The 144179-nt window shown below is 36.0% G+C and overlaps 11 protein-coding genes, 1 non-coding gene and 1 pseudogene across 13 annotated transcripts; 3 read left to right on the forward strand and 10 right to left on the reverse strand.

Annotated features, from left to right (window-relative positions):
• Positions 1–20453: 20453 nt before the first annotated feature.
• On the forward strand, positions 20454–27826 carry LOC110734606 (annotated as a pseudogene).
• Positions 27827–27976: 150 nt separating this feature from the next.
• Positions 27977–36585, reverse strand: LOC110734382 (poly [ADP-ribose] polymerase 1-like). The gene is made up of 20 exons (XM_021914518.1): positions 36263–36585; positions 34812–34861; positions 34496–34694; positions 33808–33994; positions 33372–33690; positions 32761–32956; positions 32526–32690; positions 32266–32326; positions 32109–32172; positions 31770–32021; positions 31124–31361; positions 30919–31031; positions 30761–30837; positions 30499–30659; positions 29942–30133; positions 29744–29852; positions 29558–29640; positions 29295–29432; positions 28811–28993; positions 27977–28280 (listed from the first exon to the last, which is right to left on the reverse strand). Exons 1-20 carry the CDS (start codon positions 36404–36406, stop codon positions 28233–28235), a joined length of 2979 nt encoding a protein of 992 aa, XP_021770210.1. The 5' UTR covers positions 36407–36585; the 3' UTR covers positions 27977–28232.
• Positions 36586–50161: 13576 nt separating this feature from the next.
• LOC110734608 lies at positions 50162–51259 on the reverse strand. The gene has a single exon (XM_021914768.1). The coding sequence runs from the start codon at positions 51257–51259 to the stop codon at positions 50162–50164; it is 1098 nt and encodes a 365-aa protein (XP_021770460.1).
• A 3001-nt stretch (positions 51260–54260) lies between these two features.
• Positions 54261–58534, reverse strand: LOC110734383 (deoxyhypusine hydroxylase-like). Its single transcript, XM_021914519.1, has 7 exons — positions 58175–58534; positions 56295–56428; positions 55985–56205; positions 55762–55900; positions 55235–55361; positions 54786–54904; positions 54261–54698 (listed from the first exon to the last, which is right to left on the reverse strand). Exons 1-7 carry the CDS (start codon positions 58320–58322, stop codon positions 54657–54659), a joined length of 930 nt encoding a protein of 309 aa, XP_021770211.1. The 5' UTR covers positions 58323–58534; the 3' UTR covers positions 54261–54656.
• A 1381-nt stretch (positions 58535–59915) lies between these two features.
• On the forward strand, positions 59916–65228 carry LOC110734384 (bet1-like SNARE 1-1). Of its 2 annotated transcripts, none has more exons than XM_021914520.1 (6): positions 59916–60022; positions 60255–60314; positions 61260–61410; positions 64575–64631; positions 64739–64798; positions 64893–65228. In XM_021914520.1, the coding sequence occupies exons 2-6, from the start codon at positions 60301–60303 to the stop codon at positions 64980–64982; spliced, it is 372 nt and encodes a 123-aa protein (XP_021770212.1). In that variant the 5' UTR covers positions 59916–60022; positions 60255–60300; the 3' UTR covers positions 64983–65228. The 2 variants fall into 2 exon arrangements, with proteins under 2 accessions (XP_021770212.1, XP_021770213.1); XM_021914521.1 differs by having other exon boundaries at positions 60005–60142.
• Positions 65229–65619: 391 nt separating this feature from the next.
• On the reverse strand, positions 65620–65690 carry TRNAG-GCC. Its single transcript has one exon. It is a non-coding gene; the product is annotated as a tRNA-Gly (tRNA).
• Positions 65691–74352: 8662 nt separating this feature from the next.
• On the reverse strand, positions 74353–75393 carry LOC110734609. The gene has a single exon (XM_021914770.1). It carries the CDS (start codon positions 75391–75393, stop codon positions 74353–74355), a length of 1041 nt encoding a protein of 346 aa, XP_021770462.1.
• A 30-nt stretch (positions 75394–75423) lies between these two features.
• Positions 75424–76822, reverse strand: LOC110734610 (zinc finger MYM-type protein 1-like). Its single transcript, XM_021914771.1, has 2 exons — positions 76195–76822; positions 75424–76103 (listed from the first exon to the last, which is right to left on the reverse strand). The coding sequence occupies exons 1-2, from the start codon at positions 76820–76822 to the stop codon at positions 75424–75426; spliced, it is 1308 nt and encodes a 435-aa protein (XP_021770463.1).
• A 3344-nt stretch (positions 76823–80166) lies between these two features.
• Positions 80167–81554, reverse strand: LOC110734129 (transcriptional regulator SUPERMAN-like). The gene has a single exon (XM_021914184.1). It carries the CDS (start codon positions 81305–81307, stop codon positions 80666–80668), a length of 642 nt encoding a protein of 213 aa, XP_021769876.1. The 5' UTR covers positions 81308–81554; the 3' UTR covers positions 80167–80665.
• Positions 81555–85574: 4020 nt separating this feature from the next.
• Positions 85575–106666, reverse strand: LOC110734385 (myosin-9-like). Its single transcript, XM_021914522.1, has 38 exons — positions 106077–106666; positions 105771–105899; positions 104953–105096; positions 104680–104825; positions 104391–104547; positions 102606–102664; positions 101179–101338; positions 100931–101080; positions 100700–100836; positions 100467–100613; positions 100242–100343; positions 100110–100167; positions 99908–100009; positions 99143–99180; positions 98874–99000; positions 98591–98761; positions 98380–98511; positions 98166–98275; positions 98015–98075; positions 96974–97151; positions 96650–96855; positions 96447–96566; positions 95410–95508; positions 94988–95209; positions 94604–94743; positions 89927–90041; positions 89814–89837; positions 89457–89714; positions 89210–89362; positions 88920–89129; positions 88666–88788; positions 87806–87876; positions 87620–87719; positions 87480–87536; positions 87160–87216; positions 86985–87065; positions 86340–86422; positions 85575–86249 (listed from the first exon to the last, which is right to left on the reverse strand). Exons 1-38 carry the CDS (start codon positions 106077–106079, stop codon positions 86132–86134), a joined length of 4548 nt encoding a protein of 1515 aa, XP_021770214.1. The 5' UTR covers positions 106080–106666; the 3' UTR covers positions 85575–86131.
• A 19773-nt stretch (positions 106667–126439) lies between these two features.
• LOC110734611 (putative CCR4-associated factor 1 homolog 8) lies at positions 126440–127435 on the forward strand. The gene has a single exon (XM_021914772.1). It carries the CDS (start codon positions 126440–126442, stop codon positions 127433–127435), a length of 996 nt encoding a protein of 331 aa, XP_021770464.1.
• A 483-nt stretch (positions 127436–127918) lies between these two features.
• On the reverse strand, positions 127919–133222 carry LOC110734386 (F-box/kelch-repeat protein OR23-like). The gene is made up of 2 exons (XM_021914523.1): positions 132040–133222; positions 127919–128393 (listed from the first exon to the last, which is right to left on the reverse strand). Exons 1-2 carry the CDS (start codon positions 133005–133007, stop codon positions 128102–128104), a joined length of 1260 nt encoding a protein of 419 aa, XP_021770215.1. The 5' UTR covers positions 133008–133222; the 3' UTR covers positions 127919–128101.
• Positions 133223–134507: 1285 nt separating this feature from the next.
• LOC110734612 (serine/threonine-protein phosphatase 7 long form homolog) lies at positions 134508–137640 on the reverse strand. Its single transcript, XM_021914773.1, has 7 exons — positions 137431–137640; positions 136598–136633; positions 136471–136539; positions 135864–135998; positions 135652–135777; positions 134943–135377; positions 134508–134861 (listed from the first exon to the last, which is right to left on the reverse strand). Exons 1-7 carry the CDS (start codon positions 137638–137640, stop codon positions 134508–134510), a joined length of 1365 nt encoding a protein of 454 aa, XP_021770465.1.
• Positions 137641–144179: the final 6539 nt, after the last annotated feature.

Consider the following 144179-nt stretch of genomic DNA (forward strand, 5'->3'; position numbering starts at 1 on the left):
CAATAAATTGAAGGATTTTGCATTCATCATTATGGCCAATGTTTACAGATTTTTTGTGCTTTAAATAAGAACAATAGCCTTTAACAGGAACTTGAAATAGATTTCCAAGATAATTGGCATCAAACGAAATTGGAATATCATTAACTACGGCCGAGCACACACCATTATCACATTGAAAGGTATTTTTGAACTCATAAATAAATTTAGGATAAACAGGGTAATGAGAACAATTCTGGAACAAGTGAGTCCATTTTTGATAATCAATTAAAGAAGTAAATTCAGTGAACTTACTCGTCACACACCAATCATAGTTGATGTGATATTCGAGAGTGTAATTCCATGATGGGAATTTGGTGGTTGCGCTCCGTTTCCTGTCGCCGCCCTTCACAGCCTTAGCTTTCCTCTTTGGCTGAGCAGATGGATGCACCACCGCAATTGGCGCCGGTTGTGGAGACCCCGTGTTTGAGGAGGGTTTGGATGGTGGTGATCGGGTTTTTGGGGTGGTGTTTCGGTTGGTTTTCATAGTGTTGAAGGTAAGATGAAGGGAAGGAGAAGATGAATAGTGTGAATAGGAAGGAGAGAGAGTGAGGCCGGTTATGGGAGTTTATGGGGAGTTTAATTTGATTTGATAGGTGAAGGTGGAGTGAAAAGAAGAAGAAGAGTTTAATTGGGAGGAGTGAGAAAGAAAAGTGACGGTTTAAAAGGTGAGGTAGTGGGGTAGTTTTAGAGGTAGTAGGATTTAATTTGGTGAAATAATTGCACTCATCTAATTCAATGTTGATAAAATAAAGTCGTAAGTTAAGGAGTTGATATACATGCTCCTTATCTTACGTAACAAATAAAATATTTTTGTATTTTTTGAATTTTCAAAAGAAAGCAGAACTGAACAAAGGAAAATAAGGAGAAAAAAAAATAAAAATATGAATAAAAGATAAGAATAAAAGATAAAAAATAAGGAAGGCAAAAAAGATAATAACAAGAAGGAAAACAAATTAACAAAAAAAATAGGTAAGTGCAAATGGATCGTAAATTATGATGATAATTTACGTGATCATAATACAGAGTATGAAGGATGATGAAAAGGGAACTTGAAACAACATGGCTCAATATTAACAGTATGTATAAGTGACTCTTCAATACTTTCACAAATCTTTCCCCTGGGTAATTTCAGCTGTGTTATGCACACAAGATTGAGCATAGCATTGTTAGTTCCATCCGATTTTACCTTAGGGGTTTCAAACACAAATCACTTAAGCCGTAGCATCCCCAATTCCACACGCATCTTTTCAAACTTGTCTCTGCTTAAAGGCTTAGTTAATATATCAGCAATTTGACATTCAGTAGAAATAAAATCTAGCTTAATTAAGCCCTTTTCAACATTATCTTTCAAAAAGTGATGCCTTACATGTATATGCTTAACTTTAGAGTGTTGTACTGGATCTTTAGAGATGCAAATGGCACTTGTGTTATCACAATGAATAGGAACGCACTCTAAAATAATGCCATAGTCACGCAACTGTTGTTTTATCCATAGCAATTGAGAGCAACATGCAGCAGCAGCCACATATTCTGCTTCGGCAGTGGATAGAGCAACAGTGTTTTGTTTCTTGGAACTCCAAGAAACCATGCAAGAGCCTAAGAATTGGACCATACCTGACGTGCTTTTACGATTTACTAAATCTCCTGCATAGTCAGCATCAGCATATCCTCTTAGGTCAAACGAGTCTCTTTTTGGATAGAACAGACACAAGTCTTTCGTCCCTTTTAAGTATCGTAGAATCCTTTTGACGGCTGTTAGATGCGATTCCTTTGGATCCGATTGAAATCTTGCACAAAGACCTACACTAAACGAAATGTCAGGTCTGCTAGCAGTTAAATATAACAAGGAACCAATCATACCTCTATATTCCGTACCATGGTCAGTTCTCATATAAGTTGATTACCTATTGATTTTTGTGTCTTTTTCAAGAAAGTCATAAACATATCAAAAGTTTCATCTTTACTATGTAGGAATATGACCCATGTAAATCTAGAATAATCATCCACAAGAACTAAGACATATCTTTTTCCATTTCTACTTTGAATTCTAACGGGGCCACACAAATCCATATGAATGAGTTCCAATGGTTTTGTGGTGCTTACCATTTTCTTTGATTTAAACGATGATCGAACATGCTTTCCTTTGATGCAGGCTTCACAAATTTTGTCATTTAGGAACTTGATAGAAGGTAGTCCGATTACCAAGTCCTTTGACCTTAATTTGTCAAGCAATGAAAGACTAGCATGTCCAAAACGTTTATGCCATAGAAGTGGATCATCCTCAATAACACTTAAACAAGATAGATTGTATTTTGGAACTTTGTTAAGGTCCACGGTATACGTGTTCCCTTTACGAGTTCCTTCCAAAACGATTTTTCCAGTGTTATTGTTGATGATTTTGCATTTTTCAGAAGAAAAGCTTACAGAGTTTCCTTTATCACAAAACTGAGAAATACTGAGTAGATTATGCTTCAAACCCTCGACTAAAAATACATTGTCAATTGCATGGGAACTTGACCTTCCTACTTTGCCAACAGCAACAATGTTGCCTTTCTTATTGTCTCCAAAGGTCACTGTTCCCCCTGTATAGGCCGTCAGTGAGAGAAATCTGGATTCATCTCCTGTCATGTGCTTAGAACAACCGCTATCGAGGTACCACTGGTTGTTCCCCCTCACTGCAACCTGCAAAGGAAATTAAGGGTTAGTAGCAGGAACCCTTTCATTCATGGGTTCCTGTGTTGACACATTTGAATCAGATTTCTTCTGCCAAACATAGTTCACATTCTTATTGTACTGTTTTGCTTTCTTAGTACATTCTTCACTGCGATGTTCTTGTTTACCACAAAATGAACAAACAGTCTCACTAGGCAAATCCACATACTTCTTTTTTTTTTTCCAGTAGACTTCTTCTTATGGACATAGCCTAGACCTTCTGTTCTTTTTGTCTGAGCTTCCTTTACCCACTTAGGAACACCCGTGCTTGCTGTATTTTTACTTTTTCTTGCAATTTCTAGGTCCTTTTCTAGTTTCTCATTTTTATCATTAGTATCCTTTATCTCTTTCTTAACATGCTCTAGTTCATTATTAAACATGATTAAAGGAACTTCAGTAGACCTGCAAGAATCAATGTTAGTACACAACATTTTATATTGACTCAAAACAATATTCAGCATGATATTCTCACTCTTGACTCTTTCAAGGGATTCTTTTAGCATAATATTTTTATCTAACAATTCAAAGAATCTGCCTTGAACATCATTTCTTAAGCTATTCAGATACTTAACATGATCTCTACAAATTCCAGTTGCCTTTTCGGCTTGCCTTAGTTTTGCACATAATTCTTTATATTCATCTAAGGTTTCTAACAATAAAGAGATTAACTTATCCTTTGAGAGAGATTTCAAATAACTAGGTTGAATGACTACCTCATCATCATGCTTTGCCATTAGACAGAGATTGGCTACTTCATCGTCTGTGTGTTCCTGTTCCTCTTCTTCGGAACTTGATTCTCCCCACGTGGAAATCATTGCTTTCCTGAAATTTGTTTTAGAAAACTTAGGCTTGGAGTTTCTGTTTTGATCAGCTTCTTTTCCCTTGCCTTTCTCAGATTCCCATAATGGACACTCTTTGATGAAGTGGTTGGTGCTTCCACATTTGTGACAAGAAGACTTGGCTTTGGATTCCTGATTTCTTTTACTGTATCCTTTCTTCTTGTCTAAAAACTTGTTGTTACGGTAGAATTTTTTCAGCCTTCTCACCAACATTGCAGCTTCTTCTTCATCAATGTCAGACTTCTCTTCGGATTCTTCATTAGCTCTTAGTGCTAGCCCTTGACTTTTGACAGTCTCTTGAGTCCGATTGTTCGACTGGATCTCGTGGGTAATGAGGGAACCCGCAAGCTGTTCTAGATTGAACTTGGTGAAGTCTTTTGATTCCTGCACAGCTGCAACCTTTGCTCTCCATCTGTCATTGTCTGGAAGACTTCTTAAGACCTTTCTGACCTGCTCATCTATAGGAATTATCTTACCAAGACACGTTAGTTCGTTAGTAATACTTTTAAATCGAGTAAACATGTCTTTAATGGATTCTTTGTTTCCCATTTCAAAGCGCTCATACTGAGACAAAAGAATGTCTATTTTGGAACGTTTAACATCTGACGTTCCTTCATGTGTAACTTCCAGAAGATCCCAAATTTCCTTTGCGGATTTGCACCCTTTGACACGAGTATGTTCATCGGGTCCAAGTCCCCAAATTAAAAACTTTTTGGCAGTAGCATTCATTTCTAGTTTTTCGAAATCAGTTTTTTCATATTCATCCATAGGTTTAGGGATTACCTCATTGTTAGCATTCGTTTTCGTAATTTCGTAATCTCCTACTTGTATAATCCGCCATACCTGGGGGATAAAGATTTCCATCTTATCCTTCCAATAAGGATAATATTTGTCGTTGAAGTATGGAGGCCTTTGAATGGATGTACTCCCGAATTCCTTTTCCTCTGTGTAAGCCATTTTCCCAGGAACTTACTCAACAGGGTTGCCTACGTGCTCTGAGTTCCTGCTCTTATACCAACTGAAAGTCTAACTGGCTAATACAAGAGGGGGGTGAATTGTATTTGAGGTGAAATCTAAAAACTTTTGCGGAATTTAACTAAATGAAATAATGACGAGAGAAGATATAGGCTTTTCTAAATTTCCACTATGTAATCAAACTCTTTACAAGTGAAGATTCTAACCCGTTAACAAGTTCCATAAACTAGGAACTTGTTCCCAACTCTCACAGAAGACTTCAGCAGCGAAGCTTCCTTGACCTCACCTTACACAAACTCACAATCCCAAACCCCAAAGTGCTTCAATACAATCTGTAATTACAAATACCTATTGCACTCAAGAATATATGAAGGAAAATAACTCTCTTTATGTTAGTAAGTTGCTACTGGAATTTTTATGCTTAAGAGTTGTGTTTTGCTGAGATAGTTTGCATGAGTATTTATAGAGAAGGCTTAGTCATTAACCTCCACTATAATCACGTCCACATGCCAACACCCCACTAACAACTTGTGGAGTTATCTTGACAGATGGTGATCATGAAGGAGGTTTCCTAGCCTTATCTCACTAATCCACTATCTCAACAACTTGATAAACATTAGCTATGATAAAACCGTATAATCAGAGATTTTCACAACAAAGAAAACTGTTTGTTAACTCTATCAAAAGTTTGTTTAAAAAGATTTTATTTTAAAAAGGATTTTATTTGAAAAGATAAATTAATTATTTATATTAAAACAACTAGATAATTATCTTCGATAATTATCTTTATTCGAAAATAGATGACTAGATAAAACTTTTATAAATTATCTTTTTCCTTAAGAAATTATCTTTTAAAACTAACTTTTATTCCAGTAGTCTTTTTAATAACATAAGTCATTGAGTTCCTTTCCGACTTTATATTATTGAGTGCTCACAATTAAAACTAGAACGTGAGATTTGCATGAGGCTTTTTAGAGAATGCTACTCCGCATCCAAGTTCCTACTCCGGAACGAACTTTGCTTGAACCCTATATTCACCAAAGACTCAAAACATTCATTAGTCGAGTTTGTCAATTTGTCCATCAAAACCAAAAGGCTCAACAATATACTAGGAAAAATGTAGTCAAAATAGATTCATTGAAGGTTCATCATAGATTCATACCATCATGATATTTTATACTTGTAACTTATTTAGTGTGTCACAATGAGAGTAATTTGAATTAAATTGTTCGACAATGAACTTGAACAATGATAATTACTCTATACCTTTACTGCTTTACATTATTTGCATTCTAAACTAGCAAAATTTAAACTGGCTGTATTTTTATTTCATCGACTTATTAATGCTCATCTAAACTTATTTTTTTTAAATTACTGTAAAGAGGGTGAACAGAATACATTGGGCTTAGATTTACATTATCCTTGATATGCTAAAAATTAAAGGTAATGATATTGATATGTTCTGCGTGAATCATGTGTTTTCGATTTCTAGCATCTTCCTTCAATGCAGTTGAGAAAGAAATCATCACACAATTGAGACACAACTATTATAATGTTCTTTTGTGGGCACTGGGCAAGTATACAATTGATCCATTTTATTTATTTATTTATTTTTCTTCGTCTTTTAATGTAGATGTCATACATTTAAAAATATAAATCTTTAAAGATTTGAACCCGCAATCTTAAGCTTAAATTCTACGAGTAACATGTTAGCCAGGCCAATAAGGATTTTTCATGAAAATCATGCAGTAATTCGGGGCAACGACCGAGTATTAAAACTAGTTTTATTATTATATTAAAGTCAATTAACTTTTCTAAAGCTATGTGCTGCTCAAGTGTAACACATTAGAAAAAACGGAGGGAGTGAGATTGACCTATCATCATGGGCGTAGATTAGGGAGTGCAAAGTGCTCTCTAGCACAGGGCCCCGATTATTAGAGGGCCTATTTTTTTCAATTCTTATTTAATTTTTTTACAATGCTGCAACTTTCAAGAGCCTAATTATTTGTAATGCACATCATATTCTCCGTTATTAATCCAAGCTCCCATATTAATTTCTAACACTTTTCATATTCTTCTATCAATTCAAATTAGTATTTTCACAATTACATCAATTCAATTCCATGAAATTGTAATGAATATTTCCCCATTCCAAAATTTTCGGGGTAAAAAAGTTAATTTCAGTGAAATTAAAAATTAAACGATTCGTATTCCGTAACAACGACAAAACATTTAAGCAATTAATTTTAATTTTTCATAATTATTCTTATCAAGCTGCTAAATATCTTCCCAATATATAAGGGTTACCTAATTGTGTATGGCGTAAATAATAGGTTAAAGATTAAAATTTTGTATGTTTTCAAATTATTAAGGGCCCATTTTTTCAATTTAGAACAGGGTCCCCAAAAACATTGCAACGGCCCTGCCTATCATGTGAGCACCCGCATATATGGAGGCCTCCACACAATTGTACATAATTGAAGAAGTTAATAATTGAATAAAACTGTAGAAGTATTAAATCATTGGCTTAATGCATGGCTATAAAATTAGGCCTCGGCTTTCCCCTCTTACCACACTATAAATTTAACACACTTACATATATATCCAAATCCAAATCCAAGCTCTAGTTATAGTTATATTGTTGAAATCAATTCAATATGGAGAAGTTGTGTGCTAGTTTAATTCTCCTAGTCCTTGCCTTTGTGATGGTGGGTGAATCATCACCACTTCCTCTCTCAGACATCATCGAGCTTGAGCTTGAACATATACTTGAAGGTGGTAGCCGTGGCGCGGTTGATGATGGTGGCAATAATAACCTCAAATGCGCGGCTGGTGGGGAGCCTTGCGGTTGGGGCAACTTCTGTTGCAAGAATTACCAATGTGCGTGGGGTGTTTGTACACAAAGTTGCCAGTTCGAGGGTGAAGCTTGTGGATTCAGCACGGGATGGTGTTGCAAGGGTCTCGGGTGTGGGGGGGGTGTTTGTAATCCAACTTGCAACAAGAAGGGTGAATCGTGTGGGTTCGGCAAGGGTTTTTGTTGCGGTGCAACCGTCAGCTGCATTGACGGTGTATGTCAGTGAAGGCGTACGATCAAGTTGCAACAACGAACTCCTTAGCTCGCTGCCTACATTAGCATGCAGTGAATGTTGTTCAATAAATAATTAGGTTTGATGATCTATATCTATATCTATGTGTATTGTCGCAGCAACATGAGTACATGATTGCTGTGTAAAATAAAATGTATTTCGTATTGGTGTGTGTGTGTGAAGAATTTGCTAAATATATATTAATTACTCCTATTAATAAACGATCGACTCGCTTGATTTTTGTATGATCTCCAATACGCAACTTGGTCATTGATATTTTCAACTAGATATGAGAAGGATCTTGTAATGAGAAGGATGAGAAGAAATCTTGATCGTATAAATTAATCCAACGATTCACATTTCACCTGTGTAAAATGCACGTGCAGCAAAATAAATTTGCACATTTAATACAAAATTTATGCACATTTAATTAAAAAATAATGTACATTCATTTTTACTTTCGTTTTCCCTCATTACCGCAAAATTCTTTCTCTCTCCTCCATTAAAAACTAATTTAAAGTTCTAATTTCTAATTTCAGAGATGATGAAGTAATTGTGGTTATGAGCTACCAACCGAGTAATTAAAATATGCATCTTTTGTAAAGAGCTCTGCACATTTTCCTTAACAATTATGCACATGACATTTAAAATATGCACATTTTTTACAAAAATAATGCACATATAGCTTAAAAATTTTGCATAATTAAATTTGACTCTTTGCTTCAGTGTCTTATATTCTAGCTATTGCCCACATAATGGATTTTTTTTTTTTTAAATCTGAGAAAAAAGGTGAAGAAATGAGAGAGAGAGAGAGAGGAGAGAGAGAGAAAATTGGGGTTTGTTTTTCATACTCCCTCCGCCTGGGATTATCTGCACCAAAGGACAAGTTCGCGGACTCCTAGGCAAAACTTCTTAAGCAAGATTAATGAAAAGTAAGAGGAGAGAGAAGGGATAATTAAACTTAATTAAAATAAAACACACAATTAATAAAAATAACTTTAAAAAAAAAACCCACCAACCTAGCCCAGCCACCCTACCTACCCCCTGTCCCCAACCTCACACTCGCTGACGTTAAGACCCCCCCTCTCTTGTGCCGGCGCCGCCCCTCCTAACCCCTTGTCGTCGCCCCTCCCTTTCCCCTTGAAACACCAACAAACAACAACCCACCAATCCCGCAACATCGTCGCAGCCCCATAACACTCACCTCCTTACACCAGAACACCACCAAACCACAACCAATACCACCGTCGCAGCCCCATAACACCACCAAACCTGCATTTGCACACACATCTACCGCAATCACCCACGCAACACCAATCCCCAACGAATACCGCCACCCCACGAACCACCAATACCCAACCCCACTTACGCAACCCCCCGAAACCACCACCAAAACCCACGAAACCCATCACCAAACCCACGAAACCAACCACCAAACCCACGAAACCCAGATTTGGAGATTTGCGCGACGACGAAGTGCGGTGGTGCTGGGGTAAGGTGGTGGAGAATTGCAGTGGTGCTGGGGTAAGGTGGCTGGTGTAAGGTGGTAGAGAATTGCGGTGGTGCTGGGGTAAGGTGGATGGGGTAAGGTGGTGGAGAATTGCGGTGGTGCTGGGGTAAGGTGGTTGGGGTAAGGTGGTGGAGAATTGCGGTGGTGCTGGGGTAAGGTGGTGGAGAATTGCGGTGGTGCTGGGGTAAGGTGGTGGAGAATTGCGGTGGTGCTAGGGTAAGGTGGCTGGGGTAAGGTGGTGGAGAATTGCGGTGGTGTTTGGGTAAGGTAGCTGGTGTAGGTGGTGGAGAATTGCGGTGGTGCTGGGGTACGGTGGCTGGGGTCGTCTGGGCTGGTGGCAGGGGCGACAAAGGTGGCTGGGGTAGGGTGGTGGATTAGTTGGTTAGTCAACGTAATTAACAAATTGTAAACAAAGTTAAAAATTTTAAGTAAAGGTAAAGTTGACATTTTATTGCTAAAAATTTACCAAAAGAGGAAATAAAAAAATTTGTTGCAGATAATAGAGAGCATCCATTTTAGGTAAATATTGCAGATAATTGCGGGCGGAGGGAGTATATTATTGAATCATCTTCTAAACAGAGAAATAAAATGGAAGATTGATGAATATGGAAGAAAGACAGGGAAAGGAACAAGGAAAAGAGAAGGGAATTGGGGAAAAGAAGTTTTTATGTTATTTACATTTTTGTCATTAATGAACTTATGATTAGAGCCATTAGATCTTTTTATTTGAACATATGAGATACCTTCTCATTTTTCTCATTATAAGGTCGTCCGTCTCATTATAAGGTCATTTTTCTCAGTATAAGGTACTTTGTGTTGTGATCCAATGAAAAGGATCTTAAAATAAGAAGGATGAGAAGGAATCCTAACCGTGCAAAGTATTTAATCTAACGAACCATATAAACGTTATAATAAACCCAAAAAAAAAAATTTAAAAACTAGCCAAAAAGAAATTGAACCATATGCATGATACATAATCCATACTGTATTATATATGGAATATGGTTTAGCAACTTTTGTGTGCGGCAGGCCACATCGTGTGGCCAGCTGACGCACACCAAGTAACCCTTAGGGTGTGTTCTATTCACCTAAATTTTTACTTATCTGAATTTATCTGATCTTATCTTCACTACTAGAAATAGGCCGAATTCCGACGGACCATTTCCGACGGACATGTTTTTCCGTCGTGAATCCCGACGGATTTTTATTCCATCGGAAATTTACGAAGGATTTTCTACGGAATAAAAATCCGTTAGAATTTATAGGCTTTCAGGCAGAATATTCCGTCAGAAACTTAATGTTTCGACGGAAATAAAATCCGTCGGAAATTTTCGACAGATTATTCCATCGAAACATTAATTTTCCGACAGAAATAAAATCCGTCGGAATGTAATTAAATAATAAAAAAATTTAAAAAAAAAAAAAAAAAAAAAAAAAAAAAAAAAAAAAAAAAAAAACCTAAAAAACCCGGTCAACCCCTCTTATTTCCCCCTCTCTTTTCTTCTCTTTCTCTCTCCTCTCTTCATCTTTCCTCTCAGACTTCTCTCTCTACTCCTCTCTGTTCCTCCCTTTCTCTCTCCTCTTCTCAGTCTCAATTTCTCTCCTTTCCTCTTCTCTTCTCCAACCTTTCACTCTCCTCTTCGATCTCTTCTCCCTTTTCACTCTCCTCTTCGATCTCCTAGCCACCATCAACGAACACCCAAGATCAACGTCAACACCGAGATCAACGCCAACACCGAGATCATTCAACAACAACCACCAACACCGCACAACAACGGCGCAACAAAAGCCACTGTCGCAACAACACGGTTTTATATATTTCTTAGATTGTAGATCTAGCCTTTTTTTTCCTTTTAAATTCTGATTTTAGTTAATTATTGATGTCATTGTAATGTTAATGTATAAATTTTGTTAAATAATTGTATAATTATATATTTCTTTGAATTGATTAAGGTAATTTTCGTTGTTTTTTTATGATAATTTTTGTTTTTTTTTTGGAATTTTTTTCTCTTTGGTTATATTCTGGTGGTGGTTTCGGTTTGGTGTGGGTGGGTTTTTGGTTGGGTGGTTTCGGTTTGGTGTGGGTGGGGTTTTGGTTGGTGTGGGTGGGTTTTGGTTGGGGTGTTGGGTCTGTTGGTGGTGGATGAATTGCGGTGTTGGTGGTGTTTTGGTGGTAAGGGTTGGGATTTGGTTTTGGTGGGTGGTGAGGTGGGGTCTGGTGGGTTACGGTGGTGGGTTTGGTTGGTAGGGTTAGGTGGTTAAAGTGGTGGGTTAAGATGGTGGGTCTGGTGGGTTAGAGTGAGGTGGTTTTTTTTTGTTTTTTTTTATCATTTTCCGACGGATTTTTCCGGTGCCGGAAAACCTCTTCCGATGACTGAATTCCGTCGGAAATGCCGTCGGAAAAGGTGTTTCCGACGGAAATTCCGTCAGAAAAGGTCATTTTTCCTACAAAGCGTGTTCCGACAACCAGTTCCGACGGAAAATGGGGTGTTTCCGATGGAATTTTTCCGTCGGAAATGGGCTGTTTTCTAGTAGTGTTAACTTATTAGACCTTATCAAAACTTATTTTAGTTGTAATTTGAACTTAGGAAACCATTATCAAAACTTATTTTTCCTGAACTTAACTTATCTGAACTTATTTGAACTTATTAGACCCGAAATAAGTGAAAGTAAGGTGAACAGAACAGACCCTTAACCGACGAGTACCCCTGACCGACCGCACGAGTAACCCTTGACCAAGTAACCCCTGAGCGACTTAATAACCCCTAAGCGCCCGAGTAACCCCTGACCGACTTAGTAACCTTTAATCGAGTGAGTAACCCGTATAGCACTAATAAAGTAACCCCAATAATGGTTGGCCACACGGTGTGACCAGCCACATATAAAGGTTTGTGAATATGGTTAAAATTGTTTTATATTGACCACATAAGTTGTACGTAAGTAAGTCGAAATTTAACTAACAAAGGTAGAGTGTATGTGCTATTAAACATCAAATTCATTTGATCATTTTGATCTAACTAAAAATTTTAATAACAACGTTTTATTGGAAGACTCAAATTAAAGGTTTCACTGTTGAATTCACCAAATAGTCCAAATAGATAGTTAGTGAGTTGAGATTATATTTACTTAAATTCTTAACTTAATTAAAAGAAAGGCGCTAAAGAGATCAGATGGGGGCGTCCACTTGATGGTGGTCATTACTTCACAAGTTCACATTTCCAAATTTTTGTACTAGTATTTGATTTGATAATGATAACCATCAGAAACAATCTATAAACTTCCTTATCAGTATTTTACCATCAACAATAAAAAGGTTAGGAAAATTTGTGTAAGAGGATATTTTAAGTGGTTGATTTTATTTAAAAGAACCTTTTAAGTAAAATGTTATGAAAAATGACCTTTTAAGTTGTATTATGTTGTGAGGGGGTTTAGGGATGCCTAAATATATACGGACTACGGAGTACTATATATAATAGCAATGCGATGGGTGAATGGGTGATGTTCCGCTAAACCATTTTATCTAACTACATATCTATATGCAATATGCATGTATTGTTGTGAACGTATATGTAATGTTCATGACTTCTAAATAAAATCTATGTGTATGCATTATATTGCTGCTACATATATGGGTCCGCACATGATTTCTAAATAAAATAAAATCTATTGTTGTGTACGTGGTGTTTTACTATTATCGGGTGTGTTAATTTATTTGGGTTAATGAACATCTCTCATGAACTGTACCGTTGCCCTCAGTTTCCATAATTAGTACTTCTCCGTGTTTTTTGTAGCTTCCAAAAAGTGATTGAGTACATTAAGAATAGCTTGCCGCTACTGGGTGTTGGTTGGCATTGCTTGAGTGCTCCGAGGAGGCTCAAGGCTCGAACCGTGCCACAGCATGTTCGTGCATACCACGGTAACGACGTCTCCTACAAATGTCCATTTCATGGTGTGGCCGGACATCTGCATAAGATGTCCGTACCACAGTACAGTAACGACGTCGATCTCCTACAAATGTCCATTCCATGGTGTGGCCGGACATTTGTAGGAGACGTCTGTACCACAGAGTGGATATCTGTAGGAGACGTCTCAACCGTGGTATGGAGTTCTCACACAAATAGATGTCATACCATGGTGTAGATGTTCTCAACAAACATCTATAAATTTTTCCGGATTGATTTCTACTATTTCTGGCAGCTATTCAACTAACCTCTGACGATTCATCTTTACCTCACAGTGCTTCCATGATAAATTCATTACGTCGTCGCATTGATTAGAATCAAAAATTAAAGGAGGGTGGTGGTGGTGGTCGCGGCGACCGGGGTATTACTCATGGTGGTAGTCTAGGTGATGTTGTGCGGTGGTCTGAATTTGTGACTTGAAGGTGAGTACAGATGAATAAGTAATTAAAATTGAAAATAAAGGTAAAATGGTCATTAACAATGTCAACATGAGTAGTATATTTTGCAATTTAATAACCTCACCACAATTTTTTAGTTCCTCAACTACCCCATCCACATACATTGCATATCATTATAATAAAATCAATTAAACTACTTAAAATTAAGTAGTAATCAAAATATAACACGTAAAAAGTCGGAGGGAGCATATCTTATCTTATCCCAGGCCTCCACTCATTTATATAATTGAAGTTAATAATTGGATAGAACTGTAGTAGTATTGAATTCTCGGCTTATGCACGGATATAAAAATAAGGCCATGGCTTTCCTCTTTTACCACACAATAAAATAATATATCAAACACAACCACCTATATATACATTCAAGTCATCACCTAGACTACTTGCAAATTCAAGGGTGAAGCGTGTGGATTGGGCAAGGGTTTTTGTTGCGGTGCAACCGTGAGCTGCACTGACGGTGGTTGTAAGTGAAGGCGTACCAGTTGCAACAACCAACTCCTAGCTGCCTACGTTAACCTTTAATTTGATGATCTCTATGTCTATATCTATATTTATATTATCTATCGACGCAGCATGGGTGCATCATTTCTATATAAAATGAAAAGTACTTGTACTTTTGTGTTGGTGGTATGTGGGCACGTTGTTTTAATTTCATTGTGTTTCTAGTACGAACACATACTATACTGAAAAATAAATGTAATCTAGTGAATAATTTATTATCTTGATTGATTGATTGATTTTTTTTTTTAAAACCAAGAGAAGACTTATATTATAAGAGGATGAAAAATAGCATCCTTGAAACCCAGAATGTTAGACCAAAAGTGGGTCACAAAAAAGCCAACCACAAGGGTAGGAAGGAGAAAACTATCCTCATGGTACCCAGCATCAACCTGAACTAGAAGAAAGTAGAAAGCTGAAAATAAACAAACATAAACAAAGTAAACTAAATAATCTTTAAAGATAAACGGGTAGCCTAGCAGTGGCTTGGGTAGCAGAACTTCATAAGCTTCAGTTTCCATCAGTCATGGCCAGAGAGTTGGCCAATTCTTCAGTGTAGATCTGCGTCAAGGCGGGAGGAGAGGCGTAATGGTAAACCGTTTCATCTTCTGTCTGGGTACGGCCAATGTTTGCTGCTCTTTTAACATGAAGCACAGTAAACACTCCAATCTCTACTAAGCAATAGAGCACATCAGATCATTCACCAGAACAGCAAGTTGGTGGTCAAAGTAGTCGTGCGGGTTTTCAATCATGTAGCGAATTGCTTCAGCATCAGTTTCAAGTTCTAGGTACCTGATTCCTTTGTCCCAAGCAGCAGTAAGCCCTTCTCGGATAGCTATTAGTTCAGTGGAGGCTGCCTCAAGAGCAATGATCTTCATAGTGTAACCAAATTGCCATTTACCTTTATGGCATCGGATGATACCCCCTGCACCAGCATTTCCCATAGACACCCATGAACCGTCAGTGTTAAGTTTGAAGTAACCCCTTTGAGGAGGAGACCGAACCCTTGACTTAGGACCCTTGCTTGAAGAGGGAGCATTGGAAATAACCTGAGAAAGTTTCAAGGAAAAACCGTAGTCGAAGCAGAATCTATTAAAACAAGTGAAAATAGATTCCATGACTTGTTGAAAAACCATTTTATTTCTTAGAGACCAAAGGTGCCAAATAGCTACTGAAAAAAGAACACTCCACTGGTGACTAATGTTGAAATTAAAAGTCAGCCAGTCTTCAAGATGTAAACCATAAAAAAAATTCAAATTTAAAGTCTTTTTGAGGTAAATGTTCAAAAATCAAAGCCCAAAAGGCTGAGCTAATAGGGCAGTCCCTGAACAGGTGGATTGAGTCTTCAACAGAGGCCAAACATCTAGTGCACATAGGGTCGAAGTTAGGAATTTTAGAGGCTAAAACAGTGAAAGGATTGGTGTCCTTCGAACAAGTGTATTATTCCGATAGAGGGTTCGGAATTAATTACGGAGTTAATTATTCAATGAAGTCAAGTGATCGGAAAGTCAGGGCCATCTCCGATCAGTGAGATTAATTATATTAATCTCATAGTTTTCCTTCTACTGAACCCAACGAGTCACACCTAAGTGTGCAACCAAACTAAGGTGACGAATTAAGTCGAAGGCATTAATACGTCAAACTAGAGGATACGTATTCCGACGTCGGATTCCGAGCTTTGAGCGTCGAACCCGAACGTCGAACTTCGAGTTAAATTCTAGGAATTAACGAGACATGCAAATAAGTCAAACAATGGATTATAAAGTCAAAGTGCATAGCCCTAACCTTGTATCGGCCTAGCCGTACGAGGGCTAGGCTAGCTGCCGCAAGCACCAGCAGCCCGCAAGGGCGTGCGGGCTTGCGAGAGCAGCAGCAGCATGGTGTGGCTAGCAAGCTCGCATGCTGGCAGGTCGCAGCAGGCCTGCTAACACGCCACGCCAGCAAGCTCGCAGCGAGTTATGGCTAGCGAGGCCTACCAGCAAGCCCGGCATGACAGCCGAGCAACACACAGCAGCCCAGCAGCACGCGTGGGCTTACGGTGCGTGTTGGCAAGCCCATGCCGAGCAACGCACAAGAGCAGCCCAGCTGAGTGGGCTTGTGTTATGGCTAGCAAACCCAAGCCAAGCCAAATGGCCTTGACCAGTCATACCTTGGTGTCCAAGGGTGTTAATTGGTCATGGGCTATTGTGATTGGTGAGTTTGGTGACTTGGGGAACAAGGAGGCCATGTGGCTCTCCTTGTGGTCCTCACCTAACCACTCCTATGTGATTGCCGCTTGTTGCTTGACTATTTGTTCTAGCTATTTAATTCATTTTAGAAATAATTTAAATACTAGCTTTTCTCAACTTTGTAAAAGTCCCACATTGATTGGAAATCAAGGGGATGGAGATGCTTCTCCTATAGATACCCAAGGCCTCCCTTGGGAATTCTTGGCAAGAATTGAACTCTATAAAAGGCGTCTCCATTGATAAAAACCTTATAAAGAGATCCTCTTGTTTAGTAGTGTTAATATTGCCCTAGCCGGTAATATTAGCCAAGTTTGGGCGCACGGGTGGACTACGTTGGAGGGGTCGCGTTTGAGGCTCTTTCTCCATTCGTGAGTTCGTGTTCGTGCTAAGTGGAAAACACGCATCAAGGGTATGATCGTCAATTCCTCTTTCTCTCTCTCTCTCTCTCTCTCTCTCTCTCTCTCTCTTGTTGTTATTAATTAATTATGTGTTTAAATAATTAATTAATTATTAGCATGCATGTTTAGTTGCTTTAATTTATGCACAGATCTTTGGGCGGGTTTTGTTTCCGCGTGGTGTCGGACATCGCAATACCCAACAAACAGCTCCTACAGGGAGAATACCCCCAAAGAAATTCCAGAGCAGCATTCTATACTTAAAAGGGGTGTTAATCTTCCACAACTTAGACCAAGAAAAGGTGTTCAGAAAAGAGGAGTGATGATCGAGAATAGATAGATTGAGTGGCATAGTAAGCAGATTTGATGGTGAAAGTGCCTTTCTTGTGAAGAGACCAATTGATCTTGTCATCCGGAGAGTGAAAGATAGGAAGGGGAGTAGCTTGAATGAGAAGAAGAGTAGAAGGAGGGAGGATGTGGGAGATTGGAAAAGTGAACCATTTGTTGTTCCTAATAATGTTAGAAATCCTCCAATGATCCTTATTGTCGGGGATGTTAATGTTATCATTTAGGTAAAGAGGCTTATCTCCAATCCAATTGTGATACCAAAGAGAGGTATGCTCTCCATTCCCTATATTAATAGTTAGGCCTTTTTTAAGGATTTCTCTTCTTTGAAGGATGTCCTTCCATATAGGAGAATTGATAGTTTTGACATTATAATCCAAAAATTTAGAGTATTTAAGGTATTTATTAGTGAAGATTCTTACCCACAATTTATCAGGTTTGGGTTAGGATTTTCCAACCAAGCTTAGCCATAAAGCAAAGGTTCCAAATTTTTAAGTTTCTAATCCCTAACCCTCCATGATTAATAAGATCACAAACATTCTTCCAAGAGGTTCTAGGAATGTATCTATTTTTGTCAACCCTATTCCAAAGGAATTTCTTAATATTCTTTTCTAACTCGTTTATGAGGGAAACGGGAAGAATATTAGTTTGCATAGCATGCATGGGAAAGGAGTTAAGGACGGACTTAATAAGAGTAGAGCGGTCAGCCATATTAAGAAGTTTACTTTGCCATCCTCTAATTCTAGAATTAGTTTTATCAAGAAGGTCAAAATAGTCTCCTATCTTAAGTTTAGTAGGGCTAATAGTAATTTCAAGGTATTTCCCAAAAGAGGTAGAGTTCTTTATATTGCAAAAGTCACATATGGAATTCCTAATGTTATAGTCCATTTTTTTTTTTTGGAAAGATAACCGACGACTTATTAATATTAATGGCTAAACCGGACATCAATTTAAACTCTTCAAGCACTTCCATCAAAACATTAATATTTGGCTTTCCCAAATAGAAAAACGTCATCCGCATAAAAGAGATGAGAAATGTCAATATCTTTAGCAATTTTGAAGGGTTTCCAAACTTTATCACTAACTTTTTGTTGAATCATGCAAGAGAGACGATCAAGACAAAGAACAAAGATATAGGGAGAAAGGGGTTCTCCTTGTCTTATTCCCCTAGAAGGTTTGAAAGACTTCGTGATTGACCATTCCAAAGCACCAAGATATTAGGTGTCCTAATGCAATTAAGAATAAAATGATTTATATTATTGGGGAGGTTTATGGATCTAAGAGTATTCTCCATAAAACTTCATTCTATACTATCAAAAGCTTTTGAGAGATCAATTTTAAGGGCCATAATGTTGGTTTTTTTAGTACATTTATTAAAAAAATGAGCCACTCCTTTAATAATAATGATATTCCTCGTCGATGGATCGATTAGGGATGAAACTAGATTGGAAGATCAAAGACTCCATTAGGGGTTTAAATCAACTAGAAATGCACTTAGTGATCAATTTGTAAATAGTATTACAAACACCTATAAGCCTAAATTCCGACATAGTAGCAGGATTCTCATTTTTAGGAATTAAGCAAAGATAGGAATCATTAATATCCTTAGTAATATTACCATTCCTAAAACAATCTTGAATATAATTGGTGATACTACAACCTATAGAGTCCCAATTTTTTTGGTAGAAAATAGCTTGAATGCCATCCGGACCGGGGGAGCTAATGGAATTCATATCAAGAAGATTATCCCTAATTTCAGCAGAGGAGGGAATGCTGCCTAAAGCTTCAGCCTTTTGGGGATCTATAAATTTTGGAAAATTAAACTTGGACAGACTAGCATGATCAATATTGGTAATTTTAGAGGTGAAAATGTCACGAAAGAAATTGCTAGCCATATTTTGTAAAACCTTCTGGTCATTGATTGTGAATAATTTGTTAAAATCTATATTAATTATCCCTGTTATTAAAAGTTCGATTCACTTGTGTTTCAAACAAAAATTAAAAAAAAAAGTTCAACTCACTTGATTTATTTTTTCAGGACCTCTAATACGCAACTTTAATCATTAACTAGTTTTGTGTGCGGGCGATACCCTGATGATTGATAAAATTTTAGGATAAACTTTTTGGATTGAATGTTAAATACGATCATATAATCCCTTTTGATAATGCAAAATATTTAGACATACTGAACTGAAATATATTTTATTGAACTGAAATTATTTTTACTGAACTAAAAGTATTTTTACCAAAACAGAAATTATTTTTCATGATTAAAACTTATTTTTACTGATTCTCTATTATTTTTGTAAATAAATTAAATATATTATACATGGATCTTATTTTAAAGAACTTTTTAAAACGCATTTTATGATGTAAATAGTACCGAATTATAAGATATTTATTTAAAGTTATGATTAATTTTGTATATATGAAATATTAGAAGTATATCGATAATAAAACTCTATACATCATTTTTATCTTTAAAAATCTATCCAAACTTCACTTACTTAGCATCATATGTGTCATAGTAATACCTATTTGTCGCCGACATGGCGTGACACTTGGCGAAAAATTGGAATGCCAAGTGTCGTTGTCTCGTGGTCTGGCTACGAGACCGGCTTAATTTATTAGTGATATGATATAGTGAATTATGGATACCACATATTATTAAAAGTTAGAATTTTGGAAATTTATATTGATTGAGAAAAATCTATCAAAACTTCACATGTTAATTATTTTGCAATAAGTCTTGTGCGTAAGGCGGGTGTACGTTAATTTTATTGTAAGACGTTCAGTTTGAGGGTAATTTTAACTATTTTTATTGTAACTTTATTCCCTTAAAGGGTAAATTTTAATTTGTCGTTGGTTTGAATTTTATTTTAAGGTGTAATTTCTTATAGATTCATGATTGCATACTATAAAGGCTAATATGATTAGTCTAATACATTATAAGTTTTTTGTAATATAAAATTATCCAATTTATTACTAGAAAAATAATAATTTTTGTAGTGTAAAGGGTAACTTTAAATACTTTTAAGATAACTTTAATCCGTCTTACAATAAATTAATGTACACCCGCCTTTTTAGAGACAGAATTCGTGATTAGTTAGATGTTTCTATGGTACTATGGTAGTCATCCGAATGACTATCACTATATTTCATCTTTATTGGCCAATTTATGACTTTTTTTGTTTGTCAAACTTTTTTAAAATGATTTTTCATTTTAAAATGTTTTTGTAATTGGAAATTAATTATGAAAATATTTTTTAAAAAAAACTGAAAATTCGATGAGAATGACATATCCTATCCTCGAGCATAGGATATCATCCAACGATCCTCCACATTTTGCCGTCAAAAACTAAAAAAATTCCTCTATTTGGTTCTCCTGTAAACCTAGTAGCCTTTGATGGAGGTAGGGGAAAACATTAGACCCTCAAATGAAGGCTCCACTTCATTCTCCAAGACGGTATTCAATGTCCTCAATGTCATCATAGGTAAATTTTACTCGTCCATTGTAAATTTTCATTATACACTCAAATGTTACTTTATAACTCACCTGAAATTATAATTACACTCAGATGTATAATAGACACGCTAACATTTTAAAAAAGAGTGTCATTAAATTCTCACATTTTAGCCTTGCTAATTAAATATTATCCGTTTTAATCATTATTATGCTGTATTAGGAATTGGTATATTGTCAATGTCGTATGCCCTAGCATCAGGAGGATGGTTAAGCTTAATCTTGCTTTTCGGCATCTCCGGAGCAGCGTGTTACGCCGGCTTATTAACGAAACAATGTATGGATGCGAATCCTAGGATCAAAACATACGCCGAAATCGGAGAGTTTGCGTATGGAAAAATAGGCAAAAGAGTGTTATCAATAATACTATACATTGATTCAGTAACTTCAAGGGTGAAACATGTGGATTCGGTAAGGGTTTTTGCTGTGGTGCAGCCGTGCACTGCGTTGACGGTTTTTGTAAGTGAAAATTTACGAGTTGCAACAACGATTTCCTAGCTACCTGCATTAGTAGCAATGAATGTCGTTTTAACAAATTATAACGTGTGATGATCTCTATATCTCTATCTATATGTATTGTTGTAGAATGGACACGTGGTTTCTATATAAAATAAATGGATTTTTCATGAAATACCACTGAGTTTTTTGAAAATTCACCATATACCACACAAAATTTTTTAATACACCAAATACCACTGAGTTTTTGGTAAATGTCACAACATACCATTAATGACTAACGGACGTTAACACCGTTAGTCATTAAGGCTAATAATGCTACGTGGCAGGCTGGCAGCTTGTGATTGGCCCCCTTCTAAATTATTTAATTTTAGAATAATTATTTAATTAATTATCAAATAAAAACCAAAAAATAACAAAAAATAATAAAAAATAACAAAAATTATTATAAAAAAAAAAAAAAAAAAAATTGCTGCCAGCTTGCCACCATCCCACCACCACCACCAGCCAGCCCATTCCGGCCACCTCACCGCCAAACCCCTTGCCGCCGAGGCCAGAAACGACAGGCGCGCCGGAGGCCGGCGGCCTTCCACCCCTTCCCTCCCCTTTTCGATTCTGGCCACCCCACCCAAAACCCCCTTCCCCTCCCCTTTTCGATTCTGGCCACCCACCCAAAACCCCTTGCCCTCCTCTTTTCGATTCCAGCCACTTCACTCAAAACCCCCTTCCCTATCCCTTTTCGACTATTTCAGGCCAACCCACCATCCCACGAAACCTAAACACCCACCGACGATCCCTTTTGCTCTCTCTATTTTTTTTTAGGAAATTATGGGTAAGGGCTTTTTACGGGTGAGTGTTGGGTTTTTAGGGCGGATTTTTCGTGTGGATTTCGAAGATTAAGGTCGGGTTTGGGGTGGGTATGGTGATATTTTGGTGGTTAGGGTGGGGATTCGAGGTGGGTACGGTTGTTTTGAGGTGGGTGTCGGTGTGGGTCTGCGGGCTTGGGTTGGTTTTGGCCGACGAAGGCTGATGTTGTAGGAGGGGGAACAAAAAGGGGGTAGGTGGAGGAGAGTACAATGGAGGTTGGCCGGCGTTCAGGGAAAGGAAGAGAAAGGGGTCAGGCGCTGGTGTTGGGAGGAATGAGGGGAGGAGAGAGGCTAGGCGTTGTCGGCCGGGGGTGGGGTTGCTTGGCGCCGGTAGGGGGGCTGGTGGCTGGCTGGGTGGAAGAAGGGTTGGGTTTTTTATTTTACAAAAAAATATTTTAACTTTTTTTTTTTTTGTTATTTTTTGGTTTTTATTTTTTTTATTTGATAATTAATTAAATAATTATTTTTAAATTAAATAATTTAGAAGGGAACCAATCGCAAGCTGCCATGTGGCATTATTAGCCTTAAACGGTGTTAACGTCCGTTAGTCATAATGGTATTTTGTGACATTTACCAAAAACTCAATGCTATATGGTGAATTAAAAAATTTTGTGTGGTATATGGTGAATTTTGGAAAAACTCAGTGGTATTTCATGAAAAATCCGTAAAATAAAATGTACTCTGTACTAGTACGGTCTTTTGATTTCAAAGTGTTCCTAGTATGAACACACACATACTATCAAAAGTTGTGAAGAATTTTTTAAAATCTACATTAATTACTTCTAAAATTCAACTCACTTGGTTTTATTATGATCTCCGATACACAATATAATTATAATCATTAAAATTTTCACTTATGAATATCCAAATTAGCTAAAATTTTCACTTAACCAATAATTAGCTAATGATATAAATGTTGTTCAACCATTTTTTTCATCTTTTTTTTTGAATCATTAATATAAAGTCATACGACATCTACAAAAGATATTTGACTTTAACAAATACATTAGATATTGAATCAAATAAAAAGTTCCTTTATAAAAATTAGTTCCTTTATAAAAACTACGATCGTCAAGTAGATTTTGCACTGTGGAACATCTCCCACTTATATCGCTGGTAAATATAGCCTTATTGGAGAGACAATCTAACGATCTTTGGTAGCCGTGAGGATGTTTTCCTTCTAATTTATCCGATTGTATTCAAAAGCTTGATAACCCTTGTGATCTCGCATAATTTTTCACCAACGAAATAGTTTCACGACAATACATTAGATTTAATATCATGGAATTAATAAACCTAAGAAAATTCTCCCTCGAAAAGAGGAGATAAACCTTGTTTTTCGAAGGAGGTCAAAAAATCCTTGTCTTTCGAAAGAGATCGGAGACCCTTTCTTTTGAGGGAGAAAAGTTCATCCCAAAAGGAGGAAGCATTATTATACCATTTTTTCATCTTAACTATAATTTATTCAACTGAAGGCTATATACATATATACTTCGTATTATTTTAAATCCTATCATTGATCTCGTTTTATGCTATTTTATACTTATTAACGTAAGATTGACGGACTTTGTCGTTATGCATGTATTTCTTGGAATCTATTTTAATTAACTCTACATCAAATTCATCTATTAACTAATACTAAAACAAAACATGCTGATATCATCTTTCTCTAAATTTGTACACATGTCGTTTTTTCATAAAAATATTTCCGCCTAAATGCTTTAATGACATAATCTTCATTTTTTTATTTTTTTTTAAAGCTGAACTACTCTATTTTTATTAATTTGAAAACTATTTATGAATTTTGAATAAAAAATTAAATAGATGCTTCTACAAACTAGTATACAAACTGTTAATTGTTGGAAGCTAAAATAATAATTTTGATGACATTGGTGCTAATTATATTTTTTGAAGCATTGGTGCTAATTATATACTATGTATTTTTTTTCTTCAGATTTCATTAATATGCATTCCTTAAATAATATTCTTTTAACTATTTTAATTATTAATTGTAAATAATGTGATTCATATATATATCCTTAAATGTAAATTATTAATAACCTAGTTTACTCTATTTACCCCCACTCACCCCCTGTTGGGTCAATCTCCCCAAATTAAATGACATCTACCCCTAAGTATTTAACCCACTGCTAATACAATACGGAGTATTAAAATATTTTAGTGTAAAAAATATGAAGGAATGAAGATGTTGACTATTGGGACTTGGGAGATGCATGGACTTGAAGTACAAAGTGATAGGGGGCTTTTATGAACAAGTGTTGACTCGTTTGTTTGAATATTTACAATGGTCCCCTCTATTCTTATTTTTTTGCTCTATTTGACTGTGTAAGGTCTCCAAGACATGTGTTAAACGTATATATCTTTATTTTCATACACGTGAAAATTATAAAAACGTCATATTAATAAAATATACAATGAGACGAATCTAATCAGGTCATTCATGACTAAATTATCTTTTATAGATTAAGGGTAAGTTATGATCAAAGTTTAACCCCAAAAATGATAATGGGGCAAAAATAAAGGGACGAAAGGAGTAGTTATTATTTACTCCCCAAAGTAGGTGGGAAGCTTCAAAATTGAAGGCAATGCATACTTCTTAGTAAAACTTGAAGTAGTGTTGATTCCTATATTTTTTTTTCCCGATATTGTATTTATGTGTTGCACAATCCAAAAAGGAAAAAAAAAATCTAATGTAATATATATAAAGGGGAGTTTTTTCCCGAGTTTTTAGAGAGCCACGTAGGATAAAATTTTCATAACGCGCCATGTAGGATTATAAATTTTAGTTATAGCCAATCAAATAAGAGATTTGTAAATTCTTTTAGAATTAAATAATTTAAATGCCACATAAGTAAAATTGGCGAATGAGATTTTAAAGTTTAAATTAATTTAATATGTTATATTATCTTTTGAGATTAGTAATTTTATAAAAAAATATAAAACGAATAAGAGGAAATTCGCAATTTACTTTAAAATAAAAATATTAAATGATATACTACGCACAACAAATGAAATAACAAATTTTATCATATAAATACAAAAAATATTTGTTTTAAAAATAAAAATAAACCGTGCATCTCACAGGGTTCATTTAGTGATATACTATGTACAACTAATCAAGTAGAAAATTTTATCACATGAATACAAATAATATTTGTTTTAAAAAATACAAACAAACCGTGCATCGCACGGGCTTCATCTAGTTCGGTACTATTTCCATCATAAAATCCGTTTAAAAAGTTTTTTTAAATAAGATTTATTTATAATATATTTATCATTAAAAATAATTTTTGTTTTGGTAAAAATACTTTTTGTTCGGTAAAAATAATTTCAGTTCAATAAAATATATTTCAGTTAGTATGTCTAAATATCCTGCATTATCAAAAGGGATTATAGGATCATATTGAACAATCAATCCAAAAAAGTTTATCCTAAACTTTTATCAACCATCTGGGCATCGCCCAGACAAAAAACTAGTACATATATATAAAGGGGAGTTTTTTCTCGAGTTTTTAGAGCGCCACGTAGGATTTTAATTTTAAAAAAATTAATAGAGCGCCACTTAGGATTAATATTTTTAAAACGCTACAATAGGATTTTGCCACGTAAAATTAGTTTTTTTTAAAGCGCTATGTAGGATTATAATAAAAAAAATCGCCACGTAGGATTAATAATTTTAAAACTCTATAATAGGATTATGCCACATGAGATTAATTTTAGAGCGTCACATAGGAAAATGTTAATTTTTGCCAATAAAAAAAATAATTGCAATTTATTTTAGATCAAAAATTTTATATTAATTATAAAAATAAAATCAACGCATTTTTTGTGTGGCTTGCCATATCGTATGGCCGGCTGAGAAACACCCAAACACTGACCAAGTAACCTCTGATCGTCCGAGTAACCCCTGGTCGATTGAGTAACCCTTAACCAACCAAGTAACTCTTAACCAAGTAATCCCGACCACACGGTATGACCAGCTACATATGAAACTTTGTGAAATAAAATATTATCTTTTTATATTATAAATTTTATCTAAATATGAGAAACAAAGTTAATAATTCATTTTATAATAAAAAAATTCAAGTAGTGAGCAAGTGAATATCACAAAGTTTATTAGATAAATATATATTAATAAAATATTTTATTTGAAAAAATACAAATAAACAAACTGGCATTGCACGACCTCTCTAATACAAAATAAAAAAGGGAATGATTAGGGCTTTTTAACAGAAGATTCATTCTGTTCTATGCAATGATAATATCCTATCCTCCACTTTTTGCCGTCAAAAACTAAAAAAAATCCTCTATTTGGTTCTCCTCTAAACCTAGTAGCCTTTCACGGAGGTAGAGGCAAACATTAGACCATCAAATGAAGGCTCCACTTCATTCTTCAAGACGGTATTCAACGGCCTCAATGTTATCATATAGGTAAATTTACTCGTCATTTGTAAATTTTCATTATACACTCGAATGTATCTTTTACACCTCACTTGAAATTTCACTCAGGTGTATGATAGACACGCTCAGTCAATTTTATGTCTAACATTTCATAAAATAGTATCACAAAACTCACATGCATGACTCATAGTATTAATTATTCGTTGTTTTACTTTTAATCATTAATTATGTTTTTGTATTAGGAATTGGTATATTATCAATGCCGTATGCCCTAGCATCAAGAGGTTGGTTAAGCTTAATCTTGCTTTTCGGCATCTCCCGCACAGCGTGTTACGCCGGCCTATTAACAAAACGATGTATGGACGCCAATCCTAGGATCAAAACATACGCCAAAATCGGAGAATTTGCGTATGGAAAAATAGGCAAAAGAATGTTATCAATAATACTTTACATTGATCTTTATTTGGCATTAACAGGTTACTTAATTGTAGAAGGTGATAATTTACATGATTTATTCCCTAAAGTTAAGACTAATTTTCATGGGATTAATATTGGTGGAAAACAAAGTTTTATTATGATTATTGCCGTTGCATTTTTACCAACAGTTTGATTAGAAGATCTAAGTGTTCTTGCGTACGTTTCGGCCACGGGTGTAATTTCAGGTTTTGTAATCCTTGCATCTGTTTTATGGGTTGGTATGTTTGATGGTGTTGGATTTCATAGTACAGGTAAATTGATCAATTGGAAAGGGATTCCTACAGCTATGAGTTTGTACATGTTTTCTTATAGCGCGAACCCAATTTTTCCTACCTTATACGCTTCCATCATGAAGAAACGTCATTTCTTCAAGGTACTTATTTTATTTAAACTGCGTTCTGTTTATCTAAACTTATTAAAACTTATTTTTGTTCGATTGTGAGGAGCAAAACTTATTTTTGTTGTATATTAATCGATTTTTTTTTTTTTTGTTTGTGTGTTTATAAGGTTTTACTCATTGGATTTTTCGGTGCAACCATATGCTATGCTACAATGGCTATACTTGGGTATATGATGTTTGGTTCAGCATTACAGTCTCAAATAACATTAAACCTTCCAACACAGAAGCTAAGCTCGAAAATTGTGTTGTATACGACATGGATAAGTCCATTGTCAAGGTATGCATTGATGATGGAGCCTGTTGCAGCTACAACTGAGAGTTGGTTTCCAAAATATAAGAAGAAAAAGGGGTTCAAAATTGTTCTAAGAACTATCTTGGTTGTTTCACAAGTGATCATAGCGATGGCGATTCCATTTTTTGGAAGTCTCATGTCTCTAGTTGTAGCCTTAATAGGTGCTACAGCTTCGACCACGATTCCATGTCTATGCTACCTTAAGATTTCGAGTGATAACCGGAGATCGAATGAGCGGGTGTTCATCATGTTGCTTCCAGTTCTAAGTATAGTAATTATTGTAGTTGGTACTTATACATCCTTGAGAAATATAATCAAGGAGATCATGGTTAGACAGCATTAGATTATTTAGTTTTATTATGGACACTTGAGATTGTAAAAGTATAAATTTTAATTTTAAGGTATAACATTTCTATTGTATGGATCTTTGATTATACAGACTATTCGATGCCTTCATGTTCGAGGGCACAACTTTATCTGAAACGTTGCTGAGTACTCAGGAACATAAGAGCGATTGTCACAAAATAGTAACAATTAACAAACTAGGATAAGATTTGAGCTAATCATCGTTTTAGTACATTTATAAGAAATCTGAACAGAAGAAGATCTCCAACAAGCCCCAAAATGAGATCTTCAACTGAAGAAGGTAGCAAAATACTAAAATCAGTTTAAATCTACACGGTTGGGCATCAAAAGGCAAAAAACTAAAACTGTACACAGCTGTGGCAAGTCGATCTCTCAGTAACTCGTTATCTCTTGTAGCGAAACCTAACCTTCAGCAAATATTGCATCTTAACCTGTAAACAGTCCAAATGCATAAATCAGTATCATTAGCACAATGTCAGTTTGCTGAAGGTTACAACACCCTAGGTAGAGGTTGGATGATTAATGTGATATAAGCCCAACAAGATAATGATCGAGTCAGTCAATCATATTAAACTAAGCAGCAGACACCCCCAATTTTCATGTGCATATTCAAAACCAGAAAACATCTTATATTAGCATGGTCCACAGCTATAATTTATATACTGTTAATTCAACCGAAAGAGTCATTCTCTTAAAAAAAGAGTTGTTAAGATAAAGTATAAGGATGTAGGACACAGAATTATTAATCATAGTGCATCAAAATTATTGTTCCAAATCGATCTAATATGGAGTAGAAAGTTGCTAAGATGGAGCATAAAGAAGCTGAACATTTAAAAATGCAATAGAAACACAGAGTTCTAATGATACATTTTCAAAAGCAAACAAGTTATTTGGAACTTGGTATGGTGTGGAGCTATTTAAAACCAGAAGAAAAAAAATATGATAATAACTGAAGACTTACTTGAGCAGTGTCATAAACAATATACTCGTTGTACATCAGCTCTGATGTTTTAACTTTGGAATCCACTGGTTTCCCACAAGGCACAACTACCTCATCCCGCCATTTTGCAAATCCAGCCTCATCAGGCACTTTCTTACCAAGTCCTTTGGTGGAGTGCTTCCCTCTTGGAGGTTTGTCCATGTACTTGAAAACATAACAATGAAATTAGGAAAAAGCTCGACCATTAAGAGACATACATATACAGAAACTAGAAAGCTTCAAGAGAATTAACAAATAAAATTATGACAACATTATCAAGGCATGTCCGTAAAACATTCTGAAACACATACCCATCTTTTTAGGAATCGTAATAGTATCATAAACATAGCTTCATGACATCATGTCTATCAAAAATTTTTGTACACGTCTCTTGTTCCATACAGGGGGAAAAAATACATACCCTTATTACTCAAGATGCAATCAAAATAACTTTAAATAGTCTCACCTGGGCTTTTTTGCGTTCATGAACTTGCCCGAGAGCTACTTCACTCAATAGCATCAAGCCCACAGGATTTTTCTTGTCAGTGAAACAATACTGTGCACTCTTGCTGACAAGGTCAGCAAAGTAAACCCCTTTGCCAAACTGCAAGATAAATTAATTTGAACTCAGTCCAAGGAAATACAGCAGGGGATTTCTAGCTAAACTTGCTCATCATCTGCAATAAGTTTGCATGAGATGATATGGAATGAATAAGTGGCAGGACTAACCATGTAACCAGTAGCTGGAGCCTCAGGAGGAGCAATTCTGAGTCCTTGGCTAAGGATACCGACAAAATTTGTCAATCGGGAACCTGAGAATTTTTTTGCATTACGTCATAGATTAGCCCCCACATAAAGCATATTACCAACGCTTTAGTATGAATTTATGAAATATAGTACAGGAAAACATATTACCATGCCAAAGGAGCATTCTATTGCCAAGCTTCTCACGCTGAGGTGCAAACTTATCGAGCTCTCCTTCCCTCTCAAGTGAGAAAACTTCTTCCAGTTCAAGGCTCCATTCCTAATGTATTCCGGAAAAAATAATAAATATATAAAAGTTGGTCGTAAATGAAAGGAAATTCTCGAAGATCTATGTAAACATTGACCCACCGTATGTGTAGGGGCATGAGTAGTGAGAAGATACTTCTCAATTAATCGATAATCTTCACTATCATGTGACAAGGGTACCATATCACAGTGAAGCTTCTTATACTTAGCATCAAGAGGTTCATCACTATCTGCATCAAAGCCCACCAATCTGGAGGCTATTTCAATGTCCTGAAGTGCTTCTAGCATTTTGACCTAGCATGGAGAATTGAGGAAGTTTTTTAAAAAAAAAAAAAACAAAAAACAAAAAAACAAAAAGCAAAAAAACAAGCAAATGAAGACAATTACACGTATCAAACAAATATTTTATCAGATTAGTTTCTCTACCAAAACTAAATTTTAGCAACAAAGAAATTTATAGACTTGGGGCCCTTAATTTTTCAACAACAGGGGGCTGTTAAGCTTCGCAGATATATGCCTGGATAACAGACAAAAATCTCTTCCCTGCACTTAAGTATGTTGAACAATTTATCTCACAACAAAACCCTAATACAAACACTCCAACAAATAGACAGATCTACAATGAGAGAGGGGGTAAAAAGCATTAGAGTGTGGTATACCTTTGACTTAAAATCATCTTCATCTCTAATTACATGAGGATGAATAGAAGGAATCATAGTGAAAAAGCGATTACTGGCATCAACAATCAAGCTCTCTTTAACAGAAGATTGAAGACCCGTGTTTTCCAACAAATTTTGTATCTGCGTCAAGGCCTCAAAACCTGATAATAGTCACAGACAAAAGAACCTTAGCTTACTGTATATCAACCTATCTTGATCAAAGTTGACTAAAAACTATACAGTAGTGTCAATGCAATAACACCTTGTTGGATATTGCTCTTGCTCAGTTTTCCAAGCGGCATCTCAGACAGGTTGATCTCAAACTCCAGCATAGCAGCTCTACAGAGTACAAATGAACTTAAGTAAATCCTTAAGGGAGGAAAAGAAACAGAACACAACTATTTAGGATCACAATTCAACCTATAAGTTTCCACATTAAAAAGCATCTTAATCAACTCTTTTAATGCAGGGGCTAGTTTGCTGTTACTATCATCCAGATTCTTCTTTGGAGCCTGCTTATTGATCCCATAATCCTGAGACATGACAAGAAAAAAAAAACACTGTAACAGCCGGCTACACACTATGGATTTAAGAAGATAATAGAGATAGAGCAGAGTAATTGTACAATATCTAATGGAAAAAACCGTCCAGGATGCTTCCGGAAGTTCTTTTTATGCACCCAAGCTTCCCAAGGATTCCCAGTTTTCTCCAGAAATAGCCGTTTGAATTCTTCAATTGCATCTGATTTCGACATTTCCTCAATTTTGCTACTTCCAATTTTCTCATTTCCAACTCGACCCCACTTCCGAAAAACATGGCACTCTAGACCTTTATCATCTTGTATAATTTGAAGAATATAATAACTTTTTAAGAGCACAAAAAAAAAAAAAAAAAAAAAGAAAAAGAAAAAAAAAAGAGAGAAGTTAGATTAGCTGCAGCATATGAAGAGAAACTTTGGTTAAAAGGCAAAGCAACGCTGAAATCAAGATCAAAGAAAAAGATTACAAGACATAATGTTAAATCCAATAGGTCAAATTTGATCATTAACAATGAGGTCAACAACTCAACATGTAAAGAGCATTAGAGCACTGGAAAAAAAAAAAATAAGCACTGTCAACTGCTAAGTGTGCTGACAGAAATAGCTAGAAACAACTGCAAAGTGTGTCAACCGTTTAGCAAGAACATGAAGACAAAAGAAACTCCCGAAATGGGGATTCTTCTGAAGGCAATAGTACTCTGCCTAGATATAAGAAAATTCATATTTTACCAACCTGTTAATTCCGGATGACAGGTCAGACAGGCTTAGAATAGTGTTATAGATGCTGGGACCTTCCTCTAAGATGTGACCAGAATCTTGCAGACCAGAAGCTTCATGAACAGCACTTCTCCCTTTAACTTTGACAGTAACCATGCTAGAAGACTCCTCAGTGGCTTCCATTTTGTACAGATTAAATGGAAGCTTCTTCTGCTTTTGGATGCAGTTAACCAGATACTCTTCTCTAACAATTGGGATCTTCATCCTCCTGCCAATACATTATCCAACAGTGACGCAATTAATCAAGACATGCAATTAGCATAAAGGAGTGGCAATCTGTAACTGTTCTGCGTACCTTGCTTTCTTCAGCTCAGCATGTTGATCACTAAGCCCGCCACCCACAACCAAGCAATTCGTATCTGCGATATAAACAGTAAGTGCCCCAAAACTTTCTGAGAATAATTAAAATTTTATCAACTAAAACATCCAATCAGATAAAAATGGTGCAAAACCTTTCTTGATCTTGGCATGGACCTGGCCTCCAGCCCCTTCGATTTTGCTTCTAAATTCTTCCTGTATCACATTGTCGGCCATTCAGTGTGGACAAAATCAAGAACATGAATCACAGTAGCAAGCTAAAACTTGGGTGTGCAAAAAAAAAAAAAAAAAAAAAAAAAAAAAAAAAAAAAAAAAAAAAAAAAAAAAAAAAAAAAAACACACACACACACACACTCCCAATGCGTAAACTATTATAAATGGGAGGAGAAAATACCACAGTTTCTTTAGGTAATCCAGCAATAGCAACTCTAAGATCCTCCAACTTTTCATCTTTAGAAGACTTGAGTTGTCCATTAGCACTATGATTTCCAGCAGACGTGTTGGAAGCTGAAGGCGGTAGTATCCTAACAGGTTTAGCTGCCTTTTGTGACTTAAACCACTGTTCAAAGTAAATTAAACAATCGTCAAAATCTCATAATTGATCATGGACCAAACTTTGAACAACATACCTTAAGAAGATATTGATTATCTGTCTCTTCTGGTAATTTCCACTTCCCTTTGATTCTTTCAGGTTGATTAGTAGAGTAGGAACATTTGCTCCACTCAGAGATAAAGCCATGGCACTTATACATGCCTCCAGAGAAGGAAAGATGACCAGAACACATAGGGCATCTTTTGAGGGCTCCAAACATCATGCCATCAGCACTAAATGAAAATTAGGGGAAAAAAAACACACGTTTAAAACTCGTGCAAAACACACACGCGCACACACACACACACACACACACACTTACTACTATCCACATATTTTATTTTTATTACAACACCAGATGTAACATTTAATACACAGCAACCAATATGAAGTCATTATTATTGACTTCCAATTAGTTATGGTCACATTTCCTAAACATTACTCCGTAATGACTATGAAAAAAAAAAAAAAAAAAAAAATCTGTGCCTCGCCACATCACCAACAATTACCCACTCAGCTAGCAAGGCATGTCAAAGATCTTTTAAAAAAGTACATGCATTTCTCAAGAACTACTAATCATGCATTTGAGAGCTAACTCAGCACAGATAGTAATCTTACCAACTAGCAGAGGTTTAAAAAGGAACTTACCAACGGTCCCTCAAGTCAAGCTCTGAGCCCGATGTACTTTGTTCATTGGCTTGAAGCATCTGTCGCAACTCCACAGTTGAAACATGTTTCTTTAAATCATCTTTCAGATCCCATAACGCTCTGGTCTGAGCCTCCAATCTACTTTCCAAAGCAGCATCCCCACTGTCCAAAGCTTTAGTTAGAGAGCCACACTTACGGATCATCATATCAGCATCAGTTTTTACAATTTTGGCATCCTGATCACTGCCACCAGCATTTTTCCGCTTAGCCCCATCTCTGGTTTTTGAATCTTTTAAAGACTTTTCACTACTTCCTAGACCTACAGGCAATAATTACAAGAAAAGACAAGATTTAACAGCAGCGGCACACTATCAATATAGTATACGGAAAACAAAAAAAGAAACGAAACAAAGAATAACTGAAGAAGAACTAGTACCACTCTCTGCAGAAGGAGCTTTTCCCTTAGCAGCAGCTTGGACTGAAGCTTGATCACTCGATGAAAGGCTTTGCCATCCAGATAATCTGTCTGGCAAAGTGGAAGGAAATGACTCCAGGAAACAAGTGGCATGATACCATGACAAACCTCTAGAAGCTTGGCCATCAATCTTGGCAGATATTCGAACCTGCTTGAATGTTAGAAAATACTGAGGAAAATCATTTCACAATCAAAACTAATCCCTTCAACTAACCAATTTGAAAAATATAATCATAATATCATTAGTATTACTAACTCAAATATTATTTCAGCAGTACATTTGATGTATTGATTTTAATTAGTTGTTTCTACTTTCCAACATGTATATGCATAATTCAATCTATTTTGAGATGCTTAAATGAGCTCAATTAAATTTGTCAAAGACTTAAGTTGATCCCAAAACAAGTCAGGATTCACTCTCAAGTAATGCACAAGCATCTCACCAACAATCCTATTAAGGTTTGCATGCATACATACACTGGATTTGCATACTTATTTTTGTATATACATGTATATAAGGTCACTGTCTATGATGAGAAGTTCAAAATTAAATGGAAGCGAGAAAATATCGACCCTTCTACAACGATAGATAAAGAGCACAAGAATCTTCTAAAAGCTAGACCAGCTAGTTCTGGAATGTAATACTCGCCTCTCCTTTGATTATCTTTTGGCTACAGCTCTTGCATGTCGCACGAGAAGTTTGGGACACTTCAATACCATATGCTGCAGGAGCAGACGCAGGAGCAGTAGCAACAGTGTTACTATCCAGTCCATTGCTATCTACATACTTTCTGATTTTCTGCTGATCTTCCCATCTAAGAGATTCAATGCCTTCGATTTCATCAATGCTGATAAAGAAAGAAGGGTGCTAAACTCAATCACAACTTCAGCAATCAATCTAAAAAAATAAGGTTGTTCCAATTATAGCCATATTTTCCAATCAACTAATTTTTATAAGCACTTACGATTTAATCTGATTCGCTTTCTTCATTATGCAGGTGGCATGGTGCCACATCTGGTGAAGAAGAACAGTCAACTTAGAACTCTTTTATAAAATGAAAAGGAAAATAAATCCGCTTAACATTTGAAAGCCGGATCATTAAAAAAACACACACACAAATAGCACGTGATGTAACAGCCTTAAAGAGAATAGTAGTTGAAGTTGGTTTCAACCAGCAATGACGCACAACATCTCATACTTCACATATATAAGAAACTGATATTCAGAAAGTAGATTAGAGTATAATGTTGGAAAATAAAGTTTTCTATGTGAGAGTTGGAAATGATGAAAATATAATCAGTTAAAACCATCTCAGTTGGAAGTAGATCTTTGTCATCAGAAAATACGTGCATGTCATCAAAGAAGTCCAAAGAAGCTAGCAGAAAGCAACACCACAGAACGCAGCAATTTTTAGCACTTCAGAGATTGACAAGCAAGCTAGCTGACCATATGAAACAGAATTAATACTCTAACAGAATTAGCAAAAAATAAAGCTATTTATCACACACCTCAGACCACCTTTGCCTATCTTTCTTAGCCACAAAGGTGATTGCCACAATGCCACTTCAGTATGATGAGGGTGGTGGTAGAATTTTGGGAAAAAAGTGATGAGTTTCATGTAGAATTGATATGAATCTCCAAGTTTACACCTTACAAGGATCATATTATAGCAGCACATGAAAATTCTAACTTAAAACTTAAACTATAGGCCTAGAGCAATGAACTCCTAAGTCCACGTCTTGCAACTAGTACTCCCTCCATCCGGAAAGGCCGGAATAAATGGTCATGTTAATGGTGTAATATGAACTCGTAATGTGACAACTAAATCTAGGCACATAGAGTATAAAAGTAATCTATAACTACAACACAAATTATTTTTTAATTTTTTTTGGTTAGTACAACACAAATTAATAGTCATGATTTCTTCTCTCTCACTCCTGTGTTTGCATGTAAAACACCATGATGAAATCAAGCAAGAAAAAATCAACTTATTAACACATGATGTTCTAGTTCACAAATTCAATGCAATCACCTCATTTATAACTCATAAGACCATATCGCTAATAACAATGCAAAATCCATCATAATACAATTCAATCACTAACCTGAAAACAAGAACATTGCAGTGAGTCCACAATTACCCACTTAATTCAATTTCAATAATTCCCAAAAAAATTATTCCAGAAACCCTTTTCCCATTTTATTTTATATTTTTTTCCAAATGAGAATCAAAATTTACAAGAATTCACCTCAAATTTGGAATTCAACCCTCAAAAATTGGGGCAAAATTACATAAACCCAGAAAGAGAAACAGCTACAACCACAAAAAAAAAAAAAAAAAAAAAAAAAAAAAAAAAAAAAAACATAAAAGGTGATAAATTATGAAAATTAAGAGAGAAAAAGTAGAATAATTACAGGCATGAAACCATCAAAATGTGGAGATTGAACCATTTTTCCAAAACGAAGAATTTCTTTAGCAATGTTGCTCCTGCAAGTTCGACAAGCAGCCCTCGCTGATTTCGCATACTCTGCTTTCCATGGCTTCTCTGGGGCCGCCATTTTCTCTCTCCCCTCTTTCTTCTTTCTCTAAAATGGCGCTGCTTTTTTTCGTTTTTTAATAATGCAAGTTATAGGAAAATTTTCAATAATAGTCATTCCATTAAAAATGAAAAGTTTTTCTAACTATAGAATGATATTGGATATTTTATGAAAATGGATATAGAAAAGAGTAAATAGAGCAAGTAAGAAATCCGATTGTTTTTCTTCTTACTTCTTTAGTTCACAAAACAGTGAACTTATTTATAGGCAAATATTGCCATTAAAATATTTTACATAATTGTACTTTTATACAAATTATTGTCCTAAATTTGTTCATGTGATGAGCTACAAATTATTGTGTTACAAGTTCATGTGAACTTCATTTTTGGCATTTTCTCAACACTTCCCCTTGAATGTTCACATGAAATGGGGTATGGGTTGTCTTAAAGAAAAATATTATATGCTTAATATACTGCCTCATTAAAAACCTTGTCAGGAAAAACCTATTGGGATAAAAACCTGATCGAAGGAAAAAAAGAGTGCAGTGCATATAATGCTCCCCCTGATTTCAGCATAGTTCACGAAGATGTCGCATTCCAATTTTGTGAACTAATTGCTAAAATTTCTTGGAAGGAAGTGATTTGGTGAACAGGTCGGCAAGGTTGTCACAAGACTGAATTTGCTGGATATCTATTTCCCCATCCTTTTGCAGATCATGTGTGAAGAATAGTTTTGGGGATATATGTTTTGTTCAATCTCCCTTAATATATTCTTCAGTTACTTGAGAGATGCATGTTGTATTGTCTTCAAAGATGGTGGTTGGATTTTCTGTTATTGCTTTCATTCCACACTCTTCTTGGATATTACTAATCATCGACCTTAGCCATACACAATCGTACTGCTTAATAAAGGGCTATCAACTCTGCATGATTTGAGGATGTCGTAGTCAATGTTTGCTTTGTTGATTTCCATGATATTGCAGTGCTGCCAAAGTGAACAGATATCCATTTTGTATATTGAGGATCCGATAAATATCCAGTGTCGGCATACCCAATGGGGGCAGCATCTTGTTTCGGTTGATAATGGAAACCAAGGTCTTGTGTTCCTCGTAGGCACCGGAGTAAGTGTCGGACTCCCTTCCAATTCCTATATGTTGGTGCATTGTTGTGCCCGGCTAACAAGTTCACAGAGAAAACTATGTCGGGTTTAGTGTTGTTAGCTAAGTACATTAGGGCTCCAATTGCACTTAAGTATGGTACTTCTGGACCCAGAATTTTTTCATTTTCTTCTCGTGGTCTGAATGGATTATTTTTCATATTCAAAGAACGAACAACCATTGGGAAGTTGATTGGAGTTGCTTTGTCCATGAAGAATCTTTTCAAAACTCTTTCTGTATAGTTTGACTAATGGACAAAAATACCATGACTCAAGTGCTCAATTTGCAATCCAAGGCAAAATTTAGTTTTTCCAAGGTTTTTCATCTCAAATTCTTTCATCAAGTATTCTGCAGTTTTCTCAAGTTCATTTGGGGTTCCAATGATATTCAAATCATCAACATAAACTGCAATAATAGCGAATCTTGATTGTGATCGCTTTAAGAAACACAGGGACTAATTTGGTTGTTCTTGAACCCTTCTCTCATAAGGTATTCACTGAGACGGTTATACCACATCCTTGTAGATTGTTTCAATCCATAAAGTGACCTTTTAAGTTTTATGGAAAGCAATTGTCTAGGCTTGTGGTTTTCTGGTAGTTTTAGTCCTTCGGTTACTTTCATGTAAATGTTTGTATCGAGTGACCCATACAAATACGCAGTCACTACATCCATTAATCGCATTTGCAGTCCTTTTGTGACTGTCAAACTTACCAGAAATCTTAATGTAGTTGCATCAACTACTGGAGAATATGTTTCTTCATAATCAATCCTTGAAATTTGAGAAAATCCTTGGGCTACAAGTCTTGCCTTGTATCTAACTATCTCATTTTTCTCATTACGTTTTGTCACAAATATCCATTTGTATCCAACGGGTTTTGCACCAGCTAGTGTAAAAGTTATTTTTCCGATAACTTCTCGTTTTTCAAGTGACTTTAACTCAGCCAGCATTGCCTCCTTCCACTTTGGCCAATCACTCATGTGTCGACATTCTTCCACTGTTCTTGGTTCAACATCATTTTCATCAGACACAATGTCGATTGCGATGGAATTTGCAAATATTTCATCCACGATAACATCTTTCCTACTCCATTGAGTCTTGGTAGAGACGTAATTCATTGAAATTTCATTGTTATCGATGTTTTGAACATCTTGTTCATTCCCCGTAGGGTTGTCTTCTTGTTCGTCCCCTTTTGGATTATCATCATTTTCTTTACTTTCATCCACATTTGGTCTTTCTTGACCTTCTGACGGAGGAACATCATTAGTCTCATTTTCTATTCCATCCAATCTTTTCAATTTCCTTGGTTTAGAATCTTTTGAACCAAGTAATCTCCCACGCTCTATGCGTGCTTGAGATTCATTCTCAATGGCCTTATTATTAGTTGGGATTTCAATACGTGCAGGAGCATTTTTCTGCTGATATATGTGATTTCGTCACCTTCTTTGTGTTTACAAATGCATCAGGCAATTGATTTGCAACGCTTTGTAAATGAACAATTTTCTTGACTTCTTGTTCACACATATTTGTTCGTGGGTCTAACATCAACAGTTGTGTTGCATTCCAAATAAGTTCTATGTCTTTCTTGCGTGGGTCCACTTTCTCTCCCCCTAAGGCTGGGAATATTGATTCATTAAAGTGACAGCCGGCAAATATAGCCGTAAATAAGTCACCATTCAATGGTTCAAGATATTTAATTATAGAGGGGGATTCAAACCCGACATAAATTCCCAACCTTCTTTGTGGACCCATTTTTGTTCGCTAGGGTGGAGCAATGGGAACATATACAACACAACCAAAGATTTTTAGATGTGAGATACTTGGTTCTCGACCACAAACAAGTTGTAGTGGTGAGAATTTATGATAAGCTGTAGGTCTCAATCTAATTAGTGCTGCTACATGTATTATAGCATGTCCCCAAGCAGATGATGGCAATTTTGACCTCATTAATAATGGTCTTGCAATCAATTGTAATCTCTTAATTAGTGATTCAACTAGACCATTTTGTGTATGAACATGAGCTACTGGGTGTTCAACATCAATTCCATTAAATGTTTGGGATGTAAATTCTCCAGCATTGTCGAGTCTTATTTTCTTTATTGTATGATCTGGGAATTATGCTCTTAATTTGATAATTTGGGCAAGTAATTTTGCAAAGGCAACATTCCTACTTAAAAGCAGACTGACATGTGACCATCGTGTAGAAGCATCAATTAAAACCATGAAATATCGAAATGGTCCACATGCCGTATTAATTGGCCCACAAATATCTCCCTGAATTCTTTCCAAGAATTTTGGGGATTCAGTAGCAACTTTTTTAATAGATGGCCTTATTACTAATTTGCCGAGTGAACATGCAAAGCATGTTAATTCATCTGATCGAGGAATTTTGACATTTCTTATTGAATGTCCAATTAGATTCGCTATTATTCTTTGCATCATCCCAGTTGCTGGATGTCCCAAACGATCATGCCATAAAATAATCAAATGTTTGTCATCTAACTTCTGGTTAGATATCATATTGATTTCCACGGGTCGTATGTTTATATGATATAACCCCGAAAAATATGCTGGCAATTTCTCATAAATATGTTTCTTGCCATGTTTTTCTGCCGTGAGGCATATATACTCCTTTTCATCTGTTGTAGTTGTTTCTAAATGATAGCCATTTTGGCGTACATCTTTAAAGCTTATGAGATTTCTTCGAGATTTACTCGAGTATAAAGCATTATTGATTATCAATTTTGTCCCATTTGGAAGCATTATACAAGCCTTTCCAGATCCTTCAATTAATTTTGCTGGCCCGAAAATAGTGTTTACATTTGCCTGAAACAACTTTAGTTGTGAAAAATATTTTCTATCCTTCAAGATAGTTTGTGCTGTTCCACTGTCCAAAAGGCACTGATATTCGGAACCAACTTCAGGCAAATCCATATGTTCATAAAATAAATATGAGATTAGTTTAGAATAATATCATACAAACTTTTATTAATGATAGAAATTAAAAATACATGACTAGACATTTAAAATACAGTACATAATAGAAAGTACATTAAAACATAGTATATACTACATTAGCAGATGAGTTATCTAAGCATTGTTATTTTCTCCAAAGATGAAATCATTTCCAATTTCAGCATTGTCCATGAAATAATCGGACACATTAAGGGTAGGACATGGAGCATTTTCTTCATTAACATAATTTGTTTTTGTATTTTTCTCTTTGCCTTTTACAGAAGCCTGGTAAAGGTTTACCAAATGTTTGGCCGTATGACAAGTATGTCCCTAATGTCCTGTCATGCCACATCTATAACATGTGTCTTTTCCTTTTAAAGGAGTTTGTTTGTGGTTTCTAGATGACTGTCCATTCTGTTTTTCAGAATTTTGAAATTACTTTTTCTTTGAAAATTATTTCTACCACGTCCTCGGCCTCGTCCACGGTAATTTCCACAACCATTGTAATTTCCACGTCCACCTCTTCATGTAGCATTTGCCTCGGGTGGATAAGAACTTGTTGCATTTGCCTCATGATGAGTGACCAAAGACCCAGTTGGTCTAAGATTATGATTTTTCAACAAAAGATCACTATTTTGTTTCGCAACAAGCAATACACTTATTAATTCATTAAACCTTTTATTTCACGATATTGTTCTTGCAACAGTATGTTGCTTTCATGAAAGGTAGTGAGTGGTTTTTTCAATCATCTGTTCATCGGTGACTGGATGATCACAGTATCTCAATATAGATACTATCTCATGTATGGTTGAATTGTAATTAATTACAGATTTGAAATCCTGGAACCGTAAATTTGTCCAGTCAAATAATGCCTTAGGAAGGAGCACCCTTTTGTGGTATCCAAATCTTTCATTAAGGCAATCCCATAATTCTTTGGGATCTTCAACAATCATGTATTCAGTTTTAAGGTCTTCATGTAAATGATGCCTTAGTAACACTAAGGCTTTTGCCTTTTCTTGTTCAGTAACAAGACCATCATTGCAGAAGTGGTAGTATCAGTTGTTTGACCAAAGGGACTTTTATTATCTTTAATAGTGTGCTCCAACCCTTGAGCTTTTAAATTCATCATGGCATCCACTTTCCATTCCAAAAATTTCTTTCCAGATAAATCTAGGATGCTGAATTGTCTTTTCATAAGATCTCCCATTTTAACTACAACAAATTACGTGATAATTAGTTTATAGTAATAAATCATATGTGCTGCACATATGTTTAATTCTTCCATATTTATAGTTTGTTAATGAAAACACGTGATAATTAAATTTATTTAACAATAATAAACCATAAATAATATAGTTCTTTTCTCCCCCTTGGTTTATTATTGTGAGTAATTATATAATTAGGCAAAAATAAATCATGTTAGTCGCATAAACAGCAAAACAACAACAACAACAATAGTAACAATAATTATAATAATAACGGTAATATTATACAATGATGATTAATAACAACAAAACAACATAATAAAACAAAAACATGCTTTTAATCTACTAAGACGACAAAATAAACAAACTTCACTTGTACATCATGACAAAAATTAATATTGCTACTAACAGAACTACAAACGCCATAATTACAAGAAAATATTGTTTTATCTTCCTTAAATCTTCCTCAAAAGTGAAGGTGTGGGTGTTTTGGTTGCCGTCGTCGGGGAACATATCGGAGAGGAAGGGGTGGAAAATTTTGGGTGATTTTTGGATAAAAAAAATGGGAAAGGATAAGGGATTTGTGGTGAAATCGGGGGAAAATCTGCCTTTTATGGAGGTAGGTTTATCCGTTACTATTCTGTACAACGATAAAAATATCATTTAATAGTCTAATGTACTGGCAAAATTATGATCCAAATATAAATATTTATAATTGTAAAAGGTTATCACATTGGGAATGCAAGCCATAGTGGTCCGAGAGCCCTAACATCTATAAAAGATCATGGGTTCGAAAACGGAAAGAAACACAAAAAGTACGTAAAAGAAAGAAAAAAAATAATAAGTATAAAAAGGCTGCATCTTTTTGTCAATTTAATTAATAATATGTATGCAAAGTTACTACTAAGCAATTATAATAACTAAAATCAAATTTTACATAAAAGGTGAGTATGTAATATCAACATGCATGAATCAAACAAAAACCAAAGTAAGAGAATATTTTTCACCGTTAGTTTTGAGATATATGATACAGTAAATGTTTGAGTTTCTGGTATAGAGGATCCAAAAATATGGGCAACTATAGAGCATGCTCCTCAAAACATTTAGAAGTAGATAGTATTTATTTGTTATAATTTTGAGAAGTAGGTATAAATATACCTGACTAAGAATTGGTGTTAATAACGTGTTAAAAATGAAAGTTTTTCTAACTATAGAGTGATATTGGATATTTTATGAAAATGGAGATAGAAGAGAGTAAATAGAGCAAGTAGGAAATCCGATTGTTTTTCTTCTTACTTCTTTAGTTCACAAAACAGTGAACTTATTTATAGGCAAATATTGCCATTAAAATATTTTACATAATTGTACCTTTATACAAATTATTGTCCTAAATTTGTTCATGTGATGAGCTACAAATTATAGTGTTAAAAGTTCATGTGAACTTCATTTTTGGCATTTTCTCAACACTCCACCTTTGGTTTTTTTTTTTCTTTTTTCTACCAAACACAAAATTTTAGTTTGATGTACAATACTCTACACAACTACTCGGTACAATTTTATTGCAAAACCCAACAATTATTTTATTGGTGAAATTTCTTAATTAGAACACGAATTTATATGTATACAATTTGTCAAACTTTGTACCCTTTATCTAACTTTTGTGGATCTTTTTTCTTCTTCAAAATTAAGAAATTAAACAAGTTTCATTATCATTACTTCTTTTTTTTATTTTTTTTAATTTATTTTGAAGTGCAATAATTTTGTTGTCTTCAAACAATCCAAATGTCTAGACCAACACACCTGAAAAAACCATATCTCCACATACAGAGATTACCGGACCATTTCAAGTAATCCTTCTTGCAGTTATTGTTTAATTTTTGTGTCTTTTATATTGTAGACGGCATGCAGCTTAATTGGTACAAAGAAAATTTCCTTAAGGGGCTATTAGGATTTTATGGATATAGTCCAATGAAATTTAAATTTTGAAATAATAATATAAAGTTGTAATGAAACAAGACTGAAATAAAGTTGTAAAGAAGCAAGATTGAAAAAGGATAAATTCCATAGTAGAGTAGTACTGTAGAAGATGACTTTAATTTGTAGGAATTAGGAATTAGTCACGTAACTTCCAGCTTTACAATATTTGTTCAATTTTTTGTGATGAAAAATAATCCATATATTTTTTTATTTTTATTTTTTTGCAAATGGCATGGTATCAACTCACCTTCCTCACATTTTCTCACTCTCATTATCACTCATTTTCTTTGATTATGTATTTGGAGGATTTGGATGAAAGTGAGAGAAAGTGTAGACTAAGCCAAGATGATATTAATTCCACGTATTTGTCTAAGTATCTCAAAACGTTGATTGGGAATTCAATTTCTCCAACGAGTCAGGCGTTTCCATGGGTTTTTCCAGCAATGTACGGCTTGAGATTGTGGGAGGAAGACGAGTCTCCCGTCCCCCTTGCATTGCAACAAGAAAGCAAGTTTTTTTTTTTTTTTTTGAAAAAAAAAATCAATAACTAAGAATGGGACTTTAACACGTTGAGATTTTGTTAAAATAAGAGATTTTAATAAAGTTTCTGGAATTTTGTTTTTTTTCCCTTTTCAAGTTTGCCTTAATTAGATCTGGATAATGGGGTTGATATGATGATTTAACTACATTATTTTAAATGTAGGTCTTTGGATACTGTATTCAACCTTTCAGCTAATGACCTTTCAAATGAGAATTCTTGCCATCGTGAATTGCATATTTTATCATTGACGTTCCTAATCACAAACTTGTTGGAACTGCCCAAAATACGAAGAACTTTAACTGACTTTTTGACAAATATTCATCAAAATGTCAAGGATTATCAACATGTTTAATTAAAATGGTCATCACATAACATTGCATGAGACATTTAATTAAATAGATCGAGTTAGTGTTGAGATTCCCACACAAAGTTTACACATTCCAAATCACCTAAGAAAAAAACAATTATTTTATTCGAAAATTAATTAACAAGCTTAATACTTTTTTCATATAACACGACACAAATTATTGATACATTACTTAAATTGGATATTATCTTGTGTATTATATTGCAAATAGTATGAGTTAACTATGTGCAATATAATATTTACGTAATTTGTTACACATAATTTGTTACCTTATAAATAATTTCACGTAATTTGTTAATGCGTAAATAAGTTTAATGCAAGGGGGATTGGAGACTCATCTTCCTCCCACAATCTCAAGCCGTACATTGCTGGTAAAACCCATGAAAACGCCTGACTCGTTGGAGAAATTGAATTCCCAATCAACATTTTGAGAGACTTAGACAAATACGTGGAATTAATATCATCTTGGCTTAGTCTACTCTTTCTCTCACTTTCATCCAAATCCTCCAAATACATAATCTGAGAAAATGAGTGATGAAATGAGAGTGAGAAAATGTGAGGAAGGTGAGTTGGTAAATATATGAGTGAGAAACGTGTTCGAGGAATTGTGTATGTTGTAACTTTACAGTGGTGGTGCCCACCTTTATTTAATTTTAGTCGTGACCTTTGGTTTTTTTTTTTTCTTTTTTCTACCAAGCACAAAATTTTAGTTTGATGTACAATAAACTACACAACTACTCGGTACAATTTTATTGCAAAACCCAACAATTATTTTATTGGTGAAATTTCTTAATTAGAACGCAAATTTATATGTATACAATTTGTCAAATTTTGTACCCTTTATCTAACTTTTGTGTATTTTTTTTCTTCTTCAAAATTAAGAAATTAAACAAGTTTCATTATCTTTTCTTTTTTTTTTTTTAAATTTATTTTGAAGTGCAATAATTTTGTTGTCTTCAAACAATCCAAATGTCTAGACCAACACACCTGAAAAAAACCATATCTCCACATACAGAGATTGTCGGACCATTTTGTGTGATCCTTCTTGCATTTATTGTTTAATTTTTGTGTCTTTTATATTGTAGACGGGATGCAGCTTAATTGGTACAAAGAAAATTTCCTTAAGGGGATATTAGGAGTTTATAGATATAGTCTAATAAAATTTAAATTTTGAAATAATAATATTAAGTTGTAAAGAAGCAAGACTGAAATAAAGTTGTAAAGAAGCAAGATTAAAAATGGACTGGTGCTATTTTTATAAGAAATAACTCAATAAGAAGAAAAATAAAAAATAGACTTTATAAATTCCATAGTAGAGTAGTACTATAGAAGATGACTTTAATTTGTAGGGATTAGGAATTGGTCACGTAACTTCCAACTTTACAATTTTGTTCAATTTTCGTGATGAAAAATAATCCATATTGTTAAAGAATTTACCGATAGAAAAGTTTTGATTAATAAAAGGAGTAAAAGAGTGAAAGAAGATGGGTGAAATTGTTGTAGTGTTATTATTGTATTCTTACTTCTATGGCATTGTATTTATAGCCATGAGTTACACTAATAATACAATAATTACTCACATAGAGCCATATGAGTTCACAAGTGTTTGGACCTATATGAGCATTGTGTAATCAAATCAATAATTGGCATTCACTTATTAGACTTATCTTCTAACACTCCCCCTTGAATGCCACTAAAAATCTTGTTAGGTAAAACTTTATGGGATAAGACCCATAGCCAAAAGAGTACACCAATATTATTGTATTATATGCTTTGGTATACTGCCTCGTTAAAAACCTTGTCAGGAAAAACCCGGTGGGATAAAAACCTGATCGAAGGGAAAAAGAGTGCAGTACATATAATACTCCCCCTGATCTCAGCATAGTTCACGAAGATGTCGCATTCCGATTTTGTGAACTAACTGTTCAAATTTCTTCGAAGGAAGTGATTTGGTGAAAAGGTCGGCAAGATTTTCACAAGACTGAATTTGCTGGATATTTATTTCCTCATCCTTTTGCAGATCATGTGTGAAGAACAGTTTTGGGGCAATATGTTTCGTTTTATCTCCTTTAATATATCCTTCAGTTACTTGAGCGATACATGTTGTATTGTCTTCAAAGATGATGGTTGGGTCTTCTGTTATTGGGTTCATTCCACACTCCTTTTGGATATTACTGATCATCGACCTCAGCCACACACATTCCCGTCCTGCTTCATAGAGGGCTATCAACTCTGCATGATTTGATGATGTCGCGGTCAATGTCTGCTTTGTTGATTTCCATGATATTGCAGTGCCGCCATAAGTGTACATATCCATTTTGTGACTTGGCATTTTGAGGATCTGATAAGTATCCAGCGTTTGCATACCCAATGAGAGCAGCATCTTGTTTGGGTTGGTAATATAAACCAAGGTCTTGTGTCCCTCGTAGGTACCGGAGTAAGTGTCGAACTCCCTTCCAATGCCTATATGTTAATGCATTGCTGTGCCTGGCTAACAAATTCACAGAGAAAGTTATGTCGGGTCTAGTATTGTTAGCTAAGTACATTAAGGCTCCAATTGCACTTAAGTATGGTACTTCTGGACCCAGAATCTCTTCATTTTCTTCTCGGGGTCTGAATGGATCATTTTTCATATTCAAAGAACGAACAACCATTGGGAAGTTGGTTGGGGTTGCTTTGTCCATGAAGAAACGTTTCAGAACTCTTTCTGTATAGTTTTATTGATGGACAAAAATGCCATGACTCAAGTGCTCAATTTGTAGTCCAAGGCAAAATTTAGTTTTCCCAAGTTCTTTCATCTTAAATTCTTTCATCAAGTATTTTGCAGTTTTCTCGAGTTCATTTGGGGTTCCGATGATATTTAAATCATCAACATAAACTGCAATAATAGCGAATCTTGATTGTGATCGCTTTAAGAAACACAGGGACTAATTTGGTTGTTCTTGAACCCTTCTCTCATAAGGTATTCACTGAGACGGTTATACCACATCCTTGTAGATTGTTTCAATCCATAAAGTGACCTTTTAAGTTTTATGGAAAGCAATTGTCTAGGCTTGTGGTTTTCTGGTAGTTTTAGTCCTTCGGGGACTTTCATGTAAATGTCCGTATCGAGTGACCCATACAAATACGCAGTCACTACATCCATTAATCGCATTTGCAGTCCTTTTGTGACTGTCAAACTTACCAGAAATCTTAATGTAGTTGCATCAACCACTGGAGAATATGTTTCTTCATAATCAATCCCTGGAATTTGAGAAAATCCTTGGGCTACAAGTCTTGCCTTGTATCTAACTATTTCATTTTTCTCATTACGTTTTCTTACAAATACCCATTTGTATCCAACGGGTTTTACACCTGCTGGTGTAAGGGTTATTTTCCCAAAAACTTCTCGTTTTTCAAGTGACTTTAACTCAGCCAGCATTGCCTCCTTCCACTTTGGCCAATCACTCCTACGTCGACATTCTTCTACAGTTCTTGGTTCAACATCATTTTCATCAGACACGATGTCGATTGCGATGGAATTTGCAAATGTTTCATTAACGATAACATCTTTCCTATTCCACTGAGTCTTTGTAGAGACGTAATTCATTGAAATTTCATTGTTATCGATGTTTTGAACATCTTGTTCATTCCCCGTAGGGTTGTCTTCTTGTTCGTCCCCTTTTGGATTATCATCATTTTCTTTACTTTCATCCACATTTGGTCTTTCTTGACCTTCTGACGGGGGAACATTATTAGTCTCATTTTCTATTCCATCCAATCTTTTTAGTTTCCTTGGCTTAGAATCTTTTGAACCAAGTGGTCTTCCACGCTTTCTGCGTGCCTGAGATTCATTTTCTATGGCCTTATTACCAGTTGGGATTTCAATACGTGCAGGGGCATTTTCTGCTGGTATATGTGATTTTGTCACCTTCTTTGTGTCTACAAATGCATCGGGCAATTGATTTGCAACACTTTGTAAATGAACAATTTTCTTAACTTCTTGTTCACACATATTTGTTCGTGGGTCTAACATCAACAGTTGTGTTGCATTCCAAATGAGTTCAATTTCTTTCTTATGTGGGTCCACTTTCTCTCCCCCTAAGGCTGGGAATACTGTTTCATTAAAGTGACAGTCCGCAAATCTAGCCGTAAATAAGTCACCAGTCAATGGTTCAAGGTATTTAATTATAGAGGGAGATTCAAACCCGACATAAATTCCCAGCCTTCTTTGTGGACCCATTTTTGTTCGTTGGGGTGGAGCAATGGGAACATATACAGCACAACCAAAGATTTTTAGATGTGAGATACTTGGTTCTCGACCACAAACAAGTTGTAGTGGTGAGAATTTATGATAAGCTGTAGGTCTCAATCTAATTAGCGCTGCTGCATGTATAATAGCATGTCCCCAAGCAGATGATGGCAATCTTAACCTCATTAATAATGGTCTTGCAATCAATTGTAATCTCTTAATTAGTGATTCAGCTAGACCATTTTGTGTATGAACATGAGCTACTGGGTGTTCAACATCAATTCCAATTGACATACAATAATCATTAAATGTTTGGGATGTAAATTACCAAGCATTGTCAAGTCTTATTTTCTTTATTGTATGATCTGGGAATTATGCTCTTAATTTGATGATTTGGGCAAGTAATTTTGCTAAGGCAACATTTCTACTTAAAAGCAGACTGACATGTGACCATCGTGTAGAAGCATCAATTAAAACCATGAAATATCGAAATGGTCCACATGCCGTATTAATTGGCCCACAAATATCTCCCTGAATTCTTTCCAAGAATTTTGGGGATTCAGTAGCAACTTTTTTAATAGATGGCCTTATTACTAATTTGCCGAGTGAACATGCAAAGCATGTTAATTCATCTGATCGAGGAATTTTGACATTTCTTATTGAATGTCCAACTGAATGTGCTATTATTCTTTGCATCATCCCAGTTGCTGGATGTCCCAAACGATCATGCCATAAAATAATCAAATGTTTGTCATCTAACTTCTGGTTAGATATCATATTGATTTCCACGGGTCGTATGTTTATACGGTATAACCCCGAAGAGTATGCTGACAATTTCTCATATATATATTTCTTGCCATGTTTTTCTGCCGTGAGGCATATATACTCTTTTTGATCTGTCGTCATTGTTTCTAGATGATAGCCATTTTGGCATACATCTTTAAGGCTTATGAGATTTCTTCGAGATTTACTCGAATATAAAGCATTATTGATTATTAATTTTGTTCCATTTGGAAGCATTATACAAGCCTTTCCAGATCCTTCAATTAATTTAGCTGACCCGGAAATGGTGTTTACATTTGCTTGAAACAACTTTAGTTGTGAAAAATATTTTCTATCTTTTAAGATAGTATGTGTTGTTCCACTGTCCAAAAGGCATTGATATTCGGAACTAACTTCAGGTAGATCCATATCTTCATAAAATAAATTTAAGATTAGTTTAGAATAATATCATACAAACTTTTATTGATGATAAAGATTTAAAGTACATGACTAGAAATTTAAAATACCGGGAACTAAGAAAATATATTAAAACATAGCATATGTTACATTAGTAGATGGGGAACCTAAGCATTGTTGTTTTCTCCAAGAATGAAATCATTCCCAGTTTCAGCATTGTCCATGAAGAAATCGGACACATCAAGGGTAGGACATGGAGCATTTTCTTCATTAACATAATTTGCTTCTGCATTTTTCTCTTTGCCTTTTACAGAAGCCTGGTAAAGGTCTACCAAATGTTTGGCCGTACGACAAGTACGTCCCCAATGTCCTGTCATGCCACATCTGTAACATGTGTCTTTTCCTTTTGAAAGAGTTTGTTTGTGGCTTCCAAATGACTGTCCCTTCTGTTTTTCAAAATTTTTGAAATTACTGTTTCTTTGAAAATTGTTTCTACCACGTCCTCGGCCTCGTCCGCGATAATTTCCACGGCCTTTTCCACGGCCATTGTAATTTCCACGTCCACCTCTTCTTGTAGCATTTGACTCGGGTGGATAGGAATTTGTTGCATTTGCCTCATGATGAGTGGCCAAAGACCCAGTTGGTCTCAGGTTATGATTTTTCAACAAAAGTTCACTATTTTGTTCCGCAACAAGCAATACACTCATTAATTCATTGAACTTTTTAAAACCTCTTTCACGATACTGTTCTTGCAACAGTATGTTACTTGCATGAAAGGTAGTGAGTGTTTTTTCAATCATCTGTTCATCCGAAACTGGATGATCACAGTATCTCAATATAGACACTATCTCATGTATGGTTGAATTATAATCAATTACAGATTTGAAATCCTGGAACCGTAAATTTGTCCAGTCAAATAATGCCTTAGGAAGGAGCACCCTTTTGTGGTGTCCAAATCTTTCATTAAGGCAATCCCATAATTCTTTGGGATCTTCAACCATCATGTACTCAGTTTTAAGGCCTTCATGTAAATGATGCCTTAACAACACTAAGGCTTTTGCCTTATCTTGTTCTGTAACAGGTTTTGCAACAGTCATTGCAGAAGTGGTAGTATCAGTTGTTTGACCAGAGGGACTTTTATTTTCTTTAACAGTGTGCTCCAAGCCTTGAGCTTTCAAATTCATCATTGCGTCCACTTTCCATTCCATAAATTTCTTTCCAGATAAATCTAAGATGATGAACTGTCTTTTCATAAGGTCTCCCATTTTAGCTACAACAAGTTTCGTGATAATTAGTTTATAATAACAAATTATATGTACAACTCACATGTTTAGTTCTTCCATATTTATAATTAAGTTAATAAGACACGTGATAATTAAATTTAATAATAATAAACCATAAATAATATAGTCTTTTCTCCCCCTTGGTTTATTATTGTGAGTAATTATATGATTAGACAAAAATTAATCATGTTAGTTGCAAAAAAAACAGCAAAACGACAACAATGACAGTAGTAACAATAGTTATAATGATAACGGTAATATTATACAATGATGATTAATAACAACAAACATACATAATAAAACAAAAACAAGCTTTTAATATACTAAAACGACAAAATAAGTGAGTTTTACTTATACATAATGACAAAAATTAATATTGCTACTAATAAAATTACAAGCGCCGTAATTAGAAGGAAATATTGTTTTATCTTCATTAAATCTTCCTCAAAAGTGAAGTTGTGGGTGTTTTGGGTGTTTTGGTTGCCGTCGTCGGGGAACATATCGGAGAAGAAGGGGGTGAATTTTTTTTTTTTTTTAGGTGATTTTTGGATAAAAAGTGGGAAGGGATAAGGGATTTGTGGTGAAATTGGGGGAAAAATCCGTCTTTTATAGAGGTAGGTTTATCCGTTACTGTTCTGTGCAACTGTAAAAATATCATATAATAGTCTAACGTACTGGCATAAAATTATGGTCCATATATATATATTTATAATTGTAAAAGGTTATCACACTGGGAATGCAAGCCATAGTGGTTCGAGAGCCCTAATATCTATAAAAGATCATGAGTTCGAAAACGGAAAGAAACACAAAAAGTATGTAAAAGTAAGAAAAATAATAAGTATAAAAGGCTGCATCTTTTTGTTAATCTAGTTAATAATAATATGCATGCAAAGCTACTACTTAGCAATTATAATAACTAAGATAAAAATTTACGTAAAATGAGTATGTAATATCAACATGGATCAAACAAAGAAACATCAACATGAATAAACAAAAGATGATAGTAGTAAATTCACAAGTAAGAGAACTTTCACCGTTGTTTTTGAGGTATATATAGTAAATGTTTGAGTTTCTGTTATAGAGGATCCCAAATATGGGCAACTATAGAGCATACTCCTCGAAACATTTAGAAGTAGATAGTATTATTTGTTATAAATTTTTAGAAGTAGGTATAAATATACCTGACTGAAAACTGGTGCTGATAACGTGTTAAAGAATTTACCGATAGAAAAGTTTTGATTAATAAAAGGAGTAAAAGAGTGAAAGAAGATGGGTGAAATTGTTGTAGTGTTATTATTGTACTCTTACTTCTATGGCATTGTATTTATAGCCATGAGTTACACTAATAATACAATAATTACTCACATAGAGCCATATGAGTTCACAAGTGTTTGGACCTATATGAGCATTGTGTAATCAAATCAATAATTGGCATTCACTTATTAGACTTATCTTCTAACACATATATATATATATATTTTTTGCAAATGGCATGGTATCAAGTTATTTACTAATTATTGTTTTAAAAGATTTGTTTCAAAAAAAAAAAGTGTTAATTTATTTAAAAGGGAACACGTGACATGACAACATAACAACACATACTCCATATCAATTTTCTAATTATATGTGTCTTAGAATTTATTTATTTTTATTTTGACGGGATCTTGAAAATTAAACAAAAGGTGATCTCGTAGCATATATATTTTCTAAATTTTTTGGTATCACTCACAAATTAAACCGCCGTTAACGGCCTTAAGTGAGATTTGTTGATGAAATTACCATTAATCGGAGTAGTAAATCATCACCACTAAATGATTAATTACACTAGTAGTGGATTCGTAGGTACATTTTTTTTTTTACAAACACTAGACGATTATATTAATTAGCAAATATTACAATAGGTATTTAATTTATGTTCTTTTCCCCTTACCCCGACCCCCCTTTTCACCGTGATATTATAATGGATTGTTTCTTAATAGCAGAAGAGATGTTTAATTTGGTCCAATAATGCATTGTAAAATACATTATTTGATGTAATCAAGAAAAGTAAAATTAATTTCTACAAGACCTATTCAACATAAACTGTGTCATGTAACCCTCAACTACTTGGTAACAAAATTTTATATTAACATAAAAATAAAAATGCAGTTTGAACTTGTAGTCATAGATCAAATGCATTGGTGAAAAACTGAAAATGGAACTCGATACATATTCTATAGCGCTATTTTTCATGATTTAAATAATCGAAAAGGAAGAAGAAAGAATTGAAATTTTTTTGAGGGTGCTTTTTTTTTTTTTTTTTCTTCTTTTGTGTGGAGAGTGGAGTGAGGTCACTCAATTTAAATTGGATTAACCATAATCATCATCGAATTTGTTCGGTAGTTGTTTTATTTCTCCAGCAAAAAACCCTAGAAAAGAGAATGAATTTCTCCGTAGTATTGTACTTTTTTACTATGACTTTGTTCGGTAATTGTTTTATTTTTACAGGTCGGTTCGTCGTATTCGTGTAAATGAATTTGAAAATCTTTATTACTACTATTTTATGTTGTAAGTAGTCATTTTTTCTTACAGTTATTTGCCAAAAAAAACTTTAAATTTAGATAATTTAAACACAAAGCAACCAAATATAAAAAATTGAATAAAATATTACATCATCACAATTATTGAGTTTTATCAAGTAACTAGAATAATTTACCTTTATATAGGTGCACCTGAGTGTAAGATATTACGTATATCTTTGACATTCTCTCAATTTATTGTGACAAATAAATCACTTTAAGGAATCACTCTTAGATGTCAGCCCTTCTTATGGAGAAATGTCAGCAACTCTGGAGGATATTTTGGAACACAAAAGTGCCTTTAAAAGTGAACATTAAAATGGTGATGCTGGGATTCGAAATGTATGATCATCGTGATTATTTCGAAATGCTTTGGAAATAATCACGATGATCATTTGGCAAATATGGAATTGGAGAAATCTTTGGTTGTTTGATAAAAGGAAAAATTTCACATTATTTACTTGTAATTAAGCAATGAATCTCCTAGGTAGATTCAAAGCAAACAATGAAAGAGACGAATGTCCTAGCCAGCCATCAGAACATTAAGATTCACATTTAGATTAAGATGAACAAACTTTTGTGATAACTGGAAGAGCGTCCTGCGAGCACGCCCACACAAAAACATTAAGATTCACAAGAATTATAGCTTACACAAAAATTAGTGTTCTACAATTTACTGTTGGTTTGATATCCGGGTCAAAACAACCCTCTTCTTAGTGTCAAAATAATTTAAATCTTGTATATCACCAAGTATATAGTATGATAAACCTCAAGGAGCGATAGGAAAATGCTTCTGACCTAGAAGGTTGCCCTTCCAATGATTAAGCAGCTTCCCCAACAACAGGAACTTGCATGAAGAGGTACTGTAATCACAAAAATTCAAGAATCAGAAGCTCTATACCCGACAGATTAGATCTTAAAGACACGTATATATATACTAGTGTATGTACCTCAAAAGATTTGCCAGATTTTTCAAACTCAAGCATGCTGAGAGCGACCTCACAACTCTGTGAGACTATAGGCTCAGGGTCCTTGGCGAATTCCTCAAGAAGTGATATACTTTTTTCATCTGGAAACCAGGCAAATGAATATAGTGATCAAGAATACACCCAATTTAGGTGAATTGAACACAAAAGCACTAGTAAGTCAATGCAGCTTCCTGACTAACTGGGACGTGTTGCAGGGCAAGTGGAGGGGCAAAATTCTTCAAGTCATTCAAGTTCTCATACTAATAAATAGTTAACCAGACCAAAATCAACACCCTAAGGCCTAAATTGACTAGTTTTCAAAGCTTCAATTTAAAAGCAACAAATTCTACTATGTCATATTGTTGTTATATCATATAAAGTATTTTCAAATTCCTTACTCCAACCTAAAGAATTCATTTACCAGCATATACCTGCAATTGAGCCAAGAGCTTCGGCAGCTTCATGTCTAACCATTGGATGCTCAGCAACATCTTTTAGAACCCTAATAAGGGCGGTCGAAGCAACTTTATTTTGCATTTGGCCAAGCACATAAGCGACCTGTCTTCAAGAAAAAGCATAAATCATCCAGTATTAAGGAGATGCCCACACATAGTATTAGCAAAAATGGTCATGGTACCCATAAAACATGCATACGTAATACAGATGGCAGAAAGTTTATTTGAGTACCAACAACCACTTAAGCATACAGCTGATGCCTAGGAAATTATCAGGCTGAGTTTGTAAATCTATGTTCAAGAGATATTTAGCTAGGGCATTGACTGATGTGAATTATTTATCACTCAAGTATCTGAAAATGACATGCTGAGCACAAAGTACTGCTAGAGTATGTTCAAGATAACTTTCATTAGAGCTATTGACTTAAGTGTATTAGTAACAACTAAGAGTATCTGACAAATGACATGCTGAACACAAACTAATGCTACGGTATATAACTAACCTCGTGGCGCAATAGAGCACTTTTGGCTCCCAGGGAATCAACAATTGCAGAGATAGCCTCATCTCCCCCATCATTGCGTAGAGCAAATAAGGCGGCATATCGCTCGTACATACCCTTTCCTTCATCCAAGAGCAAATCTCTTGAAGATGGAAACAGCACAATAAACATTAAGATTAGCGATCATCCTTGCCCTAGAGCAACCACTATTATAAATTACACAAACCTTAGTTCAGATATAGAAGAGCAAGAAGATGGGGCAGCTGGGTCAACTGACAAATATGGAGATGGACCTTTATCTTCAGACTTATTATATTTCATTTCCTCAATCCTATGCAGTGCCAATTCACATGTTTCTCTAACCTCTGGAGCTGGATCAGAGACCAAGCTTTTTTTTAAGAGAGGAACATTCATCTCTAGGCCTATAGCTCCGAGAGCCTCAGCAGCCTGAATAAAATGGACAAAGTACAGATGGATCAGAAATTGATGGATTACATCCTAGAAAAAGGACAAGTCAATCCTTAATAGTAACTCACCTCATGACGAACAATTGGATGTAAAGAGAAGTCATTGAGAATGGATTCTAAGGCAGGAATAGCATCCGCATCTTGCATTTGGCCCAATGCAAATGCTGCTTCGTGTGCCAACAAATTTGAAGCATCTCTTGTAGCTGCAAAATGGAAGTCAGACAAGAAAAATTAGTCCACTAAAATACAATGATGCATGTATTTGCCAAAGCATGTAAATGGTGAGAATAAACGGTTAAGGGTGGGCAGTGTAGGAATATGTAAATAAGAACATCAATTTAGTCATATTAACACTTTGTAATAGCAAGTTATGAGTACCCAGAAGGTCAACACCCCACCCACCACCGCCCACCCCACTCCCCCCCCCCCCCCCCTCTCTTTGCCAATGATATGAGAGATATAAGTCAATTCATCAAGAGAGCTAAGGAAAGAATACTGTCTTGAGCTACTTTCAACTGCATAAAATTCAGAGAAATTTTCCTCCCAAGTAATATGCTATACACAAATCCAACTATTTCACTTGCACCCTTTAGCAGATTGTAAATATAAAAAAAAAAGGCACACATTTATGGACACATATCTTTCTATAACCACTCCTATAATAGTTCTTGAATTGCTCATAGATTTAAGCTTAACAGAGTTGAATTTCAAATCTAACCTATGAGGTCGGTACTCCAAATCCTCTAATCCTATTTCCATATCCAAGTCATGAACCATTCACTAAACATGTAAAGAACTTTAAGTTACAGTCCAGAAGCTCAAAAGTTTATCTTAGTGTATAGTAGACATAATGAACTGTCAAGATATCACCTCAGCTCGCTCATGCTTTGCTACCTATAGTGGTTTCCTAAATTATTAATTGCTTGCTAGATATCAGAACTAGTTGGAAGGTAAATACAAGTCATGCAAAGCTAACACTAACATGAGTGTGCTTGATAAACGAAACCTTTTATTAAATGAGTGCTACCGAAGAGTCCTGCACATCATACAGGAGGGGTTTAAACTGCATAGCCTGACTGACATGTGATAGTTCTAAAGGCAACTTAGATCATCTATAGGATCGATTATGTTATTGTTAAACTGGTCCCAGTTCAAAGAATACTACAGCATATACAGTAAATCCTTATGTAACATATGTTTCAACGCTTAGTCCAGTAGGCGCAACAACAAGATGGCATGATCATGAACTAAGAACAATGCCAGCGAGTAGGCTAACATTACAATGCAGAGTAATTCTTCAAAAGAACAATTACAAAAGGTCGGTAATACACAACACAGCTTTTGACCATGGAGGAGATGATAAGTTAAGCAATTCCAATGATATAACTTCTGTAGTTATCCAATCTTTGGGCAGTTGTTCAATCGGGTGGCGTCAAACCCCGGCAATTCCAAACCAGGTTTACTAAAATTAAGCTGAAGCACAGGGATAAAATGTGTACCCTTCATATCAACATGATCATTGGTTTCGACTTTCGAGCCACGAAACAAGCTCTTAGTTCCCCCTTGCTCATAGTATACAGCAGAAATCATCTACATCTAGTTCAGGGAAACATGTATGTCTCAATAGGCCAATACTATGCCTAAAATCTTGAATTCTTGATAGAATGTAAATGTTCCAACCATTACTTAGTTTTGATACTATTTAACTTTAAACAGCATACTAAATGCATCATAAAATTAATTAATCCAGGAAACAACCCAACATAATTTGTCACTACAATTGCACAAAAATAAAAATCCCAAAAAAAAAGAAGCTTTTGTTCATTAATTCCTGTATCAAATATATACTTAGAATAAACCCAAAAATACCCATGAAATTTGTATGAATTTAATCCAACAAAATCCAAATTCAATCCCCATAAATAATTTAGGAAAAGGAAGAAAAATACCGAGAATAAGAGCATCACGAGGAAGATGGCCTTTAAGATTGCGGAGAGAGAAAAGAGCCCTGAAACGCTCAGAAATGGGTTGAGTTTGATCCACAAGCCTCTCGCATAGAAATTTTACAGTTTCTTCTGAAGCTTCAAATGAACCCATTTGTTTTAATTCACAAAAACCCTTATTTTTGAGATTTTTATGCAATTAAAACAAAAACCCAGACAATGATATGAATATGGCAGTCAATTTAGCAGAGGAACAAGATGAAAGAGAGGAGAATCAGATTCCACCTCTTCTCTTGGTCCTGTTTCTCTTCTTTGAAAGAAAGGAAAGGTGGGAGCTTTCAAAACCCAGCGAAAAGGAAGAAGGGTTTACAGTTTACTTGTGGGGTGATGCTCTTGATTTGTTGACTTGAGGGGTAAAAAGGTCATTTTGCCACCATGCTATCGAATCACCCTAATCCAAAATAGACCTACTAGACTCGATTAAATTAACATATCATGAAACTAGATGACTCAAAAACTAATGTAACACAATATTGAATATGGTTGAAATTGATATATTTTCAATAATTAACTTATTGATAATCAACTCTAAGTAATCTGACCAAATTCAAACCTAAATTGAATGAATCATCCCAATAAATAACTTAACATGCACCTCAATTTCAAAAATCCATTTGTCATTATTACTTTCGCTTTTAAGATCGTTTTAAGTAAGTTTTGGTGTATATAAATAGTTTTTGGGTAATCAGAGTGGACTACAAAGCCATCTCTCACATATAAAGTCAAGCATGAGCAATCAAACCTCGTGCTGGCTTATGTCATGTGGTATTCAAGCTTTTGTTTGTGATATTGTGAGTAATCAACTTATCAACTATAGTGAATTTATGTATTGCAACGGCATGATCTAAATGTATCATATAATAATATTTAGTTAGCTAAAGTCCTATCCTGTGGGCTAAGTAGTGCACATATTTTGTTGTAGTCTTGTAGGGTGAGGTGATCTTTGATTGTGTTAGGACATTTGGCTATGCTATATAACCTATGTTGGCATGCATGAGCAACTCTGCATGTGCTTTCTTTAATCAGTATCCATGTGTACATTTTTAATTAGGTTTTTAGTTAGATGCATTTTGAAAATGGATTTATCAATCTATGTATTCATAATAGAATAGGAAGTGGATGTGAAAAATTTTCAAAATAAAAAAAGGAAGTTTCACCTAGCTAGTTAGTGTGCATAAGAGAAGTGTTTTTCATGTTTTTGTGCACAAAACTAGGTTGGAGGATTCAATAACCAAACCACCAAAAAGACTTCATAATAACTAATTACTCACCAATCACTGTAGCCTTAGCGCCTCCCCCCTTCCTCTTAACTCCTTTGATCCATTAGTGCACTTTCGGGTAGAGCGAGCTAAGCATGGGCCAAATTGACATGAAAATGATGCGACACATTTATAGGCCAAGGAATGTACATTGACATCATTCAAAGCTTGGCATGAACACGACGATTGGCTCGTTGGCCTGTCACAAGTCACAACATGACTTAACCTAATATCGCACATAGGTCGAATCGTGCATAGACTCTATTTATAAAAGATCAACATAAACCTAACGCAAAACAACTATTTTGAATGAATCATTCCAGATACACACATGAAACGCGAGCCTACACAACCCTCACCCATTTCTACTTTCCAGCCAATGCAATTGTGGATTGTTCACCTACAATTAGAAGTAAAGAGCAATCTAGTAACTTCCAATTCTATCCCCTTGTTTTTCTTTCCTTTAAATTTTGGTGTGCATTTGTTTAATGGATAAACAGAGGATCAATCGAAAAAGGAGAATTCTCAGGTTCAGGTAAATGACTCATCATCACTCTTTCTTTTCCCTCAATTTCCTCTTCAAAAAAACTTGCGTTTTTAAGATCCCAATTTTCTCTCTCCTCCATTTCTAATCAACTCTTCTCTGATTATTTCGGTAAACCCTAAATCTCACCCCCAATTTTATTAATCAATTTCTAATTTAAATGTTTCGCTAGTACTTCATCAATTTATGTTGTTAATCACGTTTTTTTTGTTTTCTTTTTCAGATCACTGGAAGTTTGATCACTTGTAAACTGCGTTAATTGATTTACCATGAATCCGAGAAGGTTTGCATCCTTAATTTCTTGATTTTTGATGTTGTTTTTGGTTCAATTGATTCATACGATTGCTTGTTTTCCAGTTTCCCTAATTTTACCTGCATTTCTATAGTTTGATCAGTGAAGAATTGATTTTATTGTGAAATTTTTGATAGTACTCGATTCTTTATTGGTGGTGATGCTTTGAATTACAGAAGTGTGATTTATAACTTTTAATTGCGGCCTTATATGTGTCAATGTGTCATCAATTGCCTAGCAATGCTGCAAACTTTAATACCGCAAAAGTTTCTTAATCGAGGCGTTGTTTTGATATTTAAGCCATTGGTAGGGTGAGGTTCTGTCATTTATTAGATAGGATTGCAAGTGATAGAGTTAACAATGTGCAATTAACCTTCTGCTGGAAGCTGTATATGTAGAAAGAAGCATATTCTGTAACCAAACTGTTGTTTTGTTTGCCTTATGGACCTGTATATTCGTGTGATGGCGTATGTGAAAGCTTTCTTAAGTAAATGTCTTTACGGTAAATGAGGTGATCCTATATTCCTATCTGCGATAAAGTAGCACATTAATGGAATGCTAGATGTGCTGTTAGCTCAGAGGAAAGATAAAGGAATCTGCATCAAATATCTGCATTTTGTTGGAAAGATATCAAGGTCTTAGAACATAGATGGCTAGAGGCTAGTAGATGTAACTAGATGCAGCATCCAATAGTTGTGCTGTTTTAAAGTCGGCCTTAAGAATTTGCTTATACTCGGGGAGTTTGAGTTGCTTCTAGACACTAATGCATACTTCTATGAACTATTTGAGATGCAAAAGTTACCAAGAAATCTTTGTAACATTGCTGCCTTTTTGTCTAGATGTTGATCTCCATACTTTGTAGCAGAATGATTTTCACTGTTCATGGTGCTTTACATCTACAGCTAAAGTTTCCTATGGTTTCTTGTTTGTATCCAGGGATTATAGAGGATCTAGAACTTCTGCTTTCGATGGCATTGAGGAGGGAGGTATCAGGGCCTCATCCTCGTATTCTTCTCATGAAATTGACGAACACGACAATGATACAGCACTTGATGGGTTGCAAGATAGAGTTAATCTTCTGAAAAGAGTAAGTTATTGTTTCTCTGGTTTATGAATGTGTATTTTTTTTGTTGAACCTGATACAGCTACCTTTATCAATCCGCCAATTACTATGTCAAATTTTCCTTGCGTCTAATCCACTGTTAATTGTGTATGCGTTCAAGTTTTAGGTAATACACAAGGTCTGAGAATTTGGTTTTCTTTGAATTAGAATGATTTGCTTGGTAAAAGCTAGCAATTTGGATGCTTAAGGTTCTTTTGTCTTCAAACTTCTGGCCTGACTTTGTGTAAGCCCATATAATAGCCTTGGGATTTGTGAACATTAGAAATTACAGTGTCCTTTATTTGATTCACTTAGAAAATTTGTTAGATCAAGCCAAGTAATCTTGACTCGCTTGAGGTGAGACAGCATCAGCATGTGTCGCACAGCTAATGTGAAAGGGTAGTGTCCATCTCCAGTTTCCTAAGCGTGCTATTAGGGTGATATACATGTGCTGGATTGATATATATCCCACTTTAAGTCTAGAACCTGGGCATCAGAAAGGAATCTGGTTTTGGGTAAATGCAAAATACTATGTTAAGTTGCAAACGCAAGTTGAGTGGCAGGGAATTGATGACTGCTTCACTTATCATTGACCATTGGAGAGGTAGGTGCAAATATGCAATTATGCCACATATCTTCAGGAGGGATGCCTTTAGTTTGCAAAAGATTACTAGAGTGCTTATAGTATTGTGTTACCCACAAGGCCAAAAATAATAAAGTTTCTGTAGAATTATTTACTGTTATAGTTGTATACTCTCACCCTACTTAGAGGCAAATGAAATAATTATCAAGGGGTTACTTCTACTTGTCTGCAAACTCTGCATACGTAAATATAAGGCCTCTGGTGGACTGTTCTTTTGTGTCCTTGTTATGCACTCATATTGTTCCTAATATAATGGGGTCAAATCATGTTACTTTATTATTAGGAAAAATTAACAAAGGTTCCAACTATTACTGATCTTCTTTAAAAGGGCCAACCTATTAATTAAGTTTGGACAGACCCAACTATACTTATGTTCTCTCAAAACAGTCTAGTGTGACTTGTTACCTGTTGAACCGGTAAACTTTTTAATTAAAAAAATATTTTCAAATTTTGCCCTATTACGCCATAACCACCATAACTTCGTCCTCCGTCTCCACAACATAACCACCAGTCAACCACTTGAATTTCCACCACCACCATTTTTCTTGTAACTCCCATTCTTTCTCTCTCTCCACTACTTTCCATCCATGGCCATAACACTCAAACTGGCAACCAACGTTTCCGCTATCCCGCAACCATGGCCAATTGATGGCCACTCATCTTCTCTCTCTTTGCTTAACCTCCTCTTCTATATATCATATATGGCCATAAATTTCTCTAGGCGAAGGTTGATAAGGTTATTGTGCTGGGGGCTTTATGGTGGCCTCACTAGCATGGGCAGGTGGGTTGTAGTAGGGGTGAGTTGGTGCCTTGGTGGCTTCGAAAAGGTTGTTGATGGGGGTGTATTATTACGATGTTGTCGATGGGTAGGTTCTTGGTGACGATTTTGTGGTGGTTGAGTGGGTGGGTTTTAAACTTGCTATGGAGATGGATGGGTTAATTGGTGGTAATTTTGCAGGGGATCTAGGCTAGCAGGTAGAGGTAGGTGGTGGTGGTGGACTGGCGGTGTCATTGACAATGGTGATTTTTTTTTTTTTTTTTTTGTGGGAAGATGATGGTGATTTTTCTTATGTGCGTGGGTGGTTGGTAGTTATGTGGGGGTGGTCTGGGTTGGTGGTTTTGTGGCTGGGGTTGCTTTGATTAGTGGCGTATCCAAGTTTTAAAATCAGGCTATGCACAATTACATAAAGGAATTTAGATAACATCATGAGATGAGTCTAATGCTAAATAATCAACATATAATTCAAAGTTGCAAGATAAAACTCTACATAAAACTCACACCATCCCCAAATTAAATGTCTATTTCACTTTACGCGGTATTTGACCATCAATATGTTGACAAAAAATATATAAAGTTGATATTACTTCGTCTAAACAGCACATTATTGAAACAAATCCAACGATGTCTTAAATTACTACTCGTATTTTTTTTATTTTTTATTTATTTATTTTTTTTGTATATATTAATGATAATTAAATATGTAGTAAAAGTTTTTATATTTGACTATGATCATAGAAACAAGCGCTTAATTTTGAAACGGAGGGAATAATAAATAAACCTACAGGTGATTGATAAATTGCATATTGCAGTTTGTATGGAGCAGTTTATTAAAAATCTTTGATGGGAACATGAGTAGAGAGAGTTAGAGGAGATAATATTTCGTATACAATTTGCTTCAATACACTTTTTAGATTTTAACAGCTACCCATTATCCTTCTATTCCCTTATCTATATATGCTATATTTTGTTAAGTCAAACTCATCAAAAAATAAAGAATTAACATGATTTGAGGGGTATGCAAGTGCATAGCCTCAATGTTAGCTACATCCGCCCCTGGCTTTGATGGTGGTGGTTTATTAATTGGTAGGGGACATGGGGTGGTTGTGGCAATATTTAATCCATTATGATCCAGATTTTGCTCATGTATTACATAAACTGGTAGATAATTAATAACTACGTAAATTCCTATTACATAATTTAACTTGTAGTCTAATACGACGATTGTTGCTTGCCACTATGCATATTGGATTGATTTATGCAATAATTTTAAGTTTTAAAAAGTTGCAACAATTTTAAGAGAAGAAGAAAAAGTTGCAATATTGGAGGGAGGTTTTATCAAAATAAAAAAGAAAGGGGAAAATTTTTATTTTTGTTAATTCAAGGTCACGTGATATACACGTGACATATTTTACCTACCATAGCAGGTCGGATACAGGCTGGGTCCACGCGTGTGAACTACACAAAATAGTTGGGTCTGTCCAAAGTTAATCAAAAGGTTGGCCCTTTTAAAGAAGACTAGTAATAGTTGGGACCTTTTTTGTTAATTTTTCCTTATTATTATTATTATTATTATTATTAATATAAGTATGAATTCTTAGATTACAAGAGCAAAAGGTAAATGCTGCGTATCCCAATTCCCAAGTGATGCACTTATATTATGTGTGGATTTGAATAATGACTAAAATCTAATTTGTTGAATGATATTGCGCTATATATATGTTGCAGTTAAGTGGTGACATAAATGAAGAAGTTGATGCTCATAACCGGATGTTGGACAGAATGGTATGTTTGTGACAGTAACTAGCCCCATATCTTAAATGGTTATATTTTTTTCATTTTGCTATCATAGTGAGACTTTTACTTGAGGCTTATATTAAATACTCCTTTAGGGAAACGAAATGGATGCATCTCGAGGATTCTTGTCAGGAACTGTGGATCGGTTTAAGCAGGTAAATTTGATTGGCTATGCATACTCCCCCATATGCTGATAATTCATTCCTTAGTCAGCTGCTATTTTGTGTTGATAAAGTTTCCCATTCTCAGGCATTTGAGACCAAATCAAGCAGACGAATGTTCACTCTTGTGGCCTCATTTGTGGTTCTTTTTCTTATTATCTACTATCTTACTAGATAATCCAAATAGCTAAAAATTGATACAACTCCAGGCTTTGTATCTGAAATGGGTCGCTGCCTCAAGTCTTTTCTTTCTCAGTTGCCGTGTTTTCCATATGAAATTGGTACAGCAGATTGTAAAAAAACATTGCAAAGCCATAAGAAGGGTACTTGAATGTATGAAGTTGTTTGTAACTCTGCTTCGTTTGAGTGTGATATCAGATATTTCCAGTTGAATGTATGTTTCTTGCCTTTGTTCAGCTGTGAACATTCTTCTCGTGTGGAATTAACTGAACATACGTCTTTACATTTTGAAAGAGGACAAGTAGATATATATAACTAAATACTACGGCAAAACATCCAACTATGAGTGAGAGAATAATACAGAGTAGCCTTTTCATTTCGGCTTCAAAATTCACTTACAAAAATCATTTCCAAGAGCTTTTAGTTTTACATTTGTGACACTTTTGTACTAGTATATTGTCATAAGTGATCGTAATACGTAGTATAAAAGGATGGCGAGATGAATGAATGAAAAGGAGTTTGCTACACCATGTTCCCCCTCCCCCGAGCTAACAATCATCTCTTTAAAGCGCCATAATCAGTTACTGGGAGTCCGATTAGCTTCAATAATTTCTGAAAAATAAAACCAAAAAAAATGCACCAGCCGGGAATCGAACCCGGGTCTGTACCGTGGCAGGGTACTATTCTACCACTAGACCACTGGTGCGTGATTGAAAGATAAGGGCAGCCTTTTACTACTATGTCATTTCTATGGTAATAAGATTATAAGGTGAAAATCCCCTAAAAAAAAAAAAAATTGATTGAAGAAAAAGTAAAGGAACTGGAAAAGATGACAGTTATACATTTTCATATCAATTAACAATACTGTAAACTTGTGAAAAACTCCAATTATGACCCATACTTATTCTCGAGTCAAAACTATAATTATACATATGATAAATACAATAGTCATTTACAATTATACATATGATAGTATATTTTGAATGTTTGAAAATATTTGATAAAAAAAATTGCAATTCAACATTAAGAATTTTACAAAATAATAAAGAAAAGAAAGTGAAGTAATATTTAATAATTAATCATAGCATATGAAATGTTATATACATTAGTGACTCCTCAAGAAATAGAATACACTATTAGTTATAATTGTAAACATAATAATTATTAATATTAATTATATCGTAGGTACATTGTGAAGTCTCCATAAATGATGTTACATTGCTTGACTGCTTCATTATCTATTTATCTAGTTCCATTACAAGAACTACGTAACTAACTCTCTTTTATTCCCGCACCAAAAGTACAAAAAGCTAAAAACAAAAATTAATTAGTACTTATTTCATACTACATCATATATTAATCAACATTCGGTTACAGAGAATCATGAAGCATAAGATAATATTACGTGCTAATCATTCCTTAATTTAGAGATAGGGTTCGATTCTCATCTCTTACGAGTTAAAATTTCACCCCGACCCTGGCCTTCTCATAGTGGTCCCCTTAAAATATAAACTACAATGTCTAGCTATATTAGGGCGGTGAGATTGTAGCATCTTATTAGCTAGTTGGCTTAGTTTAATTACCATGAATAGTGACCAAGACGAAGTTCAAGATCCAATTCTTCTGCCCCTTGACTATGATCATGATCTTGAATCCTCTTCCCTAGCATATGACCCGAGCTGCCTCGCAAGCTTGGACTATGATCTCCAAGAAACCGATGAACCCGACCCTCAAAACTCGAGCTATTCCCATTATCAAGGTGATTAGAGGAGTAGAGTAATCTTGTATTAGCAACATCAACATGATAATCATCCTCCTCTAGTAATATTTCTTTGTTGCTAAAAATAGCATTATTATTGTTTTTATTATTAGTAGTAGGCTCTTTAGTAGGGTTTGGTTTATTGGGGGTAGGGTTAGCTCTATCTTTTCTATGAATATTCATGTGACCTCCTAAAGCTTGAGCTGTGGTGAACCCTCTTTGGCAAAACACACAATCATATGATCTTATTCCTGTGCTTCCACCACTATCCATATGATCATGCTCGTCGTGATCCGTTCGATCTTGATGATGGTGATGATAATCAATTTCTTGGAGGTTGAAGAAGAAGCTCATGAATATTTTTGTATGATCTTATATCAAAAGTTTAGATCAAAACATAGAGACTATATAAATATTCATTTCATTGCAAAGAAGCTTGTTATAAGCCTTGATATATATAAGGTCTTGTGCATGACATAAAATATTAGGAGTTGATGTAGATGGGAGATAAGGACAAGGTGATTTTGATTTATTAAATTTTTTAGAAAGAAGCTAAGGTTAAAGATGAATTTATAGGTCAAAAAACAGAACACTATTTCACTCTTTTTTTTTTTTTTTTTTTTTTTTTTTTTTGCCCCTTTAATTCTAAGTTTCTTTTTCTGAATTTCAACCTTACAAATTGGAGTGACATGTGTATTTGATAGATAATAGTACTCTAATACAGTAATACAGTAAAACCGCGACAACTAACTTAATTAGTTGTATAGGATAACAAAAAGTATAGTATCTACGACATTTTTAGTGAATTTATTTATGTCATACTCTTATTAATGAGGAATTGGTAAGTTACAACAATGATTTTTAGTTAGAGAAATCAAATTACATAATAGTATATGACTATATGAGTCGTATGATAATAGAAAAATAATGTTCCTCATATTTTGCAATTGGCAACACTCCCATCTAAATATTCTAGAAAATATCTCCGCCCTTCATCTACATTTTTATTTTGACCGTACATATCTTTGATTTCTTATTTTAAACAACTTTTCTTTCTTTTTCCGTAATAAAGTCTTTCCGATCGATTTAATAGATTTTGATAATCAATTCTCTTTTCTTTCACCACTTTTGAGATTTAATTAATTAATTTTCTTCCCTTTTGGTGCAATTAGATTTAACTAATATAATTTGAGCAAATATTACTGGAGGCTAGTTTCTTTTATGGTGCACTCTTTATTGCATTAAAACTACTACTATAAGTTTCGAGTTTGTGGTTCGACAGACTTTGTCACTTAGCTTGAAATTGATCAAATGCTCATTTGAGCTAGTGTAAATCTAAGTCATTTCATAAAAATTTGCCTAAATCAAAGTTTTATAATATCACACTTTACAACTAACTACTTTTGGCAAAGCTCATGCATACGTATATATAATCCATTTAGAAGCAAAAGTCATGCATTTATAAGTTGAAAATGTCTTCTCTTTCTCTTTATTATTTATTTTTAATGTAATTTATTGCAAATAGCCAGGAGTACCACTTTTAAGACGGTGGTATGGAGATTTTGTTAAGTATAAAAAATGAAATTGTATAAGTTATGGGGAATAATATCATCCCATAATCTTCTTTTAACTTTTTTTGTTATTATTGGCGGAATTTGAAAATTTAAATCGTTTATAAGCCAAGGTTCGAGCCTCTAAACTGAACGTAAAGATTAGAAATGAATAAATAAATAAATAGATTCACCTATATTATCATAACAATTTGATATGGCTAGTTCCAATCTAACTAATAGTTTTTTTTTTTTTTTTTTTTTTTTTTTTTTTTTTTTTTTTTTTTTTTTTTTTTTGTAATACTCGGTATTTACAAGGATTTCAAGTTTCAAATTTCGAAGGCTCATATCAAATCTTAACTGATTAGAATGTGAAATTTTGAGTTTTCTTATCCTTTCACATGTACCCAAGAGCTAGCTTATTGAATTGGTTTAAATTATGTTGGATGGATTATTATTATTGATTGATTAAATCGACGTTTCTTTCACTTTGATTGGAGATCTTCATTCTAAATCAAATCATTCATATTGAGATATACTACCTAGTAGTATATAACTAAGAGCTAGACCATATAAGAAATAAAATGGTTCATCTTTGATGTTATGTCAAATTGACACCAAAAGCTAACTTCTTTTAGCAATCTACCAAGACAAATTAGAGACTATTACTTACATCTATTCCTGAGTGTACATATATCATATATGATTTATCACTGTACTCAAGTCTCATCGGATAATACTCCTATTGTCCTTATGTTAATTTTGATATTGATAATTCATCAAAAGATATGTAGATACCATATATGGAAATTTATTGATTCAATAATGCTCTCTTTAAAATCGCAAATAAACAAAAATTGATATTATGGTTCCTAATTATTCTTATCATCGATCTCATGTATATATACCTTTTTTAAGGCTACACACAATCAAGCGGATAAGTTATGAGTAAACCAATGTGAAACAAAAAATTATATATAGCTAACCAATGGCACGTTGTACATCTATAAAGATTAGCAACATGTAATATACTTATATAGAGAACTCGTAGTGATCCAGCATAAGTAGTATGTCGTACGTACATTTTTTTTTCTTTCTATAATTCTTCAAATCAAGGCTTCACTTACATACATTATAATAAATGAGCTAGATAGTTATAAGAACTTTCCCATTGAAAATGAAAGGAGAGGCAAATAAACATTATGTTGTTTGTATTATGTAACTTGTTTAAACTATGATTAGTGTTGCTTTCTACACGTCTGACTACAAACATATACTATAAAATTTTGGACATCCAATCAACATATAATATAAATCACGCTAAGCTTTGTCTAGTGGTAAGGATTGTACCTTCCAACCTTGAGGTTAGGAGTTTAATCCCCACTAGAGATACTTTGAGGGTGGGGATCCCTTACCCTTTCCCCTCACTCTCAAAGTGTCTGACTTGCAAATATCGGACCAAAAAAAAAAAAAAAAATCAACGCATAATATAAGTTATAATTATATAAATATATCATGCATATTATATAATGTTGATCTTACAAGCGTGACAAATCTCACAATAACTAATTCTTGCATGCTTCTAAGCTTTATTGTTAGCTTCTTCTTAATGTCTGTAAACGATAACGAAAAACAAGAAAACATCAAATAACATAAAAACATGATGGCCATCTTGTTATATGCATGAGGTGTTCCTTCTTCCCTTTTATTCATACAATGATGTTACAACTGATAATATTGATTCATTATTTGAAATATTATTTGCTGAAAATCTTATAAAGTTTATATTAATTATATACAACTACGAGTATATTTTTTCCATAATATTATATATCTATACTGTATCTTAGCTTTATTCTTTTATTCATAGAGATAGACTACCGATTCTATATAACAACTTGAAGTACTAATAGAAAACAAATTAATACCCTTCGACGAGTACTTTAAACTATTACTTTGTGTAAAGGATCACAATATGGTTCGAAATTGGGTGGAAATTGATCAATTTAGAAATAAATTCTATTTACTTGATTTTCGATTATTCAGAGCTGAACTAATAAACGTATTAGACTTTATTAGAACTTATTTTAGATATAATTTGGATTGTCCTTATTAATCTGGATTTATTTGAAATTAAGGTGAGTAGACTAGGACCTAAAACCCCTTCCTAACATGCCTTAGGTGTTGTACCTAATCGATTAGAAAACAAGTAAATTAAAGTAACACTAGTTATGCTATAATGTGTATACTTGTATAGCTTATTTTGGTGTATTGAGAGTCATAAAGGTTAGCTATATAAATAGAATTTCAATACAAGTATAATTTCTTAAGAACCTTTAGAATTTAGAAGTTCATGATAAATTGACAATTCACAAACATAAGATTCAGAAATGCTATAGATAGTCAACTCAAATCCAAAATCTGAGGCAAAAATTAGGATAACCGTCACAATTATCAAACACATTAACTAATAGATTACCTAGAAAATTTGGCACCGTTGACAAAAATACAAATTAAATCCAATGTATCTGTTACATATTATAGCTTCTACTAATTCAATCATAGAGTTAAAATTAAATACATACATGCTCAATTAATCATATTTTCAAATGACGTACGTGTTAAGCTGATTCAAGGAAAACGAACACAAAAACCCTTAAAAATGAAGATGATTACAAATTAGTAAGTGAAGAATGACACCTTTGGTCCACCAATGAAAATGACAGCACTACATAAATCTAATGCATGCGTTATTAAATTTATCTTAGGATAAATTAATTTAGGTGTATATAATATGGTACATTTTATAAAATTAATATAGAATTACTTTTTTTATTAGAAAATAACTAGTTATATTCATCCAAATGAGAAAACAACATATATAATTAGCTAAGATTAATGTTTTGGCATAATATGGATGTTGTATTAATTAGCTGGACTAATAGTAAAGGTGGACGACAAAGAGTAGTTCGAAAGAAATAAAGCATGCTCGAGTATTATTAGTGTTAATTATTGAATTAAATTGTGTTTATTTATATTGATTAAGAGAATTAGGAAAAAGGGATGACTTCTACTAGTTATGGACAATTAGGAAAGACATGATAGACAACTACTAGAGTGATGCAACCATGTACCACGCCCCTTACCAAATGTATTTGTCTTCTTTTTATTTTGATTATTCTACTTTTTACTATTAATTTAAAAAAGAAAATTATCATATTAAACGTTCTAAAGCTGAGAAGATCGAAACGGCATGGGTAAGAAACAAGGTTTTTTTTTTTGGCATGATTCGGAGATGTAATTTTATTATGACTGTATTTAAAAATGTGACTGAGATATCTAAAAGATTAGATATATTGTGTAGGTGTACTTATTTTATGGTGCACCCATGTGTGTAGTAGACGTGTTATAATTGAATTGAGGATTTAAAATAGATGATAATACCATTATTATTACAAATTAAAGTAAATTAGGAGCCTCCAGTAACAATTTAAGATCTTTGCAAAGTGATTTTAAAAATTAGGGTATAACGTGTGATATTATCTCTCTCACAATATTAATGTAAAGCTTGCCCACATCCATCTATTCTACTCCCTCCGAGGATACTAAGGATGTTAAGAGTGCGAAGAGGAGACAATAAGTGAAATTATGCAGGAGAGGTTGAAACTATATTAAAGAGTATATGTAGAGTATGTTAAAATAATCATGAAATAAAAGTGTAACCTATATAAAAAAAAATAAAAAAAATGGATGAAAATATAAAGTATGAAACTAACATAAACTAAAATAAACACCGAAGAAAATTACATGAGATTGTAAACTTTTGACGGAGAGATTGTAAACATAAAAGTGAAAATTTTTGAGATTTTCGGGTGGGAAAATTGTTTTAATTTTACTGTATATCGATCATAATTTTTTTTTTTTTTTTTTTTTTTTGATTTGAAAGAGAGAAACCCAAAACGTTCCCTCACCTAAATTTAGTGTTTTGGGTTGCCTATGCGTTTTATGGGCTTAATAATGTGGGTTAAAGGGCCTCTTTGCCACCCAAAAAAAAGTTTGGGCCTCTTTGATGCGTTATAAGTTTGCCAACCCACTACGAAAATGACAAGAACTCTGAAGGCCAATTTTTTTCCCAGAGATTTTGCCTTTTTGCCAAAAATAATGAGTGACAAATTGCCAACATATCGTATTTCCATTTATGGACAGGATATATATATCACACAGTAATATGCTAAAGTGTTGACCCACCATGCGTCCATGCCTTCACAGTGTACCTCAATCATATTTTCATTGTCATGTACTCTGTATATCTGTATTTTTTTAGTCTAGTAACACGACGATTAAATTTGAATAAATGTACCTTATGATTAAAAAAAGATGAATATGAAAGACGGGACGTTATATAAGGATGAATGTTTGAAAAAGTATTGATGAGAAGGTCGATTATTATATTTAACTATTTCTAAAAAAAAATCTTTATAATATTTTTTTATTAAAAATAATATTATGGTGGATGTATACATGCACAATGTGAAGGAAAGATAGAGGAGGAGGAAAAGGAATGATGAGATTGACGTGCGCCGACTAATAGTGTGTAATTTTAAGGGCAAGAAGATATTCACATTCACTCACTCTAGCTTCCTTTATGCCATCCCCTCTTCTTTCACTAAAATATAGCCTTTATTTACTTCCTTTCCAAACAAAACTTGTACTCCTTTTTCACCCACTCACTCCTTTTATACTTCTTTCACTTTTAGTCGATACAAAGTGATAGGAGTACCAAACAATTACTAATCCCTCCGTCGCTATTAATTGTCGTATTGTCACAACCACGTACTCATTATTAAAGATATGATCTGGTGTAACAAAAGATATCATGGACTCCTTGTAATAGTTGTTGTGTCAATTTCTAATCAATCTAGAGCTATCTCAAACTGTCAAACACTTAACTCGTGTTGCCAATTAAGGCATGGACGATGTTGCTTAGCCAGGCCATGGCACATACAGGGCTACCAAGGCACGGTGCATGGGTACGAGGCACGAGGGACGAGGACAAGGCATAAAACACCCATTATCCTTCATAAAACCTATTCATGGAACTTGAGGGTTGGATGTTAGCTTGTCTTATGGCTAAGAAAAGGTTGGCTGCCAAGACAAAACATCTTAAGACATGACAAAGAGGGGTGGGCCAAGGAATAATGAATGAATGAGATGGTTATGGGAACCAAGTAGGTTTCTCAAGGCCCTTTGAGAATCCAGAGAAACACCTCGATGCCTAACATTGTTGGACTTGAAATCACTAAAGCTAAATTTGAAGGCTAATACACAAAATTGGACTATTTCAAAGATTTCGAGACTCGAAGTTGAAAATTCAAATGATGATAGGGACATATAATGTTATTCAGAACCATTAAGACTACTAGATAGTTACATATATAATTAAAGGCTAATAATGACACCTTTGACTTAATGAACGAGGGTGTCTGTAATCGGCTAAATGATAGTATAAAGGTGAAGTGGATGGTAGCAACCATCCAAATGGCCTCTTGGAGTTTTGTGGGGTCTACGAGATGCACATTGCCCTCTTTCCTTTTTGGGGCCTAAAAGTTGTTCAAAACTGAAGGTTATAATCCACAATTGTGGGCTAATTTTTGGATTTTTTTTTCCAAAATTGCAGTGAAAGTAAATTATGTCTCTTGGGGGTATAAAAATTATATTAAAACCATAAAAGACTTACCAATTACTAGCATAATATAGATTTCCAAAATTTTACTAGTAAAATCAATTCTCTAGTGTATTAAACGACCTAGCTAGCGTTGAGGTTGAGGGAGTGGAGTAGTGTTTCACCACAACACTCTATATCTCCAGTGGCGGATCCAGGATTTTCAATTCGGGGGGACAAAATGCTTAACTTACAAAAAGCTTAACAAAAAATAAAAACAAAAAAAAACTCAAACACACAAATTGGTTAATACTTAATATTAAAATTTCAAAATAAAAAACATACTTAGTCATACAATTCAAATGATGAAAAAAATTACATAAACATTACATTAAAATTACACTTTCATCCTTCGAGTCTTCATATTTTGGAAGCGATCAACAATTTTTTCATCGGAAACTCTTAGGAAGACATCCTTCTCAATAAAAGTGACCAAACAATCATTCATAAGTTGATCACCCATGCTATTTCGCAACTTATTTTTGACACATGTCATTGCGGAAAAAACTCTTTCAACACTTGCCGTGGCAACCGGAAGAATCAACATCAACTTGATAAGCAAATGAATAAGAGGAAAAGTCTTATGCTTATTAGTTTTAACAAGAATCATAGAAAGAGAGTTAAGGTCATTTAAACCTTGAAATCTATCATCATTTAGCATATTCTCCATGAATATATCAAGTTGACATTCAAGAGCCATCAAATCAAAGCTTGAAAATTCTTCGGGATAAAAAGAGGCAAGTTTAAGTACCTTATCTTTATCAAAGGATGAGAAGTTATCTTTAGGACTTAAACAAGCCATACATATTAGTATCTCCATATTCCTCTCATTAAATCGATCATCAAGTTCTTGAAGATGCAAATCAATCACTCTTACAAAAATTCCAACTCGAAAATGATGTTCATTTGTTGCTTCTTCAACAAAACGTCTTGATCTTCCTTGAGGAACATAAGGAGAATCCATAGTGGGAACAACAATACCATGTTTAGCACAAAATGAAGTTACCTTGTTTAAGAGAGTATCCCATCCTTGCTCCCTCATTTTTTGCAACACCAATTTTGTGTAAGTGACAAGTTCCATGGCATTTACAATATCTTGCTCCTTTCTTTGCAAAGCAACACACAAATCATTAGTGTAACCAAAAATAGTCAACATCAAGTAAGCAATAAAAACAAAGTCAAATGACTCTAATTGTCCTAAAACAATTTGAGCTTTGAACTTATCTTCCGATACACCATGCTTCCCAATGTGTACAAGTACCTTAACAATTGTAGGAAATAAGAGGATGATGTTTGAAATAGACTTGTAATGAGAATTCCAACGAGTATCCCCGGGCCTTTTCAAACCAAGTTCTTGATTTAAACCCGATCCACTCATAATATCCCCTACATCCAATGCTCGAGCAACTTATTGAGCTTGATCTTGTCGAATCATTTCTCTTCTCTTGCAAGAAACTCCAACCACATTCAATAAGTTTGCAAGTATCTCAAAAAGCCAACCACAACTATCATTCTTTTTAGCAACGGCAACTAGTGTTAGTTGAAGTTGATGAGCAAAACAATGTACGTAGTAGGCACTTGGAGTATCATTCATAATCAAAGTCTTAAGACCATTTATTTCACCTTTCATGTTGCTAGCTCCATCGTACCCTTGCCCCCTTATCATAGATGGACTCAATGAATGTTCAACAAGTAAAGACATGATTGCATCTTTAAGAGTTAAAGCGGTAGTATTACCAACATGAACAATGCCTAAAAATCGCTCCATTACCTTTCCACTATCTCTATTAACAAAGCGCAAAACAAGAGCTAGTTGTTCTTTTTGGGACACATCACTTGACTCATCGGCTAATATGGCAAAGTAATCATCACCAACTTCTTCTATTATGCACCTAGTTGTTTCTTTGGCACAACAATTAATAATGTCCTTTTGAATAGAAGGGGAAATCATTTGACAATTTTTAGGTGCATTTTCAAGAGTATGTTGTCTTACTTCCTCAACCTTTTCTCCTAACCATTTCAAAAGCTCAAGGAAATTACCCCTATTATATGACTCCCCGCTTTCATCATGTCCACGAAATGCCAAACCTTGCCCCAAAAGAAACCTTAAACAAGTTAAAGATGCATTCAAGCGGATAAAATATTCACTTTTAATCACCTCACTTGCATTGTCAAACACATTCAAGATTGATTTTTTTTTTTCCATCTCTTAAATTCACATATTTCTCATAAGCAAGATTATGAGCACTGTTAATTCCACCAACATGCTTCTCAAATCTTTCCGGTTTATTCCATGCCCTAAACCCTCCATCAACAAATGCATCACCCCCCGAATAACTATCAACTTCATTCTTGAACAAGTAACATACAAAACAAAATGCAGCATCTTTTTCAATACTATACTCAAGCCAATCCCATTTCTTGAACCAATGAACACTAAAGCGACGTAAACCAGACACTTGTCTTTGAGGAAAGTCATGAGTTTTTGGTTGGCAAGGTTTTTTAAGAATATAACCCCTCCTAACTGCATTTCGTTCATTTGCGGGGTAATCCATTATGTTTATTCTTTTTCCCGGATCATGAGGAAGAAGTTCAACATCGTATACCAAATTTTCCTCCAATGGTACATTACAAGTACTTGAACCACCCATTTCCATATCATCTTCTTGACTTTGAGGGGGGCTTAATGAAGGGGAGTTATTGGACTCATTTTCATGGAGTTTCTTTCTTTTAGACAAGAATTGTCGAAGATCGGGTTGTTTTCTAGTAGCCTTGGATTTGTTTGAATTAGGTGAATCATTTGACATTTCCTAATTACATTAAAAAATATATATCAATTATTCAATTTCGGAATTTCCACAATTCACATCATTGCATAAATGCATACTATAAAACCTAACATTAAAATTGCAATTAAAATTAAAATTCAACAAATATTGCAATTAAAATTAAAATAATTCAACAAAAATCTGGAAATTAGGGTTAACAATTGGTGAATTGGGGATTTCAAATTAACAAATTGAGAATTTCGAAATTCGAATTAGGGTTAGCAACTTAGCAAGACATACCATAAGTTTAGCAGCGACTCAGCGAGTGGTGAGGAACCCAGGGGCCAAGGCGGACAGGCGGTGGTCGGTGATCGGTGGAGCAGCGAGCCAGTGACGCCTGACGCACTCACGCACGCGCCTGCAGCGAAGACTGAAGATGGAGCACAGCCGCACAGGAGCAGCGACGCACCACGCACGCACGAAGCCTCGACGGTCGCCGGTTGGTGGAATGGTGGAGCAGCGACGCAGTGGACTAGTGGAGTAGTGGTAATGGCGAATTGGAGTGAAGATTGAAATGGAGCAGCGCTGTGCGATTTGTTTTGCTTTTTTTTTTTTTTTTTTTTTAATTTTTTTTTTTTAAATTGGGGGGACAGCTGTCCCCCCATGTCACTTAATTGGGTCCGCCCCTGTATATCTCTATCTCCAATGATGAGAAAAAGCATAAGGTGCATGCGATGTAAAAGGTGTGTTTTGAGTTTTGTTGGTGATGAGACGCTTGTAGTACGTTCCAAGTGCTCTTTATTAGGTTAAAACTTGTAGGTGTTCAAGCATTAGCTCCTGGCCTACTCTTAGGTTGTACATAGCTTTAGATCGCTTTTGGCATAGCAAAGTTTCACTTCAAGTTTCTTTTGTTTTAGCTATTAAAACCTTCGTTTTAAACAACACATAGTGGAAAAAAAAAAAGAAGAATATAATGATGACGAATAGGGTTATAAAATCTGAATGAAAGTGTATGTAACACATAGTATAATATGCAACATGCATATAGCTAGATTTAATATAAATTATTGCAAAAACAAGATTGATTAAGTAGTATTATGTTGTTATGTTAAGTAACCCGGCCCATAATTGCTAGACAATAAAAAAAACCATAGAAACAAGAGAACATATAAAGTACGTACATTAGGTACATATGTGCTTAGAAAAGACGTATTATTACGACATACTGTACTATACGTACGTAGTGTATCTGTATATCTGCATTAAACTTTCCTTACAAAATTATACGTGCACAGACACATAAACCTAGATATATCGTTCGTTCATACTTGTAAAGTTGTAATAAACATATTATCCTATTATCTCTCATTGTACTAAGAACACAGAAAGAGCAGAGAGAGAAAGAGAAGGAGAGAGTGTTTGCTAAAAATAGTAAGAACTTGGCTAATTCACAAGCGTGTCAAATATAGAAAGGCCATCATGCCACTGATCTGACATTCAGAGACATCTAGGGAACATGCGAAAATTATATTTTTTTACATAAAATTTTCAAAATATTTCTAGTGTTATTTCTATCTGAAATATATATATAAATTGTATAATTGGTCATTTTTATTTTGTTCTTTAGCAAAATGGTCGTGTATGTCTATCAGAAAATTAAATTTACGTAGTCTTTCAGATGTTGGGAAACTCAATAATATCTGTCCCATAAAATCATTCGTTTGACGAAAGCATAAAAGTATACTAAGCTGCAGTTTAGTGTACTTCTTTTAGTTGACAGGTTTTACTACTAGTATGAATTGAACCATGTTGTATTAATTGCATGATACAAGTGTATAGACCGGGAGGCGATTCAGCAATAGATTGGATTGCTAATGTTGGTCATTTAATTTAGTTAGTAATAGTATGGTTTCCTAAATTATATAGTATCATGTCTATAGAAAGACTCGAGGAGAGTTTCTTAATGTTTCTTTTTCCATTACCTTTATTGTAAAAGTATGTTTAAAAATAAAGAATTTACAACTTAAACCAAACGAATTAAGCTTAGCTTATTGAGAAAAACAATAATATAGGTGTATTAGAAACATGGATGTAGGTACTAATTTTGATTTATTGGCATGTAGATTTGTTATATAGTAATAAGTAATAACACGAAGGTATGCTAAAATGGACATGAAAGTGTGTTGATTGATCGAGATAGCTTTGATGGAGATGACACTTCCCATTGGAGGTCATTTTGAGCATACATCATTGATATTAAATAGCCAACAAACCAAACTCTTTCTATATCAATACAAGCTATATATATGTATTGATGGAGGTGATACATTAGGGAGATATATATGATTATTAGGCTTGTTCGATGCAATTAATGTGATTTCATTCTGATTTAGCGTTCTTTTTCTTATATTAAATTGTTGTTTTAATAGAATTAGAGATTTCGAAAGTTAATATATACAAGGTATACAATTATTAGACTTATTAAAAGAGTTAAAACATGACATTTCACATACAAAAAATGAGTTTATTACATACATGACATACTAATAAATAGATTAATTAACCTTGAATATGTTGAAAGCTCAAAGTTCTAATTAAGTCAACAACAAATAAGCACATACAATATATATTAAATCTCAAGTATTCTATGATATCAAATACTCTCTTATTCAGATTTAAGCCATCAGCTCATGTCAAATTTACATACCCAAACACTCATAACTAGATCAGAGGTATGCCAAAGTAAAATATAAGATATAAAAATGAAGAAAATATTTGTAAAAAGGCGTATCATTCTATATATCATTGATCTACTTAGTACTTGCATAATTGATTTAAGTAGTGACTTAGTTAAAAAAACCCTAAAACAGTACTATAGAAAATTTAATTATTAATTCTGGACAGAGAGACCGACATATCGATTATATCATACAGAGTATATTATACTTTGTACATCAGATCGATATACTAAGCTAGCATCAACAACACCATGATTAGCTATGGTGATCTATAAATCTTATAAGCCATTGATATATGAAATTAACTTCAAAACAAAAGATCTAAAAGGCACATGAACAGTATAAGAAGCATTGTATCACGAATATATGGTTGATCACATTTCCCAATGAAAGTGATGAGGTAAGCTAGATTTTGCCACCAATGAATACTTTCATTTAAGTTATGCTCATGTGCATCATTTCTTCATACAATTATGACTTCTGATTTTCCAGTCGTATAGTACCTTACTTTTGTCTATACACTTACTTACACACACGAGCCAGAAGATAAATAGATAATTAATTATTTTACAAACTTACATAGATAAATAGATAATTACTTAACTAATTAATTAACTATTTACTTAACTAATTAATTATTTTACAAACTTAATTACATAGATAAATAGATAGTTATAAAGATCAAACTTCAATTCAACTAATACTAGCATTGGATATTATATTATAAAACATTAAAATGAATAACCAAATAAATAATGAGTCTTAATTCTCATATCACAAGCTACCAGTATATGTAACATCATGAAAAAAAAAAAAAAAAAAAAAAAATCAAAAGAGTTTATACTGTTACATAATTTATAATCATACTTATCTAAATAACGGAGAATTAAAAGATCCCCCTTTTTTTTTTTGTTATTGTTTTTTAATAATTAGCGCCCATACCTTAAAATTATTGAAAGCCATGTACTTGATCTCAACAAAGTAGTTGTTGCTGAAAAGGCAAAGACAAAAGAGAAGAAAGCAGCTCCATAAACTTTTCCTTCATCACTTTCTTGGGAACAAACTAACAGATCAATTTATATATGGAGTAGCATAATTTAAAGCTAGTTAAATAATTTAACAACCTAACAGTAGTTGCAGGCTACTAAATTCCGAGGCGAAGCTCCAAATCTAAATCTTCCTTTGCTTCTCCAAGACATAGCTCCAAGTCCAACCTTACAACTTCCTTAGATGGAGCGCGAGTAGTACTACTTAAAACCCTAACTTCATCTTCTTGATCATGATCTTCAATGGAAGAGTGAGGAACATATTTCCATTTTCCTACATTTTGAGAATGACTATCTCTTCTTTCTTTTGTTGGCGGTGTGATGGAGGAGAGAGATAGCGAAACCAAGGAGTATTGGTGAGCATAGATGTTGTTGTTGTTTGTTGGAGAAGAAGAAGATGAGAAAGTAAATATAGGGTTAGAATTAGGGTTAGGGTTAGGGTTTGGATTTGGATTAGAATTAGGGTTAGGGTTAGGATTTTGATCAAATTCGTTAGATAATAGTGAATTATTATTAAGAGATAGATCTCTTAACCTAGCTCTATCTCTCCTATGGATGTTCATATGACCTCCAAGAGCTTGAGCCGACCGAAATTCTCTTTGACAAAAGCTGCATGAATAATACTTTGGAGGCCATGGATATCCATAAGGATAATCCTTGTCAAACTTCAAATTATTCTCACTAATCTCCCAACCATCTTTCACTTTGCTACTACCACTACTCAATAGACCTCTTTCCATGGTCACAAAACAACTAACCGCGATTTGAAGATGGAGGTTCCCTTGAAAATGGTTGTTGAGGGCCGGGCCAAGGGGCGTCGAGGGATGAAGAAAGAGAGAGTTTAGAAAAACATTAAAGAAGGTATGGAGTTGAGAGTGTTTGTTTGGTGGGAATTGAGTACTGTAAGGTAAAAAGAGCAAGAGTTTGCTTAGTAGAAAAGTTGAAAGATTGTTGGTAGCTAATAATAATAAGACTAAGAAATATATATACATGAGATATGTCATTTAATTTATGAATGCACTTACCTGAAAATTTCTGATACTATATCAAGCATATTGCTTATTCAATGTAAGTTGTGACTTAGGTAGCCAGGTGGTTCCCTTTTGCAGAAATAAGGAAGGAAAGAGAGAGAAAGGAAAACATAACTTCAATTTAATACGTGTAGCTGTATAGGAGTGTTAACAAGCCGAGCCAAGCCGAGCTAAGAATTACATACATACATACAATAGCTAGTGCAACTGATTATTTAGCAGTAGTATTTTTAAATATGTGCATGCTAAGTTAACTAATTTAATCGTACCAGTACGCAAATTAGTTGAGGTAATTTAACAGTGCTTAATTTCTTTTGGTTCTTTTAATGTTCCCAATTCATAAAATTGACCATATCTTTGTAGATTATAAGTTTATTATTACTTGTAGAAAAGCAATTTTTTTATAGATCAATTATGGTAGAAATGCATGATACTCCATATTACACTAGTCACTAGGAGCTCATCATATTAGTGTACATAATTTTATGATGATAGTTATTTCTACAGAGAGGGAGTAGTTTCTTTCAATCAATCAATCAAAGCCTTAATTCCATAAGTGAGGTAATTTCTTTCAAAAAAAAAAAAAAAAAGGAGTAGATCTTTTTTAACAAGCAATTAAAGGTTTGTTTGGCGTTGTTTTACTAGTATTTTTAGTTTTTTGATTTTTTGAAAACAAAAAACTGAAAACAAGAACAAGATGTTTCCACTTTCTGTTGTCAGTTTTCAAAATTATCATGATTTTAATAAGTTTGACTAATTTTTGATTCATTATATAACATATATCATATGATTTTGAAAAACAAAAAACAAAAAATCACAACGATACCAAATGAACCCTAAACAAGTCAATGATACTTTTTTTTTTTTTTTTCTCTCTGTTTTTTGACAAGGAAAAAGTCAATGATACTTGTATTTATTGAAGAAGTCAGACGAACTTTAAGCTAATTGAATCACATCATCACATATATTCATTTACAAATATTATATGATGCCCTAAGTTTGGCACTTTGACAGTACCAGAATTATTATGTATGTAGTTTATCTAGTAAATCCCTATACTCAAAATAGTCACATTCACACATATAATATATTGTTTTCTGATCACTTACATCCCTATTTTACCCAAATTAATGCTATGTTTAGTTCAACTTATATAAGATTATGCCCAAGCCATGCTCGGTTTTAAAAATTAATACAGTGTAGTAATTAATACTTCATAGAAGTCTTTATATAAAATGTAAGTCAATAGCCAACCATAAATAAATAAATAATGAAGTTTGTATATAAATTAATGAATTTGCCGAAAAAAAAAAAGAAAAAAAGTAGAGTTTAGAAGGGAAAAATTCCCTCCAAAAAAGACTTCACTTTAGTATAGGATATAGATATCTACATATCTTAGAAATGAACATTCATGCATATATTTAGATATTCACTAGATGAAGCACGTGCGATGCACGGTTGTTTGTATTTTTTCAAATAAAATATTTTACCAAATATATATTTATCCGATAAACTTAGCTTTGTGATTTTCGCTTGCTTACCACTTGAAATTTTTTATTATAAAACGAATTATCAATTTTGTTTCTCATAATTAGATAAAATTCTAAATATAAAAAGATAATATTTTATTTCACAAAGTTTCATATGGCTACAACGTGTGGTTGGGTACTTGATCAGGGGTTACTCGGTTGGTCAAGGATTACTCGATCGATCAAAAGTTATGCAGACGGTCAAGGGTTACCCAATCAATATTTTAGTGTGTCTCAGCCGGCCACACGATATGACCAACCACACAGAAAATGCGCTGATTTTATTTTTATAATTAATATAAATTTTAAATCTAAAATAAATTACAATTCTTTTTTCATTGGCTAAAATATAGCATTTTCCTATGTGACGCTCTATCTCTAATTTGAAATTTTCTTGACAAAAAAATTTGAAAACTTCTAATTTCCCATCATATGTTTACAAACAACATAATATTCCATTTTTTTGAGTCAACATTCTTGTCCTTTTTATTCACTTTTGATTGAAGGTTGAATATCCTAACTCAATAATTGATATTTCTTACTTTGATCCCTTTAATTTCCATTAATCCTATATCTAAATAATAATATTCCTATATCTAAGTAATAATATTAATATTTGTAATTTTTGTAAAAATTAATCATAAAGTTGGTTTCATTAATCACCCAAATAAATCATTTAATTTTATTTATGATAATAAAATAATAATCTTATGTGTCGCTCTGATAATTTTTTATTTTTTTTATCGTAATCCTATGTAGCGCTTTAAAAAAACTAATCTTATGTGGCATAATCCTATTGTAGCGTTTTAAAATTATTTATCCTACATGTCGCTTTTTTTTTAATTATTATTATTATAATCCTACGTAGCACTTAAAAAACTAATCTTACGTGGCATAATCCGATTGTAGCGTTTTAAAAATATGAATCCTAAGTGGCGCTCTAATAATTTCTTAAAAATTAAAATCCTACGTGGCGCTCTAAAAACTCGGGAAAAAACTCCCCTTTATATATATAATAATAGTTTTGTGCCCGGGCGATGCTCGAATTGTCTAAAATATTTTAGCTTAAATACGATCATATAACCCCTTTTGATAATGTAAAGTATTCAGACATATGATATCATATCACTTATTTATATAATAGTGTACTTTTTGTAGTTTTATTTGTAAATAGATATCTATGTTATTATTAACTTGATTTTTTATTGCACTTAAATTATTTTTAATGTACTGAAAGTATTTTTACCAAACTAAAATTATTAAAACTTATTTTTACTGATTTTCTATTTTTTATTAAAATATATTAAAAATGGATCTCATTTTAAAGAACTTTTTAAAATGAATTTTATGATGGAAATAGTACTGAGTCATAAGATATTTATTAAAAGTTATAATTAATTTTGTATATATGAAATATTAGAAGTATATCAATAATAAAACACTATACAACATTTTTATCTTAAAAAATCTATCCAAAAGTCGCTTACTTAGCATCATATGTGTCACAATAATACCTATTTGTCGCCTACGTGGCTCGACACTTGGCGAAAAACTGGAATGCCGAGTGTCGATGTCTCGTGGCCTGGCTGGGGGATCGGCTTTATTTATTAGTGATATGATATGATATGATATTTAGATTTGTTTATCACTATAATGTCATAATAAAAATTGGGAAATTACCTAGAATTGAAGAAATGGTATATATATACAATCTATCAACAGCGTAACAGCATAAACTTGTGTCCTTATTCTAACCTAGAAAGACTTGTTTGGCTTGGTAACCAAAAAAAAATGACGTAAAATTTTACCACAAAATGAAAGAAAGAGGCCAAACGACCAAAAAAGGCCAACCAGTGAAAAGTGGTTGAGGATATCTATAGTCCATGATTATTAGTATTACCACGCATTCTTCTTTGTGTGTAGTATAATAGTATGTATGTATACATTTTTGAACTCCAATATCATGAAATACTTTTTATTTTTGAAGATAAAAGTACAGGTAAAAGTTATGTAATATAAATTATTAGTTGTGCTCTTTGTATCTAAAATTTGCTTATCGGTACTAATATGAATCAGTACTAATATGAAGTCATCGAGATTGCTGTAAAATTTGGGTTGCCATCATTGGGAGTTTGGAACAATTAATAGTTTATGAGTAATAAATTTTTTTAAAACTAATCTGGATTTATTCTTACCTAAACCTTATTATTATAAGGTGAAAAAATCGCGGATATATTATATATACTTCTATTTATTTCTTAATACATTCGACATTTGACTATTTACAATTTTACACCGTCCATATACTAGTAAAAATAAGCATCATGTCACTAATATGTAAATATACAAATGTCACTGTTGTCGTCTTGATATGGTTATAGTTGTACTTTGAATGCCTTATACTATAGAGTTATAGTGAAACCCGAAATGAGAGTACGGAGTACATAATTTGCATAATTGTGGTGGTAAAGCAATACAAATTTTGGTATTTCCTAAGGATTCATCAAAGAATAGCGGCAAGGCTGCCTTTTATAAATATATACTTAAAATTATAAACAGATGATAAGAATTACATGAGATGAGGAAGCTAGATCTTCCCACTTATTTGGCGTTGAAGCCGAGCAAATGTCTGAATGAAATATTCTAGCCTGGGAGGGCAATCCATCCGCCGAACATCCTTTCTAATCTACAAAACCTCCTATATTCTTAACTATCTTCAAACAAAAATTGTTCGGCGAATCTGGAAATAAGCCCTACTCGACGTATTAGTTAGTTGGGGGAGGTTGTCACTCGTCTACTGCCCAGTAAGAACGCAAAAATACTACTGCATTTTCACCTCAAGGGTCGTTTGTAACTTTATATGCAGAGAGCAAGATGTACACTCCTTGGGCCAAAATCTGTCACCTCTCAAGTTCACAAGGCCTGCACAAGCATTAGGCTGGAGAGAAAGGAATTCACAAAGGAGGCAGATATCCAGAGCACCAAGAATTCGATCCGATACAACCTATGCTTCCGACAAGAAGCTAAATCCGGTATTATCTCGAATGAGAGGAGGAATTTCAATTTTTGAGATACTAATCTCCTCTGTAGACTTTGCCATGTCATCCACTGAAAACGGTATACTGCACAAAGAATATAACAAGTCAGCAGCCACATTGAAATAATTGCAGGAAATGAGAAAACAGGACATGGTCTGGGTTTTCTCGGCTTACCTTGAGTCGTCATCCAGTAGAAAAGAACTACTGACGGCATTGTTAGAATCTTCTGTCATTAACACTCTCATATTCGATATAACCTACAGCAAATAAACAGTGCATATGGTATCAGCTAGCTAATATCAGAACCATTTTCTTGGTTCTCTATATACCAGAAGGCAGAAGCTCCCGGCATTGCTATAAAAGCGACTTTGAGGTTACATATAGGAGTTGTTAGTTATGCAGAAGACTGCAAAACTAGAACTTTAACAGCAAATGATGAATGAAATCATTTTTTTTATCATATATGGTGTCTACTACCAAGAAGGACAAGTAGAAAATTTTAGAATGGATTTTTCCTAATAAGATCAAGTACAGGAAATTTCTTACTAACAAATCTGTTTACATAAGAAAAAAGCTACTTTTCTCTGACCCCTAAACTCTTCCATAGTGGAAGCTTTACTAGAAGGATTATGATAATGAAGTTCTTAGATATAAAAAATAAAAAGAATAAAAAAAAGCCCTTGGAAACTAAATAACTAATTGCTGTAAAAATAATCCTCAGACCTGGGGTGTTGCAGCAAAGCAAAGAAAAATAATTCTAACCTCAATTACACAATACTATTTCAAATAAGATATTGTTGGTGGCCGCATAAAACTTACTTCAGGAGACAAGCTATGTGTGCTATATTTGTCATCCCAGTACATAGTACTGATCCTGTAAAGCTGCTGAAGGCTAAGCACCTGTAGACAGAAAATTGGAACTGGTCCATAGTAAGAAAAATGAGGAAATTATTGTAATAGTAATCTTACTGAAGTATGAAAGTGCATTACTTACTGGGCAAAGATCATGACTAACTTCATCTAGAGTTTTCTGTGGCTTTTGATGAATGACCTGAATAAAGACAACAAATTAAACCACTTATTAACACTTTTCCTCCTAAAAATTACTATCTGCTCCTCTTTCCACACACACCAATTTTTTTTCTTTATCAAGCTGACTTATATATCTGATAGAAATCCCAAATAGTATGCGGAAGTAATAACTCCTCAGAATGGAGAAGATCACTAACTGATAGATTTTTGAGAGAGTTTAAATATAAAGAGAATTAATATTGTCTCTCCAAAAAAAAAACATGAATTAAAGAAAAACAATACCAGAAAACCAATCGCTTGTCTAATATGCTTCAGCTCATCCCAAGCTGAACCTGCATACTGTCAGTTTGAATTTTGGCTAAGAAAATAGGAAAGGAATAGCAATAATAGCAAAATAAAAGAGTAGACATTATAAGAGATACCTCCTCATTAGCATCAAAGCACCAATTTTCTAATTCTGCTAGTCCTGCCTTCACATATTCAGCATTGCTGAAAGAACAGCACTCGCGTCTCAACAATAGGCTGGTCAACAGGCAGATTAATCAGGAAATCATCTTAAGTTACACCAGCAATGAGGAAATTAACTAACAAGTATCAACGAATCAAACCTGTTGAACAACTGTACATTGATAAAAGAGAATACTTGGGTGTATACTTTGCGCATAAGGAATGAAGGAACCTGAAAAGGGGTAACTCAGAAGTTAGTAAGACTCACCATGCTTTTGACGCATCCTAGTTATATACAAATATTGTGCATTAATTCATAATTAGGATATTTTTTTTTTTTTTTTTTTTTTTGGCAGTTAATGTTTCCCTGAGAAAGCTATGTAGATAAAAGAAAGTGCATAGTAGTGGAAGATCTTCCAGAAATCAACAATTTAGTAAACATTAATTTCCTTACTATGCACAAATAACTAGTCTACTGGGAAGGGGACTTTTGGTACTACGTATTACACTTTGCAATAATTAGCTTGTGGAAGAAGGCAGAGAATTAATTAGAGTTGAGAGAGGGCAAGGAAGTCAGAAAATGATACTCCTTAGACCTTACATCTCATTTTACTTGCCCATTTAACCAAGTTTAGTGACAGCTTTTTGGTCAAAATGGGGAAAGTAAAATAAGACAGAGGGAGTATATATAGAGGAGATTAGGGGAGAAAAAAATAAGCAGAATACTTTGAGGCTAATATACTTTGCTCAGCTTGCAGTTGGAGTATCTAGCATCCAGCCACTTGAAGGCCTGGGATTTTAAACATTATCTAATGATTAACTACATCAACTAACAATCAATTATCCATTTCCGCCCAATTTCTCTTCTTCCCCAATTCTGTAGTTCAAGTTTTCTGATTTATACAAGATGTTTTAATGTTGACAGATACCATAGAGCAATTAAATTAAAATCGATCAGTTTGATGTTGAAAACAAAACACTAATAAAGTATAATAGAATAATCATGCAAAGAGGAACTGACATGATAAGCTTTCATCACACTGAGGTAATTGCTTAAACTCTGTACAATCCCTTTCCAGTGAACAAGCAGTGACTGGTGAGCTGATGGACTACCGAGAGTGATTGAAGTCACTTTTCTTGGCGCCTGCCAATTCATAAGGAAACTTAAAGTGGATAAATGGTGATATAACTTAACACAAGACACCAACTGTTGATATCTACTAATATCAAATCATCAAAAGGCTTTGATGACATAATGCTGTACAGATTAATTACCTGGATACATGAGCTCAACTGAGGAGATATCTCCTTTTTCAGGTTATCACGGATCATTCCATATATCTTCTCCACATATGCTGTTAGCTGCTGTTTAAAAAGCAATGCAGGATATTTGGCTTCGATCTGATTCAAGGAGCCATCAGTTCCACCATTTGTTTCACTTTCAAGCGAAGAAAGATCGACACCCCGAGGGATTCCACGGAAAGTCTTGAAGGATGTAAGCAAAATCTCAGCATACGGTTACAGATACTTAAAGTGAACAAATAATCAGCCAAAAGCTACTTTACCAAGGTCAAGTTTCTAAAAAGGCCAGCTGAAGGACGCCTACGCTGCGGGGGCATTCCAGCAGCACCACCTGCTTTTAGTGTGCGTTGTAACAGCAACAATAGGTATGACGTATTAGACAGCCAGTACGCTAAGAGGTCATTATTATCCTGAGCCTGAAATATAAGACACTAGTAGGTTCATAAAAGCCTCATACAAGAAGTGGATTTTGCAACTAACAAGACACGTTCACTGTTATATGACTCTAACCTCTATCGCGTGACCTATTGTTTGAATGATTCTGTCAAAGATGCTTGTTCTCTCCACTTCAAATGATCTCCAGTGCCGTAGGCATTTGTATATGATACATGCTGCAATTGGTCGATCTTCAGAGAAGCCAAGTTGCTGAGCTATACAACGAATGAGCAAATCTTGGTTCTCCTGCTGTTTATCATTGAGTGCTTTCTGTGCTCTACCCTCTACCTCAGCAGGATCCCTTACGACCATGGATGTACTATTACGTAGTTCCTAACACATGATTGCAATTTGACCCACAAAAGTTAGGTGAACAGCTTTAGTAGTAAGAATTTATCAAAATGCAAATTTAAGAAGGGAAACATGTAGTACCACATTTCTTGTACTTTCAGTTCTCTGCAAGAAATCATAGAAATTATTTAGGTAAGATACTGCAACTAGAAGATTCTAAAATCTGTTATGGATACAACAGTGAATCATATTACCTGCATTAATGATCTAGAGCGTGCTGCCAAAAGCTTATTATTCTGTGCCATGGTTATAGCTTGTTGGCGAAGAACTTTGTTCTCAGATTCTAAGTTGGTAAGTCTGTCCTCAAGCCTAACAACAGAATAGTTTGAGCATCATGAATGCTAACCCATCAAAACATTCAGATTCTTTTGTATGATTCTTCCAATTTTCCTTAAATTCATGCAGGTAGATTTATCCAGTAGAATAAGCAAAAGAACACATGAACAAGCAGAGAAAAGGGATAATATCTAGAATCAATAGCAGATGATGAATGATATTACAAAGACAAAGCCCATTAAATTCAAGGAAGCAAAGCAAAATATCCCTATGGTCACAATAACTAAAAATTATTTGGTACAAGGAAAGTTTAGAAAACCCTTCTTTGTTCCTCCACTAAAAATTGCAAATTCAGGAGACAAAGAATGATCAAAAGTGTGAACTAATAATGAATAACCATAGCAGTTTTAAGAGTGCAGACAATACAAACCTTGTACATTCCATGTTCCAGATAAGCTGTATAACTCAAGATCTTGCCCATAGATTTTCTGGAAATTGCTCTTGATAGAATCTTAAGTTCATTAAGCTATCTTAGGATGTACGTAGCAGCCTACATCTCCTCAATTCTACTAGTCTTAGGGACGAAATGTTTTGTTCGTTTGAAAAGAAGGTATGTCTACCAACCCTAGAGCAAAGTTTGCAAAAAAGGGAGTGTCTTGAATATTACTCAGGATTATGTTTGTCATTTTAAACATCATTTTAAATCATTTATCAAATAATTTCGTAAATCATGAACTCTCTGCCAGGATTAGTGTCTCCTACTGCCAAGGATGTTCTTACTAATGCTACAGACATCTTTAACGGGGCTAGAAATTAATGCAACTTCACCTCTACATGGAATGAAAGCTCTTCCCACTGAAAAATTCCCCATATTGTAGTCATTGTCGATGCAGTAAACATAAAAGTTCACATGCTGCAACATCATGCAATGACCTTATATTTCAGTGATAATACAATAACAGGTATAAAGCAGATTTATGCTTTTCACAGGTCAGTTAAGCAAAAGCAGTTGTGGAGAACAGATAAGTTTCTTCAAATTTTCCATCAGAAATAATGTTGGAACCCTTCTCCATTCCATCAAGTAAATCAATCTAAGAGTGTTACTACAGGTCTACAGCAGATAACAAGCTCTGAGATCCCCACATCACTTGGTACTCTGACAACCATTTCACCAACTCTAATTCCATTTGCTCCATCAACAATGAGCATTTACCTAATTGTTACCACCACTGATTTCTGCAATAGGAATTGGACACCTATTCAGATCAATAGGGAGCACCAATACAGATCTAGGAGAAGGAAGGAATGATGACTGATTGACTGATGAGTACTAAACAAACATCAAAGGCTACAAGCAAGAAGAGGACAGAACAAGACAAGACTTACCAAAGGTGGGAGATCAAACAGATATAGAAATTTGATGAGGTTGAAACAGACGATGCAGCTTTGTGTGGCCTTCAACTGGTACTGGTGTAGGAGGGAAATATATCATCTTTCTGAGTAATATAGAAGAGCTTGTACAAGAGGATAGAAAAAGCTAGAGTTCAATTTGATAGTAATTCCAAAGGAGTGTACAGCTTCCAGATGAAAAATGCAGCAAATGAATGACTATTTTACCAACAATGAAGGCCATCAAATGTCCGTCTTTAACGAGTTCTACAGCTACTGCTAGCATAACTTGAAAAATGAGAGATGCGAAGAGTAATATGAATAGACGGAAATGGAAATAAACCTAAAGAGCAATGAAAATTATTCTGATGTGCTGTTAAATATAGGGGAAATGTATGAAAGAAGGCAATGATTAGCACAAGAAAGGCATCAAACTAATTTTTCATAAAATAAAGCTGTATATGTGGTACAGGGAATTATTTATCAAAGTATCTTTTAACCTAAGAGGCTACCTCCTAAACTTCCTCCTCACTTAGCTGAACCTTATAGAAGGGTTTAATTCTATAAAACATATTTTAAACATGGCATACTTTATGAAATTGTTTGGTATATTGTGTCTCAGTGACAACGAGGTTATGAAATTCAATGATTTCAACGTGAGCAAATGACAGTGAAAGGTTCTAATGGTTAGATAACAGAAAATCTGAAATTCATTTAACTTTTATGGGATCTGTATTCTTGGTCTAGCTGATGAAGATTTGGTCAGTTGATATGAGGACATAGGTTCTACTAAAAGACCATGTTTCTCAATCCAAGGTTTTAAATATAAGTAATCAAAAAGGTACAAAGAGCAACTTCCATCAGAAAAAGTCATCGAAGGCCCCCTCCTGATCACTTTCCCAGTTGTCAGCTCCTGCACAATGCACGCATCAAGAGAGAAAAAAAAGACAAATATTGTTACTGATGGATATATCCTATACGTAAGAAAGTTTAAGGAAAAATAAAACTCTAGTCAATACATCAGATGATTTTTTAGAATAAGGAAAAGACTCCATATGTAAATGAATGGAGAATCAGTAGACTTCATTCCCTAGTATTGACTTGAGATGCATTCTGATCTTAACGCTCTACTATTTCTGGCAAAGAGCAGAAATGATCACACTAGAAAAGCTGAGCTAACCTGTAGGTCCAGCATGTGAAAGATCCTGAACTACCAGCTGGAAAACATCAGGATTCAGGAAGGACAAGTTTCCTGGACTTGAAGCAGGGGCTTGAGGAGTTAAGTCAGAAGCAGAGGATGAATCGTCAGAAGAAGAGGAAAAGACACCATGACGAGAATCTCTCACTGTATGCTCTGAAGAGCAACACAAGTTTGATGAGGCATGCAAAAGCATTTTCAGCTCCGAGAATTGGCTGGACATGGAGAACATCATCCTGAGACATGCTAAGTCACATCTATTGTTAGTCAAAAGACAAGTATGAAGTTCTTTCAGTCACCTGCAATCATCTTCCTAACCTAAGCAAAGATAGTTTGTACTATATAAAAGGAATGTTTTCCCTCTCACAATTCCCAAATCATTAATTAGGACTTAGGAATTTCTTTGACAGTATGAAAAGGAAACTGTCAGGGTAACTCGATTAGAAAATCATAATCTGGTCCAAATTTATCTCAAGTTCAATTCGACCAAAAATTATGACACTAAGATCTCACTTAGGCCCCAGTGTGACATATGAAAGCAGTTTTTAAATCCAATTAAAAAAAAAAAAAACTTCAAAATCAAGCTGTGCAAAGATATCCATGACAATAACATACATGCCCAAGAAAAAGGGGAAGACATGAAAGAATAGGAGCTTACGAGAAGGAAACTAGGATGTACATCAGGAAGGAAATAAAGGTGTACAGAAAGACATCAAAATTTGGTCTTCATCTATATAATATGGGGGCAATCAATTCACTTGACATTCAGGAACTCAAATGCTGTTTACAGATTTTGTTAAAAAATCATGGGGAATAAAAAAGCTCAAAGTTGCCAAAATTGTACAAAATCCTTACAAGAAATACACTTTTCCCTAACAGATCATGTACTGATGCTTCCACCTCTATAGCAGATTATTTCCACATTTTGACATATAGCTTTTGTTCATCCTTTCTAACCAGACACGTCCTTGGGTAAAACACCTAATTCCAACAGTATTCTACCAAGGACATACAAATAGCCACAAAAACCAGACCTAACAGACAGTGCACAACAGCACAAGTGACCATTCAATACTCTCCTTCACCTTTGTGGCTTTGTGGATTTTTACTTGATTGCCAAAACAAATAATTCCTTTTTAACAATTACATGACAAAAATCTTATCATTTCCAGTTCCATAAGCATAAAAGCAAACCTTAGGCCCATACTCATGAGCTTTATGCTACTTAAGCGAGCTGCCAAAGTACTTAATCTAATACAACTTTTTTGCTATCATAAAGGCATGAAGCCGTTGCTTCAAATCAGAAACTTTTGGTTCCACATAGGCTTCTAAAATCTTAGACCTACTCAGAGAAGCTGTTGATGACTTCTTATATGCAGTCATTTAAAAAATCTAAAAGGAGTCAAGTTCCATGGCATATGTTTACGATCCCAATTATCACCTCACACACAATAACATTCTTTAAATATACCATCCTAATCACCTACAAAGAGTGCAAAGCTCTATTATTTTATTCAAAAAAAAAGCCCTGAATAACCTATCAACCTAGAACACAGCAACAAAAGATATCCATCACCCAAGATTATATTAATAGCTTAAGCTAATGAAGCCAAAGCAATTCTCCCTCCATCACACAAAAACTTCCACAACATATTTACCTTGACCAGAAATTTTCTTCAATTTTTAAAAATATCTTGCCATGGACTCATGGCAAAACCACTGGCTGAATCGATTACTGATAGACAGACTAATACATCCATAGATTGAAGGCCTCCCAAGAAATTAAACAGGGAGTGGGTGATCATTCGGAATGGGGTTTTTCTATTTAAATTGGTTAATCGAGTGAATATTACTATCATAAACTTCCAAGTCTAGCTTATAGTATACAGCTAAACTAATCAAATTAGTTAAGACCAATGATCATTCGGAATGGGGTTTTGCTATTTAAATGAAGAAAACCTAAAGATCTCAAAATAGCCTAGATTTATAATGCAAAACATAACATTACCTATTAAGAGAATCTTGAAGTTGATGAACTCGTCTTTCTGTTTCTTCTAATTTCTTACTTTTCTCTTCACTTGATTCATGGGCTTCTTTATACCTCCTTTCCCACTCGTCAGATCTTTGTCCTTCTGACTCTAATGAGACCTGCATAAATTGAGGAGAATCCTCTAAGAATCTCTAAGAAAATAAAGACAATATTGCAAGCAACAGCTTAAAGGGGCAAACCATCTGCAAATGCCCCCTGAAAATCTGTTAATAAATCCCATGATCCTAGAAAATACGAGTATGTCATTTGAAAGGTAGACAGCAAGTATATATGAAGCTGATGAGCTATGCCAAGAAATACTGACAAGATAAATTAATACGCCAAGCTGGTGACAAAATATACCTTTAGATAGTTTATTTCTGCACTTAAAGTTTCAATTTTTTCAGTATCTTCTACAGTAACTGGAGTTTCTTTGACAACAGATGCTGCCTCTATGACGCCTTTCTGAGAAGCCTCACGCTCCTTGACAAGCAATTCGTTTGTCTCATCATTTCTTCTCTGCATGTCTTGCAAAGATTGCTGTAACTTTGCAATTTCTTGCTCCTTAGACTCCTCAAGGTCCGTCTGTACAGAGCCCCATTATCAATAAAATTACACTTGGAGAATCCAACATGCCAAATCAATGATTCTTTGGAAGATTAGAGGTATATATATGAATTGACGAACTGACTAAAAATTTATCCACGGTCAAGATATCAATCAGTTCCTAGAACTCCAAGTTCAAAGCATATTACTGGTACCAGAAAGTCTATAATGTATATTACCCGTAATCGTTTTTCAAACTGTAGACGCCACGTGAGATCTTCTACCTTCTTTTCAAGTTTATCCTTTGCTTCTTTGAGTGCCCCGGTTTCTTTGGAAGCCTTACAAAAAGGAAAGAAATAAAGGTGACATACATCAACAGAATATTGATACCTGACGTAAGTATAAAATTGATGGGGTTCGGAAAAAATTAAACAGAACCAAGAAACTCCATCTGACCATCTCGCAGCTTTACTCAATAAAGAATACAATATTCTCTACTAGCTAGTTAAAGTGCTTACACATTGCTACTTAACAAAGCATGCTGAACATATCAAAGTCATCATAAATTGCATTGATTTGACCCTGGTGACTTTGAGAACATCAAGAAGCAAAGAGGGGCAGAGGGTGAAAATGTAATAGAAATGTAGTGTTAATTCCCTTGTAGATATTGAGTATGAACCAGTTTCTAACCCCAACCCCAAAGAGATAGCCATACCCAAGTTTTGTACCAGCTGGATGTGCTGCACAATGTTCCAAGAGTAATGATTCTAGACAGTTTGACAAATCTGGGTTTGTTTAGGCTAGCCTATTGCATTCTGGTGTATTGTGGCTCTTTAGTACATTTTGGAAATATTTTTATACTTACACCCAAATAAATATGATATACACTTTATGCTATCAAAAAGCATTTGTACAAAGATAGTGATACTGAATGTAGTCCCATTCCTTATAAGATGTAACTATTAGACAAGCTCAATTTAGCTAGAATCTAACTGCAAAGAAAATTCTAGATTTAATCCTGATTTTAATGAATAGCGTCAAATTTAATTATAATATCAAATCATCCCAAACTCAAATCACCTAGTTTAAACTAGCCATGTCTTGTTTAAGATGTTTGTATAAATCGGATCTTAATTGGAGCCTAATATACATGTAGTCATAATATATATATAAGCCTCCAAAATACTTTGCCATTACCTATGGAAATTCAAATCTTGAAATTTATGTGATGTTACCATAATATCTGTAAATATCAAAGAACAAACAATACACATACCATTTTCAGCTTTCTCAATTCTTTTCGAGCTAGCCGCCCCCTATATCTGCATTGTGTAAGAACTGCTGCCCATTTTAGCTTCTTATAATAGGAACATGCTAAGTGGCATCGCCAAAAAGCCTGTGAATATTTGGTCAAAAACAGCCATTACTTAAACAATTGTCAACACACTTTGAGCAACTAAAACATGGAAATGTAACAACCTGCATGATCTTTGCTGCTTTTGCTTGCTTTCTAAATCTGAATTCATTACGAGCAGCCAAGATCCTTGACCCTGTTTGTAAGGTGAGTGCCGAGAATTGCACTTGCGTATAAGATTTTCTGGACAAGTGTCTACGCAAGTTCTTCTGAAGTTTTATGGAAGCTGCCTCCCTTCTCATATTTTCAAAAAGATTGCAAGCAAGTCTTCCTGCAAGGATGAAAACAACAGGGAGAAGAGAAAGATGAGATACATACACAATGTCTCACTATGGCAAAAATTAGACTAATTGGAAGCTATCATGTTATCAGATTTTAAAGAGGCCTACTCCTCCATAATGTTTGTATATCAACGGCAGCCTTGCGCAAAGCAAGAAAATGTTGACGGGATATATGAGTTCTGATTTTCCTTTGAATAGTCCTTGCAGCATTGCTAAGTTTCTCTGTTCTGCGTGCATCCAGCTCAGCCATTTGACCAGCTCTCAGAAAAACTTTTGTTTTCCCAATCTGCAAACCATCAAATAGTTAGATATGAAAAAAGACTGAATTAAAAACCCCTACAAAAAAATAAGTCAGTATTCTGCAGTAAATCAAAAAATTCAAGCAATTCTCAAATGAAATTACTACAGGACTAAAGATTACAATAGTTGGTATTGTCATCCATATATGCACAGAGTATATCTAATTCTAAACCTTACAAGTATGCAAACAGTGACTAAGAGTAAGGGGGCACAGGGGCGGGGGAAGTTGGTCAACTTGATCACAAACTACAAAATTCATGATCCGCAACTTTAGTTGTTCCTTTTCAGTATGGCAAAAAAAATAATATAAGAATACAAAGCTTCTATTCCCCACAACCTTCAGGAAAATAATATATACTATAATTAAAATAGCATTGGACACCGAACACATATGGCAACGTTAAGTCATGAAAGGCCTGAAATACAATGTGATAACTGCTTTTGGATCCAGTTTTGTGTCATTCAAACAACTGTGTATTATAAAAATACAACCATACAGGCAATCTGATTACATAAACAGGAAAGGGCGCAGCTTCGAAATGATTGAAGGAGCACAAGTTTTAAACAAGTACTGAAAACGTCTGGTTAAACATGCACATTGGCTTGTAGGCAATGACTAGTTTTGCGGGTTTTATCAGTTATCAAGCAGGACTAAGCGAAATGTTTCATCTACTAGGCAATAGGCATACAGAAAACCAGGACTTAAGTGATATTTTCCATAACATCACTAGAGAATTTAGTCTGGTGAGCACAATTATAATGACTTTAAAGAATTGTGTACACTGATTGTGAGAGCAAAGTAACAAGCAGCTAATATTGAAGAAGGATATAGGATAATCATTCAGTAACCTGGTAGTTAGTTAAACCCATCTTTTCCAGAATCTTTGAGCATACAACCTTTTCAGCATCACTGGACAAAAGCAAAGTGCGCAAAACTTCAATTGAAATTGCATCAAATCAACAGGAATTATGAGAAACTACAAGTATATCAGACACATACTTTTCTTTCACAACTTCAGGAGCAAGAAGTTTAAATCGATTAATGAATTCAAAAAATGTCCGACGTGTGGGATATCCAGCACAGCTGATCCTTATTGCTTCTAGAACACCCTAACCAGAAGAATCAGTACGGAAAGATAAAAATAAAAAAATAAAAAAATATAAAAAAAATCGAAGGATTGATTTATTGGTAGATGGACTGATATTGTACTCACACCACAACGCAGTTGCTGCATGACATTCATATTCTCAAATATAGCAGATTTAAGAAGATTATTTGGCTTTACACATCTGATGTAGTGTGGTTCTGTAGAATTCAGTGTTTCCATCAGTTGTTGTAGTTGAAGCTGGATCAAAATGTGTAAGAAGTTTCAGTATGTGCAGAAATCATAAGTTCATTAACAAAGAAAAATTCCAATCAGATACCTTAAAACGAGAAGCAATAGATGAGAACTTAGAGGATTTGGTTGTCTCCTCAGATATTACAGGGAAGAGGCCTGCCACAAAAGAACATTTGGAAGCACTCAACAAGTCCTGATGTTCTGGGACGACATAGTCCTTGTTCTTGTCCAGAAATTGATCAGATTGATATTGAACCTTAAAAGGGGGGGGGGGGGGAAAGTACAGAAGAAAAATTATCAAACTAAGAAAAAAATAGTAAGCCAGAAATTAGCCAGCTAGAGAAAAAGATTGTGGAAATCCAAGTCACCTCTCCGGCATAATGAGCAATAGTGAAATCAGTACGGGATAATTTTGGCTTGATGAAGCGCTTATTAGTCTTAAAAGTCTGATATAACTTTTGTGAGAAGGTTTCATGAGTTGACTTTGGGAACATGCTGGAATAGTTCAGCACAAAGAAGAAGAAAACAAAAATCAAAAACCAATAACATACTAGCTTCCTTTTGTAAACATCATTGACAACCCATATCTGGCCAAGACAAAAATAAAATTGACCAGAAGGGAGAGAGTATATCTTACCAAGCCTCATCAAGCAGTGCAACAATTCCTCCAGGTTTCTGCATAAAAAATAAATGATAATTTTCAGGAAGAATATCACTTCCAAGGGTCCAAACACAGCTGGAGAAAAACATATAGCGGAATCTGCTACTTGGAGAAAGAGGCAAGAGCGCCAACAGTTTTCTTACACGGGTACTACCCTCAAGAAATTAATAGCTACACAACTTACTGGAGAATAGATACTAACTTTACAGGAAGGATGCTAATATGCAATGCACAAAAATCTTCTGTCCCAGGTCCTAAACTGACACTAGGTGATTTATTATCTTTGTATTTTTTGGAGGGATGAATACCCAAAGATATTAGATTTGTAATTCAATGGTATAGACAGCCTTCTTAATTACTGTACATACTTATACAAGCTATTATTTCTCGTACAGCCACACACGTCTACATGTTATCATATCTCAATAACTGACACCCTTATAAAACGAATTATGCTTGCATCCCCAACAAGGCATATGCAATGGTTCTTCTATTAAAAAACCTATATATATATATATATATATATATATATATATATATATATATATATATATATATATATATATATATATATATATATATCATCCTCATTACTGTGAAAGAGATGATTAAAAAGCCATTCAAGCAGCTGACTCAATATAATCCACTGAAACATTTTTGACAACAATTGCAACAGCATAGCAAAAATTGAGCTATAAGGCCCACATCATTGGCACACAAGTAGTAACATGTGAAAATCACCTTTTCAAGAAGATCCAAGACATCCTGGTTATCCACAAATTCAATATAGCTCCAATCAATTTCTTCCTTTGTGTACTCCTCTTGCTCCATCTTGAAAACATGCTGAAAACAATGACAATATATGTTATGCGAAGTAGAATTTCAGGGCGCTGAATATACTACTCTAAACAATACCATCAATTATAATATGTAATCTTGTTACCTGATTGAAATGCTGTTGCAGCTTTTCGTTTGTATAATTGATGCAAAACTGCTCAAAACTGCATAGCCATAACACAGAAGAGTGAATTGGTGAAAGAAACTAGTTTACCCCTTTAATAGTTCCCCTTTTTACCTATTAGTCTTGAAGCTTTCAAAGCCATATATATCAAGGACACCGATCAAACACTTGGAGTTAGGATCTTGACCAATTGATTTGTTGATTTTATCCACCAACCTTTGTGGAATAAAAAAGCAAGTTAGCCAAATAAATGCTTCAGCAGTTCAGGATTAAAAAAACACTATCAATCACCAGCTATAGGCAATGAATATAGAGAACATAATCACATCAAGTCATTACCAATCAAACAAACGGGAATAAATTGTTTTTGCTAAACCATCTCTGCTCACTGTTGCGGCCCCTGGGTCAAGGCTTCTCTTTATTACTTCTTCAGGGGTAATCATTACACGTTTGCAAAGAGCATCTTCCAAAGCAACAGGATCACACCTAAATTAACAGAAACATCAACTATCACAGCAGCCAAAAGTGAAATGAGTGCATACATCATGAATTAAGCAATAACTTGATCATACATGAGAAGTTCAGCTGTTGTTTGAAGATGGAACTTGGACTTATCGTCCTTAGGAACCGATGAATCAACTTCTTGACCCTTGGAAAACTCTATATTACCAAGATGAAGAATAGCAGCAACCACTCTAAAAATTGCATCCTTCATATAGAAAAATGAATGGGAGAAAGAGAGATTATTTTCATGTATATTGGCATATTCAATGAAGCATCAAAGGCATAAAAACATAATATACCTGTTCTTCCTTACTTATTCCAACTATGCCCATTGCTCTCCTTGTAGCAAGATAGTCTTGAGCATCATTTATACCAACTAACTCATAGCAATTTGACTGATTCAGATAGTGAAATGATTTAGGATCTCCTAGCTTGTACTTCTCCACTTCCTGTTATTTATTTTCAAATAATTCATTTACTAGAATGTTATCATCTGAAACTTCAAATAGTACAAAGCTCGAGCTGCACCAGACTTTTCAATACAAACCTCTTTCGGTGCTGCACATAGAAGATAAAAGCAGTGATAGTTACGCTCAGGATCTGATATTTGGCAAACACGAGATCTTTCAAGGAGATATGTCCTGATGGCTGCTCCTGATATTCTTCCACGCTTGTCAAATTGAATCTCAACAAATTTACCAAAACGACTGCAGAAGCACATTAGGGGATAATTAATATCATACATGACTTTAACATTGAAAAACCTGGAATTGTTGCCCTTAAAATACAAACACGGAATGACTTGAGACAAACCAAAAAAAAAAAAAATGGCAAAAACACTTCTGCTTATCTACCAATTCTTCTCATGGCTCTTGAATACAAGAAACTAAAACTTAGTCAATTCCAACAAAGACACATTTATCTCGAACAATTTCCAACATAGACATAAAACTCCATCCATTTCTCCATAACAGAAATTTTTTAGATTACTTAAACAGCTTTTATCAATCAATGATGTTACATTTAGCACATCAAGATTTTCCAGAAAGATACAATTCTACAGACTGAATCAGTACAAGTGGCTGAACATAACAGATGACATTTTCCCCTCGTAAGTTGGATGTTAATCTACAAAGGCAACTCCGGGGTAATCATATGTTGAGAGATAGTACAAGAATTAAAAACAACTGAATTTGAGTCCCACCTTGGAAAATGGCCATTTTGGAATTATTATATGAAAATATAAATTGAAACAAACCTTTGACTTAGTATTAATTACAAAAAAAAGTATGGTCAATTACATCATCTCCATGGCCAATATACTAATGGATCTAACATCCATCAGCCAGGAGATAATACTCCCTTTGTCCCTAATCATTGCACTAGTTAGAAACTTAGAACTATGTAAAGATTAAGAAATAGTCAAATTAGCATAAGTGTAAGTAAGTATGTGGAAAGTGAAAAGTGAATACATGTGAATAATTTACATCTTGAAAGTTAAAAATGAAGATCCTGTGAAGATTTTGGAACATCTCAAAATAGAATAACATGCAGATATGGAAAGAATATCAAATCTATCAGTTACATAATTTTGGAGACATTTTAAGAAGATTAAATAAGCAAAAAGGTATATGAAAATTCTGATAAACCTCAAGGGTAAATAGATTTTCTTAGGATATCTGCGTAAAAATTAACAAACCCCAGTGTTCTAATAAGTTACAATCCTGGATATAAATTAGACAGGTTTGAAAAGTGTCCTATCATGTCCGACGCATATTAGACACATCAAATAGAAGGTAACCTACCACCAGGCTGATGAGTTACTTAACTAGCTAGCTGGATCAAAGAAAACAGGTGGCCTTCCCATCCTACTCAACCCAGAAAATCTAGGATTACAGGATACCCGTAGTGCTTCTAACAAATGAAGTTTATGCAGATAGAAAAAAGTGACTGCAATAAAGAAAAAGAACAAACCTTGAATTGTTATTGCGAACTGTTTTTGCGTTGCCAAAAGCTTCAAGAACTGGATTCGACTACATTCATAACAAATGCCATAGGTAAGTTCATATTAGAATATGAAGAATAACAGCTAAAGGACCTTTGGGGTAAAAATTCACATACCAATCCTTATGGAACAACTGAAGTGTGGGAACTACAAAAGGCAGGGTGATAGACATATACAGCCAAATTAACTATTTTTAAACACTGTACCATAGTTATATACAATGCATTTGAAAATCACCAGTAAATTTCATCAATAGATCATGATGAAACCCAGTGTATGAAGCTGAATTTCACATGCTTGCCACCCATAATTTTTCTCTCCTCCATTTACACTTTTCTAAGCTACTCTGATTCCTTCCATCTTTTTCATTTTTCTCTACTATGTCCATAATGCATTTCCATTCCCTGCACCTTATGCATATTTCTTGCATCTTCCTTCACAATAATTATCAAAAGATGTCTCAGCAGTCAACATCAAACCAAGGTTGTTTTCAATCAGGATTCCTTACACTTTCACACATGTCCACATGCTACTCTTACTAAGAAGTGAAAGCTGAGAGGTGCAAGAGTGAAGACGATGCAGGTTGTAATCAAACTAGAATGAAAAGAAAAAATTTGGCATATTGTCCATTAAAAAATAAATAAATAAATAAATAAAAACTCATTATACTTCCTCTAACCCATAATGAGCTTCACAATAACCATTTTGGAAAATCTAACTATAAATGTCCACTGTTATGATTTCACACTCTGAGAAAAATTAAAACTAAAATATGAAAACAAAGGGTATACCTACTCAGATTTTGATCTATGGAAACTTTAGTTTCACTTGTTGGTTAGTCATTATGGACACTAATGGTACATAGGGTATGCCAACTTAGGTTTTTGATCAGGCAAGTTTTCCACATTTTTCCAACATTAATTATGAAAAAAAATAAGGACAAATGTAGCTAAGAGTATGACAGATATCAATTTACTTCTCCATGTATTTTCCAACTTTACCAATATTTCCTCGTTAAAGCTTGATTCCCAAACACATACTTATTCTACATTTCACAGCTATTCTTAATCTCTATCCCCAACCTTAATGTAAGGTTCGTGAAGGGACATTCACACAAGTCTGGTTTCCCAATTAGTTGCCTTTATTTCTAAAAAAGTTTACACTCCATTTTCAATAGATGTCCCAAATACAAATTTCACACTTCTATTGTGGTTAACTTTTCCTTTTCTCTCTCCATCACATCAATACTTATATCAATCTTTTTTTATAACATTTTTGCTAATCTTTTTTTTTTCTTTTGATCCACTTAAAACATTGTTTTCTCATCACAGCTACCATTAGTGTGCAAAGAAATTAACATGCCAAGGAGTATAGTTCACTTCCTTAACCAATACATCATTTTAGGCAGTAGAAAAGGAATTACATCATTTTACACAGTTCCACAGATTAGCATAAGAAAATGTGTATGTGTGCGCACGCATGTGCTGCTCTTGCTATTATGACAACAATTTTCCTGAGTATTGGCTTGAACATCAGCCCAGGTTGAAGTTAGCCTTCTTTTTTTCCTTATAGCTCTTTACCCAATTAGCGTTCTTTCAGATTCTCTTCTTATTTATGTAAGAGGTCATCTTTTGTTTTGGTCAAATTAAGCGCGCTCTATCCTCATAAAGCTCTTTTTCTATGAATTTAACTGTGAGGTTTGATTACACATCAATGCCATGAAGACAGATCAATTATCTACAGTTAACTCTTACCTCCAAAACTTGTTGCTCAACAGTCCGCCCCTCTGTAGCAGCACGACCACCCAAATAGGCAAGGTATCGCATAAGCATTTTAGTAGTCTCTGTCTTGCCTGCCCCACTTTCGCCACTAACCAGAATGGAATTGCTTTTACCCTCATTCATCATTGCCCTGTAGAAACAAAGTGTGAGTAAAATTCAATAAGTTTTTAAGCAAAAATTAAATATACAAAAAAAAATTAAATATAAATAATATAAAAGTAATAACATATAGCCTAAAAGAACAATAAGATAATAAAATCACCTAAATGCAACATCACCAAGTGCAAATACATGAGGACTGAGCTCTCCAAGTGCTGCCCCTTTGTAGTGGTTCATCATTTGGGTGTCATATATATGGGGCAGTCTTTGGAATGGATTTACCGCAATGAGAATATTTCCAGTGTAAGTCTGCCATGATGTCAAAGAGTATCATATGATATTATAACAGAGCCGGCCCATAGCTGCAGCAATTAATGATCTTATCTCAAGGATGGACAAAAGCATATGTTAGACATTGATTTACAAAAATCCTTACATAGATTTCATTTAGAGCATATCGAGTTCCTAAATTCTGCAGCACTCCAGGCTCATGCAAATAAGAAAGCTTTGTCATGTCATCAACTCCACCATCTGGAGCTTCCACATCCTTTGGATAAATTTTCGATTGATTTGCCGTAACCTGTTAGGCATATTACAACAACAATTATAATGAATTCTTATATATATTACAACACCTAAATCCTCTGTTTTTGAAAGTTTGACTCGCTTTCTATTTTGAGGTGGTTTAAAGTTCAACTCACTTTTACTCTATTCCATTTTTGGCAAGTCCCTTTTACTATTTTACTCTGCTTACCTCACATTATTTACACCTTTCGGCCTTTAACTAAGTAGCAACTAATTCTACAGTATGACGTTCCTTGACTTTACAGTCGTGAGCTTCATAATCTAGGTTAGAAAACAACTGTTAATATTGTTGTATGCCTAGGGATGACGGTGTCTTTCTAGTATCAATGAAATCAATATTGCTAAATTTCATGCTTGTAGTATCAGTGTTGTAAAATTGGTTAGGGTCATAGCACGATATCTAGTCCAATTGGCCAAATCATCACTTATGTTGGAAATAAGCTATGCTTACTACATTAATGAGTTGGAGTTTAGGGGAAAAAGTAATCGAAAAAGCTTATATAAGCCCAGATACAGTTGGAAGTACAGAGTAAATATATGAGTATTTACAGTCAATCAACTTCATACAAAGATTACAAACTATAGATTATAATAGCATTTCCTAGGAAATATATGAGTATTTACAAACAATGATCCCAACTTTAACAAAAATGAAAAATATATTTTTACCTGCTTCCCATTTGAAGTTTTGATTTCAAGTTCTTCACCATTGATTTTAATCACTTCTCCATCAACCCAACAAATATCTGGGTCTTCCACCCAAACATGAGACCCCACAATAATATTCACCTTAGAACCCTGCAACCAACCATCAATGGCAACAATCAACAATCATATTCTATATGATTAATTCTTAATAATTAATTAATAGATCAATTCATCACAATTCTAAGCTAGTTATAACCAATATCATCCAACAATTCAGCTCTATAAACAAAATTAACAATACAAAATTTATAAATTAAAATAAATTACCATTTTTAATAACTATTTTCTGAATTCCGCTGATTAATTCTAAAATGTCTCTCACAAATCCCTAATTATTCCCATTTCACACACATAATTTAACAATCACCAAGAACCAATTTCTCATTTTCCATTGATGAAAAAAATTGGAAGCCAAACCCTAAGAAATTAATCGACGGGAAATAATTACATTGAATTGGGGAAATAGGAAGAAATTGTGATGAATCAGAAGAAAAAAAGAGTAAAGTGTGAAGAAATTTTAGGGGAAAGAAGGATGATGAAAGAAGTAAAATTGATTGGTAAAAAAAATGAATAAAAAAGCTAAAAAATCGGAAAGATTGAAGAAATGGCCTAAAAGTTTTGCCCATTTGTTGGAACTTCGTGGCTGCCATTCTTCTTCTTCCTCTGCTTTCTCTTTCTCTTTCTCTTTCTCTTTCCCTCTCTCTTCTCTCAAATTTATACGTTTTGGAGTATTACCACTTTTACCACCAACAACAATACGAGTACTAAACTACCCTCTATTCTTGAATTTGAAAAAAAAAATTAAAAAAATACTGAGTATACAAAGTACTTCGTAAAATAGTCTTAAAAAACAAAAAAAAAAAAAAAAAAAATATACTCCGTATAATATTTTTTAAAACGGTTTTTTCACCGAATGTCAGTAAGTTATCACTCAATTCACCATAGTCATCAACATTTTCAAATCCATCATATATTTAGTTCTTTTAGATTAGGAAAATTTTATTTAACAAGATCTTATATTATTAATCCGACTTTTTGATTATTTAACAATAATCCAAGCTTTAGGGATTTTTTTAAACAGGTCATTTAATCTAGGTCACCTGCCAATCTGCCATGAGCCCATGAGTCATATTTTCATTTGTTCAAAAAACATTTTTCAATTTTTTTTTTTAAAAAAAAAAAATTCCTTTTTTCTCCTTTCTTCTTCATCTTCTTCCCTTTCCACCTCCATGAATGCACCACCATAACTTTGCTTCAAAAAAAAATAAAATAATGCACCACCATAACTTCCGGCAGCCTCCTTCACCCCTCCCCTTCCTAGCTAAAGTTAAAGATAGTTAGTTACAACTTCGTCACTTCGTATAATAATAGTGTCTGTTTCATACTCGTAATTTTTTTTATAACGAACTCATCATCAATAACTTTTGTTTGGGTCCAATTTAGTCCAATTGGGCCTAGGCATTAAATGATCCAATTAAAAGCCCAAGGTCAAGGTTCAACTCTCCAATTGTGCTAAAGTCAAAAGTCAGCCCACAAAGCAAGCCAATTGGGCTAAGGCCCAACCTCTCCATGTATGATGAGGTATAAAAGCCATCAATATTCATAGATTCAGGGAGAGATTCATTCATTCATATGTTCATTGATATATTCTGATATATTCCATCAAAGCCTCAAGCAACAAACTCTCTTGCATAGTGTCCTCTTCTTACACATTGTACTGACTTTAGCATCGGAGGGGCCATCCTCGGCAACACCCCCGAGGCTAGTTTACGTGTGTTTACTGTGCAGGAAACCTTCGGCCCAACATAACTTTGACCGAATCCAGCCTTCTCCGTTTCAGCGGACCTTCGGCAAGGTCCCATTGTTTTCACCCGAAACAATTTGGCGCCGTCTGTGGGGAAGACTTTCAAAAAAAATCTTTAAGCCAAATTCCTAACCAAGATCATCTTGCAGTTATCTTAGCAGCAATGGCTAAGAACCGCAAGAGCAAAAGCCTCCGTCAAGGAGCGGGCGAAAAGCCTAAAACCTCTACACCATCACCCTCGCCGGACCGGAACTCTCCCAAGGGTGCCGGCTCGGGGGGAGGATCATACAAGGAGGATTCCCTATCTCCCGTAATTCATGACTCTCATTATAGGCCGAGTTACTCTCGGTCTAGCAGGGGTGAGTCCGATCATAGGACACATTCAGTGTCCCAAAGCCAACCATCGGCTGCGCGCCCTCATTCCCACACTCGGCCGAGGACCCCTTTGACGGGGCCCAGCTCGGAAGAGGTGGCAAGAGCGCTGGCAGTACTCATGGAGGCGATGAGGGCACAAAATATGCCACCACCTCGTGATCGAACTCCTCCGCATACCCGGCATCAGCGGAGGAAGTTAGACCATGATGGTGGGAAGCTTCCTTCCTTCCGGGAACTGGAAGAGTGAGAGGAGGATTCCTGGAAAAATGAAAAACAGAGGAAAAAGAACCCTCAATTTTTAAAAGGATCCTCATCCTCAAGACCAGAAGCGCATAAGAGCAGCAGCTCAGCTTCTCGGCCAGAATCTACTCACCGAGAACCTGAGACTGTTCGCAGAGGCGTCCTTGACCGACTCGGCGGCAAGGAACCGAGCGTGCACAGTCGCCTCTCGTTCCCTGCAGCCGAGGCCCAGACTTCCCAGCCAGGGACGAAAACCACTCCTACCTCTCTAAGAGGGCGGAGCGCGGTCCCTTCAGCCAGGAACAAGGGCAAGGCCGTTATGCTACCCGCCAGTTCACCATTCGAGCAATGGATACTGGAAGAGCGCGTACCCACGGTTAAAATACCGTCGCACATCACATATGACGGGACCACGGATCCGAAGGATCACGTGGCCTCGTATGAGACTCATATGCATCTTTGCCCCAGATCCGAGGCGACTTGGTGCAAATATTTCCCAACCACTCTCAAGGGGGTCGCGCAAGCGTGGATCTCCAAGGGAGTAAGGCAAGGCTCCATAACAGGGTGGGATGATCTGTCCTCCAAGTTCAGGAGCAAGTTTTCCACGGCAAACCGCCGAGAGAAGACTACCGCAGAGCTCATGAGTCTGCAACAGGGGGAAACCGAAAGCCTCCGAGACTACCTGACCCGTTTCAGTAACGAGTCATCAAGCGTCTCCCAGCTGGACCAGGGGCTAGCCGTTTTCGCAATGCAGAATGGCCTTCAGCCCGGAAAGTTCCTAGACTTCATGGTCATGCATACCCCGCAGACCTTGGAGGAAGCTCTTAATGCTTCGGATAAGTTCATCCGAGCCGAAGAATGGAACAAAGCGAAAACCCAACCTCAATTCGGGGGAGGGAAACAGAGACAAATACCCTTGTCTGAAGGCCAAGGCCATAAGGCAAAGGGAAAGTCAAAGGCCCCGGAGCAATCTTTGGCCATCGACCCAAAGAAGGAAAGATCTGCCTCATACACAGGCAGATACGAGTCCTACACTCCGCTCTCTCTTCCACGCGCCAAAATTTACAGCGTGACGAAAGAGGAGCAGAGTTACCGAAAGCCGAGACCACTCCCAGAGTGGTATCAGCGAAAAAATAAAAATCAGTGGTGCGAGTTCCACGAGTCTTCGGGACACAACACTGAGGAGTGTATCCAACTGAAGGACCAGATAGAGGACATGGTCCGGAAGGGATACTTGAAAAAATACATCGCGGATCACCGCGAGAAAAAAGAATCCGAGAGGTCAGCCAAGGACTCTCGGCAAGACCTCGACTTCCCCCGGAAAAACAGTAAAAAGCCGGAGGGGAAATTCCCTCCGATCAATGTTATCTCGGGAGGAATATACTCTCGGAGGGAGCACAAGCGACACCTTAGAGCTTTGACTCACCAGGTGAACAACGCTGACATTCAATCTCCCCAGTCGCCGGTGCCGAACATGACGTTCACAGCCGCCGACTGCCGGGGGATTACGTTCCCTCACGAGGATCCGTTGGTGATCATCGCCACGGTGGCCAACCACGACGTCAGTAAGGTCCTTGTTGACGGTGGCAGTGGAGCAAACATTCTGTTCCGAAAGGCCTACAATCAAATTAAGCTGAAGCCCAAGCACCTTACGCCGGTACCCTACCCGGTATCCGGGTTCAATGGGGCTTCAACTTATCCAGATGGGAAGGTGACACTTCCTGTCACCATCGGTTGCGATGAGACAGCCCGGAACGTCATGATTGAATTTTTGGTCATCGACGCTCCTTCAGTGTACAACGTGATTTTGGGGAGACCCATAATTCACGAGATCCAAGGGGTCGTCTCAACTTATCATCAACTGATGATTTATGTCTCAGACGCCGGCTTCCCCGAAAGGATACAGGGCAACCAAAAGGACGCCCGAAGGTGCAACTACCTCAAGCCATCCAGTAGTCGCCCAGATGACGACAAGGATGAGGAGGAAAAAGAAAGAGAGCCGAGCACAAAAAAGCCAAAAGGCCTAAGTGCTTCGGCCCAAGGATCTGTGCCCAGAGAAAAAGGGCCCGAAAGGGAAAAGGCTAGCTCTTCAGCTGAGCCGCAAGACTCAGAGAGCCAGCCGAAGAACAAAAAGACTGGGACACCTGCTGACATTGGCAGCAGGCCAGATTCTGAAGAGTCCAGTCCATCAGCAATGGACATGGACCAACAGACTGAAACAGTTGAGTTGGCCGAAGGAGACGTTGAGAAATGTGTAACAATCGGGATGGACCTTGATCCGAACACCCGTTGTGAACTTATTCAGCTCCTTCGGGACAACAGAGATGTGTTTGCTTTCTCGGCAGCTGATATGCCCGGGATAAGTTCAGACCTCATCTCCCATAAGCTTAATGTTGACCCGACGTGTCGACCAGTTAAGCAAAAGAAGCGGAATTACTCCGCCAATAAGAACCGAGACATCGCAGCCGAGGTCAAAAAATTATTGGAGGCAGGATTCATCGAACCTTGCCAATATCCAGAATGGCTGGCAAATGTGGTGATGGTTCAGAAGCCCAATGGTACCTGGAGGATGTGCGTTGACTTCACGGACCTAAATAAGGCTTGTCCAAAGGATTTCTATCCCTTGCCGAGGATCGATCAGCTAGTCGATTCGACAAGTGGCCATGCCTTGCTTAGTTTCATGGACGCATTCTCGGGGTATCATCAGATCTTTATGCACCCCGACGATCGAGCAAAGACAGCATTCGTCACGAACGCTGGGGTGTACAATTACAAAATGATGCCCTTCAGATTGAAAAATGCGGGGGCAACCTATCAAAGGCTGGTGGATCAAGTTTTCGCCGATCAAAAGGGCCGAAACATGGAAGTCTATGTTGACGATTCGATCGTCAAAAGCAAAAAACTAGAGGACCATGTAAAGGACCTGGCTGAAACTTTCGCCACCTTGAGAAAGCATCAAATGAAGCTGAATCCGAAGAAGTGTGTCTTCGGCGTGAAGTCAGGGAAATTCCTTGGGTTCATGGTCAGCAAAAGGGGGATTGATGCCAATCCCTCTAAAGTCAAAGCGGCACTCGACCTTCCTGAGCCGAAAACAAAGCGGGATGTTCAGCGGCTCACCGAAAGAATGGCAGCCCTCTCGAGGTTCATTTCCAGAGCTTCGGATAAGGGGTTACCTTTCTTCAAAGCCCTGAAACTCCCGAAAACAAAAGAGCTCGTTTGGGAGGAAGAGCAAAAAGACGCCTTTAAACAGCTTCGGGAGCATCTGGCTGAACTCCCAACGCTGGCTAGCCCAGCTGAAGGAGAAACTTTATACCTATATGTGGCCGTTAGCCCTGCCACCATCAGCGCAGTATTGCTGAAGGAAGAGAGTAAAAGTCAGCAACCGATCTACTTCGTCAGTCATACACTGACGGATGCCGAGACTCGCTATCCACTACTTGAGAAAGTTGCTTTCGCAGTAGTAGTAGCTGCTCGGAAGCTGAGGCCCTATTTTGATTGCCATCAGATAGTGGTCTTAACTGATCAGCCGTTGGAAAAGGTTCTCGGCAAGGTTGAAAAATCTGGTAGGCTAGCCAAGTGGGCTTTTGAGCTCACCGAATTCAGCATCAGCTACCGTCCGAGGGCTGCCATTAAGGCTCAAGCTCTAGCGGATTTCCTGGCCGAATGCTCATACCAAGAAGCGCTAGACAGTGAAAAGAAAGTTTGGACCGTGTTTACGGACGGATCTTCCACCGAAAACGGTTCAGGGGCAGGAGTAGTGATAACTTCTCCCGAAGGCAAATCCTTTGAGTATGCACCAAAGTTTTCTTTTAAGGCCTCGAACAATGAAGCCGAGTATGAGGCAGCAATCGCCGGCCTAGAATTGTGCATCTCCCTGGAAGCCGATCATGTCTGCTTAAAAACAGACTCTCAGCTAGTTGCATATCAGATCAGTGGGAGCTACGAGGCCAGAGAGCCCTCCATGATAGCTTATCTTGCCAAGATCAAATCAGTCATTGCAGAGCTGAAAACTTTTGAGGTTCTGCTGATCCCAAGGGGTCAGAATACTCAAGCCGATGCACTCTCCAAACTTGCTAGTTCATCTTTTACCGAGCTGAACAGATCTGTATATGTAGAAGTGCGTCGAGAGAGAAGTGTCGACGAAGCACCTGAAGTGTGCTGCGCTGACCCAGAGCCTAGTTGGATGGACCCCATCCTAGCTTTCAAGCTTCGGGGAGAGACTCCTGAAGATAAAGGTTTGGCCTCCAAGATGAAGAGAACCAGCTCTAGGTTCATTGTCTTCAGGGGGGAACTTCTGAAAAAGTCCTTCTCAGCCCCATTGCTGAAATGCGTGGGACCAACAGATGCAGATTATATCCTACGGGAGATTCACCTCGGCATCTGTGGGAACCACATTGGGGGAAGAACCTTAGCCCACAAGGCATTGAGGGCTGGATATTACTGGCCCACCATGATCGCAGATGCTAAGGAGCTGGTTCGGAAATGCGAAAAATGTCAAAAATACGCTCCAATTATCCATCAGCCAACAAGGGATCTTCAGCCGATCCTTAATCCACTCCCGTTTGCCCAATGGGGACTGGATATACTGGGACCATTTCCAGAGGCTGTGTACCAGAAAAAATGGCTGATAGTTGGTGTCGACTACTTCAGTAAATGGATCGAGGCCGAATCAGCCTCGAACATTACAGAGCAAACTGTCAGAAAATTTATCTGGCAGAATATCATCACTCGATTTGGCATCCCGAGAGTATTTGTCTTCGATCATGGGAGGCAATTCGATAACTTGCCGCTGAAGCGGTATACAGATCAGTTCGGCATCAAACTGGCATATTCAGCGGTATGCCACCCGCAAAGTAACGGACAAGCCGAAGCTGCAAATAAACAGATCCTAAATGCCCTCAAGAAGAGGGTGGAAGATCAAAAAGTCCAAGTGGCTGGAGGAGCTCCCTGGAACCCTTTGGTCCCTTCGGACAACTGAAAAAGAGGCAACGGGCCACTCACCTTTTGAACTGGTGTATGGTGCCGAAGCAGTCCTTCCAGTGGAAATTGGCTCTGAGAGCCTTCGAGTGCACCACTTCTCGGCTGAGAATGAGAAACTGATGAGGGAATCTCTCGATTTCCTTGACGAAGTAAGAGACTCAGACCGGGACAGAATGGCTGCTTATAAGCAGAGAATCAGCAAATTTTATAACCGAAGGGTCCATGCAAGGCCTCTCAAAATTGGAGACCTTGTCCTTCGGAATGCTGCTGCAGTTCAGAAAGGCCGAATCCATGGGAAACTCTCAGCTGCATGGGAAGGACCTTATGAAATTTATGATGAGCTTCAGCCAGGGACATACCGACTTCGGCAGTTGGATGGAACTGAGTTGAAAAATCACTGGAACGCTGATGTACTGAAAAAATACCATGTGTAAACCCGTCGGGGCAGAACAATCTTTGTAAGTACATTTTGAATTAATGAAAGGCCTTGGAGCCGCCATTTATATAAATGTTTACAACTTTTTATCCTTTCAAAATTTTCTTTGTTCTATCTACTCTTTAAGGGTTTTTCATTCAGCCTCGTCTGAAACCTTCGCCTTCGGGTAACTGGGTTTCAGATTGCTGACAAAACTCGTCTTTTTAAAGAACACTGGTGTTTCAGCTGAAGTCAAACTTCAGTAAGACTTGTTCTCCAAAGACATGAGTCCATGGACAATTCTGGGATATTGCCTTAACTGAGCCTTGTATCCCAGAGAGCCATTATCCGAAACATTGCCTTAAGTTGGCCCTGTGTTTCGGGTATCCATTTTTCAAAGATAGACAGAAAATCAAGGATAACAGCAACAGTTGAAAATTTTTAAATCAGCCTCGTCTGAAACCTTCGCCTTCGGGTAACTGGGTTTCAGATTGCTGACGAAACGTCTTTTTAAAGAACACTGGTCTTTCAGCTGAAGTCAAACTTCAGTACGACTTGTTCTCCAAAGACATTAGTCCATGGACAATTCTGGGATATTGCCTTAACTGAGCCTTGTATCCCAGAAAGCTAATATCCGAAGCATTGCCTTCAGTTGGCCCTGTGTTTCGGATATCCAACTTTCAGATGAAGTCGATCTTCAGCAAGACTTGTATCCCAGAAGCATTGCCTTCAGTTGGCCCTGTGTTTCGGATACCCATTTTGAAGAAGTGAAGAAATTGCTTATTCAGCTGAAGTCATACTTCAATTTCTGGGGGGGCAAGAAGCACTCTTAGTGCAAGTATCTTCGGCAGAATTGAAGTATGTTCGGCAGAATTGAAGAAACAGAAGCAGAAAAGAGCATCAGATTAATAATTCATGCTCAGAAATTGAGCTACAAGTTCAATTAAACTGTATCGGCAGCCGCCCACAAGCGGAAAATAACAGCTGCTGAAATACGTACATAAGCAAAAAAATAAACTGTTGTACGACAAGGCAAGCTGAAGCAAAAAACAAGGCAAAAAATTCAGAAAGCGGCAAGTCTAAAGTTAAGCGCATGATGAACCGCAAGATTCTGAAGACGACTGCCCGAGTTCCTATGCTTCAGCCTGAGGATCAGACTGATCAGCGTTGAGCCCCATGGTGGCCTCAGCCCCAGCAGCAGAAGAAGCGGGCTTTGCACTCTGCCGAGCCTCCCTTTCCCTTTGTTCAGCTTCCAACTCCATTCTCTCAGCTTCCTCTTCGGCTTCCTCAGCCTTAAGAATTTTAGCTTCGACTGGAGTTGCATACTTCATATGAGGGTCTTCGGGATTCTGGACCCATTCAGCACATTTAGACCAGTCCAGCTTCGGTTCAGCATGAAGGCAGACTCTTCGGCATACTCTGAACCCGTTTCTGAAACCCATCTCATATTCCTCTTGGGTATAGACACGGACTTTGAGTAGAGCCTCAGCATCAGCCAGCTTCTTCTGGGTCTCCTCCAAGTCTTCCTTGGATTTCTTCAGCTCATCAGCGAGCTTGGAGGAGGAACCATTCAGCTCATTCAGCTCCTGCTGAACTTGGGAAGCCTTTGTCTGAGCCTGGGCCACTTCAACTTTTTTGGTCATCAGTTGATCCTCAGCCTCATGGAGTTTAACTCTCTGAGCTTCGACAGCAGCAGCAGCCTCTGAGAGTTGGACATCTTTGGCCTGGAGCAGCTCTTCAGCAGCCATTCGGCTGGCTTCAAGAGCTTCTAGACGTTGCTGCACTTCAGCTTGTGCAGCAGCTCCTTCCTAAATACGGCTCTCAACAGCAGCCTTGAATTTGGAGACGTCCACTCCCATATGCTCCTGGAGGAATTTTTCCCCTTCCATCAGTGGGGGAAAAACTTCCTTCTCCATAGCGTCGCAGAAGGTTTTGAGGGCTTCAACAGCTCTTTTCTCGTACTCCTCACTCTTCTGCTGCTTCTCTTCAGCTGCTGCTTGCTTCAGCTTAGCAAGCTTTAATTCCTCTTCAGCTACCTTCTTGTCGTGCACAGCAGCGTCTACCCTATCTTGTAGGGTATCTATCAGCTCTACAGTGAGAGTCTGATTGTGCACGAACTGAAAACAGGAAGACAAAAAAAAAATATATATTTATAATAATAAAAATAGAGCTGAATTTCAGAGGAAATGAAGACAAGGAAAATTACCTGCATCATCAGCAGTTGGTTAGACCTGGCTGGGTCAGGAACTGATCTGCTGGATTCGCCCATCCCAGCAGTGGCCTTCAGCGACTAGATCCTTGCCCTATCTACTTCGGACATGCCAGCAAAATCGCCGAAGTAGCCTGCAGCTCCTTCTCGGTTCTGACCCCATATGAGGTCCCAGATGTGATCTGGGATTGGAATTCGGGGGGCCGAGAAACCCATTTCTCCAGATTGCAGAGTCTGGAAAGAAGGAAAGGATGACGATGGAGCTTGATTAGCTTTGGATGGCTCAGCATCATCCTTCTCAGAGGAGTCAATTACTATGACCTCCTCTTCTTCAGGGGTGAGGACGAAAGCCTCAACCTCTCTTGCGATGTCTGCCGTGAAGCCCTCAGCACTGGACATCACGGCATCCTTGTTTTCGTGCTCATCAGCACTCTCCTTAATTTCTTCTTGGACCCCTCCCTTAGATTCGGGAGTTCTCTGATCCACCTCCATCTCAGGAGGTGGCGGAGGGGTCTTTTGAGGTGATTGGGGTGGTGGCCGGGGAACCCTCGGCGATCCATTGCCTTCCTCGGGTTCCCTTTATTGCAACACCGATGGTCATCGGCCTCCGCTGAAAGTCATGAGGGCCGATGATGGCCATCCTTCGGCGCCTTTTCTGAAGGGGCTGCTCGTCCATATCTGAGTCTGAAGACTCTCCTTGTATTTGGTCTTCGGGACGAACAGGAGCTTTCCCTTCTCTATGTCTGTTACTCTCTTCAGACTGTAACAGACAGGGGGGAGGAAGAATGTGAGTAAAAAAAAAAAAAAAAAAAAAGAAAAAAGAAAAACAAAGTTAAGTCTGAAAGCTCACCGAGGTCTTCAGCAAAGCCTCGTCTTCTTCAGCTGCTCTAGCTGCAGCTTCTGCTTCAGCAGCTCTGGAGGACCCTTCTCCTCCTTCGCAAGCTTCGAGAACCCGTGCAACCTCTTCGGCTGTACGGGCAGCTTCAGCTTCTTCGTCCAGCAGCTGAAACCAGGGGTCTCTCTTCTTCCACCAAGGCTTCTGCCTCTCATACAGAGCAACAGCCTCAATTTGGAAGTGGGAAGAGTCTAGATGAACTTCCCTATGCCTCGGCTCAGTGATAGACGGGGCCCGTTCAGTTACAACTCGTTCTCGGTTGACACCAAGACGAGCGTAGTTAATGCCAACGTTGGTCTCGTCCCGCTCTGAAAAAGGAAAGGGGAAAGGTTAGTTCAGATAGGTTGGCACATCATAAAAAAGAGAAGCGAGAGAAGAAAAAGAGATAATTAAAAAGCCTCGGCCCCAGCCGAAGAAGCTTACCATCCTTAAACTTTCGGCTGAGGCCAACAGTTGCTAGCATGTTCTCTTGGAAAACGTAATGCGTATCGGGGAGCCAAGTCTCCGGGATATGCTGCATTCGGCCACTGCCCCCCCGGTTCGGCAGCTTGCCGAAGATATGTTGCTGATCAAGGTTCGGATCCGCCCCGTTATCTGCGGGGGGACCTAGACTTCCCATTTCGGGATCAGGCTCAGCGAGGTACCGGGGAGCGCTGAAGACGCAAGGGTGGCCCGGATCTGTGGGTGCCCTAACCCAAATCCATTGACCTCTCCAGTCCTTGTCTGAAGAGTCGTTTGGCCACATGGTTAGGTATTGGGGCCGGGACTCAATCCGGTACCACCCAGAACCATGGCTTCCGTGCCCACTTTGAATATTTGGCACTAGCCGATGGAGCTTTTTGAAGCAGTGCAGGTTCGGCACATACTTGAAGAACTTGCAGACCCATAAGTATGTCATCACCCTTCGGATGCTGGTGGGAGTTAACTGACATAGAGAGATGTTGTAATGGATCAGCAAGTCTCGGACGAATACGTCCAAAGGGAACCTCAGCCCGTACTGAAGCTGTCTTGTGTACACCCCCACATACCCCGGGGGTGGACGATGGATTCTATCGGATGCCGAGGGCATTCGGCACCAATACCCATCAGCTTCAAAAATGCCGTAATGCAACTCAATTTGCTCGGCAAATCGATATTGATCGGCATTCTCCACCCACCATGGGTAGGGGCGGTTCTTTATCATGGCCGAAGCAACTTCGGCATTCTCCCATTCTGAAAACCCGGGGAGGATATCCCAAAGGACAGCGGGAACTTCATCATCCCGTCCAGAAGCGCTCGGCTCCTCCGTTCTCTGAGGAGGATCCGAGGAAAGGGGAGTCGCCCTAATCCCTTCAGCAGTGTCAGACTCTGGCCTTTGTCCATTCCAGGTCCCAATCCTGTTCCTAGGATCGGGAATCGGCCTTGCTCTTCTTGGAGCACGGGCTCTACCTCTAACTTCTCTTGCCATTGATTATTTCGAAGAAAAAAGTCGAAAGAAAAGGGGAAGGAGTTCGAATTCGAAGAAAAATAAACTGAAATCAAAGGAATTTACCTTAATCTGAAGCGAAAGTTGCCGATTTACGAGTTCGTAGTGGCAAGTCTCAGTTTCTAAGCTTAATGCTCGGGGAATTTGCGAAGTTTTGATGCGGGTTCTTGGTTTCTCTCTCGAGAATTCTGGGTTTGTGTTGGTGAATAAGTGAGGAGAGATGACGCGCCTCTGTTTATATCTCCAGGAATGGGATACGAGGAGTCTGCATTTTAATTTCTCTTAAATACTCCACTAAGTAACCGTTAAACACATGATCTTGTGATTAAACTGCCCATTATCCGTCCAACTTCCACAATCATCCGCCTTAACCGTTTTTATCTCATTAATTACGGTTTAAATTCAAATTTTTGGATTAATTAAATCATTTACTTCCCTCCTTTTCTGAATTAAATCAAACCCGACCCGTCATCCTTCCAAATCGGGTCTGGGGGGCAAGTTGTTTGGGTCCAATTTAGTCCAATTGGGCCTAGGCATTAAATGATCCAATTAAAAGCCCAAGGTCAAGGTTCAACTCTCCAATTGTGCTAAAGTCAAAGGTCAGCCCACAAAGCAAGCCAATTGGGCTAAGGCCCAACCTCTCCATGTATGATGAGGTATAAAAGCCATCAATATTCATAGATTCAGGGAGAGATTCATTCATTCATATGTTCATTGATATATTCTGATATATTCCATCAAAGCCTCAAGCAACAAACTCTCTTGCATAGTGTCCTCTTCTTACACATTGTACTGACTTTAGCATCGGAGGGGCCATCCTCGGCAACACCCCCGAGGCTAGTTTACGTGTGTTTACTGTGCAGGAAACCTTCGGCCCAACATAACTTGGACTGAATCCAGCCTTCTCCGTTTCAGCGGACCTTCGGCAAGGTCCCATTGTTTTCACCCGAAACAACTTTTAATGTAAATTAAAAGGAAAAAAACATGAATCATATTTTGTGTTTGTTTTAGTACGTAGTATTATAAATACAAATACACATTAGCCTCTGATCACAACTATATACGAAGTATTTTTTAGTTAAAAAACAAATCGGCATAATGGTGTCTCTCAAATTCAAATAGTCTTTTTCCATAACAAAAAGATGACTACCCATTCTTTCAAAACTTTTTTATTTATTTTTTTTTCTTTTTTTGTTAAGGAAAATGATTTTATCAGGTCGGAACCTTTCACAGGTCCTCTCGGTCTGGGTTAACATGCTATACATTTTAGGAGTGGAAGGGGAAGGGTTGGGGAATCCCCACCCTAAAGTGCCTTATTGAGGTTTGATATAATATGCTTCCTCTTTCAAAACTTAATTACTGCATATATTCTTCTCAAAATGTAAAATTTAAACTACCGATTGTCTACCAAAATTGAATCAAACTAAACCATATGGTCAAATTTATCAATTATTTGAGAAAAATTGAATCATGTACAATTAAATTTTTGAATAAACTACAAATCTTGTAGAACAATCAAGAAATTCATATTGTATCATAAATTGCATACTCCTTTCATGTTTTAATAAATGTTACACTTACCAAATACGGCCATGTTTTATTAAATGTTACACTTATCAAATGCAATCGTATTTTATTAAGTACTACACTTTCCTTTTTGGCAAAAGCAAAAATTGATGGGAATAATCCCAACTTTCGACGATCCGCTTAAAATAATCTTAACTATCATTATTATTCTCAATATAATCCTAATTTTAACAAAATCTGCTCAATTTGGTCCAATTAACTAATTACTTGCTAAACATTTTCTTTTCCCTTTTTAAAGATAATTTTTGCAATTATGTTACAGAGTACTATACTATTTTTTTTTGCTCCCCTTTTCTCTCTCCTCTTTGCATTTCCCTCCCTCTCATGTTGATCTTTTACTGCCATGTCGCCGCCACCATCTCGCTCCACAGTCGTTTTCCTTCTCTATTTTATATTCCGTTTTTTCTAGGAAATGGGTTGTGTTGTTAAGGGGTGGGTTTGGTTATTGTTGTGGGGCGGTGGTCAGATTGGTCACCATGTCCTTCCTTGAGCGTCGTCGTACGTTTAATCTATTAACGGGGCTTCTAGTTTTCGAGTAAAGTACAATTGAGGTTACATTGTAATTTATCAAGTGGGTACAATTATTCAAGGGTGTTGTCCTATGACAATGATGGTGGAGATGTGGTGAGGCAACGATTGATGGTGGTGATTTGGTGTGTCAATGGTGGTGGGTGGCTATAGTGTGGGCTGGGTTACTAAATTAATCAAAAGAATTATTTAAGTTAATTATATTAGTTAAATTAGAACCAATGAAAACAAAACACTTGTCTAATTAACCTATATTACAGGTTACTAACACCTCTCAACAAGTTAAGGACCAAATTGAGCGGATTTTTTTAAAGTTTGGATTATATTGAGAATATTAATAGTAGGGATTATTTTGAGCGGATCGTGGAAAGTTGGGATTATTTTTTCCTTGGCAAAAAGCTATATTTTATAATTATATATTTCTCCTTTCATGGTCTCGATCCACCCAAACCCACTATTACTTTTTTTTAATATTTTTTTTCCTCTCACATTCATTAGCTTTCAATAAAACTATTAACCCCACTATTTCTCTTTTACAATTTTTTTAATATTCCAACTACTCCACTTACCGAGAGCTTTTAAATGGAGGTTAGTGAGGTATTGAGAAATGCATAACGAGGGGCATGAGAGTCTTGTCACTTGAAATTTGAAAAATCCTTATCAACACTCACTTGGTATTATTGGGTGATCAAATAATACCATTAGTGGAATTATATATGCTTGTAGTGCTACTAAATATACTCGTAGTGGTATTTTATAAGCTTCTAGTAGTACAAATAGAGTGTAGTTCTCATTGAATAGTCAAATAATACTATTGTATATTCAGTGACACTATAAATGCTTTTAATGGTACTAGATACACTCTCGGTAGTATTTGAATAAAAATTCCATTGGTATTTTATAAGCTTTCGATGGTACATTCAAAGTGTGGTCCTATCACTATTGTCTCTCTTTTTACGTGAAATGGGGTCCACAACTATTTTTTTTTAATCTCTCTTCTATGTATTTTTACGAGGCGTTTGGTAGGAGAGATGGGATTAAGTGAGATAAAAAGGTGGAATAAGAAAATTGAATTAATAAATGGGATAAGGATAAAAAATAGTGTATTCCATTGTTTGGTATGGGTTGGGATTAGATTGGAATAACTAATAAAAATACAAAATTACCCTTACTATCCTTTCTTCACTCTCTTCTTCTTTCCTCTTTCACTAATGGTAGAATTGTCTTTTACCCATTAAATTTAATCTCATCCCTTACACCCTTCTTAGATATTAATTTGGAGGGATAACTCCCTTATTTTATCCCCCTCCTAACCCCATCCCTTCAAACAAACAAAAGACTCGTTAAATCCTTCCTCTTTTATCCTATCCCCCCTCTTTTATCCCTCTAAACAAACAAGCTGTTATTATATTTTAATATCGTTATGTATTTGTTCATACATAACTAACCTCCATTAATACTTCCTCCCCACTTATCTCTTATTATATTTATGTCAATTAAATTTACCTAAAAGTCTAAAACTATGTATCGATTAAAGTGTAACACTTGTTAAAACACGGAGTTAAAGCTTAGCATTAAAATTGAATACAGAACCTCCCAAAAAACATAATGAAAGGGATATAAATTCCAGCACCAAAATGCTCAATAAAAGGAGACATAAAATGACTTGGCACGTATAGGGGAGAAAAAAAAAAGGTATAGTGTCCCTCTCAGGCTCTCAATCATGCTTTAATTTCATCTACTTTTTAATTTTCTATCATATATTTTTTCTCAATAATTTTTAAAATGCTACTGTAAGAATGAACGTCTATATGTCATGTAGTGCTCTCCTCTCATGCAAGGTTTTCATTTTCATGTCAAACCCTTATTAAAATATTACTACCTCTGTTTCTTATTATTTACGACAAATGAATATTTATTTATCTGTCAACACCTCAACTAAACCATTATAACATTTGTCACTGCAATAAGTATCCAACCAGCATGTGATATATGAAATAAAAGTGAAAATTAACCACCAATCCAATATACAGAGTAACATTATTGCTGAATATCAATAACATAACACTAAAACAGACATCAGGAATGACACATGTCACTTTCTGGTGCTGTATTTTTCCTCTAAAACTCACCCTCCCTTTTTTAATATTTTTTTTTATTTTTGTCAATGTCATCAACTACCTATGATAAATTATATACAATATTCACCAAATCATATAATTATGATATATTTTATTCACATATTTTCCAAATCTAAATTAAAATATTCTCCATATCTATTAATTCCTAACTATAAATATTACTTCATATATCATATACAATACTGGAGTCAAATACATGGTTATTGTCGTGTCTATAGATTTGGTGAATGTGATGGGTAAACCATGTATTAGATTGTAGTTGGTAAAGCGAATGATATGACAAGAAAATTTTAGTTTTTTCCCTATGGAGTTAGAAAATAAATTAGTCTACTTCTCTTGTATAGTTATGTGGAGCATTATCCATTTATTTTTCAATTAATAAAAATAACATTACAAAAATTAAAAGAAATGCAAATAACATAAAAAAAATACTATTTATATTACAATCCAATTACTTTTGTATCGACCATTAGTAAATTAACCCTTTATCACTAATTGAATTATCTTTTTTTTTTCCTACGAAATTAATAATCAATTAATAACTATATACTAAAAGACACACCAGCAATGACACGTGTCGTGTGTTCTTAGTATATATTTTTTTAAAATTAATTACTAAATTTTATTTAAGGAAGTTATTTAAAAAAAAAAGTTTGTTTTTATGTCAACTATATAAATGAGCAATAATATTTACCATTTTTATGTTGATATTCAATTAATTACGGAATAATAAGGAAATACGTAATCTTTTTCAAGAAGATGTATTTTTGGTGGAATATTTTTTAAGAATATGATCTTGATCGAATATTCCATGTTACTTTAATTTTGTTCAAGATATTAAACAATTTTTATATTTTATGCTATAAATAAATTAATTTGTCAATAGTAATTAAAATAACGTACGTGCATGATACGGGACCTAACCTAGTTTATAATTTGATTTATAAACCGTACATCGCACGGTCACTATGGTAGTTTCAAATTAGAATATACTCCGTGAAAAGATTTACACAAGTACTTATTCAGACCTCCAACACTGTTATGGTAATAACAATAGAGTATCATAGACATCTTCTCTTTCTCTAATTACTCACACAGTGACACATATCTGGGTTCAAGTCATTGTCAACAAATTTGATATATCAAGCATAAATCACATGTATATATCTCCATTTTTGGCAACCTCTTTATATTAACAAATTTGACTTCTTTTCTTATTTGTGGGCCGTACGTAGTGAATTATAGGACATTTGCCCATTTCCCATCAGTCCATCACTCCATTGTCGTAAATCAATGTTATTTTGTATGATGTTAAAACAATAACCTAACCAATTATTTAAAAAAAAATCTTATCTTAAACAATAACCTAAACAATTAAACTTCTTTTTTTAAAAAATCTTATCTTATTTGTGGGACGTAATGAATTCTGCCATTCCCCATCGGTCCACTGTCGTAAAACTAGGACCTAGGTTAATTGTTGTTTTAACATCACACACAAATTTTTTAATTATTATTTAATTCACATATCAACCTACTATATATATATATATATATATATTTTAAAGGTGGTGTTAGTGGCGGCCATGGCCGCGACATGGTTGAAGATGGTCGTGGCTCTCGCTTAAATAATGGTGTTTGCAAAAGAAAATGCAGGCTGGAAGGTGAAGCTTGTAGCCCATTCAGAAGTGATGGAAGCTGTTGTTCAGATCTCACCTGTACTTATTAATCTGTTGCAAATCCCAAGCTAGCTGTCTATATATTATAGCGGCATGCAAATCATATCCTTTATCTATCTCACTGTATATCTATCTATATATATGCATGTTATGGATTACTAGGAACATGGCTATCTCTGAGAAAAAAAATGCTGTTTATAAATTTCACTTTCAATAAATTTTGGGTGGATTACCATTACTCTCTTGATCTAAAGCAGGGAAATGCTGGAGCGGTTTCTTCTTCCACTTCTATATCTAGGAAGTGGGCTCCACCTCATAAAGGTCATTTCAAACTTAACACTGATGGCTCTTGGATGGCCCTTGATAATGCTGGTGGAGGTGGTGTCTTGAGGTGCGACAAAGGTCTTTGGCAGGTGGGATATGCCATGAAGTTCAATGCTCTTTCTCCTGCTGCTGCTGAGCTTCTGGCTATCAAACAGGGATTAATTATTGCTTGGGGAAGAGATGTTAAACTTCTGGAACTAGAAACAGATGCAGCTGCTTTGTTAGAAGATCCGGATACTTTCAAGGATCATGATCTTCGTAATATTATCAAGGATGTCACCTCTATGCTTCAGCGATCTTGGAAGGTGACTATCTTCCATGTTAACAGGAGTGTGAACTGTGTTGCAGATAAATTGGCTACCATGGGCAGAACTACAAGTACCCAGGGGGAACCAGCTCTCTTCCATTACCCTCCTGCAGAGCTCTTCGATACTTATGCCTCAGAAATTCCGGATATGGTGGTTAATTTGTTTTCAGATAGCATCCTCTTTCTGGTTTGATCAACAAGCTATCCTGCAACAATCTTTTGTGAACTGGTCTTTTGTTTTACTTTTCGCTTTTATGTACTACTTAGCTTTTGTAAAACTTGGGAAGATAAGCTTGAAGTTGGGAGCTTATCCTTTGCTTCCTTGTACTCTGATTATGTGATCTAATATATGGTTCCATTTTGTGTTAAAAAAAAGTATGTGTAATTGTATGTATTGTTGCTGTATGGGTATGTACGTGATTTCTAAATAAAATATAATCTATTATTATTGTTGTGTTAATAAATTTCCAGTGCGCCCTTTTTCTTTTTAATTTTATAATCTATTATTTTTGTGCATAATTAATATTTTACATTACACATGAATATGAGTTTTCTTATATATACTATTTTCATTCGTTTTCAAATTAAAGTTCTTATTACTGTAACATTTACTATTTGCAAGTATATTAACTATTAAGGCAATTGAAAAAAGAGTTTTGATATGTTAAGTTGGTGTAACAAAAAGATGGATAAAATAAGAGAAATAGTGTAAAAAGGTAGGTGTTTCACTTTTTGTAAGAAAAAGGAGTAGATAAAAGTAAAAAAAGAGTCAACGAAAACATGCAAATTAAAATTGTAGGAAATGAGGAGTAAGACAGTAAATAAGGTTTGCAAATAAACCGGAATAAAGTGAAAAAAGTGGACAAAAATGAAAAGGGTAATGTTATATATAGCCCTTAGGGTTATATTTAAGACTTTATTATACTTCCTAAAATGGAAATAATTTGTGAATTCATGACAAAATCACGCGCTAATCAATGTAATAAATGCTTGATTTTATCAAATATTACCACTTTTGGCTCCTTATTCATAGTCCTTAGGCTATGTTTATCATTTTCCAAATGAAAAATATTAAGTTCTATAAATTAAACATAGGTACGTTTATGAATATAGAGTAGTATAGTACATGCTATTTGAGGAACTAATTGGAAAAGTAATGGATGGATTGAGCTATTAAATTATCAAACCGTAACAATTTCTTCTTATTCGTGGTAAAAATCATATCGTAAATATAACTAATTGTGGAAACTTGATATAATATTTAATGTGTACAACAAGATATATTGTAAAATTAATAAATTATTGATTTAAAAAGGAAAAAGGTACTGTAAAATAATGAGAGGGAGCCTAGTTATTATTTTAGGAAACAAAAAAAAAAAAAAAAAAAAAGGAAAACTTCCTTAGCCCATCACAAATACACGGTTAGAATACACCGTTAGAATCGAATATAATCCCATAATATAGGGAAATAATATCTTAATTTGATTTCATTTCCAAAAATTAAAATCTTGATTTGATTATTTCCTGACTTTAACCGCACGTCAAGTGTCACTAGCACCGGCATATCGCAGCATAAATATACCATATACGGCATCATTACACTGAAACAAAGAGAATACAAATTCATCCAAAAACACAAAAACAAATAGAGCGAGACAAGAGTCAAGAGAGAAGAATTGAAGCTATGGATTCGTCATTATCAATCATTCAAGTACGTTTAGATAATTACGATGAAGAAATGAAGCGTCTAACTGATTTATTAGCATCATACAACAATGTGTGCATCGATACGGGTTTCACCCCGTTTGTATGTGTTACACCACGAGGTGCAACCGAATTGGTGAGATACGAAGATATGAAATACAACACCGGAAATTGTAAATTGTTTCAAGTCGGATTAAGTCTATGTGATGATGAAGGGAAGATAGGTGGTTGTTGGCAGTTCAATCTATGTGATCCTCGTACTTACGTTAAGGGTGAAACCACTAGTATATTTCACAAATTCAAAGTTGGTTTTCGTAACATAGTAGAAACGTTCCATGGAAAAATCAAGTGGGTTACATTTCACGGTATGTACGACTTAGCGTTCTTGATTAGTAGCGTGCTCGAGTTGTCGATACCAAGCACGAAAGAGCAGTTTCTTGAACTAGTTAAGAGAGTTTTTGGAAAGTTTTATGATCTAAAAGCAATGGTTAAGCATTATGAGAATTACTTGGGTCCTTTGACCGAAGATGTGTTAGGATTAGGGAAAGTGACACAAATGGTAGGGTTCAAATTGCTTGGAAAGCGTCATCACGCTGGATCGGATAGCTTAGCAACGTCACAACTTCTAAGCAAGTTCTTCGAATGGGATCGTTCCAACTCTCGCTTCGAAAATTTTCAAAACTACACAAAATTTGAGGGGATACTCTACGGCATATCTCCATCTCAAAGAAATCATCAAGATGCTACTAATATTCAAGAGGCTGTTCATATGCGTCATCATAATACAATGTATCTTCCTAACGCTCCTATGTTCTGTTATGCGCCCCGTAGTCCATTTTCGAGGATACAAGCTCCGCCATATACGGTAGTAAGAGATGGATTGGGTATCCCTTGTGTTGTTTATGGTAATGTGCCCTACATGGTACATGCTCCATCATCAAGTGTTGTAGTTTCTTCAATTCCCCTATGTTGTTAATAAAGTTTTTATGTGTTGCTTCTTTTACTGTTTATTTTTCAATAGAGATCAGATTTTTTTTTCCATTTTTTTTATTATTATTATTTTTTTTTTGGATAAAAGGATAGAGAACAAAATTAATTTCACCTAATTTTGATGATTCAAAACAAAAGGCAATAATATTAACTTACAATTTTACTAAATCTGTTTTTCAAATCTAATTGTCACATTATTATTTTTAATCTAGTTGTCACATTTATTAATCCTAACACAAAAAAGAAATAAATTGGAGCCTAACTTGCGTGAAAACCATCTCCGAATTTTTTTTTTATACAGAGATGAGTAATCAAGGTAGACGATGGTGAAAGATGAAATATACGCAATGAACTAGAGTAATTTCAAGCAAGCAGTATGTACCAATCGAGCATGAAAAAGTTTCGCATTTTAATCTGCCTTTTAAAACAATATTCTAATTTAAATATTCTAAAAGGCTAACACATAATATATTGTTTTAAGAATATTATTTTCCAATATCTCATGAAACTGTACAATGACATGTATGAACTAATCAACACACTAATGGTACAAAGTTATATAAATCAGTGAACTATATATACTGTACATAGAAATGGATTTGCTTGTTGACTATACTGTCAACCATATTCAATTTAAAAAAGTAAATGTATACTACACACGAACTGTGCACATAACTGCAGTTTTGAAATCTAGCGGAAATTGGAAAGGTGTCCTGGTTATGAGAGATCTCCATGACATTTTTCTGGGGTCGTAAATTTGCATGAACAGGATAGTGCCCCTTCTGCGATGCCTTGATCTTCGGATTGCTGACAATTCAACTCCCTGGAGGAGGGAGATCACATGGAGCTCTCCTCGAAGAGCAATGAAGCCAAATGGTGATCCATCCTGAGTTTTTCTTGGAACAGTTGATTCTTTTAACCACCGATTTGATGCCATGTTATATCTATAACATTTTCAAGTACAAAATGGAATCACACAAGGAGATTTAAATAAGCATTCATGTCACACACAAACATATACTGATATACTCCATAGTAACATCTTCCTGTAAATCATGAAAATGTTTGATCATACTTGACAAAAATGAATGTCAACAAATTAAATTTTTTTGAAAAGGATAAACAAATAGTTACTGTTCTGTGCCATAATTGCCAGTTATTTGTAGCATCCCATGTCCAGCATTTTTGCCCTTCTCAGTTAGAAGTATTACTCTACACCAGAAAAGGTTCAGAATACAACTGAAGAGACAGGACAAAAGAGGCACCAACTGTTTTAAGAAAAGAAAAAATAAAATTAAAAAAATCCTTCTCTAGGCTTCTGCTTTCTAGCTTCTAAGGCTCCGTAACTTGCTGAAAAGGTATTCACAAACATGGGATGTACAGGAGGGGGTGACGTTTGCTAAGTTACAAGGCAAAGGCTTATACACCAACTTTGTGTCCAAACCTCTACCAAATCCCCAAACACACCTCAAAATGCAAAACATACACCCACATTTTATTCAAAGCATTAGAAGTTCATTTAAGGAAAACACTGCACAAATTAAAGTAGAACCTATTCTGTCATCTTAAGAAACCATGGAATACCATGCCATAAGCCATAAGCCATAAGCCATAAGGTCATATAAGTATACCAGGGGTCCAGGACACAATAATCAGTTTATCACAAAGTATGTTTCTGCGGATTTTTTTTAGGCAGATGAATAATCTATACCAGAAATCTACCAAAGAACATACCAGAAAATGCATGCTACGAGGAGTAATGATTTGACATCAATATCATAAATGGAAATAAATTCAAAGAAGTTCATGATAACAATAAAGACACAGAAAGATTCTACATTTAGATAAAATCATGTAAATAGCCTAAACTAGAAGCTTTGCACTCAAATTTGACAGCATAACTGGCATAAAAATCATGATTTTGCATTGTTTAAAATATCACAAGAAAAGCCTTGAGCAATATCATTTTAATGCGTCACCAACTTCAATAGTGCATAAAATGCACATTGCAACACTAGCAAGCATCATCATATATGTAATTTGCACTAGCAATAGTAGAAGCACTTCAAAAGTTTAAAGAGATATATCTGAACAATAAAGAAACTGAGCCCCAAAACAGACTTCTTGAATTCTGTACTTCACCAAAAAAAAAAAAAAAATTAAATAAATAAATAAATAAATAAATAAATGCAGATACAAATAATGAGCAAAACCTTTTCTATGTCAAAATTAGACTCATCTCTAATCCAAGAATACAGATCAGACTTCTTGACAGCTTTCTGCTGATTATCACAACACTTTTTGATATGTCAAAGTTTGAACTTATTGGCAGCCGATTTTCATTATTGATAAGAATCTATTAAGATTTCATGTGAGAAACTATAAAAAAGTCATGGCATAATTAAAAAGAACAAGTACACACCTCACTTAACTTAATTTAAGATACTCATAATATACGCAACATATAGCGGATAGAGCTACTCAAAACAAGTAATTTGGTTAAAAGATGGCTAATTTAATCTACATAACCAAAGGTTCCCACAATAACAATGCAAACATTCCTATAAATCAAATTTTCACAGACTCTTTCCTTCTAAACAACCTTCACTGGTGGCCAAACACACGCATATTTGTGCACCACAACTAGATATTCATAATGCTTCAAATATTCTACGACTCCAGTCAACAACAGAAAAAGAGCATTTGCTTAATAATCCTCAATACAATGCAGTTACAGTTGCACAGTCTTACTGCACAGTTAAAACATGACATCACTAACATCAGTGTAAGAAACCATACAAATGTAAGCTCAACTAATCTCTCCCAAAATATTTCACTCCCAAGTTTTATTTACAGAAATATTTAAGTTTTGACACATGTTGTCATTCCCCTATCCTAATCCTAATCCAAACGGATTAGTATTATTACTCTAAACACAAACAACTGATCCATTCACAATCCTAAATTACAATGCAATCACATAATCACCATAAAAAATATTACAACAAATCAGGAAAAGCCTTCTTCTCTGTCAATCTCACTCCTCTAAGTCCTCCCTAATCTGACAAAGCGACACTCCAAAACAAACTTCTAGAGTTCTAAGTATACAATATACATAAAACAAGACAGCTATCATCTAATTGATTTAACTTAAACATTCACAGCAACACACTCCATTCCCAACAAGTTAAACTAAAATTTCATGTAGGATACTTCACATTAGGCACAACATCGACAAAAAGACCAAGCACACCAATTCAATTTGATTCAAGACGCTCATAGCAGCAAGGAATTAACAATATGACAGATAAAACTACTCAAAATGGGTAATCTACTATTCTTACCTACAAGAATACAAAAGGATGGTTAATTCACTCTACATAACCAACCGTGCCAACAATAACACATTAATAATCCAAACATATTAGGAATTACATCTTACATTTGGTATACCAGATAGCTTTGCATAAGGAGTATAAATTAGAGTTGTGTTAGATATGTTAACCTAATGCTGTGGAGTCGATTTAGGTTTAAGCTAGAAGCCTAAGGCAGGTAGATTTCCTAGCATTGCATCGTAATTATATTGCCTTACCCTAAAACTTGATAAAACATTCTAACAAAATCAACTTCTAGTCGAGATCTTTCAAGCAACCAACTTAACATCTATAAATGGCCAAAGGCAGGCGCAACACTATTCTATACTCATAGTCCTTCAGACATTCTAAAGACTCCAACAAACAAGAGAATAAAGCAATTACTTAATATAATGCTCCAAACAAAGCATTAGCAGATTTAGCACACTTCACATTAGGCACAGCATCGACGAAAAGACCAAGCACACCAATTCAATTTGATTCAAGACGCTCCTAGCAGCAAGGAATCAGCAATATAACAAATAAAGCTACTCAAAATGAGTATTATACTATTCTTATCTACAAGAATCCAAAAGGATGGCTAATTTACTCTACATAACCAATCGAGACCACAATAACATATTAATCATATTAGGAAACATATCTTACATTTGGACATTTGGTATGTCTAGATAACCTCACTTACGGAGTGCAAATTAAAGTCGTATTAGGAATGTTTACCTAATGCTGCGGAGTCTATTTAAGCTAAAGCTAGAAATCTAGAGCCGGTAGACTTCCTGGCATTGCATCGTATTTATATTGCTTGACAATTGATAAGAGGATTATGCCTTAACCTAAAACTTGACAAAACATTCTAACGAAATCAATTTCTTGGCAGTATCTTTCCTTGCAACCAACCCAGTATCTAAAGCTAGCCAAAGGCACGCGCAACACTATCCTATACTCTAGTCCTTCAAACATTCTAAAGACTCAAACTAACAAAAGAATAAAGCAATTACTTAATATAATCCTTCAAACAAAGCATTAGCACACTCCAACACTCTAATACACTAAACATAGTTAACACACACATGATACAAGTAGCATTAAATCATATATCAATCATATCAGTAATTGATGTACACTTAAATCAATAATGTAATCAAATAATCACATTTAAAAACTACAACCAAATAAATAAAATTAAAACTTTGAAATAAAGATGATAAAATGTCACCTGAAAATGTCATCCCCATCAAGCATAAACACCCTAGGCAATTTCTTACCTCCTTCCTCCTCATCATCAATCACTACAACCTTTCCAAGCCTAGCTCTCTCCTCATCCCCCCACATATTTCCAACCTCCCTCCACCGCCCCGCCCCTGGCTCCAATCCACCACCACCATTTTCCAATTCCAACACCACCACATCCTTATAATACTCATCCACCGGCAAAACACCATTAATCGTCCTCGCCTCGCCGTACCCACCCATCACCCAAAACTCCCTCCCACCACCCACACTAAACCCAACACACCCGGCCCGTGACCCGGGAAGGTCAGCAAGCGGGGCCCACTCATCCCTCTCAACATCATACACCTCAGCAAACCCGACCCGAGACCCGGATGCCCCGAACATCGCATGCCTTGACCCACCTCCCGCCACCACAATCCTCCCACGCGCCACCGCCGCCGCCGCAAGAGACCCACGTGGGGTGATCATGGGTGCGAGTGGGACCCACATCCCAACCGCCAAATCGAACCGGAAAACAGACGCAGAAGCAATGGGCCGATCAATCGGGAAAGACCGGGTATCAAACAGTGACCCGCCCAAAACATACAAATTCGGCCCAATCGCAAGAGAAGCAAAGTTAGAGAGCGAGTAAACATGCGGGTTAATGGGCATGGGAGGAAGTTGGGCCCAAGCTAAATGGGTCGGGTCAAAGAGATAAGGGGAAGAGAGAGAAGGGTCTTCTGGAAAAAGACAGAGGAGGTGAGAGAGTGAAGAAAGAGGAAGATGATTATGGCGGAGAGAAATTGGGGTTTTTGATGAGTAGAAATTACGCCATGATTTACAAATTGATTTCAATCGGCCATGAAAAGGGTATGGTATGAAAGAAAGGATTAAAGCAGAGAGATCGTTTGGAAGGGTTGGAATTAAAGTTAGGGTTTCATCAATTTGGGGGATTTTTGATGAATCCGCCATTTTTGTATTGCAATTCAAGCTTTTTCCTAACCCTTCTTCTCCGATTTCTCTCTCCTCGATTTCTGGAAATGGTGTAGGGAGTAAACAGGGGAAATGGAATTTGCGGTTTTTTTTTAATTTTTGGAGTAATTTGTTTGATTGAAACTAAGAATGTGTCTTATCTTGGTTTTAATTTTTTAAAGATGAGGAATTTTTTAATTAATCATAGGTGTTTTATTAATTTAATTAATTAATTAATTAATTAATGGGGGAAATTTTAGGACATAGTAGCTGAGATTGTGACATGTGGCAGCGCTTGTGAAGGGTGTATATGGCAGGATAAGATTGGATAAATTTGATCAGTTGACTTTTAAAAATTTGTTTATAATATTTGACTAAAAAATAATACGATTAATGTAATTTGTTAAACTAAAGGTCTAAACTCTAAAGACACGAATGTGCTATTTCATGAGATGTATCCTGAATTCCTGATTTATAAAGAAATAGTTCCATACCAACAGTGGTAGTAAATTTGGATGCTATAAATAAAATATAAAGTGCTTTTTTTTTTCTTTTTTTAGTGTCGTATGAAGTACGGAGTAATGTAAAAAAGGGATTTTTTTTACCAAAGTGAGCTTTAATGGCAAAGTAATTACCAAATTGGTCTCATGGCGAAAGTATTTCCCAAACTAAGCTTTTGGGGTGAAACGTTGTCTCGGACAGCGTTTTACACCCAGAATTTTTGTTAAAAAAATTCAAGACATAAAGCGTTTTATGGTAGTTGACTTGTTGGTATGTATTTTGGAAAAAAAGTACTGGAATACACGTATTGTATGTATGTGACCATAAAACGCTGCCTCAGGCAGCGTTTTTCTGCTGGACTGCATCACCAGCAGCCAGCTCCTGTTTCTGCCATCTGCTGCTGTTCCTGCCATCTGCTGCTGCCCCTACACATCACCCTCATCCAGCAGCCTCGGCCCCACCATCAACCACCACCCCCACCACCATCAACCACCTCCCCCACCACCACCGGCCGCCACTCTCGACCACCCCTATGCAATCCAAAACACTCTAAACAATGCAAAAGCATTCCCACCACCAGTCCCAACCTTTCCACCAAACTTGACCACCACCGACAACCATCAAACACTGAAAAACAACCCCAACAGCACTACAACTATCGTGAAACAGCACTTTAAGTGCAGCTGACCAAATATATACTGTTTGATATATATAACGGCGATGAAAGATCTAGCTTTACTGACAAAATTCAAATTCGGACAAATAAGGGAAATAAACTTCAAATTGTACAGAGAGTCATTTAAAAAACATTTCTTGTATTAATAATGTAAGCGTTATATACTACATTGTTAGATATCTGAGTACCACAAAAACATCAACTAACTAATATTATCCGGACTCATGTATTGGAGTTAACTGATCTCCATCCTGTGTGTCCTCCGTCCGTCTACGAACACGCCTCGGACGCCTGCTGTAATGCCGAATGGTGGTGAATGGGTCTCAGGACGGTGGAGTCAGCTGGCTAGACGATGAGTCATCCTGGGTATGGTCGGGAGCGGTGTTATGGATGAAGCAATCCTCTGCCTGTGTAGAGCCCGAAGTATCACCTCCACCACTGCTGTGTCCAAAGTCGAACTGTAAATGGTAACCACCTGCACCACAGCTCTGTCCGAAGTCGAACTGTGAATGGAAGGAGTTGGGGTCATGATCGTCCCTGGGGTGGACGAGATGGCCATGGCCATATCTCTGCAAGCTATGTATGCCCATATCTCGCACCCGCTCGACTTGGGCTCTAGCGGGTACAGCTGCTAAGGCATCTGAAAGTGCATCAACCATCGCACCCATATCCCCCGCCTGCAGTAATCATCCATGACTTAGTAATATGATATAGAATTTCAAATAATTTTGGAAAACAAGAAAATGAAATAAACTCACAAGTCCGCTGATAACATCATAAGCTGGATGGTAGTGCGTGGATGGTGGCGTGTAGGTAGGGTTGATGAAAAGGCGTGTAATCTGCCTGTACCATACCATGTAAGGATCACGCGGATCCATAACACCCTGAAACAGGTGACCGTCAACGACGGACTCCAACCACTGGTCCCAAAGCTCAACGAATTGATGATGCTCCTGTGCCCAGTTTGTCCCCAACTTTCCCCGACGGTCAATGCCGTGGAGACGGATACTAGTGTCACAGGCCATGGGGATAGGCTGGTGAAGTCCGAACTGTCGCAACACTCGGTCCGGTAGGTGGCTCTCCACGACCTCGAAACAGATCATGGGAGTCCTGGCAAGCCACTCAGCACGATGCTCGAGCAAGTGTTCCGGCATGGCCTCTACCAACACAACAAAATAGGGATCCCATGTCATCTGCAATAAGGAAATATCGTAAATAGGTTAGGGCAATGCCAATAAACAGTATAAAGAGTAAACAAAAGATTACAAATTTATTGCAAGATTCCACCTGTTCATCCGTGAGTCGGTAGAGGGCGTCACGGTAGTAGAGAAGACCTCTCGCTGTATGCGCATGTGTCAGTTTGGGAACCACCCACCTATGGCAACAAATTATTTAAGAAGTTGTACTAGCTAATTATAACAAAATGAGGCAACACAAGTGTAATGTTACGAACCTACAACCGTATGCCTGATCGGGTTCAGGGAGCGGGGGAGCATCGTACGCTGCGTACTGATCGTCCTGGTCCAGCTGCCTCGGACGGTGTACAACAGGCCTACCTGGTCTCCCTACATGGATGTGCTCCCAAGCCCATAGCTGTTTAAAAAATATAATAAAGAGGTAAAGTATAAATAACGTCAAGTCATTATCAAACTAGGCTTAAGGATAATGATGACGTTTACCTGTAGCACAACCAAAGGACCTCCGATCAGCTGTGCTCCACGCTGTGATGCTCTACACAGATGGCGATACAAGACTGCCAAACAAGCACTACCCCAACTGTATCCACGGATCTCATCCCAGTCGTGGTCTAATAGCTGCAGGTAAATAATCTGAAGATGGCTTCCGCTCTTGTTTCCAAAGAGCAAGCCCGAGATGAGCAGGAACAAGTAAGCTCGCGCGTATCTCTACACTGTGGCGTCGTCAGCGTGCTGAGGTAGGACACAAAAAGTGTCGCGTAGCCAACCGATCCTCAGCGCGCTGCCCCTAATCTCGTTTGGCTCTGGCTGAACCCCTAGAACCCGACCTACTAAACCTGCGGGGTCAACCACCACACCCCCTGTCACCGCATTCCCATGTATGGGAAGGCGTGTCAGTATCGCGACGTCCCGCAGCGTGACAGTCGCCTCCCCCACAGGAAGATGGAAGGAGTGTGTCTCTTGTCTCCATCTCTCAACTAATGCAGTTCTAAGCCCTCAATCTATTTCTCTGTAGCCCACGTGATGAATACCACCGAAGCCAGCCCAGTCGACGTACTGAAGAACGCGTAGATGGACTGCCCAGCCGGACCTCAAGTGCTTGCACCCCAACATTTCCGCTATGTCCCCCTGGTAATTCATTTAAAAACCGTAAATAATGCTGGAGAATACATCAAAACAAGAAAAATCTGTACACGAAATGGTACGTGAGAAATTACCGTCTGCTCCCATATTTCAGCACTCCGATGACTATCCTGCAGTGTAAGGACAGAAGGGTTAAGTGGTCCTGATATCTGATCGTGTCCGGCCATGATATCTGTTCTTTTAAAACAATATGGCCAAACCAATTAACAAAACAGAATTACTATATTATGAAATTGACATGACAAACACAGGTAAAAGGAAAAGTCAAAAAAAGGTCACCAAATCTGAAATATAACATAGACATGATCCAAGCGTTACAAATGTTACATAACGTCAACAATCATCTACTACATGAATCTACTGTTCTACTACTATAGCTAAAAACAAATACAAGCTTATGTTTCGGTTGATCTAGCTAGGCACGTCTTGCGGTTGTGACCTTGTTGGTGACAGCAGCTGCATTTAGTCCTAGGTCGGCTAGTCTCATCCATTTCATTGCCTATGCGCTTTGACTTGGCCGACCTTTTCCTCTTACCATGCTGCCGTCCGGGATGAGTCTAGGTCCTGTGTACTGCGTCCAAGTGGTCTGACATGGAATAGGCCATAACTGTGGTGCATACGTGTTCATTTAGGCATCCGATTGCAGGAAAGGGTCCACCCACGGCCTCTCTGACAGTGAATAAGTCGCACACACTGCTAGAACATGAGAGCATGGAATGTGGAATATTAGGGGTTTGTTGCATGTACAGGTTCTCAATTGGAAGTTAACAGTGTGTCTATGGCCTCCCTTTCTACCAACTCGCTCCCCCCTATGTGTCGTCACTTGGTAAATGTGCGGCCGACGGTTATAGGCATCCACCCTGTGGTATCTTGCTTTTGTTGTGTTCTTCTCCAAAATAGCAGTTACCTTTGGGGGATATGCAAGTCCCTGTTCTGCCCTGGACTCAGCAGATTCTCTTCTTAAGGTGAAGTACCTGTTAACTCTGTGGAAAGTTAACTCAACAAGGGACATAACTGGCATGAACCGAGCACCTTTCAAAACATTGTTAAATGTCTCAGAGAAGTTTGTTGTACATATCCCATGTCTGCGACCAGCGTCGTAAAACAAAGACCACATAGGAAACGACACTTGGGCAATATTGTTAGAAATTTAGAGTGTTTGATGGTTGCGCGTTCGTGAACCATGAAGAGCGTCCGGGCAGTGAAACGCGCGGCCGAGCAGTAGGCGCGCCTAAACCGCGTACCCTACTGGAAAATTCTGACTATTTTAGGCGGCGCGCCCGCGCTCCAGACCGCGCCTAAACCGCGTGCTATTCTGGAAAAAGTTGGAAATTTGGCAAAACAGGGAGGAAGGCCCGCGCACGAAGGTGGCGCGCCCGCTCCTCTTCGTGTGCGCCCGCGCCTCCTCCCTCGTCTACGGTTTTGCGGTTATTTTCTTTATATTGTTTCGGGGCCTTGTTGTTTTCGATAGAACAGAACATTATCTTCCTCTCCAAAAACTCTCTCTTCTCTACACTATTATTGAAGAATCTTGCAAACTCTTCATTAATATTCTATCATCTAAGTTTATAGGTTGATAATTTAACCATCTTATCACACATCTTTGTGCTAAGTGTGTGGTGTTGTCTATTGCATCTCAAAGTGAGTTTCCGGTCACAACCCAAGCACCATGGTGGGGGAAATTATCACTTTAGGAAAGTGTATACACACCTTAGACAAGTATCTGGTAAAGAAGACTCACGTGGTCATTGAATTTCTCATGTTCTTGGTGGTGTTCGGCTTGGAGTGAGGCAAGTTTAAGAAACTTTCACATTAGTGTTATTTTGTTGTAATTTCTAGATTATTTTGTTAATTTAGTGCTTGGTTTGTAATACTACTTGAAGTATTTGGTGTTGTATATTTCATTGAAATTAATACACATCTAGGGTTTGTTCCACCAATTTTATTTGATTCTTGTTGTGTAGAATCATTGTAAACCCTAACAATCTAAAGTGATAATTGTTTGAACAACATGTCTAGTGTGAAAGAACTTACCACAAACTTTGTCAAACTTAAGAAGTTTGACGGCGTGGAATTTCGACGATGGAAGAAGAAGATGTATTTTCTTCTTACATCGTTGAAGGTTTCCTATGTGATTAGCACTCCTAGACCGGTAGAACATGAGAATGAAACAATAGAGGATGTGCGTGAGAAATCTAAGTGGGATAATGATGACTTTATATGTCGGGGTCATATTCTCAATGGGATGGAGGATGATTTGTTCGATGTGTATCAACATGTCGAGTCTGCTAAGGAGCTATGGGAATCACTGGAGAGTAAATACATGGCGGAGGATGCCTCAAGCAAGAAATTTCTTGTAAGTAACTTTAATGTCTTTAAATTTGTTGATGGTAGATCAATTATGGACCAGTTTCATGAGATACAACGTATTTATAGTAACTTGAAACAACATGGTATCAATGTTGATGAATTGTTTTGTTGTTTCGAGTATTATTGATAAGCTGCCCAATAGTTGGAAGGATGTTAAGCATGACTTAAAAAACAAAAAGGAGGACATATCTTTGTCCAATTTGGCTACCCATCTTCAAATTGAAGAAGGGATAAGGGCCATGGAGAAGGCTAAGGATGGAAATCCTAGCTCTTCCACCATTAATGTGGTGGAGCAAGGGAAATCTAGTGCTTCAACTAGTGTTAAGAGGAAGAAGTTTAATTCCTCTAAGGGCAAATCCAAGAAACAAAAGGACAACAACAAGTATGCTTGTTGGGAGTGCGGTAAAATTGGACACCGCAAGAAGGACTGCTACATTTTCAAGAAGAAAATGGAGAAATCCAAGGATGGTCAAGCTTCTAAGAGCAATGACCAACCCACCAAAGGTAATTTATTACATGAGGTTGAATTTAATTCCGGTATGGATTTAAATGCAACGGATCCTAACATTTTTATGGTGCAGGATGATTACTCATGGTGGATGGATTCGGGGGCTTCAAGGCATGTATGCAAGGTGAAGCATTGGTTCAAAACCTTTCACAAGGTTGATGATGGAGAAGAGCTCTTTATGGGAAACAACTTTACCATCATGGTCCAAGGAAGAGGACAAGTTGAGCTGATGTTTAGTTCGGGCAATAGTATCATCCTTAGGGATGTATTATATGCTCCTAGTATTTCTAGAAATCTTGTATCAGGCCCAACCCTGAATAGACTTGGATTTAGACTAGTTTTTGAAGCAGATAGATGTATTATAACTAAGGGTAGCACTTTTATTGGACGTTGTTATTTGTCTCATGGTTTGTTTAAACTCTCATTAAGAGAGAAGTCTGTAATGTTGGATGATGTTTGTTTTAATGTTGGTAATGACAATGGTATGAATTTGTTTTCTTTATGGCATTCTAGATTAGGTCATGTGAATTACAATAAGTTGTCTTTCATGTCTAAACTAGAATTGATTCCTCCTTGTGATATTGCTCTTGATAAATGTACTACTTGCATGCTTAATAAGATCCTTAGAACTCCTTTCAAGAAATTTGAGAGATGTTCTAAGATCTTAGAATTGGTTCATAGTGATTTGTGTGACTTTTATAGTACACCTTCTTTGGGAAATAAAAGATACATAGTTACGTTTATTGATGATTTTTCAAGATTTTGCTATGTGTATCTTTTATATTCCAAAGATAAAGCCTTGGTTAAATTTGATATTTATAAGAAAGAGGTACAAGTGCAAGTAGAATCTTTTATTAAGAAATTGAGAACTGACAAGGGAGGAGAGTATTATGATCCTGCTTATTTCCAATCTTTGGGTATTATTCATGAGACTACAGCTGGTTATGCACCACAATCAAATGGTGTAGTTGAAAGGAAGAACAGAACTCTTCAAGAAATGGTTAATTCCATGCTATCTTACTCCGGTTTGAGTGAAGGGTTTTGGGGTGAAGCTATGTTGACGGCTTGTCACATACTTAACCGTGTTCCCACTAAGGAAAGGATTCCACTCCATATGAACTTTGGTACAAAAGGAAACCAAACTTGAAGTATCTCAAGGTTTGGGGTTGTAGGGCAGTTGTAAGAGTGCCCGACAACAAAAAGAGAAATCTCGGTGAAAGGGGCTTGGAATGCATTTTTATAGGTTATGCTGAGCATAGCAAAACCTATAGGTTCTATGTTATAGAACAAAGTGACTTTATTTCGAAACATTCGATAATTGAGTCGAGATGCAATATTTGATGAAAATCAATTTTCATCAATGAGTAGACCTAAGGATCTACAAATAAGTACCAAAGGAAAGGAAATTGTTGATTATGATGATCAACATGTTTCTCATGAAGGTTCATCTAATAATGAGGATGAGACTCCTCATGTTAGGAGAAGTAAAAGACAAAGGAAAATTAGGAATCCTCTAGATGACTTCATAATATATTTGGTTGAAGGATCTAGGGATGTCCTTAGTTCCACTACTCCATATTGTTTTAATGTGGATACCCAAAAACTTATAGCGAGACCATATCTTCTCAAGATAGTACATTTTGGAAAGAAGCTATAAATGATGAGATGGACTCCATCATGGGAAATGACACTTGGGTCTTAGAGGATTTACCTCCCGATTGCAAACCTCTTGGTTGCAAGTGGATTTTCACTAGGAAAAGGAGACCAGATGGCTCCATAGTGAAATTTAAAGCCAGATTGGTTATCCAAGGCTTTAGGCAAAAGTATGGTGTTGATTATTTTGACACCTATGCACCGGTTGCAAGAATCACCTCAATAAGGTTATTGATTGCAATGGCTTCGGTATATAATCTAGTAATTCATCAAATGGATGTCAAAACGGCATTCCTTTATGGAGATCTAGAGGAAGAAGTGTATATGAAACAACCTGAAGGGTTTGTTTTGGAAGGACAAGAAAATAAGGTGTGTAAATTTGGTTAAGTTATTGTATGGACTTAAACAAGCACCAAAGCAGTGGCATCAGAAATTTGATGACACGATTTTGTCTTTTGGATTCAAGGTGAATCAAGATGATAAGTGTATTTATAGCAAATTTGATGACATAGGTCATGGTGTCATCATTTGTCTATATGTTGATGATATTCTTATTTTTGGTACAAGTCTACAACAAGTAGAATTGACCAAGGAATTCTTATCCTCGTCTTTTCAGATGAAGGATTTGGGGGAGGCGGATGTCATTTTGGGCATCAAGATAATTAGGGACAATGGAAGGCTTATGTTAAGTCAATCTCATTACATTGAGAAAATGATCAAACGGTTCAATATGTTTGATAGGTGTCCTGTGAACACCCCCATGGAACCCAATGTAAAATTGGTTAAGAATTCGGGGAAAACGGTTTCCCAATTGGAGTATTAAAGGATAATTGGATCCTTGATGTATGCCATGACAAGTACAAGACCAGATATCGCATTGGCTGTGGGAAAACTTAGTAGATTTACTAGTAACCCGGGTGCACAGCATTGGTTTGCAGTTCGGAGGGTCTTGCGGTACCTTAAAGGTACGTTGGACTATGGTTTGTCTTATAGTGGATTTCCTTCGGTTTTAGAAGGATATTTGGATGCAAGTTGGATCACTTACAAAGAGGATGACTCTTCTGTAAGTGGTTAGGTGTTTATGTTTGGGGGAAGTGCCATTTCATGGTCTTCCAAGAAACAAACTTGCATTGCCGATTCCACTATGAAAGCAAAATTTATAGCTCTTGCCTCAGCTAGTAAGGAAGCTGAGTGGTAGAGAAATCTCATGTTAGAGTTACCTTTATTGTCTAAGCCAATGTCACCGGTGGCAATCCATTGTGATTCGAATTCGGCTTTGATAAAGGCATATAGTCAAGTGTATAATGGTAAGTCTCGGCATATTTCACTAAGGCATAGCCTAGTGAAAGAGCTTATCAATAATGGAGTCATAAGTCTTGACTATGTTCCTACGAAAATGAATTTGGCGGATTGCCTTACAAAAGCAATGCCAAGACATTCCATCATATTTGCTTTGACTGGAATAGGTTTATGTCCTATATCACAAAGTTGTGAAACCCAATCTAACGCTTGAAGAAACATCAAGTCTTAGATTCATTGTGGTTGAATTACAACTTTGTTGTTTGTTAGCAATATTTGATGACCCATATTGCTATGTTACTTGTGACGGTAAGGTAGCGTCAATGCAAAGTTCTCATAGATTTAGAGTTGAGAAGCTTTAAATGAAAGTGTCTTGTCACAAGGACACTCTTACGTATATGAGAACCTACCTACATAAGTTCGAAGTTTAGCCGCTTCAAGAAGTCTAGATGGACATATAGACTTTGATGAACTTATGAAAGATACGGACACATGGCTGTATAAAAGTGTCAAGTGATGTTAAATGCGAGTTATCTTGTGTGTATTTCACCTTCGAATGATTAGAGATATCCGTGTGATTCAATCCGTATGGAAATTATGGGATATGATCATCGTTAAGTGTGCTATACTAAGTGTCAATTTAATCCGTAGGGACATTGACATTTATGCATAAGATGAAGCTTATTTGATAGAAGTAGAGAAGGTCTTTAATGGAACACTCTAAATGGGGGAGGATTGTTAGAAATTTAGAGTGTTTGATGGTTGCGCGTTCGTGAACCATGAAGAGCGTCCGTGCAGTGAAACGCGCGGCCGCGTAGTAGGCGCGCCTAAACCGCGTACCCTACTGGAAAATTCTGACTGTTTTAGGTGGCGCGCCCGCTCCTTTGGATGGCGCGCCCGCTCCTTTGGATGGCGCGCCCGCTCCTTTGGATGGCGCGCCCGCTCCTTTGGATGGCGCTCCCGCGCCATGTCTAGGCGCGCTGCGCTCCAGACCGTGCCTAAACCGCGTGCTATTCTGGAAAAAGTTGGAAATTTGGCAAAACGGGGAGGAGCGCCCGCACACGAAGGTGGCGCGCCCGCTCCTCACTGTGACGCGCCCTCGCCTCTTCGTGCGCGCCCGCGCCTCCTCCCTCGTCTACGGTTTTGCGGTTATTTTCTTTATATTGTTTCGGGGCCTTGTTGTTTTCGATAGAACAGAACATTATCTTCCTCTCCAAAAACTCTCTCTTCTCTACACTATTATTGAAGAATCTTGCAAACTCTTCATTAATATTCTATCATCTAAGTTTATAGGTTGAGAATTTAACCATCTTATCACACATTTTTGTGCTAAGTGTGTGGTGTTGTCTATTGTATCTCAAAGTGAGTTTCCGGTCACAACCCAAGCACCGTGGTGCGGGAAATTATCACTTTAGGAAAGTGTATACACGCCTTAGACAAGTATCCGGTAAAGAAGACTCACGTGGTCATTGAATTTCTCATGTTCTTGGTGGTGTTCGGCTTGGAGTGAGGCAAGTTTAAGAAACTTTCACATTAGTGTTATTCTGTTGTAATTTCTAGATTATTTTGTTAATTTAGTGCTTGGTTTGTAATACTACTTGAAGTATTTGGTGTTGTATATTTCATTGAAATTAATACACATTCTAGGGTTTGTTCCACCAATTTTATTTGATTCTTGTTGTGTAGAATCATTGTAAACCCTAACAAATATACTGTTAACACGTCCATCATCCTCCTCCCCATTATCGTCTTCATCATCTGTATCTGCATACACATCGTACACCGACAATTCGTTATTCACAATATTATCAAAATAACTGGCTCTT

The sequence above is a fragment of the Chenopodium quinoa genome, unplaced genomic scaffold (assembly GCF_001683475.1).
Source record: "Chenopodium quinoa cultivar QQ74 unplaced genomic scaffold, ASM168347v1, whole genome shotgun sequence".
NCBI classification, from domain to species: domain Eukaryota; kingdom Viridiplantae; phylum Streptophyta; class Magnoliopsida; order Caryophyllales; family Amaranthaceae; genus Chenopodium; species Chenopodium quinoa.

What these genes read in the sequence shown, in the direction of transcription:
- LOC110734385 (XM_021914522.1), bottom strand. An exon ending in GTGTGATGAAAGCTTATCAT is followed by an intron (nt 87,877 to 88,665) that starts GTCAGTTCCTCT and finishes ACCCCTTTTCAG; the next exon opens with GTTCCTTCATTCCTTATGCG. An exon ending in TTAGTCATGATCTTTGCCCA is followed by an intron (nt 87,066 to 87,159) that starts GTAAGTAATGCA and finishes TTCTGTCTACAG; the next exon opens with GTGCTTAGCCTTCAGCAGCT.
- LOC110734386 (XM_021914523.1), bottom strand. Translation starts at nt 133,007, where the DNA reads ATGGCGGATTCATCAAAAATCCCCCAAATTGATGAAACCCTAACTTTA. An exon ending in GATGGGGATGACATTTTCAG is followed by an intron (nt 128,394 to 132,039) that starts GTGACATTTTAT and finishes AAAATGTTATAG; the next exon opens with ATATAACATGGCATCAAATC.
- LOC110734382 (XM_021914518.1), bottom strand. Translation starts at nt 36,406, where the DNA reads ATGGCGGCCCCAGAGAAGCCATGGAAAGCAGAGTATGCGAAATCAGCG. An exon ending in AAAGCGAATCAGATTAAATC is followed by an intron (nt 34,695 to 34,811) that starts GTAAGTGCTTAT and finishes TTTCTTTATCAG; the next exon opens with CATTGATGAAATCGAAGGCA. An exon ending in GATTACCTAAAGAAACTGTG is followed by an intron (nt 32,327 to 32,525) that starts GTATTTTCTCCT and finishes AATGTGATACAG; the next exon opens with GAAGAATTTAGAAGCAAAAT.
- LOC110734129 (XM_021914184.1), bottom strand. Translation starts at nt 81,307, where the DNA reads ATGGAAAGAGGTCTATTGAGTAGTGGTAGTAGCAAAGTGAAAGATGGT.
- LOC110734383 (XM_021914519.1), bottom strand. Translation starts at nt 58,322, where the DNA reads ATGGGTTCATTTGAAGCTTCAGAAGAAACTGTAAAATTTCTATGCGAG. An exon ending in ATCCAATTGTTCGTCATGAG is followed by an intron (nt 56,206 to 56,294) that starts GTGAGTTACTAT and finishes CATTTTATTCAG; the next exon opens with GCTGCTGAGGCTCTCGGAGC. An exon ending in AATCTGGCAAATCTTTTGAG is followed by an intron (nt 54,699 to 54,785) that starts GTACATACACTA and finishes TTGTGATTACAG; the next exon opens with TACCTCTTCATGCAAGTTCC.
- LOC110734609 (XM_021914770.1), bottom strand. Translation starts at nt 75,393, where the DNA reads ATGAGTGGATCGGGTTTAAATCAAGAACTTGGTTTGAAAAGGCCCGGG.
- LOC110734608 (XM_021914768.1), bottom strand. Translation starts at nt 51,259, where the DNA reads ATGGGAGACCTTATGAAAAGACAGTTCATCATCTTAGATTTATCTGGA.
- LOC110734384 (XM_021914520.1), top strand. An exon ending in ACCGGATGTTGGACAGAATG is followed by an intron (nt 64,632 to 64,738) that starts GTATGTTTGTGA and finishes ATACTCCTTTAG; the next exon opens with GGAAACGAAATGGATGCATC. An exon ending in CTGTGGATCGGTTTAAGCAG is followed by an intron (nt 64,799 to 64,892) that starts GTAAATTTGATT and finishes TCCCATTCTCAG; the next exon opens with GCATTTGAGACCAAATCAAG.
- LOC110734610 (XM_021914771.1), bottom strand. Translation starts at nt 76,822, where the DNA reads ATGTCAAATGATTCACCTAATTCAAACAAATCCAAGGCTACTAGAAAA. An exon ending in AAAAAAAATCAATCTTGAAT is followed by an intron (nt 76,104 to 76,194) that starts GTGTTTGACAAT and finishes TTTTGGGGCAAG; the next exon opens with GTTTGGCATTTCGTGGACAT.
- LOC110734611 (XM_021914772.1), top strand. Translation starts at nt 126,440, where the DNA reads ATGGATTCGTCATTATCAATCATTCAAGTACGTTTAGATAATTACGAT.
- LOC110734612 (XM_021914773.1), bottom strand. Translation starts at nt 137,640, where the DNA reads ATGTGGTCTTTGTTTTACGACGCTGGTCGCAGACATGGGATATGTACA. An exon ending in TTGGGGTGCAAGCACTTGAG is followed by an intron (nt 135,999 to 136,470) that starts GTCCGGCTGGGC and finishes ATTTACCTGCAG; the next exon opens with CTATTAGACCACGACTGGGA. An exon ending in GTCCTTTGGTTGTGCTACAG is followed by an intron (nt 135,778 to 135,863) that starts GTAAACGTCATC and finishes TTTTTTAAACAG; the next exon opens with CTATGGGCTTGGGAGCACAT.